At 39.1% G+C, this 137,100-nt stretch overlaps 4 protein-coding genes across 11 annotated transcripts; all 4 read left to right on the top strand.

Moving 5' to 3' along the window:
• The first annotated feature begins 1,076 nt into the window (after nucleotides 1-1,076).
• CPSF6 (cleavage and polyadenylation specific factor 6) lies at nucleotides 1,077-33,849 on the top strand. Of its 6 annotated transcripts, none has more exons than XM_089524143.1 (11): nucleotides 1,077-1,211; nucleotides 8,201-8,410; nucleotides 10,475-10,578; nucleotides 11,895-12,040; nucleotides 13,920-14,093; nucleotides 15,372-15,876; nucleotides 17,208-17,300; nucleotides 18,217-18,332; nucleotides 19,716-19,869; nucleotides 20,561-20,753; nucleotides 31,885-33,849. In XM_089524143.1, exons 1-10 carry the CDS (start codon nucleotides 1,152-1,154, stop codon nucleotides 20,748-20,750), a joined length of 1,752 nt encoding a protein of 583 aa, XP_089380269.1. In that variant the 5' UTR covers nucleotides 1,077-1,151; the 3' UTR covers nucleotides 20,751-20,753; nucleotides 31,885-33,849. The 6 variants fall into 6 exon arrangements, with proteins under 6 accessions (XP_089380269.1, XP_089380270.1, XP_089380273.1 ...); XM_089524144.1 differs by lacking the exon at nucleotides 31,885-33,849 and adding an exon at nucleotides 21,521-21,693; XM_089524142.1 differs by having other exon boundaries at nucleotides 1,078-1,211; nucleotides 31,919-33,849.
• Nucleotides 33,850-41,220: 7,371 nt separating this feature from the next.
• YEATS4 (YEATS domain containing 4) lies at nucleotides 41,221-48,033 on the top strand. The gene is made up of 7 exons (XM_089524141.1): nucleotides 41,221-41,472; nucleotides 43,330-43,449; nucleotides 43,914-43,980; nucleotides 44,085-44,179; nucleotides 46,181-46,273; nucleotides 46,345-46,432; nucleotides 47,259-48,033. Exons 1-7 carry the CDS (start codon nucleotides 41,422-41,424, stop codon nucleotides 47,426-47,428), a joined length of 684 nt encoding a protein of 227 aa, XP_089380267.1. The 5' UTR covers nucleotides 41,221-41,421; the 3' UTR covers nucleotides 47,429-48,033.
• Nucleotides 48,034-58,980: 10,947 nt separating this feature from the next.
• Nucleotides 58,981-110,838, top strand: FRS2 (fibroblast growth factor receptor substrate 2). 2 transcript variants are annotated; one of them, XM_089524139.1, is made up of 8 exons: nucleotides 58,981-59,114; nucleotides 91,260-91,356; nucleotides 96,938-97,029; nucleotides 97,577-97,763; nucleotides 101,965-102,123; nucleotides 106,338-106,501; nucleotides 106,761-107,767; nucleotides 110,194-110,838. In XM_089524139.1, the coding sequence occupies exons 3-8, from the start codon at nucleotides 96,964-96,966 to the stop codon at nucleotides 110,249-110,251; spliced, it is 1,641 nt and encodes a 546-aa protein (XP_089380265.1). In that variant the 5' UTR covers nucleotides 58,981-59,114; nucleotides 91,260-91,356; nucleotides 96,938-96,963; the 3' UTR covers nucleotides 110,252-110,838. The 2 variants fall into 2 exon arrangements, with proteins under 2 accessions (XP_089380265.1, XP_089380266.1); XM_089524140.1 differs by lacking the exon at nucleotides 110,194-110,838 and having other exon boundaries at nucleotides 106,761-107,771.
• An 11,579-nt stretch (nucleotides 110,839-122,417) lies between these two features.
• Nucleotides 122,418-136,650, top strand: CCT2 (chaperonin containing TCP1 subunit 2). Of its 2 annotated transcripts, none has more exons than XM_089524138.1 (16): nucleotides 122,418-122,525; nucleotides 124,274-124,348; nucleotides 124,480-124,545; nucleotides 124,632-124,743; nucleotides 125,107-125,183; nucleotides 126,168-126,280; nucleotides 127,805-128,007; nucleotides 129,210-129,310; nucleotides 129,404-129,531; nucleotides 130,360-130,463; nucleotides 131,717-131,836; nucleotides 133,666-133,794; nucleotides 133,873-133,976; nucleotides 135,123-135,222; nucleotides 135,982-136,123; nucleotides 136,384-136,650. In XM_089524138.1, exons 1-16 carry the CDS (start codon nucleotides 122,523-122,525, stop codon nucleotides 136,412-136,414), a joined length of 1,608 nt encoding a protein of 535 aa, XP_089380264.1. In that variant the 5' UTR covers nucleotides 122,418-122,522; the 3' UTR covers nucleotides 136,415-136,650. The 2 variants fall into 2 exon arrangements, with proteins under 2 accessions (XP_089380264.1, XP_089380263.1); XM_089524137.1 differs by lacking the exon at nucleotides 122,418-122,525 and adding an exon at nucleotides 122,590-122,712.
• The last annotated feature ends 450 nt before the right edge of the window (nucleotides 136,651-137,100 follow it).

Below are 137,100 nucleotides of genomic sequence, written 5' to 3'. Positions count from 1 at the left end.
TGCTGCCCCTTACACCTGGAACCTTCTTCCCCCACATGCACACCTCATCACTTCTCTACTCAGTTTCAAAACTGAATTAAAGACTATATTGTTTAGAGAAGCATTCCCAGAGGTGAGCCCCTCTCTGACCCAGGAAGCCTCCAACCATCCATCAAGAAGCCAAGCCCTTCCTCCAGTCCATCTGCCTTGGTCCAGGCCTCGGAGGTGGAGAAGATCTGCTGGACCTGATCCCATTCCCCACCACCACTCCCTTCTCCTTTTGTGTCGTGTCTTTTAGATTGTAAGCCTGAGGGCAGGGAACCGTCTAAAAATTTTTTTATGTACAGCGCTGTGTAAACTTACAGCGCTTTATAAATAAAGGTTAATAATAATAATAATAATAATAATAACTACACTGTTATTTAGTGCTACTATTCCACTTTTAACTGCTTTGGCTGCCTCCTGTTGCATTCTGGGATTTGCAGTTTAGTGAGGGAGAAGCATTTTGAATTCTCAGCCAGAGAGGCCTCACTGGACTACAAACCCCAGAATGCAACAGCAGGCAGCCAGAGCAGTTAAAAGGAGAATAGCAACACTATATATATATATATATATATATATGAGAGTGTAACGGTGGTCCAAAACACAGCAGAAACAATCTCAGTTTGAGACCGCTTTACACTGCCCTGGCTCAATAATGCTAGGGAATTGTGGGAAATGTAGTTTTTGTGAGACATTTTAGCCTTTTCTGCCGGAGAGCTACATAGGGCTCTGGTGCCACAAGAAACTACAACTCCCATGATTCAGTAGCACTGAGCAAGGGCTGTTAAAGAGGCCTCAAACTGGGATTATATTTCTGCAATGTGTTTTGTTTTGGACAAAGAGGAACTGATAGCAGCAGCAGCAGCAACCCAAGGCCTCAGTGGGCGTGGCCCTCCTCCCAACGGACGAGGCGAGGGGCGTGGCCACCCCTCGGTGGGCGTGGCCTTGGCGGAGGGGTGCGAAGAAGAGACGGCTTAGTTACACAAAAGCCTGCCTGCCGGAAGTTGCCCTGTCTGCTCCCGGAAGTGACGCCTAAGCGCCCTCCCCCTGCTTCCCGACGCTGGCTGCGGCGGCTGCGGTGCCGGGCGGGGCTGGCGGCTGCGGGGAAGGCGGAGGCGGAGAGGCGGAATATGGCGGACGGCGTGGACCACATAGACATCTACGCCGATGTGGGGGAGGAATTCAACCAGGTGGGCCCCGCTCCGGCGCCGCGGGCGGAGAGCCCTCCCAAGGCCTCCCTCGGCGCCGCCGCCGCCATTGCAGCCTCTCTCGCCCCACTTTCCCGCCCGAGCCTGGCTGGGCTCCCAGGGAAGGAGGAGGGAGGGAGGGAGGGGGCGCGGCCTAGAGTGGCGGCGCCTGGCCTTCGCCCGCCTTCCCAGCCAGGCCCCGGGGAGGGCAACAATGGGGCCGCAGGGGGCCCTCCCGCCCTTCCCTCCTTCCTTCCTTCCTTTCTTTCTCTCCCTCCTCCTCCTCCCCCGCCTTTCTCCTCAGATTGCCCTGGCTGTGGGTGCTTCCCGGCCTCACTCCCTCCTTCCTTCCTTCCTTCCTTCCTTCCTTCCTTCCTTTTTTCCCTTCCTTCCTTCCTTAATATAATATTAATAATACTTATTTACTTATACCCCGCTCTTCGGCTTCCGTTCCCTCCCTCCCTCCCTCCCTCCCTTTCTTTCCGTCCTTCCCTTATTTTCTCCTCACCTCACCCTGGTTGCGATTGCCCTCCCTCTCTCCCTCCCTCCTTCCCTCTCTTTCTTTCCTTCCTTCACTTCTTCCCTTCCTTCCTTCCTTTGTCTTTCTCTCTCCTTTTCTTTCATTTCTTTTCTTTTCCTTTCTTCTCACATGGCCCTGGATGTGGTCGCGATTGCCCTTCCTTCCTCTCTCTCTCTCTCTCCCTCCCCTTTTCTTTCTTTCTTTCTTTCTTTCTTTCTTTTCTCCTTTCTCCTCACACTGCTGTGATTATGGCTGTCCTTCCTTCCTTCCTTCCTTCCTTCCTTCCTTCCTTCTCTGTGCCTTTCTCCTCACATTGCTCTGGTTGTGGTTGTTTATCCTTCCTTCCTTCCTCTTTCATTCATTCATTCATTCTTTCTTGTTGCCCAGCTCGCCTTCTCTCTGGAGGTCAGGCAGGCTCTTCTGCGGAACTGCGATGTTTATGGCCCCTCAGGACCAAACCTCTCTCTCTCTCTCTTTCTCAAAGGAGGAGGAGGAGGAGGAGGGCGCCTCAGAGGCCGGGGAGAAAGGGGGGCAGGCAGGGTAGCCAGGCAGCACGTCCTCCATTTTAGCCTTCTGTCCAGCAGCAATTCCCAGATGGAGGCAGACCAAGAGCACATCCTCCTCTTCCAGGGCCCATTCTCCATTTAGGCTTCTGTCCAGGAGGAATGCCCAAAGGCCAGGGTGACCAAACACCCCTTTCAGCTGCAAGTCAAGGGATTCCCAAATGTCGCTGCAACCAGAGGCCCTCCTGCTCCAGGACACATCTCCCGTTTCAGCCTTATGTCCAGGAAGGATCCCCAAATGTTAGGGCAACCAAACACACACCTCCCATTTCCAGGATGTGTCCTCCATTTCATTCTTCTGCCCAGGAGGAGTTCCAAATTGTCCTCCATTTTGGACATGATTAAGAAGCAGGTATTGGCATCTATGTTAGGGTTTTCCCCCAAGCCTTTATTTGGCCATGTCCTAGGCTTTTCCTCAAATGTTCTGCATCTGGTGGTGCCTTGTCCTCCTTTTGTAGGACCTTAGGGTTTATTTCTCCTTAAGCTGGTTTAGAATAATTTGCATTCCCTTTCTCCGTTTTCCTTGGCTCTGCTCACACTTTCTCCCCTTCTTTTGTTTTCCTTTTCATTACAGTTAGGATTTTGGGGGGGGGGGTGTCAAAGCACTATTGTTTTTTAATTGTGATATACACCCTTTTCTCCTCCCTTTTCTCTTTTTCCTTCTTTCTCTTTTCACTCTTTATTTCGAAAGTACTCTTTCAGTGTGTTTTCTGAATGTTTATTATAATGCTTTTGATGATGTATCAGATTGTTAATGTTAAAAATCAGTCAATAAATTAGAAAAGAGGTTTTATTCCTGAAAAATCTAGAAGGAACGGTGGGAAAAGATTTTGCTTGTTTGTTTTTAAACTGTGTGTGATTGGCAGTTGTGAGGGACATTTTATTCACTTGTGTGTGAGCTGATAGCATATTTGGTTCAGTCGTCAACCTGGGCAGCATATGAATTTGTTCATCCTTTCTTGGCTGTGTTTTTTCATCTCTGAAAAATATCCAAACATAAACTTAAAAGCATCTTTTCAGTTTGGCCGTTGGTGTTTTGAAGTTCTCTTCCAGCATAGCCTCTCACCAAGGGTTATGGGAGCTGTAATCAAAACATGTTGAAGCCACTAGCTTGCCTGCGTTCGCTTTTAGAAGCTGTGGAAGATGTTTGTGTATGGTAAATGGAGTGACAGGTTTTATTATTGTTTGGTGATTTAAAGCAATCCTAACTTCCTTTCCTATTTTGGAGGGAGAAATGACCCCAAAAAAGGGCCAGGTCTTACTTGGTGAGAGAAGTAAAACCAAGCAAAAACCATAGGGAGCATTGCATAATGTAGATTATTCCATCACTATAGTTAACTCTATAAGGGAAGATAAACTTATGTAAGGGGAGATAGACTTTATAGCTCTAACATAATTTGGGGCTATACGTAGGCAGCATTCCCCCCCAGTCCTGATGGAGCAGATGCATCTGCAGCCTTTCATCACTACAGGTGGCTGCCCTAATTGAAGCATCAAGTGTCAGGTAATGAAATGCATTTGTGTCATCAGTGGTGTGTGAATTGTCAGATTTTGAAAACTTCACTGCCTAAATGAAAATGCAGTTTGAACCTTGTTCTTTGAGTTATCTGAAAACATTTCCACCAGCCATTACTGCTGTCCAAAAGATATTTCTAACAATGAATTCTAATCATCCTCAGCAAGCTGTATTTCCAAGAAATCAGAGGAGGGTAGGCATAGTCATAGAACTGATGTATAAAACTGATATAAATCTTTAGATTTGTTCTGCGTTGGAGTTCTGCTTCCTATTATATGTATACAAATTAGGGGTGTTTTGTCAATTCTAACTTTTTGGAAGAGAAGCTGCTGGGAAATAGCAGGTGCTGTATGCTATATTTAGGTGCTGTATGCTATATGAAATTCATGGGGTCACCTTAAGTCAAAAGTGACTCAAAAGCACATATGTTACATTAATTTTTGCTCATCTTTATAGACTCATTTGAATGAAACTAAGTGGCCATCAGGGTTGCCTTCAGCTTTTTGCTTTCATAAAATGTACAGCGTTGTGTAAATTTACAGCGCTTTATAAATAAAGGTTAATAATAATAATAATAATAATAATAATAATATGTATTAAATGCCTCTTCAGTGATCGCATTATCTAGAAAATTAACCCCCTCCCCCCAAAAAAATCTGTTTTTAATACAACAGCTTAGTATACTTATTATTTGTAAGGATTTATCTTTTGGAAGCTAGCTCTTTTTGAAGAAAATATCACTTAGCCAAGGAGACCCTATGTCTGACTTTCTTTGCATTAAAGTTGCAGTAGCAATTAAATGAGAAAGAAGGGAAGCTTGCCCTGAGAACACGAGAGAGGCATAGTGGTGGAGTTATGGGCAGGCAGTCACCCATGAGTAATGCAAACTTGCATTAGTTGCTTGCTAATGGTCAGTAAAAATTACCTCCGGATGAGGCCCTTTTCTTGACTTTTTACAAAAGCTTCTAGCTTTTTATTTTTAGACCAGCAAGGAATCCTGTGGAGCCCCTCAGTACTACAGCATGCGCACCAGGTACTGCTTCAGCGTTTCTTATGCGTTCTGTTTTTTCAAAGAGTAGATCTCTGTAACTTTTGTTTTTGCTGTTTATCTGAGTCTCAAGGTCAGTGAAAGCATTTCAGCATTGGCTTTTTGCTGCAACAGCATGAAACAGACTACTTTATTGTTCTTGTTGCTAGGTCACTTTGGTTATGTTACTTTACATTTAGGGGCCTTTATATCTAGCATGTTGAATAATTCCCCATCTCTAGCCAGCACTGTTTTTAAAAAGAATCCCATGTTACTGGATTTATTTATTTGTTTATTTGATATCCCACATCTCTCCCAGTGTGAGCTTCAATTCATCTCTCAGCATAGATTAGAACAAAATATAAAGACAATAGTGATGATAAAAATAGATAAAAATGAAGAAACTCTCCTTTTAAAACAGGACTAGTTGAAAATGATTTAAAGGCTTATAAAGCAGTGATTCCCAAAGTGGGCACTGTGCCCCCCCCCCCCCCGGAGTGGTGGAAAGATCCAAGGGGGCAGTGAGAAAAAAAGGGTATCAGAGGGGATTCAGTTGGTGCGCAAGAAACACAAGGGGAGCTAGCAGACTTTAGGACTATGGTAGGTATGAGGGTTGCATGACACTACTTTTCAGAGTCCCTTAAAATCACAGTGCAGCCTCTCTGATTGCTTCATGTGGTGCTGCTGTCTCTTGCTCTTGGCATGCCCATGCAAGCTCACTCCCTTAGCTGCATCTTTCGCTAGTAGTGATGGGAAACTCTTGAGTGCAGGGCATTGCTTTTGTGGCTTGGAGCGGTGTGATTTTGGGACTGACTGACTGACTGACTGGAGCAAAGAGTTAGAGCATGTGGCAGAGGGGAAGAAATGGTGACAAAAAGGAACTTTGAGACTTTGTGAGCTTTGCTGGGACTTGGCTGGCTGGTTGGAGCTCTTGCTTTCTTTCATTGGACTGGCAGAGAGAAGAGGTAGCAGAAGAAGCAATGTTGTTTTGGTGCGGGGAAGCTGTGTGGGGAGGACATGTCTCTATGGAAGGAGCGGGAGGAGAATTGGAAAGAATCTTTCACCTTGGTGCAGCTCCTAAAGTTAAAATATCTTCCTTTCCTTGTCCATGCCACTGTCCTGTGCAGAGCAATGCCGCCTCTGTACGCGCACCGGCTGCACCCCTCTCTGCCCCCAAAAGAAGGACTGAGAATCTTCCTCACTGGGGAGAAGCTTCTTTCTTTGCACTTGGTCACCTTGGGAGCAGCCAACTGAGCAGCAATTGAGAAGCCCCTTGCCCACACGGACTTTTGCCACAAGGCCAGCACAGGTGAGAGGCTTCTTGGTTGCTGCGCAGCCAGCTACTTGCCTGCTGCTCCCAAGGTGACCAAATGCAAAGGAGCAACAAGCGAGATTGTTTCTTTTAAATTTACAGTAGAACTAATATCAAGAAATAGCCCTGGGGAGGGGCACTAGGGATGTCGCCCAAGAAGAAAGGGGGTGATCGCCTGAAAAGGTTTGGGGACCACTGTTTTAAAAAACAGTCAGAATAAAAGGACACCATCCCCTGTTAAAAGGCCTTCTGCATCAACCACTGAGTAGCCAAGTGCCCGTCTAGATAAAAATAATGCTCTTCAACTGTTGGTGGAAGGGGAACAGAGGAGACCAAACGAGTCTCATTAGAGCAGGAATTCCATGTTGTGCAAGCAACTGCTAAGAAAACCCTGTTGGGTCCTCACTGGATATGCTTATGATAGTACCAGTACCAACTTTAGTCTTTGCTTGCAAGGCCTTTTTCTCTCAATTCAGAATTGAACTGCTCCTGCTGCCTTGTTGTGGGAGGGGGGTGTCAGAAGCAGCCTGTGGGATGATTTTTCAGAGGGAAAAACAGTTGATAGGGAAATGGTGAGGAAGGGAAAGAGTGCCAGCGTAGTGTAGTGGTTTGAGCATTAGATTATGAAAGTAGACTAGGTCTCAAATTCTCACTCAGCCATGGAAAACCCTCTGGGTGAGCTTGGGCAAGTTATATTCTCAACCTCAGAGGAAGGCAAGATAAACCCTCTCTCAACACATCTTGCCAAGAAAACTCTGTGATAGGCTTCACCTTAAGCCATAAGTCATAAGAACAAGTGGAATAGTAAGCAGCAGCCTCCCCCATATGTTCTGCTCATCTGAGCTACCTCTGGTTAACTTGCATTATGAAAACACAGAAAAGAATGTAACCAGATTGTGAAAATGTAATTTGGTACTTTGTTACAAAATCCTTAGGCTTAATCTCTGGGACAGGCACAGATCCTGATGAAACTGCTGTGAATCAGCATTAACCTTGTGGGTGATATATTAGTAAAATAAGATGGTAGTGATGCCCCATAATGTAGATATATATTACCGTATGTATTTGACTTTAAGTTGACCTCATGTATAAGTTGAGGGCAGGTTTTGGGGCCAAAATTATGGATTTTGATAATGACCCATGGATAAGTTGAGGGTAAAACATAGGGGCATATACCAAAGGATCTAAGGGATGAAGCAAAAGAAAACCTTGCCAAAGAACTTATTAAATTCCAGGAGGCATAACTATTTGTATTCACACTAAAGGCTAGCTGGATGAGAGAGTAGAGGGGACATTGTATTCTTGCCTTTCACTATAATTAGAATTACAGTACAGTACTAAGTCAATTCTGGTTTTTGGGGGCAATTTTTTAACTAACATTTCTAGACTTATACATTAATATATACATTATCTTTCAATATGATGTACTCTTGGGGAAACAAGAATAAAAATAAATCATGAATTGATGCTGTGGTGTACTGCTGTTAGGGTATTATGGTTATTGTAAAAAATAACAACAAAGGCCAACCATTTTAAATAGGATTACTTGAAGACTTGTAACCTCAATATGTAATAAGCACTGGAGAAGAAGCTGTCATTCTGCTTTGTTGATGTTAGCTGCTCTCAAGTTGACCTCGACTCATGGCGACCCTGTGGATGAGACATCTCCAAGAATCCCTATTCTCCACCCCTTGCTCATAACCCCCTCCATCTTCTCTGTGCTGTTCCTCTCTTTCTTTTACCCTCTACCTTTCCTAGCATTATTGTTTTTTCTAGTGATCCATGCTTTCTCATTATGTGGCCAAAATACGATAGTATCACCTCGATCATCTTTGCTTCCAAGGAGAGGTCTGGTGTGATCTATTCAAGGACCTATCTGTTTGTCTTCTTGGCTCTCTGCTACTTTAATTGATTTTTAAAAATTATTTATGTAAACTGCTTTGCAACATGTATTGTGAAGACTGGTATGTAAATACCATAAATAAATAAGTGTTCCAATTTGCATAGAAAAATATAAATGGACTATTCAGATTATTTATAATTTTGTCTTGTAGGAGGCTGAATATGGTGGGCATGATCAAATAGATCTGTATGACGACGTTATCTCTCCATCTGCCAATAACGGCGATGCACCAGAGGATCGTGATTATATGGACTCTCTTCCACCTTCTGTCGGAGATGATGTAGGCAAAGGATCAGCACCAAATGTTGTCTATACATATACAGGAAAGAGAATTGCATTGTACATTGGGAATCTTACATGGGTAAGTGTTGAGCTAGAAACACAGAAAACTACCTGTACCATGCCAGAGGGTCAGTCTGTCCAGCTCAGTTTTAACTAGAGTGCTACTTGAAGATGCCTGATACCTTCATTTGAATGCAAATTATGTGTTCTGTTAGTGGGCCTTAGTCTTTCTAATGTGGAGTTTTGAGTTAGTAATAATTATACAGTGGTGCCTCGGGATACGAAATGATCGGGTTACGAAATTTCCGGGATACGAAAAAGTTGGATTGGCAAAAACTGTTTCAGGTTACGAAATATTTTTCGGGTTACGAAATTCATTTCGGCGCGAAATTCAAATGCTATAGGCTTCCAGTGCTAACGGAAAGCTATTTCAGGTTACGAAATTTTCGCGTTACGAAAGGAATGGCGGAACGAATTAATTTCGTAACCCGAGGCACCACTGTAGTTGGAATGTAACAAAGTGCATTGAGACATTATTGAAACATTTTTAACATTCAGGCTTCCTCTCTCGTCCCGCTGTCTGTTGGAGTTCCACAGGGCTCTGTTTTGGATGCCTTACTGTTTTCTCTTTACACACTGTCACTAGGCAAACTCATTAGTTCGTTTGGCTTTTCTTATCATTTGTACGCCGATGACACTGAGCTGTATCTTTCCACCGGGTCTTGAACAGCAATTTTCATCTTGTCTTACAATTGTTTCTCAATGGATACAACACTGGCGTCTGAAGCTCAATATGTCCAAAACTGAGCTTCTTGTTTTTCCACCAAAGCCTACTGTCCAATATTCCTTTTCTATTCTTGTTGATGATATCTCTATTCGACCTGTGCAGGAAGCTTATATCCCACCCCTGTGCACAACGCAACCGGGGCAGCTTACAACATTAAAATATACATCCAACATTAAATATACAATCCCATAACTCCCAATCAACCCCCATCTTCTTCTTCATCTTCAAGTTTAGCACTGTGACCTTTTTGTTTAGCTAGAAACCTTCACGTTCTGCCTTGAATGCATTTCAGCAAGCAGTCTTGATCAAAGTTGAGCAAATGGCAACTAGGGGACTATTTCTTCATCAGCAATATATAGTCCTACCTACTATTTATAAAATAAATAAATTTATAAATAAACATTATGGGTTTTTTTTAAAAAAACTTTTGTATGTTTCAAATTTTAACTTTGTATTGTTTTAATTGTTGTTAGCTGCCCTCAAGTCGGTTTGGACTCAGGACGACCCTGTGGATGAGACGTCTCCGAGAATCCCTATTCTCCACTGTCCTGCCCAGATCCTGCTACCCCATGCCCACAACCTCCCTGATGTCTCATGTCTGCTCACCGCTTCGATCACATCTCTCCTTTATTATCATTCCTCCATTGGCTCCCCCTCCCTTTCCGTATTCGTTACAAACTTCTTTTGTTGACTTTTAAAGCCCTGCATGGGCTGGCCTCTCCTTAGTTATCCGAGCTTCTTTCTCCTTACCTTCTCATTCGTGTGCTCCGTTCTGGTAGTCAAGGTCTGCTATCCGAGCCTAGGATTTTCACTGCCCCGTCCCGGATCCGTCCCTTTTCACTTGCTGCCTCTCACTCCTGGAACCTCCTTCCCCCATGAGTACAGGTCATCACCTCTTTAACCAGCTCCAAAACTGAGTTGAAGACTATACTGTTCTGGGAAGCGTCCCCAGGCATTGCATGATTGTTATCTGATCTTATTTTAAATTGTTGTCTGTCCTATTTTATTGAATGTTAACATGAATTAATATGTATTATTTAATTATTTGTGTAGAATGTACACCATAGGCAGATTTATTTTATAAGCACTGTGTAAATTTACAGTGCTGTATAAATAAAGCTTAATAATAATATTATTTTTGATCTATAAAATATCTAGGAATAAACATTGCATTAACCTCCAGAAAGCAAAAAGTAGACCAGTTTTGATATTCTTTAATATGGATCATAGATGCAAAATTGATGTCCAGTTGTGCATTACATTAAGGATTACTTTTACAGGTAGTGTAGTGGAAATGTTTGATACTTTCTTGCTATTATGTTAACAAATGAGACATAAATTATGAATATTTTCCAGTGGACCACAGATGAAGATCTAACTGAAGCCGTTCATTCCCTTGGTGTAAATGATATTTTGGAGATAAAGTTTTTTGAAAATCGTGCTAATGGCCAGTCCAAGGGGTAAGAACTTGATTAAATGCAGTATTCTTTATTATATGCAGTGTTCTTCCATTTTATTGCCAACAATATAATAGGATGTCTCAAACACTGTCATCATCATAATTTAAAAAAATATTTAAACCTCCCATGGAGAAATAGAGTTGGATGTCATCAGCATAATGGTGGGACCGAGCAACAAACTTTCAGATGACTTCTGCCTGCGGTTTTGTGTATATATTGGATGTGGAAGACAATACATCCCTGAGATAACTCACACACTGCTGTCCAAGGAATCAAACAGGAATCCATCAATGCCACCTTCTGGGTTTGTCCTGCCAGGAAGGAATTGAGTCATTGTAAACCAGTGCCTCTTAAGCCCCATGCCAGCCAGATAGCCCAGAAGGATACCATGCTTGATGGTGTTGAGAGAGATCCAGCAGAACAAACAGGGACATGCTCCATTTCTCAGGGAAGGTGTCCAAAGCTGTCGGTCCTGTAACAAGGCCTGAAACCAGTTTTAAGTGGAATTAGAGTCCTGGAACTGGGAGGTCGCCATACATTCTATTACCTTGCCTAGAAATTGAATGTTGGACGCTGGCTGATAGTTACTCATTAGAGAGGGTCTCAGGGAAGGCTTTTTCAACAGATGCCTTACAAGTGCCTTCTATAGGCATTTTGGGACCTTGGCTTGTTGCAAGGAGGCACTGGCCACTCCCTTTACCCACTTGGTCAGCCCCTGTCTGGCTCTTATAAGAAGCCAAGGAGGACAAAGACTTACTGGACGTATTGTAACTCTAATTTCTCTCTGGACAGAATATGATCTAGGGCAGAAGGAAGAAAAGACGGACTGAGTTTAACTTGGAGTATGCACTGAAGAATAGTAAAAGCAGCATCAATGTTTAGAAAATATTGCTGAAGTTGGTTTTGAGGAGGAGAGTGTGTGTGTGTGTGTGTGTGTGTGTGTATGGAAAAAACGGTGGTATAATAGAAGAAGAGCCTGTTCTGAGCATAGGAGACAAGATGTAGCAGAAGGTTTGGATTAAATGGCCAATAGTAAATGGAGGGTACAGTGAGATGTTCTTGTGTGTGGCTGATAAAGACTATTGCATTGTATATTAGAAAGTTAATTAGTCTCCTATTCATTAGTTGGTGCCTTCTAGGTTTATCATATATGGTATGTTCAGTTTTTCCCCAACATTAGTGAACAAAAAACAGACTCAAATCTTATCTTCTTGATTTTTTTGAAAATATTTCATTTTATCCTTTGTGATCCTGTTTGAATTATACAGCTTGTTTTCATTCATACACCAAAACTGATTTCTTCTGTTTCTTTTCAGATTTGCTCTTGTAGGTGTGGGATCTGAAACATCTTCAAAAAAACTGATGGATCTCTTACCTAAAAGAGAATTGCATGGCCAAAATCCTGTTGTAACCCCATGTAATAAGCAGTTTCTGAGTCAATTTGAACTGCAGTCAAGAAAAAGTAAGTTTTTTCTTGACTTTTTTCTTTTTTCTTTTTTTTTTTTTACCCTTTCATTTCACTGAAATGAAAGAGTGTATTTCAGAGAGAAAATTTTCACTTTATCAAAGGAAGTAGATATGTTTGAGCTGCTAGCAGAAGTTTGATTTATTTGAAAAATAGTTTGTTCAGACTGCTTCTGATTATATTGAAAGCACAGTATTGTGGAGACAAAAGAGCATTTCTTTTCCTTTGACATTTTATACTACAATTTAACTTTTTGGAGATATAAACACAAAAAAAGCTGATTAATCCATATACATTTGAACTACTACTTTAGAGCGGGATTGGCATATTAATCTCATCACATTTTCTCAAAACATTTTCTATGTTATGCAGTCAGTCCACAGGATTCTGGATTAAACCATTAGCCAGATCAGATGATAGATGGCCTAATTTGAATTCTCCTAGATGGTTGTCATGGAGAACAGTTGGCAATTTTGTGTTGTTGCCTCATGCTGGTTTGCTTAGAACTCTGGGTTAGTCATCTTGAGCAGCCCTGAAGGAGATTTTTGTCTTGTAGTACAGCCGGCCCTTCTTATACACAGATTTTTTATACACGGATTCAAGCATACATGGTTTGAAAATGTTCAAAAAAAGTATAATTTTCAAATATCAAACCCTGATTTTCCATTTTTTATAAGGGACACCATTTCGCTATGTCATTATATTTAATGGGACTTGAGCGAACACTGATTTTGTTATACACGTGGGATCTTGTAACCAAACCCCAGCGTATAACAAGGGTCCACTGTATGTGTATCCATTTGTGAGAATACAAAAATGTTTTTGTGTTCTGGGCTGTACTTCTCCCTCACATCTAAGCTCCTTATAGTAAAGAAAGAAGGAGCTGGAAGTGGTGAGGTTCCCTGGTTTTCACAGCTGATTGCGACTTTCAGAATTAAACTTTGCAGATGCCTTAGCTAATGGACTTGCATATTGCAATGGTAAGTAAGGATTGCAGTATTATTAAAAGATTGTTAATGGTATAATTAGATTTTTTTCTTGCTTGTATGTGGGGAAAGGAACTATAACAGGAAACATAATGAATAATTTATTCTTACCCTGAAGATGCAATTTTGCTGTTCTGTATAATATAAGTGCTAGGTTCCTGTCCTTTTTTTTTTAACCTCCTAGTTGGAAGTTAAATTTCTAATGGGTAAAATTCTGTGCACTTGAAGATAACTACAAAAAGGCATTTTAGCATAGATTGCTGATGCTTTATTTTGCATTCTGCATATCTCCATTTTTCATCATCACAAGCATCATAGATATAGGATTCAAGTAAGTCTCGTATTTTAGTGCCTGCTCTGTAGGTGATGGATTCCATTGAAAACTCTTTTTAATCTATGCTTGCAAAAGTGTAACTTTGACTGAAAGAATAACAAAGGTCAGGATACAAAGATTTGTGCATTTGCTTCTGCGTCTCTGGGTAGGGCTTTGCAGTTGTTTTTTCTCTGAAGTAGACCTCAGAAGTAGTATTGAATATTGCATTGGGGTCTGAAAAAGACAAAAATCATGTCTGGGTGTGCGTAGTTATAGCAGCTTTTTGGAGCCGAGCCAAAATCTATAAACATAAAACACTAATATGCAAGGCATGTTTTAACTCACAAATTGTTTATTCAGATTTTTAAATATATTTATAGTGAAATTTGTAGCCTGCACTTTTTTCTGATTAAAAATATTCTAAATAGCCAACAAATATAAAAATCCCATAAGTTAAAATGCAACAAATTAGGCAAAATAGCAATCTAAAATTAAAAGACAATTAAAAAAAAATCCAGTTATTTGAAAGCCTTTTCTAATTCCATGTTTATCAGACATTCTTGTTTCACTGTTGCAGCTACACAGTCTGGCCAGATGTCTGGGGAAGGAAAAGCTGGTCCTCCAGGAGGGAGTTCACGGGCAACATTTCCACCAAGTAACAGAGGGAGAGGTCGTTTTCCAGGTGCCCTTCCTGGAGGGGATAGATTTCCTGGGCCAGCTGGACCAGGAGGACCCCCACCGCCTTTTCCAGGTAACTTTTTACATGCATTTTGTGCATTTATGTATATTCAATGGGAAGGTTACCTCTCTCTAGAACAGGGGTAGGCAACCTTTTTGAGCCGGGGGCCGGATTGCTGTCCCTCAGACAACTGGTCAGCAGATGGGAAAATAAAATTTTGGTAGCAACCCTGGTTGGCTTTGCAACTTGTTGCTGTGTTCCTGGAGCATTAGAGTATTTCTTTTTGAAATACTAATGCATTCTTTATTGATTGAAAAGCTTAGTAGAATCATATCCAGTGCAAATAGAATAACCAAAAAAAGTAGGGATACAAATTATTTTTCCCATTTATACTTGTTGCTGGAATGGGAAAGTGGGGAAGAGCCTGTAAGTTCTGATGGCCTCCACAGATCTCTTAAAATGTTCCCATCTCTTAGGTTTTCTCTTGAATAAAATGATGGAATTAGCATATAAGTAAACTCTTTTTGAGGCAGCCTATGCTATCATAAGAGATCTGTCTCAAGAACAGATATTTGTGTGTTTTAAAATGACTGGATAGTTTCATTAACATTCTTGATGTATATTCTGCTGTTTATTTTCATTATTTTCCCATTCTCAAAGAACAAAAGCTATTGTAAGAAATGGTTACTGTATATACTCATTTATAAGTCTAAAAATTTGTGCACAAAAAATTGACCCCAAAATCCCAGGTCGGCTTATTTATGGGTCACTATGAAAATGTGCTAGCAGCTCTTTCAGATTTCCCCATGCAGTGCAGTGGGGAGTTTATTTCTCTCTGGAGCCAAGCAGAAAGAGTCCTAGGTGATTTATTGGTATTGCCATTTGTTTAAGAGTCCCTCTCCTGCCAACGTGTCTGGCTGAAACAAGAACTGAAATGATGAAGCAACTGAAGGAGCCTCTAAGTTTTACCCTCAACGTATCCATGGGTCATGGCAAAATCAATAACTTTGGTCCCAAAACTTGACCTCAATTTATACATGAAATCAACTTATAGTTGAGTACATATAGTATGAGGTTACATTATTTTTTTCTTTTTGCCAATGTAGTGTTGTCCTCTTGCTGTGTACATGTTGCCTCGTTCCATTTTGTGATTAAAATTATCATCTTTTGATAAGATGTTTGCGTTTGTACATATTGTTTTTGTGAATGCTTACATTTAATGTTTATATTTATACTTTCACCTACACAAAAACAAATACCAGTAAGTATTCCAGTGCTTATTACTAGTAATTTTTCAAGTCCTATCTGAATGATGCTAACTACTAATTTTCTCCCTTTTTTCCCATTTAGCTGGACAGACTCCTCCACGTCCACCGCTAGGTCCTCCTGGCCCACCAGGTCCTCCAGGTCCTCCTCCACCTGGCCAGGTTCTACCTCCTCCATTAACTGGTCCTCCTAATCGTGGTGACCGCCCCCCTCCTCCAGTTCTGTTTCCAGGACAGCCCTTTGGTCAACCTCCACTGGGTCCACTTCCCCCTGGGCCTCCTCCTCCAGTTCCAGGCTATGGTCCTCCACCAGGCCCTCCACCCCCACAACAGGGTCCTCCTCCACCGCCTGGCCCTTTCCCCCCTCGTCCACCTGGTCCACTAGGACCACCCCTTACACTGGCTCCTCCTCCGCATTTACCTGGGCCACCACCAGGTGCTCCCCCACCAGCCCCACACGTGAATCCAGCTTTCTTCCCCCCACCAGCCAACAGTGGCATACCTACATCAGACAGCCGTGGTCCACCACCTTCAGACCCGTATGGCCGACCCCCACCATATGACAGAGGTGATTATGGGCCACCAGGCAGGTGAGTGCGTTTCTCCACTGATAGCATATTTATTCCTCTTTAAGAGCTCTTCAGTATTAGTCCCTTCAGGTGATTTTTTTCTCCATGTGCTTCAGGGAAGTAACGTGCCTGCTAGAGGTGTTTGCCAATGTGATGATGCTATTAAATCAGTGTTCTGAAACTTTTTCATCCTTGCTTCTCCTTATGAATGTATTCTTCCTGCTGTGCCATAGTTGACCTTTCAGACATCCTTACATGTCATATTGTAAGTGTAGTATGCTGTCATATTGTAAGTGTAGTATGCTGCTGTACATAAAGTTCTATGGAGGCAGGAGGAATTTACTTCAACAATGGCAATAAAAAGTGAAAATGAACAAGCTATGTGAGTATTCATCCTAAAACCTCCCACTAGGAAAATACCTTTGAAACTAGGCAGCATCTTCTACCAATTCATACCCAGATATCTAAAAGCTCAGTATTCTTTGCTGAAAGGTATTGAAAACCTATAATTTAGTAGATGAGAAAGTGCTCACCTGCCTTAGGTACCTAGAAAGCTAGGTAATTTTCCTTCCCAAGGGAAAGGCTACATCAGTTTCTGCTGTAGTTGTTGATCTGTGTCTTGTGGGCATAATTTTGAGGATCTGCTAGCATTAGTTTATTTTCTACTTGTGTTTGCATAAGTCTTACCTTTGAAAGATTCCTTGATCTGCAAAAAATTGCAACATAGTTTCTTGGTAGTACTCACAATATATATAGTAATATCTCTGAACTGAACAAAAGTCTCAAACAAGAAAGATGTTTTAATCTAACAATTACTGGTTACATTTTATTAGAAGGTGGTGAACTTCCATAGTTCCATGTTCTCACTATTTCATGTTAATCTTACTTGGGCATTCTCTTTCTTAATGTTATTTTTGTCTTCTGTATCTTTTGCAGTATATTTCAGTTGTTTATATCAATATATCAAATCTGTGTTCATGTGTGCATATAGTATTGGCTTTGTTTGCATGATCTGTAAAAAAAAATGGTATAACCTTTACTTAAGCATATTGATTGCAGTTTAGTTCGTTTGTTGGAATTACTGTCTAAAAGTATAAATTGTAAAGTGCTTTGAGGCAGCATTCTAGTAATTTTGAGCATTGGGCAGAAATTCTTGAAAAATATATGCAGGGGATTCATAACAATAATGAAAAACTTGTAATTTTTGTCTATTGAGAAAGTGCTCTTTTAGGCAAGGGAGGGTTGAGGGTGGTGAAAGCAGAAGTAGAACCTCTGCATAGAATGTCCAGTATTTTCATGATGATCTCACTACAATCCATAACTATATTTAAATTGTCAATTATATACCATAGGCGTTTCACTGGAAATAACATGTCCATAAGAGAACAATTACATATGCCATTGTATTGGAGACAAACGAAAAATAATACTCAAAACGCAGGGAGGTATGAATTTTTTAGACATTTCCTCTTATGCTAAATCAGCTGTAGGATCTTGATCCACTTCTTGCTCTTAAGAGGATAGCATTGCTTATTCTGCATTTTCTTTCTACCAGAAGAACTAACATTTGCAAGAAATATTTCTTAAAAGCAAGTAAACCCACTTAATTTTACAGTGCTGGAAGGAATATGAAATACGTATAGTCTAACATCAAATCCTAAGGCATGAATTGTTCCCTAGGTGCCTCAGTCAGGTTACATGATTTAGATTAGTCTATGTCACAGATGAAGAGGAGGAGGAGAAAGCAGGGTTGTACGTATCCGTTCAAGTACAGAATTGTCAAATTTCAGGATTTTTGCTTTAATGTAGAAAAGTGTAGATATATCAAGGTTCAAGTTGCAGAATGAATTAAATATTTTGTTCTGAGTCAAAGTTCTGCTAATTAAGCAACTAGTTAAGTATGCAGACAACATATCATACTGCTTGTGTTAAAAGCATGATTGTCCTTACAGAACATGGAGTGTTTTTAATGCTTGCTGACATCTATTCATTACATGTATTATAATAATAAAAATTATTTGTTAAGGATGGAACTTTTTGTTAAACTGATTTGGGCAGGTCACATTTCTCTCTACCTCAGTTGCTTGACAGCAGATTCATAAACATTCACTATAGCTTTCTGAAGATGGAAAGCACTGCTTAAGTAGATCATCTGACTCAAGTTTCAACACTCATTACAGAGTGGTTTCTTCTGTGATAGTTTACTTTTATTTCTCTCTAGTCTGCAGGTTTTTGCACTGTAAACATCTTGGGGTTTTTTTATAAAAAGCTTTTCTCTTACATATCATTTTGCTTAAGGTTGCTTATTAAAATTGTACTGCCTTAACTGGATGTAAAAAATTTGAACTTGTGTGTTTACAGAGAAATAGATGCTGCAAGGACACCTCTAAGTGAAGCAGAATTTGAAGAAATCATGAATAGAAATAGGGCTATCTCTAGCAGTGCCATTTCAAGAGCAGTATCAGATGCCAGTGCTGGTCAGTATATATTCTTTAGTGGCTATCTGGTTCCATAATCTGATATTAAAAAACTAGTTTTTAGAAGAATATACGTAAACATTGAGGAATGTAACTATTTAGGGGTTGTGGTTGAAATGCTGGCAGGACATAATGTTGGTCAAAGATGCATTGGATAAAGGTACTTACTGAAATAACTTCTGGTTTTGCCACCATAACTCATCAAGAGAATTCTTGATACAGTATACTCAAACTGTTTCAAGACACAGTTCCATGGCACTAATATAAAGCTGTATGTGGATTACAGCCATGCTATCTAAAACACTGTTTTCCCCATAGCAGGGGAGAGCAACTTTTTGGGGATGGCACTGCACTGTGGTACACCACCAAATTTGTTGTTGTGATGGCCAAAAAGCTGCAATTTCCTTTGAATATAAGACATAACAGGAGTAAAATTCTAAGGCAGAATTGCATAGTCCTCTTGTGCAGTTTTAGTTTTAAAGTAAACTGCAAATTTCTGGATGTCACAGAACAATTTTGAAGGACAGTGGGGGCTAGATAGAGCTGTTTTGCTGCAAAAGGTGGCTAGGAGGGAAACATGGGTTGTGGCTCCTCCCCCATGTCCTGTATGAATCTCTCTGTGTGCTAGGTTCCCCTCTTTCTGTTGATGTCAAGAGCATGTGAAAAGCCCTTTTTGTTGTGGCTTCCTAGCACTGGAGGCTCATTTGGCCCTCAATTGACCACTGTTCCATCACATGCTAAAACATGCTCTTTCCAGAAATCTTACCTGGTATTTTTTAAAGAGTCTTTTCTCTATTGGTTCTTTTTAATATCTGTTTTTAAATTTTTTTTTCTATATTGACTCTTCAAATTGTTTTAACATCTTTGTTGAGAAAGCTGTCTTAATTGTTTCCTTTGAAAATGCAAGAGTGGTATTCAGATTAAATAATACAGTTTACCTACCTTGAGTCCCAGCTTTGAGAAAAGCATGAGATACAACAACAACATATGCCTAACACCAAAAGGAGCGGATGAATTCTATTATTTCATATTACATTGAGAGCTCAAACAAGGGAATATTTTTGTACCACTTAATCTTGCACAGAGAAAATTGATCTGTCAGGAAGAGTGCTAATCTAGAACCTATTTCCCTGGGACTAAGGGCTTCTTAATGTGAAGTGAGTCTTTGTGTGGAGAAAGATCCAGTTAAGTTAGCCACAGCCCATACTATGAGGTGGTATAAAAGAAGCACATGTTTGTTCATCCCATTTGCTATTTATTAGATATTGGCTTTAGATCCAATTCATGTTAGTACATTCATTTCATGTTAGAACAGTTGCAGAAAATGGTTTTGATTTAAAGAAATCATATATCTGTTCATTAACTTCTTTTCCCCCTTTCCAGCGGAGTATGGAAGTGCTATAGAAACCTTGGTGACTGCAATTTCATTAATTAAACAGTCCAAAGTATCTGCTGATGATCGTTGCAAAGTACTTATTAGCTCTCTGCAAGATTGCCTGCATGGAATTGAGTCCAAGTCTTATGGTTCTGGGTCAAGGTAAACCTTTTGTGTAGCAATAGATAGACGTTTTGGATTAAATTCCTGAGTGGGGTGAAGTTAAACTTGCAATGTCTCATAAAGTAACATTCTGAATTTTTTGATTCAGAAATGCATGTGTTGCACCTTTTTGATGCAAGAGGGTGCTAGAACATCGGCACTATGGAGCCCTGTGAGATGGCATGGTTCCGTTCGTGAAATGACAAAATGAGAAGCTTCTAATTTTGCTGCAACTTTGCACAAAATGGATGTAGGATCTGGATGAGTACAGACTAGTGTTGCATGCCTCATTGCACTGAAAGAATATGTACAATATAAGTGGCATGTAATCTGTCTTGGAACTGAATTTAATCCTCTGTTTTACCAGATTACGACATGCCCTTCCCAATAAAAGCATTGTTTGGTGGTTTTGCACAATTCTAAAAAATTGAAATGCCTCTTCAAACCTTTTGTTATTCTTAGTAGGGGTGTTAACTGAAAGTATGCTGATAGTTCTGGTTCCATCTTTTTTGTCTTTGGTTCTGCTCGTCATTGGAATGCAATCCCTCAAAAACATTTTATTCCACTCTTGGGCTGAAAAGGATTTCCTCCCCTTGCTCTGTATATAGGGACTTACATAAAATCAGAGCTTTTGATTTATTTCTACAAAATATACATAATTTGAGAGAATTAATGAAATAATTTCTTTTAGAAGACGTGAGCGATCAAGAGAGAGAGACCACAGCAGATCAAGAGAGAAAAGCCGGCGCCACAAATCTCGTAGCAGAGATCGCCATGATGATTATTACCGGGAAAGAAGCCGTGAACGTGAGAGACATCGTGACCGTGACAGAGATCGTGACAGAGAGCGTGACAGAGAACGAGAATATCGACATCGTTAAGAGGTGGGCATATTCTTTCTCAGATAAGATGTTTTTACCAATGTTGAAATAGTTTTAGAGAAAAAGTATATGCTTTTAAATTGTATCAGTATTGTTTGCCAAACACACTATCTGTAGTGAGGTACAGCCAGGTAAGCATTAATACGTCACTTATTCCCCCCCCCCCTTTTTTTTGCTCCTCCTCCTTTCATAAATTGTATGAACATTCTTTGTTCAGTGTGTTGTTAAAATTTTGCTCTTACCAGTTCTGCTTTAAATATAACAATGTGAACAGCAGTTTGAGATTATAGCTTTAAAAATATCTGTAGGATTTACATAGGTCTGTTCTCAAAGCCCATCCCATAAACACTTGCCAAAAGGAAAAATGCATGAGGTTTCTTTCAGGGTATGGGCATCATGTAGCTAAGTGATCTTGCCTTTAGCCTATAACTTCTATATACAACAGTAGCATGCCAAAACTGCACTGAGAGGTTCCTAAATAGCTGCAGTTACTAAGGTCAACTGTTGCCATTTTTGTAGTACTACAAGTTATGACTTTAAACAGAAAGAGGAGTCTTGTAACTAGTCCTTTGAGCTATTTGTGTTTGAAATAGACTCACTTGCTGACAGAATGTGACTGTCCAGCTGAAACATGAATTAACGTTAGTCATGTTGAAACTACTGAAGTTGAATCCAAGCATCTGATTGTGGGTTTCTAAACAAGTTACCAAAAGAAGCCAAATTGCATAAATCATATGAGTTTTTAGTTCTTAAATTCCTGTGTCTCTCAGGTTCAGGGACTGACTTCTCTTGATTTGAAGTGTGTCTGAACATGGTATGGGGTAAGTTGTAATTGTGATGGTCTTGACCAGACTCAGTGAGTGTTCTGGTAGCTATTGTAAACAATGCGTCCAGTTTCATGATACCCCCTCCCCCCCAAAAAAAAAAGTGTTAAAGGAAGAAATACCCAGTTTTAATTTGTTTCCCCCTTATAGTGTCAAATGGTTGACATTGCAGATCTTTCGTATAGATGAATAGCTTGGGTTGACTGCATGTATTTTATTCCTCTGTGAAAAGACACAATTTTCTTGCTGTTTTCCCACTCAAAATCATCCCCACTTGTTTTTCTTTTTACTCAAAAAAAAATATGTGGGCCTTCTGAAACTGACACTGGTTTTGATTTAAGAAGAAATGCAAGGATATGGAACTCCATGTCACAGCTAGTTAGGTATCACACTTTCTTTCCATACTAATTTCACTAGTTAGTTGTTGTGGATCTCTCCCCACAACACACTTCTAATATGTTTTCTGACCCCAGCTCATTTCCATTAGATTATTCAAATCCTTATAGGTACAAATACCCTTAGCTTTCAGCATACCACTAAGATGAAATGAAAAGAATGTTAACCGAGACTCTAGCAGTTAGACCATAAATAAACATTGTGTCAGGTTTTCTTACTATACAGTGCTAATGACAATCATATTAATGCTTTATAGATTCAGGTTTTTTTCCTCCTCACACTTACTATGGACTTACCTGCTGATCTTATTTTATTACATCTAGTAATTTCCTACTGAAGGAGTGGTGAAGTAATAGACTGAGATGTTACTATTGAGGTCACTTTCTGAGATCATACATTACCTACTCAAGTTTTAAATAGGCATTTCCTCTTCTTTTCACATATAATAAAACTAATTAGTTATTATAGTTTTCTCCTTATTTCACAGCAGAGGAACTGCAACTTTTCTATGCTTTCTGTATTTATGTACATACAAGTGCTCCAGTGATTCAGAGAAAGGGGGAAAACCATTTAATCATATCTAGGATACATATTCCACATTTCTGGAGAAATAGCTTCTGATAGTTGATATTTGACATCATCTAGAGGGCTGTATTTTCCTCATTCTACAGGCTAATGTAAATTTCCATCACAGCAGGCAGCATGGCTAGTGGTCAGGGATAATGGAATTTATAATCCAGTGCATATAAGGGACCATAACTATCTCATTTCTGCTGTAGCATTAAATATTGCAATCTTGTGACAGCTTCAATATTAACAAAAATATTTTTGTAGTAGTTCTCATGGGCTAAGAACCCACATTTCAAACCAAGTTGTTTCTGTACATACACATAGTGGTTGCAAGAAGGTGATATATCTTACAATTATATTTTAAAACCAGCATGTCCAAGGTAAAGATTCTTCAATTACATTTTAGTTCTGAACAAAATACTTAATCTGTATGTGCTAACATCAAGATCCAAAGAATGTGATTGTGTATTCTGGGGTGGGAGGCAGAAGTAGGGTGGTTGAAAATTAATTTTCTTGTACAGAAGTCCCCTATGCCCCTTGGCAACTCGTTTTGCAACTGAAGGGATTTTGATATGATGTGGTAAATTTGTAGCTAAATAGAATAAGGCAAAAATCCCACTGGCCTGCCCCAGCTTGCATCTAGAATTGTGGCCTAGATATTATATAAAAGGTTAGAAAGTTTATTAAAATTAACAGTTGCTGACATATTCATATTGTTTTGATCTCAAAATTTATTAAATTTCAGTGACATCTTTTAGCCCAACTAGGTTATGCATTGAGACTAAAGCAGTTCAAACAATTTGAAACAATTCCTTGCAATGATGTGTCTACTTTGTGTGCTCAGAATTTCATAACCAACACTAAAGTTAGAGTAAACATCTATACTGAATTTCAATTATGCAGTTCCTCTACTGTAAATCTAGGCATTACTGATTGATTATTGATCATATTGTGAAGACATACTTCAGTTGCCTTGGTTATAATAAGTAACCACTTTGCTTAATAGCAGCTGTGGATAACTTATGGCTCTGTTGTTGGATTACAATATACAACAGTCCTAACATTGCCAAAAGAGAACTGATGGGGGCTGCAGTTCAGCAAGCCCCGAAGGGACTGTAAGGTTCCAGCCTCATAGTAACAACTGGGAATCTTTATTGTGCATGACCAGAGGTCCAATTCTGATCAGTTATTTGAAATCATCGGGACACAACTGTGCTTAAAATGAGCATGTGTCACTAGTATGAGTATCATATCTCAGTGTATAAGCATAAAATTCCACATACATCTTTTTAGCCTCATAATATTTAGAAGGGATTAATGTGCATAACTTCCAAAGTATGCAGTTGGAAAGACAATGGGTATTTAGAATAGCTACACTTTCAAGTGGATGTACTTTTATATACATGGATATAAATTAAAATTGTTTCATAAGAAAATCAGCAGTACTTGCTTTAGTAAAATGGTGTAAGGTACTAAATGTCTGCTGGAAAGAGATACAATATAAATGGAGTGCTCTGTGTTGATCACATCACTATAAAAGCAATCTGTTACCTAAAATGATTTTTGGTTTCTGTAAAGTTGAAACTGTTTCTCTAATAGATGCAAATTGTGGTCAGAGCTTTAAATTGTATCTAATTATACAATCTGTATTGTTTAGAAGTTCCAGAATTTATACACAGGATGAGGTTGAAGAAACAAAGGTTGTTTTCTGTGTTGGTTATAGAAAAGCAATTTTCTTCATGGCACACAGGTTAGATTACCAGGCTGAGTTTCAACTACATGCATGACATAGTTTAAATTTGTATGCTCATCTAAAATTCCAGTACCTTATCCTAATACAGTAATTACAGTAAGGTAATATTATTGATGAGTGAATTCAAAAGAAAGACTTTAAAATGAAATTTGATTTTATATATTCATTTAAATTGGATGCTGTCAGTAGTAGTCAGATGTTTTACTCAATTGCTACAATGTTAAATACTGGTGTATCCCCTTGTAAGTCATGATTAAGTAGACATAATTGTCTTTCTAGTGGCAGAGTGACACAGCTTTATTATCAGTGAATTAGCATGTGACATTGAACTAAAATGTATAAATGACACTAAACATAATGGCCTGGATTCTCTTGCTAATCCTGACTAGAGTAGAATCATTGAATCAATTGGATTTAGCTTTGTATTGACTCACCATTCAGCCACTGATTAAATGAGTCTACTGTAGTGGGGGCTAACCAACAGAATTCCACCTGTGACTTACTGTGTATTTAAAATATTTTCACCATAAATGAAACAGTGAGGTATTTTAATTACAGTGGGCCTGCCATATCAACAGGCTAACTATCTGCAGCTAGCTGTGCCCCATCAAAGTTAGTGTGACGCATGCATGCATTTGCACCAACACAAAGGTTTGTACATTGCCTTCCAAAGATTTGTGTGAATTGGAGATCCACTGATATTTTGTATCTGGGGGGGACGGGAACCAAACCCTGGGTGATATGGAGAGCACACTGTAATTGTGTTGGCTTGGAGCCAAAGATACTGCTCATTTCTTACAAATAACAGTTTCTGACATAGTGGAAGAATATTATGGGAAAAGTGACTCCTAAGTCCAAAGGAAATAGTCTGCACAAGTGTTTCTAAAAGACTTTGAACAAATGAGTTCTCAAAACATTTTTGTGGTCTGCCAGAATCTGTAAAATATACTTTATTTCTTTTTACTATTTTTCTGTAACACAACTATTGGTACATTGAGGTAGCGTACTGGGGAAAGTCTCCTGTTAGCTCTTGGGCCAGTGGTCATCTGACAGTACAGATTCATTTTCTCATTCTTCTCATAATTCTTTCAATCCAAGCCACTGTCATTCGTGCTTAGTGTACATTGACAGTAATTAATTGAATTTGCAGCATCTTTGAAATTGGATGCATTTTTCTAGATTTCTTGTTTGCTTATTGAACAGTACTCTGTATGATCTCAAAGTGAGTTTTCATATGGGTTTCAATAATACATTGATTCTTTAATATACATTGACAATGTACTTCTGGCTCCTACTTGGATATTTTGAATGATTTCATGAAATTCTGTATTTTTTGTTATGTCTTTTGTATATTGTCAATATAAAAGTACAAGAAAATTGTGAATATTTTACATGTACTTATTTTCTTGTACTGGTCTGCTAGAAATTTCAGCAGATTTTGTGCAAATAACCAGCAGATCATGAAGCTATTTGTGTTGAAACATACACGTATCTAGGTGAAAAGTAACAGCAACATGAATATGTAGCAATAAAACAAATAATCCCAAATTTTAGGACTGAAATCTACCCATGAAAACTGTAGATCATTGCTTGCAATGAGCTATATGCTTTCATTTTTATGCTTTCTCCTACCCATGTACTTTTCTTGGTAGGTGATACATAATTTTTGAACTTCTCACACCTTGGGGCTGATGTGATGTGGATTGAAAATAAAATAGTTAACCAATTTCATAGATGCAACATGGATTGACTTTTTTTTAGACTGATTTGTTTTTAAAGCCAAAATTGACACTCATCTGACATTGAATAGAATTGTATGTATAGTTTGAGTTCCATTTGACACAACGTTTATCTATACTGTGTTCTCAAACCATTATAAGCAAAATTTCATATTGTAAAACAGTATGAATTCACAAAACAAAAGATTATTTTTGGTCAGGTTATATTAAATGTAAAGTTTAGGATTTAAAAAAATGTTTATATGCTTGTCATTTCTATGTTTAGACCATTACAGTACTTAAAGAACTCTGTTGCAAGCCTGTAGCAAAACAGTTTCCATCCCTAGAAAGGAATTTTTAAAATCTCCCCATTCATACTCTCTTTGGTGTGTTTAGAATATTTGGAGTGTTGGAACCTCCTTAGCCTGCCTTACACTAGAATTGAAAGGAGTTACATGCATATAGGTCCAATCTATAAAAGTCTGAAGCTCTCAAAGTCAAATTGCAATGATCATGGTGTTCCATTTTCACTATACAAAAACTCTGTGCATATTAAAGCAAGGAATAGGGTAATAATGTGCTGTGTGTCAAATGAACGAGCCTGTATTTGCTTTACTGTTTGTTCATGATACCAATGCCTTCTTTCATATAGATCAAGGGTGGGAAACATGCAGTCCATGTGCCAGCCTTGATGATCCTGGATCCCCAGACCTCACTGAACCTCACCCCCTCCCACAAAAGTTCTGTTACTTTTTTTGCCTGAAAGTATGATCTGAGGAATGCAGTTTTAGTTCAGAAGGTATTTTGAGGAACTACTCAAAATTATCCCAGAAATACCCCCAAGGAGCCAGAATAAATTTCAGATGGCTGCTGAGAGTAATAATGCAGCCTGCCAGAACCAAAATTAGCCCACAAACTGCAGACACATGCCCAGAAATGATAGAAATGGACAGACGCTATCCTTTGATTAGTCATTATTGCTTTCCCTCTCTTAAGATCTAATGTTTATTAATGAAATGGTTAGAAAACAGGGTTTCTTAGCAAAGAGACAAAGTCACAATAGTTACGCTTGTCTCCCTTTCATGATACCAAAATCTATTCTATTGTGTTTAATTATTTGCTGGGTGGTACTTCTTTTAAGGTTAACATTAATAATAAGAGGCATATTACTTATTTGTATTTGAAATTCTCAATGTGGGAGATCATATCTCTTCCTGCTGTGACAAATTCATTTATGGTATTGGTTGTGCTGATACTATTTGGAGCTGGTAATTGACAAATGTCTTTGCATCATGTAGATATGTTCACCTATGAATTTGGCAAGTTTTTGTTCTATTTTGTCAAAATTTAAACTACTGTAATGAACAATAATTCTGTGCATGTTAGTAATTTTTTTCTGTTCAGTTTGTGTTACTGGTTTTCTGTTAATCCAGTTTTCTTATTGATCCTGTTTTTCATAATCATAAGTTATGAGTACAGCTTTGTTTAGTAAATGCACAACAACCTGTTTTGACTACTTTGCCTTTTCTGGGATGACTTAATTTTAGAGAAGTACACAAATGGTTGGGATATTTTATTGAGCAGGTGAATCAGAGAGACTCTATTTTGCTTACTGTGGTTTGAGAACGAATTGATTTAAAAAAAGTTTTGTTCATTTTATTGTTGCACTGTTAGTTTTTGTCATGCCTTACTGTGAATGTTAATTATGAGTTATAAGTTGAGTGTAACTAAATTGTGTAGTTTTGGAGGGTGGATGTTTTGTGAAGTAAATCCTTGCTGAGATTATATTTTTGTGTATTGAGTGGGGTGAAAGTTTGACTAAGCTGTGATTTGGGCTGCACCTGCACTGCAGAATTAATACAGTTTTATACCACTTTAACTGTCATTGCACCATCTCATGGAATCCTAGGATTTGTAATTCATTGTGGCAGCAGAGATATCTTAAGAGAGAAGGTTAAATTGCTCACAAAACAATAAATCCCAGAATTCTTTAGCATTGAGCCATGACAGTTAAAGTAGTGCCAAGCTACATTATTTCTGCAGTGTGGATGCAGCCTTGATAATTTCAACTAAGGTTATGTATGTTATACTACACATCTGAAAACCATAGACAAAACACATAGCATTTCTATTCTTATTAGAAATATGAATCTGTATAAGTAGCTTCAGAAATGTGGTCCAAATGTCTTTGGCCATAAAGCAGATTTTAATTTGGAAGCATGCATTACTAAATTGATAGTTTCCATTAGGCATGTAGAGAAATTGAATGGAAAGCATAAATTTATATAGATGTACACAGCTGGATGCATTCCTTCCCCAGAAAAGGAGTTAAATAGGAAAAGAGTCTGAATGGGGAAAGTGTCTGTAATATAAAAAGTTAGTTAGAAAAACAGAGTGCCTTCTTTGAAATTAGGTTTATGTAGAAACCACGCTGATTACAGAAAACTTAATGAGGCACAAATGTGAGTTGAAATTATTGTGTTATGTGTAACCACAAAATAAGATCCTGTATTTTATGTTGCATTGTGGATGTTAACGTCTTATGCAAGAACTGTATATAATTCAACTTACATTATGGACTTTGAATTGAAAGAATAAGTAAAAGGGAAATCTGAGCCCTTGCGGATGTAAAAATTAATCAGTGTTTAGGAATTGTGTGGCCATAAGATTGCATACCATTTTACATAATAAGGTTTTCTCCATCTTGCACAAATCCTCCCTGCTCTCTTCTCTATTTGTCTTTGCATTAAATATTTTCCAGTCATTGGTCATTCCCCAGCTTAATTGTTGTTTCCAAGTGAGTTTAGGAACATCAGAAGAATTCATTTATCCAAGGTTGATATAAGCAAGCATTGCCAAGCTAGTTTAGTCGCTAGAGAGAAGTGATAAAAGAGAAGGATTTGGCTGGGAGGATGGAGCAAAGAATGTGGTATCACATGCAGTTCCTAAACCTTGTTTATTTTTGCATCTTCAGTTAAGTGGTTAGTAGCAACAGATGTTTGAGTACTCAAAAGTCGTTAAGGTTTTGTTGCTGTCTAGTGAAGCTTTTGCACAAAAAAGGTGTGAGATTTAAAATATACACTGAAATTTGCCTAATAAAAATGACTATAGGAAATACACTAATACATACTTTAATATGATTTTTAGAAGACAGATATGATCTGCTTTTGTAATGGAGGGAGATATTCTAATACCAATGTCATATTAATATTCTAAAGCCCTTGGTGCTAAGAATTTTAATAGAAATGTAAAACTTCACTGAACAGCAATATTTTTGTACAGTTGTAAACTATTACTTTAAATCATTGCTAACATTTTCAAATTATGAACAAAAGTTTACAGCTTGATATTTTCTATGATACCATTTTGTCACAATCTACAGAATATTGAAATCATTTGGTGTAGCTTTCATAGATTACCTAAAGTAGAAGTCATTAAATCCAAATTTATTGACCTATTTATCCACAATGAAATAAAGAACAGAATGGATGTTAACTCCTGATAAATTTTGAAAACTTTTCACATCATTAAATATTTAATTTGTGTATCAATACTTCTTTAAAAATGTGTTCATTGTATCAGGTGAAAACTGGGCTAGGTTCTTAGTATATCATGGTTAGATTAAATCTCATTTAACTGTTCAGTATTTCTTTAGAAGTGGTAGATACCTGATTCCAGCTGAATACTGTGTCCGCAAGTGTGGAAAACCTTATAGCAGTTCTGCAGCTGTCATTTTACTCTTTTAAAACTGAGATTCTGCAGGTGCGCTAATAACTTTTTCTATCCATTGGCTCCTGTTGATACACAGTTTGATGCACCTTGCTAAGTTTTAAAATGAATTAAGGATTTGGTTGCATCAGAAAGCACTATACCTAGTAATTATTGATTACATCAAAATTAATGAAAGTTATCTGCCACTCCTGCATACCGAGAACATGAATGTCTAGACATTCTTAAAAGCAGTGAGTGCAGGGAGAAAAATATCTCCATTTTTCATTACTATCATGAATTTATTTTCTAATCAAAATAGTATTAAGCAGTAAGAATGACAGCTGCATGCTACTGTACATTCTGAAATTCTTGATCCACATGTCTGCACTTGAAATTACTTACCAATGTGTATCTTTGCAAATATTTTGCTTTTAAACAGTACTTTCATAAAAGTTTTTGGGAAATTATGTGGACTACTTATAACTTGCTGCTATGTAGTTATTGAACCTACAACTTTAGTTGAATCCACTTATTAGTTCCAAGTAAAGTGTGTTGACTTAATAAGGCTCCCTATTCACTGGAGTCTCTTTCTCACCAAACAGTTACAGCACTTTGTTACCACTTTAATTGTCATAGTTCCATCTTACAAAATCATGGGATTTATAGTTTCATATTCATAACTCTCTGCCAGAGAACTGTATTGCTTCACCAAAGTACAAATCCCAGGATTCCATAGGATGCTTCCATCACATTTAAAATGGTATAAGGTTCCGTAATTATGTAGTGTGTTCTAGTTGTAACTAATGATCAGACCGATTCCCTTAATTCGGATTATTGTCAGTATTTGCTTTCAGGCTGCAAACATCAGTTTCCTTACTTGGGTGTAAACACTACTAAAATTATTTTGTGTTTGCTTCCAACTAAAAATGAAATTAAAATACACATATGTAAAGCTACCTAAGTTTGTGCATCTGCATAGGTAGTTGTGATTCTTCAACATTATTTCTAAAACAAGATCTATTAGAGGCTTCCTATCCCCCTTCTTTAGCATTTTAACAACTATATGGTATATCATGTAGAAATGTTGCTCACACTTGTTAAACAAGTAGGATTGCTGTTGGCAACCTTGATTTTCCATTGTGAGTAATTTATTTGCACCTGTAAAGATATGCGTATATGCACCCAGGAATGCTGATTGGCTGGAGTACTCTGATGCATAGACACAGATGTTTAAAGATGTAAATACTTCAGCTGTGCTTTACAATTTTGCTGAGGGAAACACCAGTCTTACATGTGCCACTATCATTGTTAACAAATATGTGGAGCCTCACTAAATTTCATTGGCCTGGATCCAAAGAACTGTGTTCAAGGACTTGAATTTCTTGGTTCCTGAACACCCCCCCCCTCCCCATTTGCACCTTATGACAAATTTATTTTGAAAGTGAAGGGAATTTCAATAGCACATTTTTGGCCTAACTTAAGTCTTTGGATCTCGGGGTGCTTATTTCAGTGCAACTTGCTTAATATGGAAGCCTTTGGATCTTTTGGATGAAAGATCTTAGGGTCTTCCAAGGCACAAATAGCGCTCCTGTATGAGCAAGGCACTGTTCCAAAATGGTTCCTATCCATTGCAGAGGCATTACATTTTTTAAATTTATTTTTTATTTTTATTTTTTTGCTATAAAGATTTGACAGTATGAGAGCTGGTTCAGATATCACTAACTTCCATCAGCTCTTGAGTGTGCACAATAGCTCTGCAACATATTTGTGATTTATCAGTGAGATAAACTGCTGGCTTAGAATTGATGTGCAATTTACCTGTCATGTAGGCATTTATTTTTATATGTGTAAATAATTATTTTTATTTCACAAATATGGTGTATAAAACACGATAGAGGCTTCTGCATTATTTTTATATGTTCATGATTTTTACTCTGGAGGAATGTTCCTACTTACTGTAAGTTTTCGTGAAACTTTCTGTAGCATTTTGACCCTAAATGTTGTAAGTCATTATAAACTATCCAGTTGTCATTTATTTTCAAGCAAGTACCTGCTATCTCCACATTCTTGTGTTAGTTTTCCATTATGGTGAAATAGATCTGAAAAGCACGATTTGTGTATGTATAGTTAAACCAACCATTTTTGCTTGCTGTGGGATCTAGCAAAATCTACATCACAAATTTTGACACATTACAGCTGAAGGAAGAAGAACGCCTCACCAGACAAGAAACTAAACTTCGTGGAAAGAGGCTTGTCCTGCAGTTTGCATCTTGTGATCGAACAGACCCTGTAAAGATTCATGGATAAAATGAACAGGAATAGATCTGAATAAGGCAAATCTGCATACATGGTAACCAGTAGATCTCTTACCTTTTTATGTTGCTTAGCTGTTTTATTTGAAGGAACTTGTGTGATTTAAAACGTATAGCTTTTTGCAACTTTATTACTGGTTATATACATTTGACAATTAAAATGTGCAAGCAATTGGAAAACAGTCACGTAAATGCTTGTTTTTATAGTAGTTCTTGTTTAAATGTTCAAATGATAATGTCTGTAAAAAGCACCAATTTGATTACAATAGATGTAGTGTTGTAATAAACCATTTAATGGGGCTGATGTGTTAAGCTGTTCAAGTTATTTGATGTTTACACCTCAGGGAGCGTCTTGTGTTTAACAATATTTAATGGTGTTAAAATGTCTCTAACAAAACATTGCATATTTTTTGCATATGCATCAACTTGTTGTATTTGGTGAATGAATAGCAGTTGTGTCTAGCATTCAATGTTACTAGAATAGTGGTATTAATTGATAGCTATTAATTGGTAGCTATTTTTGTATGGATGGGTTGAATTTGCTGAAAGGTATATAAAAATGTAAAAACTGTACATAGTATTCTGTAATCCAAAAAATAAGAACTTTCTTTTGAGAAGATGAAATCTAAAACTAAATTTTGATCATAATGCCAAGTTCATATGGACACAGAGTTGGGAAGATAATTAGTCACTTTCAAATGATTTGCTTGCAGCAGTTTTTTTAAAATGCTTATGTCCTGCCTTCAGAATCTGTACATAGTTGTATGCCAGTTAAAAGCAACTTGAAGAAAATGTTTCCCACTTGAAAAAAAAAAAAGATCAAGATTTCAGAAAGGCTTTTCAAAGCAACATGACTCATGCATTAACAAGGTGCATATACATACACCCCCTGTATAACTAATATAGTATTAATTTGCCTTAATAAATGGACATTTAATGCACTCCTCAAACTAAAGAAAGTAGAGTTTACATATATGTTGGACAAGTATGTTGCTTGCTTTGTAGTCTTAAATTTTCCTTGTGAGATTACACTAGTACCTGCCTGGTTTCTGGTTATTTCAAAATACTATTATAATTTTAAATGTTTATTCAAATAGACCCTGGGATTTTATAGCTATGGACTCCTCAATTAGTGGTAAAATCTTCCATATGAATTACTCACACAAACACACACGCAGAGTAATATCACTCAGAATACAGATTTGCTCTAGGACATAAAATTCAATGAAAGCCACTTCACAAATTTTCAGAATCAAATTTGACCTTGTCACAAAGCACAATTTGACAAACTGTGACCCATCATGTTTTTCTACTCAGCACATTTGTATAATAGTTCTTTTTAAAATTTATTGGCACATATAGAAAACAGATTATCTGGGAGTAAATCCTCTGAACCTAAGGCTGCTTCTTAGTAGGCGTGCATAAAGTTGGGTTATAAGTTTCTGCTGAAGTTACTGGGGATGATCCAGACACAATCATACTTGGAGTAGAGCCACAAAAATAAATGAAACATAATTTTGCCATGAATAACCTAAGTCTCATTGATAGCAGTGGATCTACCTTAGGTAAGATTTATGTCTGAACCCAAACCTGTTATTTCAGAAGACTGTATTCAATATAACTAAAAATTTATGCATTTGCAAGAATTATCTTTGTCACTTGCATAAGTGAGGCCAGTGGAATTGGCTGTTTCACTTTTTGCCAGTATATTTTAAATTGTGTGTAACTAGAGTTGTGTGGATGAGTTAAAACTTCTTATTGAAGAGTTTTAATGAATAACCATTTATATAAAAATTGCCATTTAATTTTTGGAAATTGGAAGTTATCGTGATTTACTTCTATTTGTTAATAGGTTTTGTTGGTCCGAACATATTTCTTATGTCAAATGTTTAATTTCCTGTGAGAGACGTATTTGGGCTGAATCTACACTCTTGGTTATGTGAAGATGACAATTCCTAAATCCCCTTCAGCTTCTGATTTGTTTATACATTGAAAGGGTGACTGAGAATTTGAAATGAATGGGGAAAATCATGAATTCCTGTTTCACATTAATTTTTAATCCTGGGATCAGAGTTCATGTAATTTATGTGTTGAAGTTTTTTCCTTTGTTTGGACATGAATAGAAGTGTGGCATTTCCCTGAGAGAATCAATCTGCAAATGATTCAAAATAATGAAGAAGTGGGATGTTGCTGAAATACTGTGTAATTGCTTGTCTGTTGGGTAGCTACTCAGCTCTAAAAATACAGTATATTATTAATTTTAATTAACTGGATGGTGGGCAGAGATTGTGGATTGAATTGTCTTGGAAAATAACAAAAACTGAAGGAAGAGCAGGTAAGTGAGATGTGCATATCAATACGTTTTTGTTTGAGAAATAATTTTAGATATTCACTAATCAAAATCAACTCTAAGGCATAATTGAACTTTTGGGAGCATAACATTTTATCACTGATCAACGAAGATACTGTTTTGTATAAATGGTTTTACATAGTCTTCTCAAGTTTTCCATTGCAGGCAATGGATCTGCCAAAAATCAAATCTGATTGATTTTGATAATCTTTTGATATGTGTCGGGTGAATAGGTCTAATGTACCTAGTATAGTCCCTAATCATTGTCTTGTGAATAAAATGTATTTTCTCAAATGAGAATTCTTCTAAATTCTCGGTACATTTTAAAAAGAGGTCCAAAGATTTTTTTTAAAGAAAAAGAAGGCATTCCACATGCAATAAGCTCTAAAGAGAAATCTGTACATCATCTTTAGGCTTGTTAACACTACAAGCTCCCTCAGGAAGGGGTTATTGAAGTGGGCTTTAATGACTTACTTAATCAGCTACTGGAGAATGTAAATAATGTGCAAGTACTTGATACTTTGTATAAAGGCTTTCATAGTGAAATCAACTGTATTTTATGGGGTTTTTTTAAAAAAAGAGAAAAGGGGAAAAAAGGATTAAATAGTTACTTAAAAGGTCTGATTAATGCCCCAGTCCTGGATATTTGAGTTGTCATCTGCCTGCATTGCCAGCGTAACATGAGTTTCCAGTGTGGACACATTATAGAGTTTGGTACTTCTGATAACATCCAGAAATTTAATTGGCTGAGCAAATTTGAACAACTTTTTCATAGTTTTTCTTCTACTGTCTTGAGCTAGAATTCAAAGACATGGCCATGTTAATCTTGATCAGTATGCAAAAAGATCTTACAGCATCTTTGAGATTAACTGAGAAAAGCAAAGTTGGTAGCAAAGAATGCTTAATGAAAGTTTCTGCTAGCAATGTCTTTCTCTGTCTCAAAGGTGGTACAAGATTCCTTTGTATATTGAGCTAGTAATAATACCTGGAGAAAATGTTTTAGACAAAGCACTTTTAAATAGAGTTGACAAACAAATATGCTGCCTTTTCTTCTTATTCAGATGTCAGACCAGATGGCCTACTAAGCAGTGTTTCAGTGGGCATATGAAGCGTATTGGTGTTTAAATTTCTGACTGGTATTACCAGAGAAAATCCTGATTTGTTTGCCATTACTCAGTGTGTATCTTAACTGCTTTTAATTATTTTCAGTATGTTTAGTTGCATACTTAAGTCTCTTCTTTCCTCACCACTATAAATTGCAGGTTTTAAATGTGTGTGTTGACATCAGTTTTAAAAATTCCTTGTTAATATTGGATGATGTTTCATTTTTCACTCATGGGCAGCTTAAGCACACTTCCCAAGTTTTATATATAGGATCTCATTAGTCACACTGTTTCCCTGTTTGATGTAGACTGATGTAAAGAACATACAGTCTTAAAGTACAGCTTTTAATGTTACATCATTAAATGTCTTGTGTAAAATGTACATTTTACTAATACTTTAACTATTTTAAAATGTTCAAGTTCTTGAAAATAAGATCATTAACAGGTTTTAAAGAGAGAGGAAGCAGCAGAAAGTATTGATTTACTATTTGGGTAGCTAATGCAAGGGCGGGTTTTTTTAAAAAAGAAATACTGTATATATTCACTATCAGCGCATCTTTTCTAGGGGGGAGAGAATAATACATGTGTATCTGTAATTTATGATTACATGTTCTTTTCCTCATCTAAGTGCATGCTGCTTAGTCCCTTTCTAATTAAGAAGTCGTAGATTAAATAAAAAGAATGCCACTCCATGAATATATCTTGTATTTTCTGAGTCACCTTTTTTGAATTTGAGTTGATATCTTATTCTAATTGAGAATCATATTAAGCATAGTTTTTCCCCCCACTTAGTATACTGACCTATATCAGTGCTTCTTAGGCAATGTGATGTGGGTGGAGGCCTGGAATTATTATTTTTTACTAGCTTGTGAGGGACTGATAGCATATTTGTGCTTGGCAGGTACAGCTGTTTCTTCAAAACCTGCCACAGACCAGCTCTGGTTTAGGTTTCACACCGTTTGAGTAGCACTGGCCTAAATCACACTGAGGTGGGGAATCTGGTAGCTCAGATAGATAGATAGAGAGAGAGAGCACTCTTTGCGCCATTCTTGTCACTTTACTACTCTCCCTTTCATGCTTGTTTATATATAAGCAAAACACACAGAACTAATGAAGAAGCAGTTTCCAGAGTTAGGAGAGCAAAGGGGAACTTGCAGTGTCGACAGCTTTATGATGTTAAGGGTTAAGTTAGACCAAAGGTGGCAGGTTTTTCACTGCAGTTGTACATTGTTACTTTTGTTTGAAGTTTGAGCAAATAACACAAAACAAAAGTTATAGTAGCAATCTCGCATTTTACACTAATAAGTTAATGTATTTAAATGTTGCTTTGAGATATCATTTTTGCTATCATGCACATTATACAAATAGATTAAATAATAATTTAGAATTTTTGTTTTCTGTGATTGGCTTTCTAAATATAAAAGAATGAATTAAGGTTACACACTGCAAGCATACTGAATTTAAAAGGAGAATTTTAAAAATACATTTTTATAAATACACTTTTCAGTGCCTTTCAATTCAGCAGACTGATTCAGGCTTCTTTACATGATTTAGCTTACAGTTCGGCTACATTGTATCTTACCCACATGTATACCTACCACTAATAATTTGTATACCTAAAGGACAGTTTGCTATATTGCAGGTTTTATACCCACTAGTGCACGACCAATTTTTAAAAAGTACGTAATGATTATGACCTAATACATGGTTCATTTGGTAGTGTTGCATTTCTTGACACTGAAATGTCGTCATAAGGTAAGCAGGTAACCTACCACATTTACATATGTAGTTTAACCTCCCCCCATCTCTCTCTTGAATGTAACTCCATTTCACTTTTTCAGAACTCATTTCACTTTTACACTTTTTAATGCTTCAGTTATCTTAATTACTTTTCTTTCCAGTCTTCAGGTGACTGTTAGGATTTGGTCTTTAAACTGCAAAAGAAGTTACCTTGTGTTGGAGAAAAATAAAATTTGATAAATCTTTAAGACTGCCTTGTATTCTTTTGACTGTGTGCTATTTTGAAATAAAAGTACAGTCAACACTCGGTATCTGCGGAGGATCTGTTCCAGATCCCCCCCACAGATGCCAAAATCTGCAGATGCTCAAGTCCCATTGACCTCAATGGTGGTGTGGCCGCATGGCTGCGCCACCATTGGGGACAATGGCACTTTGCCTCCCCAGCCATCCAAAACCTACCTCACCTTCCTCTCCTCCTCTTCCTTCTTCTGTCACCCAATGGGCATGATGAGGCTGGGAGGGTCAGGAGGTGAAGTGGAGGAGCCTTAGCAGGGCTGGAGCCAAAAGGGACTGGCCAGTCATCCAGCTAGGCCCCAGACCTCCCCCCAGAAAGCAGCACTCCAAGAGACACCCAAGGCTTGTGGTTCCCACCACCATGAGGCCTAGACGAGCCCCTCTGACTCCATCCGTCCCTCCCACAGCGCATGACCGATGGGTGGTCAGAGGGGCTTGTCCAGGCCTGATGGGGGTGATGGGAACCATGAGCCTTGGGCATCTCTTGGGGCTGGAAGACCTGTCAGGAAGGAAGGAAGGTCCAAGGATGGTGCTTCAGAGTGCAACTTCCCAGGGGGAGGTTCTGGGGCCCATCTGGATGACCTCATGGTCTCTTTTGGCTCTGGCCCTGCTGAGGCTCTGCCGCTCTGCTTCCTGACCCTCCAGGCCTTGCCATGCCTGCTGGGCAACAGAGGAAGAGGAGGAGAGGAAGGTGAGGTAAGCTTTGAGTGGGAGGAGAAGCCCCTTTCCAGGCTGAGATGACCCCCTGGAGGCCTCCTCCTCTTCCCTGCCACCACTGCCTCTTCCTCCTCCGTCGCCCCACCACCAGCTTGCCATGCGCAGATGCTGGAATCCATTAATGGCAAGTCCACAGATACGGAGGGCGTACTGTATACGCCTGAAATGAAGAACTAAGGCCTGTGAAACATAAGCTATCAAAATTTATTCTTGAAATGAAATGGGGAACAAATTATCTTGACAGGGAAAAGTGGAAAAGGTAACATTGGGTCTATCCATTTTGATAGTGTTTAGTTCTAACCTTGTGAATGGCAACTGCTGCGTAGAAGCTCTAATATGTTACTGTTTTACATGTACAGCTGTCCCTCGAAGTAGATTTGAATTATGCAGCTGCATCAGGCGGACAAAGGGGAAATGATCACCGATGTCAGTGGCTACACATTAGCTTTTGTACCTTTCTCTGTGCAGTACATTATTTGGCTTTTTTAAACTTCTCCATCACATTTAGAATCTCATCCTTGGTGTCCACTGGGATTTGGTTCCAGTCCCCCCCATGGACACCAAAATATGTGGATGCTCAAATCCCACTAAATGCAGTGGCCTAGTGGTGCCCCTTACATAAAATGGTAAAATAAAGCTTTGCTTATTGGTGTATGTGAGTGAGAGAGAATATTTTCAAGCTGTGGATGCTTGAATCTGTGGATACATATCACCTACAATTTATATACTTTCCCCATCAAAGTAGATCCCATTATATATATTTGTAATGCTTAAGTGCTAGCTTCTGAACTCCACCATACATATACATTTTGGGTTTCATAAGTCTTAATTTTTTTTAAAAAAAATAGCCATTTTACAAGTTGATACTTTATCATCCTTTGTTGTTTTATTATGTTGTACTTGCATTCACTGTAACAACAAAGTTGATTTTGTAAAAAAAAAGAGATTTAACTATGGTCATTGGCAAAATTCAGTTACTCATGCACGCATACACATAACTGTTCTGGAAACTACGTTTTACTAAATACTATTTTAACAGATCGTTTTATAGGCTATTTTTCATGGGTTTTAAAATGTATTCACTTATGATTACTGGGAAGGACGTCACCACCAAACTACTCTTGCACTTGGTTTGCGGCAGCAGAAGTAAGGACACATGGGAGGAGAGCAAAGCAGCTGAAAAAGTGGGCAAAAGGATTTAATAGGGGTCTTCCTTCAACATCAGGCTAGTGGGAGAGTATGTTGGCCTGGTCCACCTGTATATGGAAATAGCTTCCCCCTATCTTTCAATTGCACAGCTATTTGAAAGAGTGGCTGACACAGCTGGGCTGCATGACTTTATTCTAGTTGCATTTCTGCCCCTTTGAGGAGTTTGTAATGTATGTGTTAGGACTGCCATAAATTGTGAACAACTGGAAGGCACAAGACAACAAAAAAACTAAACCTTTTTATCACTGCCCTTTGAAGTAGACATAACACAGACTTAGGCTGCCTCCACATGGCAGAAATGATCCAGTTTGAGACCGCTTTAACTGCCCTAGCTCAGTGCTAGGGAATTCTGGCAACTAGTTTTGAGAGACATTGAGCCGCCTCCGTCAGAGAGCTCTGGTGCCATGATACAGCTACACTTCCCAGATTTCCTAGCACTGAGCCAGGGCAGTTGCAGCACTCGAACTGGATTGCTTCTGCAGTGCAGATGCAGCCTATGTTTAGCTGGATGTCTTGCACCATGTTTTGCAACACCAATCTGGGCTCAGAGTCTTACCAGAGGAGTTTTGCAGATTTAGGTGGGGCGACTACCCTTTCACAGAGATATATTTGGACAAGGAAGGGAGTAAAGGTGTAAGTCCTTGATCATGACATTTTTCTTCACTTTCAACATTTCTGCCATTGCAGCAACTTAAAACTTGATTTGAGGAATTAGATACATGGACACCCAAAGAAAAACCTAAATTCTAGGCCCTAAAAAATACCCTTAAAGGCAGGCACCAGATCCCGTCTGGTCTAGGAAACTAAGCAGGGTCAGATGGGAGACTGGCAATGAAGAGCAGGTGCTGCATTTCGGAGGAACGAACTGGCAGAACGATCTCTTGAGTATTGCTTGTTTAAGAAAACTATGAACAAGTGACATGAAGGTAGAATTCAAAGGTCCAGCCGTGTTAGTCTAGAATCGATATGTAGAGAGACCTTGCAGCACCTTTGCGACTGACTGAAAGGAAGAAATGGGCAGCATGGGCTTTCGTAGGCTTCGGCCTACTTCAGATGCATTTTGATCTCATAATAAATGTAGAGATCTTGTAGCACCTTTGAGAGTGACTGAAAGAAAGAAGTTGGCAGCATGAGCTTCCCTAGGCTTCAGAAAAGTGTCATCTCCTGTTCCCTACGGTGATAGGGCTTCAGTCTACTTCCTCAGATGCATTTGCTGGAGTGGGAGTGGGAGTGGGAGCCACCAAATGAGGGCACTCTCTGAGGAAGCAGACTGCAGCCTAGGAAAGCTCATGCTGCCAGTTTCTTTCAGTGAGTCTCAAAGGTGCTACGAGGCCTGTCTACCAGGGGCATGAAGAAGGCCACTCCTTCATAGAGCTTCCTTATCCACTAGTGTGCTGTAGTGACTATTTGAGTCCTAGACTAGGGTTCTCTGGAGACCAGTGCTCAAGTCCCTGCGCAGCCATGGAGGCCCACTGGGTGACGCTGCGCAAGGCACGCTTTCTCAGCCTCGGAGGAGAGCAAAGGCAAGCCCCCTCTGAGGAGGAAAACTGGTGCACAACAGGCTCGCCCTGCCTAAGTCGACTCGAAGGCGTCCGGCCACTAACTTAGCCTGGTCTGCCGAGAGGGCTCGGTTGTCACCGTCAAACTACAACTCCCAAGATTCCTCGGGAGAGCACCATCACGGTTCAAAATGGCACTTTAAGCCTGTAGTGCGCATGCGTCGTGGCGGCTGCTCCACTGAACTTTCCTGACCCGGAAGCAGTTGAGTGGATGATGAGTGGGCGGGTACGGGCGACAGCCCTGGCGGGGATGGGAGCCACGGAGAGCGGGAATAACCGCGTGGAGAGAAGAGCGGAGGCGGCGGCTGTGCGGGCGCCTGGTAAGGCGAGAGGGCCGATGGCGGAAGCTTCCCCCTGAGCAGCTGGGCCTTGCTGCCCCTCGAGCGGCGCGAGGAGCCTGCCTTTCCGGTGCAATATGTTCAAGAGAATGGCTGAGTTCGGGCCTGACTCCGGCGGGAGAGTGAAGGTGCCACAGCGCGCGCGCGAGAGAGAGAGCGAGAGAGAAAGGGGAGGGGCGGGGTTGTTCGCGCACGCGCACTCGACGGAGTGGGAGGGGCGTGGAGGCGCGCGAGCGCCCCCGTTGGTCCTAACGGGCGCTTTTGAGTGACAGCCAGGGAGGTCCCCGAGGTGGGCGGGGCTCCGTTTCCAAGTTCGACCCTGAGCCTGAGGGGAACCTATAATATCCCTGCCATTGCCTTCTCCTTTTCAGAGAATGGAATAACTGTGATTTACAGATATCAGTGAAAACTGTGATTTCTGTCATTTTAAAATACCTGTGATTCAAAACTGTGATTTCTGTGATCTGTACACTGTGTTGGAGCTCAGTAGCAGAATGAATCACAGGCGGGATACAGACCGCCGCTTTGCGGCGGTCTCCCGCCGGCGCCATTTGCTCCGCGAGGGAGCCGCAGCAGCCAAACCGCGCGGCTCCCGCGCGGAGCAAAAAAGAAGCTCCATTTCGGAGCTTCTTTTTGCGGCGCCTTTATGACGTCGCGAGGCGCCTGGCGCGGACTCGCGACGTCATAGGCGCCGCGACACGTACGGACGCTCAGCGTCCGATACGTAAACATGGCGGCGCCCATGTGGAAGGGGCGCCGCCATGTTGTACGTATTCTATACGTACTAGGGTTAGGGGGGTGCGGAAGCACCGCCCCTTCCTAACCCTAGTACGTATAGAAGACGTACTTTATGGCGGTCTGTATCCCGCCACAGTCACTGAAAATCACAGTTTGGCCTTCAAGCCAGTCACAGTTCCAAACTGTGACTAGTAAATATCTGTGAAAAAGTAACAGTTCTGTGATTCTATTCCATTCTCTAGTCCTTTTTACATTGGAAACCTGAGAGATGTCTAATTAACTATCACTAAGCCGCCCTGAGAGCCTTTCTGGCTGAAGAGAGGTTATAAATACAGCAAGCAAATAAATACACTTGTCCCTCCATATTCATCAGGGTTAGAGGCACAAGACCCCCGTGAATATGGAAAAGCTGCACATTTCAAAAGAACACCATGTTTTTACCTGAGAGGACGCCTCTCTAGGAATCTCTAGGTCCTCCAGCGCAATTCTGTGGCCAACGTCCAACAGACATTGGAGGAGCTACAAAGGCCTAGTAGAGTGGTCTCTCTAGGAACAATCTCTAGGTCTTTCAGTGCAATGTTTAGTTAAAGTTGACCATAGAGTCGCACTGGAGGACCCAGATGTTCCTAGAGAGAACATATTAATTAATTAACCATGGCCATCCTCTGCCCTTAACTGTGGTTTCACTTCATGTTATTTCATGTTAACTGCGATGTTGTGTGATAAACTTTGGGCATTTCTGGGTTTTCTTCACATTAAATTGCATTTAAATCCATTTTGCCCGTGGGATCTCACTAGTGTGATAAACTCTTCATGACTTGGGCAGTTTTGAATTCCTTAAACAAAACAAAATAGGCCTAGAATTGTAGCTGCTTATTTGTAAAAATTCAAATGAGAGCTAATCTGACAGGGAGAAGGTTCAGTTTAAAATAAATGTTTTAGTCCACTTAAATTACCTTTGTTTTCGTTTCATTTAAATTATTTAAATTGGTTTTAAATATTCATTTCCCTGAGGTCCTATCACTGAGGATGAGATATAAGTCTTTTGATAATTGCACATGTATTTATGTGGAAATTATATATGTGTGTGTGTGTGTGTATATATATATACACACATACACACACACACACATAGGGGGAAAATGAACCTTACTATAATTCTATGTGAGTGATGGAAAAGTTGCTCATCTGAAAAGTGACCATTTCCTGAAAATTATTTTGTGTGTCTTTTTAAAATCTTTCTGAAGGGTGTAACTATTGTGAAGCCTATAGTGTATGGGAATGTTGCACGCTATTTTGGGAAGAAACGAGAAGAAGATGGACACACACATCAATGGACAGTTTATGTTAAACCTTATAGAAATGAGGTATGTAAAAAGGAGGAAAATATAAAAGAATATTTTAACCCTATCCCAAAAAGTACAATATTATACAGATTTATCTAAGGTAAGCATAAGTGCTGTTTCCAAAAACAGTATAAAACTATACAGTAAACAAATGATAGTTATATTTAAAAAACTTATTGGGTTAACCTAGGGAAAATGGTGACCTGAAGCAATTGACCTTTGGGGAATCCCCTTTCGTTGCTATCTTTAGGTTGAACACCCTTCATTTCTTAGTAAATTTACTCAGCCTTGAAAGTTTCTTTCAGAAAGCTTCTTAGGGGAAAATTACAGGTCCCACAAATGTTGCAAGAAGCCACAGTTTAAAAACCGCTAATAGTCTAAACCAATCTGGTAGGCTGGAGAGGGAACAGACTAGAAGGGGACAATGAAGGAGTATAAAATGTGTTTCTGAATGTGTAAGTAAGTGTTGGCTGTATTTGTTCTAGGATATGTCTGCTTACGTAAAGAAAATTCAGTTTAAGTTACATGAAAGCTATGGTAATCCACTGAGAGGTATGGTTAAATGTGATCTATTTATTTTATTTAGTAGATACAAATTTTCTTCACTTTTCAAAGACTGTGTGGTTTGCATTCTTTCTTCTTTTTTTCTATTTTAGTTGTAACTAAACCACCATACGAAATCACTGAAACAGGCTGGGGTGAATTTGAAATCATCATCAAGATATTTTTTATCGACCCTAATGAAAGGCCTGTAAGTAATCTTTCCACCACAAATAATAAAGTCCTGTTTTTCATATCTAATTATTATGTTGGTGTTTCGTATTAATTACATGTTGGCTCCTACATGCTTTGCTGGAATCATTTCGGAAGTGTGCCTTTGGGGCTGAGCAGGCAGACAGACAGGGAAAACCAAGCTGATCTTGGTTTTTCCAAAACTGGTTGGAGACAAGTCTATCTGCACAACCCGCTTCCAAGGCGAGCCAAACACAGGCAGTCTGCACTATGCCATGTCAAGCCACTCCTCTTTTTTTTCACCTCCCCACCATGCATGCCCATCATCGCACAAATACACCACCTGGGACTGGCAATTGCTTCCCTTTTCCTGCCCAGCTGCCTTCCCATTGGATGCCCTGTGTGGTTCACCACCCATGCAATGATTGTGCACCCAGTGACACACTGGCAAAGAATAATCATGGAAGCCACACACACATCCTCACTTCCCCCCCTTCCCCCCATACCCCCATTGGACTGTCTTGTTTGTGTATGTTTTAACTACATCCATGGCATTATTGGCGACCTGCCATGTTTGTCGTACTTTTGCATCATGGGGTGTTTGACAGCTCAATGTTATGATCAGTCAACAGCGCAGCTAGCCACTCGTGTGTGTATGCTCAAATGGAAAAACTGTATGGCAAGCAATGGCACCGGTGACTGTGTCACAGTGGTCCCAGGTTGTATGCTCTAGACCACTTCCATACACCATCTCAGCCTACCCTTATTCCTGCACTTATGCTGTGCTGTACAGTTTCTCTGTTACAGTGAGAGAAACTGGGTCTGCTGAAATTCTTCATTTTAAACCCATAGGCGCGTTACAGAGCACTGCAAAACAGTGCTCTGTCTGCGCCGTCATTAGCTGCGCCGAGAAGCCCCAGCGGCCAAACTGCAAGGCTTCCTGGCGCAGCTAAAAAGCACCAAAATGGCGCTTCTTCTTGCATCGCGGAAATGTCATGACGAGGCGCCAATGGCGCACTTGACGCGTCATTTTCGCAATGCTACGTGCGGACGCTAAGCGTCCAGCACGTAAAAATGGCCATGCCCATGTGTATAGGGCACGGCCATTTTTACGCCCCCCCCCCCCCGTCACGTGCTAGGGGTGAGGCTGGTAAGGACACTAGGTCCTCGGCCAACCCCTAGCATGTGACAGGGGCACCGCAAAGGCCCGTGCGGAATGGGTCATAGTAACAGCCCAGTGTACCAATTTGATATATTTTTATTTATTTGCTGGGCATCACTAGTGTACTTAGGTTTACCTGATTTGCGCAATTAACTATGGCTTTCTGAACACTGTCTTGATGTAGCTCAGTTCTTTTGGATTGGATCCCTAGTTTCTTGTGAACAGAACTTTGTTTCTGATATGATCCTGCTGGAGGAGTGGGGTGGTTTTTGCCCCAAATGGCTGTTGGATCTTCCAGTATGTAAATTGGGTGGAAAAGGAAATATGGCGAGAGGAAGGGGCGAATAGTTGAAAATCACCTTTCTTCAACAGGAAGTGCCTTCCTCTAATGCTAGAAACTGAAGAGGACAGAAGAAAAATTTAATCTGGGAGGCAGAATTTTTGTTTGAAGGACTATGTCTTCATTCTCCCCCTTTCCCAGTGTAACTACATCTCTGATGGCAGGGATATTCTGGTCTCAACAGTTCATCTCTCCATTGCTTTATGTTAAAACAGTATAGCAATAGTGTAAGTGCAGAGAGACAATGTATATATATAACAGTGTTTATTACAAAACATGGTTTTTTAAATGTTGAATCTCACAGCAAAACTGATGTTTGTGCTTTGAAACCAAATTTAGAAATTAGAAAAGCACATGGACAAATATAACACTTGAATATATAAGACTAGAGAACTGTTTTTTCTATAATATGCTTTTAGTATTAAAACTTGTCTTGATATGAAGAAAGTTAAAATATTGAAATATCTTGTAGCATAGATTTTGTAGTTTGTAGTAAACAGATTTTTTTTCTTGCACAGGTGACCTTGTATCATCTTTTGAAGCTGTTTCAATCTGATACTAATGCAATCTTGGGGAAGAAAACTGTAGTTTCTGAATTTTATGATGAGATGGTAAGAAAACAAAGCATCAAAGAAAATGTGTTTATCTTAGCTTGAGAAATTCATTACTTTTTCTTCATTAGATTTTTCAGGATCCAACTGCTATGATGCAGCAGCTGTTGACCACATCGCGTCAGTTAACGCTTGGTGCTTATAAGCATGAAACCGAGTGTAAGTGTTGAATGCCACAATTACATGCAAAGTTTTGTTGAATTAGACTTTGATTTTTAAATACTATTTTTTGAGGATGGAAGCCTAGGCACACAACTTTACAAGATTCTTTATAATTTATATTAAATATAGTTTGAAAGAAGAATTTCCTGTTATTTAAATTTATTTTTGTGATGGCTATAATTTGCATGAAACCCCATCTGGTTTCCACCTCTGTTAGTGCAGATAGAGGTCAATCAACCTGCAGAAGATAGCTGTGCATTCTGATCAGTTTTGAAATGCAGTACAGTTTGCCCTCTGTATCCACAGATTCTTCATCCATGAATCTAACCATCTATGGTTTGAAAATACATTTTTTAAACATCGAAAAGGAAACCTTGATTTTGCAATTTTATATAATAGAAACCATTTTCTTACACTGTTGTAAGCAATGAGACTTGTGAATCCATGGATTTTGGTATTCACAGGGGGTCCTGAAATCAAACCTGAATGGATCCCAAGGTCTTATTGTATAAGAAAACCTTTCCTATACACAGCTCATATGGAAGCATCCTAGCAAAATTAAAAACAATCTAGTGCAGAATGTTGTGTCATGTGTGTTAACATACATTCTAGCTTCTTAACATACAAGTCTTAAGCTCCACCTAGAATTGAATTTCAAATCAGAAATCAGGCTTGTTAAATATCTGTGTACACATTTTAATGTCTGTCAGTGCATGGAAATTACAGTAGATGAAATGGGATAGTGATCTTTTCCTAAATATTCATATATACGTTGGAGTGATTATGACTGGATAATAAATGCTGTATACCTTTTTCCTTGCAGTTGTTAATGTAGAGGTAAAAACCCGAGAGAAGCTAGAAGCTGCCAAGAAAAAAACCAGTTTTGAGATTGCTGAACTTAAAGAAAGATTAAAAGCAAGTCGTGAAACTATCAACTGCTTGAAAAATGAAATCAAGAAACTTGAGGATGATGATCAGTCTAAAGAGATATAGCTTATATTTGCTCTGGGACTGGAATTAAACTCTGTTCTTGTAATTAAATTGTTAACATATGAGGTGATGGCATATAACAAGGCTCCAAAGGTAGGAGAGTGAGAATGTGTGTGAGAGAGAGATTCAGCATATGACATTTCACTATTAAAAGTTTTTTAAAATAAAGATTATTTTCATAGTTTAAATACAATTGTCTTTTCTTTTTCTTTTAATAGCATAGTGCTCTGTTTATAAAAAAAAAAGAAGGAAAAATAGACACCCCCCCCCATTATCCTTGAGAGTTAATAGACATGCTCCTCTTGTAATTTGTTGAGCCTTATGTGAAATCTCACCACAGTATTGGTTAGAAAATGTTTAGAAAACATACTGTTTGTTTACATGATAAGCATTTGTTGACTTAGATAAAAAGAAATTCTGTGTTGCACTGGTAGATAAAGTAACTGTGTTGTTACTTGCTACTTCTTTTTGACTATCAAAATCATTGATAAAACGAATGTGCCATTGCACAAAGAAGAATCACTGATGGATTTTACATTGGTACAAATTGAAAACTGATCATAATTCTAAGTGAATTGATGATAGTAACTATACCTATTGCTTTGAGTTCCATGAATAAAAAATACCATTATGAAACATTGATATATCTTTTCTTTAGTGCTTGTGACTGCATAATAATGCTTCTTTATCAGAGATTATAAAACTTACTGCTAACTGGCAAGATATACCATTTGATGGGAACATTATTCTGTTTAGTCTTCAGGAGAAAAAAAAAGAACTGCACTGTTGCCTTTTTATCAGCTTGTTGCAAATTAACTAATTCCTGATTTTCTGCTTAGTGTGAGTAAAATCAAACATACTTGTTCATAGGTAAAGAAAGATAGCTTCATTATTGAATCACATACCAATTTTAAGTGAACTATAACCCCTGTTCAGACATTCAGCCTGAATGTGTCCAGGTGCAAAGCTGTGCACGTTACTCCATATCCCAGAACAAGGTAGCCCATCATTATGTTCAGATTCTTTCCTTTTAAAGAACTGCTTGCATTCTCTTGGATACAAGTACAGATATCCAACACAGACCCCTGGCTTTATCAGCTGCATAAAAACTTCTACTTGCAACTAGGATGCCTTTCCATTTTTGAAAAAGACAAGATCTGAACCAAAAGGGGCAGGGCAAAACCCTCATGGTATAATGGGATGAGGGCTCCCTGCATGATCCTCTGCCCTGTTTGCATGTTCAGCCTGCTTTGTTCACATTGAATGCCTGATTGCTGGAGCTCATGCAGAGAATATTATGCTGAGCTGACCTTGGTAAGATTCAGGATGGCAGCTAATTCAGCTGTTGAGACTTTTAGCATTAAATGTCATGTTGTGTAAATTTACCATTGCCCACTGTGTACTTCATCTGTCAGGTCTTTCTAAATCTGCGGAGAGGGTGGAGATCATGCTTGTTTCTAATGGTGTTAGAAGACTTCCTGAATGTTAAAGATTCCCAAATGTAGCACCAGAATCAATAAGCTGTTTTACTGAAAGATAAATTTCCAAGTAGGAGAAAAGTAACTTAGCAGAATTAGATTGTGTTATGGTGTATTTTATTTTAGCAAAGGAGAGTGATATAATATCTAATGTGGTTTAGCCAAATGATAAGAGATCAGATGTGAGAAGAGTGGCAATAGCACAGAGTGGTTGGGATTAGTGTATGAGTGGATATCCACTTGTGTAATAGAATTTTCTCATGTCTCCCCAATAAATCTGTTCTGGAAGGTGCACCATGGTTCCAGAGCAGGGAAGGTTACTCCTATCCTATTTGGAAACTATGGCTTATGAGGAGAGACTTAGGGAGCTGGGTATGTGTAGCCTGGAGATGGTTAAGAGGTGATATGATAGCCCTGTTTAAGTGTTTGAAGGGAGGTCACATTGAGGATGGAGCAAGCTTGTTTTCTGCTGCTCTAGAGACTGGGTCAAGGAGCAATGGATTCAAGTTACAGGAAAAGATTCCACCTAAGCATTAGGAGGAACTTCTGACAGTAAGACCTGTTTGACAGTGGAACACACTCCCTCAGAGAATGGTAAAGTCTCCTTTGGTGGTTTTTAAATAGGCTGGATAGCCATCTGGTGTGGGTGCTTAGATTGTGAGTCCCTGCATGGCAGAATAGAGTTGGACTGGATGGCACTTGTGGTCTCTTCCAACTCTTACTATGATTCTATCCCAGTCCTGCTCACAAGCTCTTCCATTCACAGATCTATATTTGCATTCACAAGTTGCTTACTATCAGTTGGGTTCAAAGCTGATGGGTATGCTTTTTTCCATACTGAATTCATTTCTTAATTATCTTGAAACATTTCTTCATTGTTTTCATGAGTAATGTGCAAGGCTTGGCATTATAAGCAGCACACTATAAGAAATAATATTATTCCAGTGTGTCACTTTTGAAGGTAACAGGCATAATGATGTTTTTCTGAAGTACTGCAATGACTTCTCTTTCTTAATGAGAGTCAGTTACTCATTACTTCTAAAAAATTGGGAGGTTATTTTGGGGGATTTTTGATCTACTTTTCTACTTTTAAAGTACATTTTTGTAAAAAAAAATAATGCATTGTTTATAAAGTAATGAAAAGTAACAGCTAATGCCAATTGGCTACTTTAAAAAGTATTACAAATTCTGGCAATGTGTTTATATATTAAATAACTTCCTTAAAACTGGTTACATTAAATCTACTTTTAAAAAACAGTTACGCTTTAAAAAAGCAGTCTAGCTTAATCTTCTGTTGAAGCTGAGGTAGACACTTTTAAAATGTCATTTATATTTTGTACAGTAGGTGGCAGTTTTACACAAAATGATCCTGTAGTACAGTATTTCTTACTAGCAGTCAGTTTAGGTTTTGACAAGGAGAGTGTTCCATGAGGCCTATAGTAAAATGGTTTGTATCTTTAATACCTATTGAAAAGAGAGACAGTGTGGTGTAGTGGGTTGAGTGTTAGACTGAGACAGTGTTTCCCAAACTTTGGTCCTCCAGGTGTTATGGACTTCACATCCCAGAAGCTCTGGCCAACAATCATGAATGGTGGGAGCTGAAGACAAAAATATGTGGAAGACTAAAGTTTGGGAAACACTGGACTGGGATATTGGGAAACCAGGGTTTTAATTCCCACTCGGCCATGACAAGCAACTAACTGGGTGACCTTGGACAAGTCACACTCTCTGACTTGAAGGCAAACAACAACAAATATACTGAAAACTAAGGAAAGGTTCGCCCTCCATCCCAGCTGCCATTGCTGTGGCTTTGGAGAGAAAAAACAGCAGCCAGTTCCTGCTGGGCTTAATGCCTTCCCTCACTGCCATCCCCTTTTCCTTGAGTGCTGTGTCTTTTTATATTACAAGATGCTCATCTAAAATGCCATATACATTGATGGCACTAAATAAATAACTGAAAATGATTGAAATTAATATACTATGTCTTCAACTACCATTAATAGAGAAATAAAATAGTGCCTTTTTAGTCATATTGAGCCCCTTTTTGCAGAAAGAATACAAATGTAATAATTGAAAAGACCTCACATAACAATATCAGGTCTTTTCAGATTTCAGTTGTCAAAAACAAAACAAAAAACAGTTTGCAGAACTGTTCAGCAGAGGATATTGTTCTGTTAGTGTGGCATAGTGGTTTGAATGTTGGACTATGACTCTAGAGACCAGGGTTCAGTTATCCATGTTTGCATGATTGTGCAAACTGCGGTGCACCACACTGAAGCTTTGCACCTGGATAACCTCCAAAGAAGCAATATGGAGCTCTGTGCAGGCTGGATAAATCCTTCTCCCATTCACAGAAGCAGCAAAGAAGACAACAAGCTGATATCTCTCAAGGAGGCTTTTACTTATCGTTCTACTGTTTACAAATCCCGTGCTCACCATCAAAGTCTTTCGCCATATACACATCACCAACTACCCACACTGTACACTGAGACTCCTCCTCTTATATATATAGGCCATGCTCCGGCACTTTGTTCAGCCTCTTCCTGCTGTGTAATCTCTGTACAAGTCCCCCATGCAGTGTGATGAGGATGTCACATCCTGTGACTCAGCTCTACCCAAATGCTGACTCATGGCTACTCAGAGACCAAAAGTAACCCTGTCCCACATCTATGCATTTTCCTTAGGATCCAGTTCCTAACAATCCAGTATGCTGTGGTAACCCACTGGATGACCTTACGCAAGTCACATGCTCTCAGCCTCGGGACAGCAATGGCAAACTTCTGAATAAGTCTTGCCAGGAAAACCCAACGATAGGGTCACCATAAGTCAAACAATTTGAAGGCACACTACAACAGTGCTTACATATCTATATCATTGGTAGTAGAACATGGAACTGTGTCTCTCCAGATGGCGAATTCTAGTTACCATGAGGGCTAGCCAGCAAGAGCCAGTGGGAATTGAAAATCCCAACATCTGAACAGTCAGGCTCCTTATACTTCTGGGATCCAGCCTAGTAACTGCTTTGTACAGCTATCAACTCAGAAAGAGCAGCTATGGGGCTTGGTAATAACATAAAATACAACCACTAGTGAAATAATGGAAATGAATTCCAGACAATGATTATATAGTCCAGGGACATGTAGCCTTCCAGATGTTCAGCTGCAGTTTTAATCAAACCTAGCTAGATGAAGCTACAGTCCAACATCTAGAGGCCAACATATTCTCCATCCTTATAACAGGTATTCCCAATACAGCTGGATCCTAGGTCCAGCACATGGAAACCTTTCTAACATGATGCACACTTCCAAATGTGTTTGGTAGTGTTCATGTCTGCAGCATTGCATAGTTTGGGGTCAGTAATTTGAATCAGAAACAGCCATATATATTTTTAAGAGCAAATCAAAGAGGCACTTAACAATTAACAATCATTGTGTGGGAGAACTGAATGTTTTCTTAAGACTGGATTGAGCTAGACTACAAATAAATTTGACATGAGGAAATCAATGATAAACCCCCTCTGAAGAAACTTGCCAAGAAAACATGGTAGGTTAACCTTAGGATCACCATAAGTCAGAAGGGACTTGAAGGCACACAACTACAGCATATCTCAGAAACTAAATGATTTTCTGTTCTTCCCGCTTCACACACACCCCACCAGGTTTTGTACTAAAATTCAAGGTTGATCTAGAGATGGATTTATTTGGTAGGAGGAAACCATCAGTATTAGAATGGAGGGCAAATGGAATAGATCATGATTTTATAATTGAAATGATACCACCAATTGTTCTTTGTGAGACCAAACTATTATCATAACATAATCTGTGAACAGATCACAACAAGAGAATTCACATTTTTATTCCCATGCATTTGTCTGAGCTACAATAAGCAAATTACATTCCTTGCTCAACCATATTCTCTTTCTTTGCATAATTAGGATGCAGCTCAGCCTAATCCTGTTGAAAGGCCTTATTTCCAAAACATTTCCAAAATGCTAACAAAGGCAAAATCTTTCACTGGTATCTGCTATGCATGGGGAAGAGGAAACTTAAGCATTTCCACCAATGATCGAGTAAAAGGTAATACAGAAATAGTTAGAAGGCCTTTTAAAGGTAAAGTTTGGAAAAAAATTACTATTTAGCCTTCAGCTCCCAATCAATCACCTTATTTATATCTGGCCTTTTTCCCAAGACTCAAAGGTAGCTTGCAAGACAAAAAGAAATACAACTAAGAAATCCATGTTGCTAAAACCAAACAAAAATAGTAGTAAATAATCTCTACATGAAAGACTTTGACTTCACAAATCCCTACAATTAAAATCATCTAAAACATTAAAATTGTAGAATAAGAAATAGTATAACACACTAAACCATAAAGTCCCTACGTGTAAACGGCTAGTTCCCAAATGCCTGGTGGAATAGGTGTTCATCGGCTAATATAAGAGCATTAAAGAGGGAATAAGCCTAGCCTCTCTAGGAAAGGAATTAAAGAGTCTAGAAGCAGCCATAGAAAAGGCCCTCTTTTTTATTCCCAACAATTGCCTTTGAAGGTAATTGAGTCAAGAGAAATGAATCTCCAAAGTCGTTAGAACTTGAGCAATAGCAATAGCAAGTACATTTCTATACCGCTTATCAGTGCACTTAAGCACTCCCTAAGTGGTTTACAGTCTGTAAGCTAATTGCCCCCAACAAGCTGGGTACTCATTTTAGTGACCTCAGAAGGATGCCAGGCTGAGTTGACCCTGAATCATTGGCTGGTATTGAACTCACAACCTTAAAAAGCTTATATGGGAAGATATGTTCTTTCAGGTACCCTGGGCCCAAACAGTCTAGACCAGAGCTTTATAGGTCATACTCAGCAGATATAATCAGCAGTCAGGGTGATTATACTAAAAGCAGCCCTCTTTTTCATGCGCAAAAGACTTTCCAACTGCAATTGCAAACAGATTGGCAGCTAGTGGATAGGTTGTAACTAAGGAGCCATGTGCTCCTGTAACTAGCTCTATTAACATGGCTGCAGCTTTTTGGACCAGGTGAAATTTCCAAACATTCTTCAAAGGCAGCCCCATGCAAAGCATATTAAAATAATCCTAATAAGGCATGTGCAATCATGGCCAGGTGAAATATCCTTAGAAATGGGTGAAGTCAACACATTAGTTTTAATGGATTGAATGGACTCCCTGCCACTGCCAAAAACTGAGCATCCAGGTTCAAGGCTGAATCCAGGCGTATACTCATATGACAAACCCCATTCAGCACAAGATGAATCCCTATTCTTTTATTTACCTTTCAATGGGCCAGGAGCACCTCTGTCTTGTTTGGCTTAATCTTAATTTGCCCACATCCAATTGATTATTTCAACAGGCACTAATTTAGAACTGAAAAAACTCCCAGATGAGCAAAGACTGATGAATTTATTTTGGGGGACCATATCTTCCAGAAGAAAGCCAGCATGGTATAGTGGCTTAAAGTATTGGACTAGGATAGAAGGGAGGACAAGGTTCGAATACTTGCTCAATCATGGAAACCTGCTTGGTGACCATGGGCAAGTCATACTCTCTCAGCTTCAGAAGAAGGCAAAGGAAAAACCTCTTGGAACAAATCTTGCCAAGAAAACCTCATGATGGAGTCATTTTAGGGGCACCATAGATCAGAAATTACAGTACCTGAAGGGACATAACAACAATAACAACTTCCAGATTCCCCATGCCAGCATGGCAATGGTGGGAACTTGCATGCAATAAAGTTGTTACCCAGAACAGTACCTTTTTCAATGTCTGCCTGAAAGGATTCCGTAATGGGCAAGGTCTCTGAGAGGAATTTAAAGAACTGGAAGACCTACAGAAATCCCATCACTTTAGACTATTTTTATTGTCAAACTGTAGAGATTTATAGAGGATTTTGCAGTTGTCTCCCCTCTTCTAGATTACAATAGTTAAATGACTCGAGTTAAGCCAACTGAATGCACAGAAAAGGGCACTCTTTTTTGAAAACAGTTTGAACATGTGGAGGTACATATATGCACAACGGCAAAAGGGTATGTGTGGTAACCAGGCCTGTGTAGTATAACCATCTTGTGTTGTGGTAAGAAATGGGTAACAATCAACAATCTGAGCCATAATTAAAGTAGCTGCTGGATGTTGCAGGAAACTTCACTACTTTTGTCTTTGGTCATCTGAAAGGCCACACCCTAGTTTTGAATTGTTTACATATCAGTGTGGCTATTAGTGATCTAGCAAGTTTTGAGTAAGTATATTCCAATCAGTTGCTCATCTCTGATGCTGCTGAATACTCTCCTGTTTTAGATAAAAGGTGTCATCATATTCTAGGCCAGTCTTGCTCAAACTGGTGCCCTCCAGATGTTTAGGATTGCTGCCAACCCCAGTCAACAGGACAAATGGTCAGGAATTATGGGAGCTGCTGTCTAGTTGGAAAGCACCAGGTTAAGAGAAGCTGCTTTAGGCCTGGGGCTGGAGGACCTGCGGCCTCCTAAATGTTGTTGACTGAAGTCTTCACCATCCACTATCAGCTAGGCCAATGATGAGGAATGATGGGCACAAACATTCCTCAACCCATGGAAAGCCATAAATTCTGCTGTCCTGTTCTAAGCAATCTGTACTATTATATCTGTATATCAACTATCTGGAACAGGCTCAGTGGTTTTAGTTCCACAGAGCTAAAGGAATTCCTAGGTGACATCAGCTAAACAAACTTAATAGGGATGAAGCACTTTGGGAGGAAAAAGGGCTTTACATTGCTAGCTAGTTATTTCAGATGACAAGGTAAAAAGAAATCTTTGAAGAAGTACAGATCCCAAACCTTTCCCAAGAGAAAGATTATCCATTATGCTCAGTAACTGGTAGAATAGTACTCTTGGAAAGAAACAGCACTATAATCAATCATGTTGGAGTTTGTCATTGCAGACCTGGCTTTCCTTTTTGCACTGTTTTGCACTTAAATCTTTTAACATTTTAAACAGGACACAGTATAATTTATTATATGGTAAAGAGTGATGGCTGTACAGAAGTCTAGAAGAAACCAGGATAACTTAAAGATTATAATAACCACACTATGCTACGATATGTTATTTGTTTTCACAGATACCAATAAGAGTATTTTTGCTTGTGGCCATTCTCCCAGAGGAAAGTGGTGAAAAGGTCAGAAATGTGTGGGGTCCAGACCAGAAGCAGAAGGCGATTATACTCTTTTGAAGGCAGCCCTCTTTTTCATGTGCAAAAGTGTCTCTCTCAGATACAACCTCTGAAGGGATTGTGGGAAGTGATCTGGTGAGGAATGAGACTTACTCCAATGAACTAAAGGAGAACATGGGAACGAATACGGGAACAATTTATTTAACAGATATATTCTACTTGTGTAAAAACAAGTTATGCTGGTTGACTGCTTTCTAGACTACTGAGTTGGCTACTTTCTATAACAATAGGGGTCACAGGTGAAAATATGTAGCCTATGCAGTCTAATCTCCATCACAAAAGCACCACACAATAGCAGTTCTTTCTTGTAAGAGTGCAAGGACTGGAATAATAGGGGCATGACAGGTCAAGATTGAGATGCCTTGGGAGAAAGAGAAACTAATGCAGGCTGCAACCACTGTGAGCAGTTTAGGCTGTGATATATCCCTTACTTAGAAGGAATTATTACCCACTGGACTTACTTCTGAGTAGGATGTTAGGATCACGATGTAAGTGAGAAACTCAAGCAGACTATCAGCTTGAATGATATTTGGTTCAGACCAATGTTAAAAGCATAGTTAAATTAAAATGTAACCTATAAAACAAAATGAAAACAGTAAGTGATACACAGATTTATATTTATACACAGACTTACATTTATTATAACATGGATAACTCCCTGTAATCCAAAACTTCACAATCAAATGTAGTGTTATTAAGACCAATTGTATTAACATGATTAAAGACCTTATGGGAAGACTAGCTACATCTCATTTAATAAATTTGATGTTAATAATCTGCTGAATGTTTCACTTTGAGAAATGCTAATAAATAAGCAAACCTATTTAATATAACATTATATTTTAGTAATTTCAAAGTAATAAACTTCTTACTAATCTGTTTTGAGCGGCTTTATTAGATATGTTTCTTCTTGAAACCGATAATGCTACATCTGTATATCTCCCAAATGAATGAGAGAGGGGGAAAATAATAGGTGTCTCAGAATTTGAAACAGACCTAATAAGATACTGTTTACTGGAGAAAGCAGTATAATTCAGTTTGTTTACTCCAGAGATTAAATTTATACAAGCTCCTAGAGACAGGAATGCAATTCCAAAAGTGTCAGGGAAACAATAGATTGTATTTATTTTTGTATCTTCAGTTAGTGTGTTAAGATAATTAACAGCAAAGAATGGAAAAGGTAAAATTGCATATACTCATTTATAAATCTAGAAATTTAGGTCAAAAACTGACCCAAAAAACCTGAGTTGACTTATCCACGGGTCAATGTAAGTACTGAATCTGAACCCTTATTTAAAAGAAGGAACTATGCCCTGGTGAAACGTAAGAGTACAGTGTGCCCTTGCTTTACCTGGGGGATCTGTTCCGGACTCCCCCGCGTAAAGCAAATACCGCCCATGTTTGAGCCCCATTTAAATGAATGGGACTTGTGCACGCAGTGGTGCGGACGAGTGGCGGTGTGGGCACGCACCCCGTTTGTCCCTATGGGAAGCACTGCCCCTTCTCCCCATGTGGCTTTCAGCTAAGTAAAGCGTAAAGTGTGGCCACGTATGACGCAGGCACACTGTATAATCTATCTTGGAAGCACCAATCCCCACTACTCTCTCATCCATCCAGCCTTAAGAGTGAGCACAAAGAGCTATGTCTGCTGGAATTTTGTAAGTTCTTTGAGATTGTTTTGCTTTGCTTCATCCTTTAGCTCCTTTGCTATATGCCCCTAAGTTTTACCCTCGACTTATCCATGGGTCATATCAAAATCCATAATTTCAGCCTCAAAACTTGCCCTTGACTTATACATGAAGTCGACTTGTAGTCGAGTATACAGTGGACCCTTGTTATATCCTGGGGTTTGGTTCCAAGATCCCCCGTGGATAACAAAATCCTTGTATGCTCAAGTCCCATTAAATATAATGACATAGCAAAATGGTGTCCCTTATAAAAAATGGGAAATCAAGGTTTGATATTTGAAATTTATACTGACGTAATCTATGGATGTGGGGTTTGTTTTTCTTTCAAAGTACAAAGGGTGGCCAGATGTCCTCCTTCTCCAGGACAGGTCCTACATTCCAGCCTTCTGTCCAGGAGGGATCCCATTCCCAAAGTGTCCTCCATTTTGAGCATGACTAATATGAAGCATGGATTTGTTTGTGGGAGTGCCTTGTAGCTTTCATTTGGTCACAGCCTAAAATTTTTAGCCCTCGGACATCCTGCATTTTTGCAGTGCCTTGTCCTCCTTTGCAGTGAGGGTCACCCTGACATATTATGTAATTATATTTATGTATAAGTATTAACCCTATTATGGTGTTTTGTTGGCAAGTTTCTTCAGAGGTGAAGGAGGGGTGTGTGTGGGGTTGCCTTTGTCATGGCCATCCTCTGAGGCTGAGAGAGTGTGACCCAATGGCTTTCCAGGCCCAGACAGGGACTGGAAGCCTTATGTTCACCTATAGCAGTGGTTCTCAACCGTTGGGCCTCCAGATTTTTTGGGCCTCCAATTCCCAGAAGCCCCAGTCAGTGTGCTCATTGTCCAGGAATTCTGGGAGTTGAAGTCTCAAAAAAGCCGAGAGGCCCAAAGGCTGAGAACCAGTGACCTATGGCAGATAAAGAGGCCATTTCCCCTCAGTGCCTTTGCCTTGCTCCTCCCCTCTTTAGGCCCCAAAAATCCCTCCAGTCAGGCGTTGCTTAGCAACGGCGAGAGGCGGCGCCCGCGAGGCCCGCAGGGTACCACCCTCGGCCCCGCCCTCTCCCTCGGCCCCGCCCACCGGGTCAGGTGACGTCACCACGGGAGAGCTGGCCCGCCCCTTTTCCCTCCTCGTGACCCGGAAGGAGTCTCCCGCTTGGCCCCGGAAGTTGTCCTTGGGCAGAGTCCGGCCCTGAGCGAGGCCTGCCTGCGCCGCTCTCTCTCGCAAGCGGAGATCCCTTCAGAAAGCGGGCAGCAGCAGAAGGAGAAAGAGGGAGAGAGGCAGAGAGCGGATCCAGGGCTCCCGTCTCCGGCCTCATGAAGAAGGTGAGGCCTTCTGCTGCCTCCTCCTCCGCCTGGCTTGGGAACCGTTGCCCGGAGCGGCGGAGGGAGGTGGCTTCCCTTTCGTTGGGGCGAGGAGGCCGAGGCTCGAGGGAGGGAAGCGGGCAGTTGCTTTAAAACGAGTTGCTGGTAGCACCCTCTCAGCCTCGGAGGAAGGCAGGCTCCCTCTGAGCAAAGCTTGCCGAGGGAAAGGGCTCAGAAGTCCACTTTGACTGCCCTGGCTCAGTGCTAGGGAATCCTGGGAATTGTAGTTCATTGGGGCACCAGAGCTCTCCCTCTCTCTCTCTGGCAGAGAAGGCTCAACGTCTCGCAAACACTCCAGTTCCCAGGATTCCCTAGCACTGAGCCAAGGCAGTTAAAGCGGTCTCAAACTGGGTTACTCCTGCAGTCAGTTTCAAAACGGAGTTAAAGACAGTACTGTTCAGGGAAGCGTTCCCAGGCGTTGCCTGATTGTTCCCTAACGTTATCTTAATGCGTTGTCTGCTGTACTTTACTGTTTGAATGTCACGGTGTATTAATATGTATTCAATTGTTTTCGTAGAACGGAGGCCACGGACAGGTTTATCTTATCTGTATTAATCGATTGTACGTACGGCACCTTTGTATCAATTCACAGCACTATCTCAATTAAGCTTAATAATAATAATACTGATTTCTGCAGTGTGTTTTGCACCATCAGTAACGTTTCTCTTATTGTATCAGGCGGAGGGAGGGAGGGAGGGAGGGAGAAAGGGATTAGCAGTCGTTTGGAAAATGGGGAAATATGTTATACACTTGTCGCTCCACATTTGCTGGGTTAAGGGCACAGGGCTCCCACGAATGTGGAGAAACCACAGATAACAAAAACAGCATGTTTTTACCTGAGAGGACACCTCTCTAGGAATCTCTAGGTCCTCCAGGGCATCTCTGCAGTCAACGTCCGACAGACCCTGGCCATAGGATTGCTCTGGAGGAGCTACAAAGGCCCAGTTGAGTGGTCTCTCTAGGAAACTATAGGTCTTTCAGTGCCACTTTTGGTTAAAGTTGACCATAGAGTTGCACTGGAGGACCCAGATATTCCTAGAGAGAACATATTAATCAGATCAGTGAATAATCAAAGCCACAAAAGTCAAAGCCACAAATGTGGAAGGATGAGTGTACTCCCAGAGACAGGAAAGATGTTATAATTGCTCGCGTCTTTTGAGTATGAAATAAAAAGATATAATATTTTCAAAAATCCATGCTTCTTAGTCATGCTCAAACTAGAGGACATATTGAAATTCCTCCTGGACAGGAGGTTGAAATGTAGGACATGTCCTGGAAACGGAGGGTGTTTGGTCAGAGGCTGGATGGCCATCTGTCAGGGATGCTTTGATTTGGATTTCCTGCATGGCAGAATGGGGTTGGGTTGGATGGCCCTTGCGGTCACTTTCAACTCCATGATTCTATGAAAATAAACCCAAAACCTCACATCTATATCTTATGACATCCAGGTGTTTTGGACTTTGCCTCCCAGAAGCCCTGCCCAGCTTGACAAAAGGTTGGGAATTGTGGGTGCTGAAGTCCAAAACATCTGGAGGACCAAACTTTGGGAGCCACTGGACATTAATGGAATGCGTATGTCATTAATACTGGAAATGAGGAGGTGGATGGAAAAGGAAGGGATCCAGTCTTGCCCATAGTTTTTGATGTAGGGCCTACCAGCTTAGCTCTGAAGCTACTGTGTAAATCAGTTAAATTGGTATACTTGAGCATAAATAGGTGTTATGTTCCTGCATGTCTCAAGTTGACTCTGCATGAATTTAAAATGGCTTAAAATACTGCAGTCCGTCATCAGGATCGTAGGCATGATTTAAACAGTAATCTTGCAAGACTGGATTTCTGGGGCTCTTCCAGTGAAATATACCTCAGCCACTGTGGTTTTCACTATACTTCAAGCTGTCAGCTGTTTGATTTGGGGAACTGCCTTTGGAGAGAAATAATGATTCTTACACATCTGGACAGCTTAGTCTTGCAACTGGGAATGGAGATGTGGGAGTAAGGACTGAAACTTTTACAAGATGTTTCTTTATCATGAGAATATCTGTAATTGGTGAAACGGGTATGGAATCACACCTTTCAAATTTCACATAGACCTACAGGAGCCAGAATGCTTTCTGAGTGTGGCCTTCCTTTTACATTAAGCGTGTTTGGCATGCTTTGAGTAAGTAGTGCTTAGAACATACATTTTTTATGGTGACAAGAAATGGCTAGTGCTGGCTTGGGGAATGCTGGGAATTGCATTTAAAGGTGTATTTTCTAGCCTCTGAATTTAAGTAAATGTATTGACTAATGTATTAGACTTCTGAATAGCTATGGTTTTAAATTATGCCTTTCATTTGACTCTAAATTCTTAAGATCACTCATGTTTTAGTGCCTCTTGCAAATACTGTATATTTTGTCAGTGCTGGAGTAATTCTGTGTGTGCTTTCAGACTAGTAGGTTCAAAAACTGACGCTCAAATTGCTGAAGGAACCCTAAGGCCCCATACAGACAGGCCAAAATAAAGCTGCTTCGGGTCACTGTTTCAATGATGCATGCATACTAAGAGTCCAGAAGCTGTTCCAGAGCTGCTCTCTAGTCCTTAGGACTGGATTGTGGCTTTGGCATGGCTTCCGGACTCTTTGTACACATGCATCATTGAAACAACATGCCTCCAAAGTGACCTGAAGCAGCTTTATTTTAGCCTGTCTGTATGGGGCCTAAATGAAGGTAAAATCAAGTTACCAGGCTTTTTGAAGTATGACCTCAGAAGTAATGTATGTCAGAGACAGTGACATCTTTTCATTTGAGTATCTTTTCCTGGCATTCCAACAAAATAGTTTTTAGATTAAAAAGAGATGTCACTTAAGGGAGGGAGATTACTTTGACAGTGCCAGATCAATGTGATGATTTGTTAGTAGGCGTTTATATCCAGAGGGAGCTCATCTTCCCGTGGAGATAATGGCTGTATAAAGATGCTGATTATTGGAAGTGGCTGGGTTTGGTTCTTTTGAAGTTCTGTGCCAACTGGTAGCTGAATATTGTTTGCTCTGAGAAATGTTGTGACAACATAGTAGAGGGGGCTTTAGGGCAAATTACTTGTTCACAGAGTCTGTAGAAGAATTAGCTTTACATTGTAGAATTCATGAGACACTGTCAGTGTTATAGATGATACATTTAAACATGTGTCTTTTCAGAGATTTGGGGTGATTTATGGTAGCTTGAAGGCTATAAGTCTGGAAAGGTAGTTGACAGAGGTATTGAAAATTGGCATTGGGATTTCAAATACAAATTCTGCTGTGCCTTATTTCTGTAGTACAAGTTTACGCAAGGATAAAATCAGAGTTAGTTGGGCCCATTTGTGAATTTACCAGAGGACACTCATCTTCCTAGGCATTCCATCCATTCTTATTAGGAAATGAAAGAATTCCCCAATTTATCTATCTTGCTTCCTACTGAACTCAGTGGGACTTATTTCTGAAGTAATATGTATAAGTTGACCTTCTCTTTTAAGCAATTATGTACATTAGGAAAATGTATGAAAACCCCAAAATTTAAATAAAGAGGTTAGTTTCTAGTGATGAAGTAAAGATGATAGTTGATATGGTTTCTAATAATTATATATACTTTAAATAATTTTTCTTCAGGTTAATCCTTTTGTTTTGAAGATGAGTTCATTGTTTAAATGTTCTAAAAGCTAGAGATGTCACGTTGTTTAAATGATAAACACTGAAAGACTGGAATGCTGAATGGATAGCCCAGAACATGTCTAGCCAGAGTCATTTAAGTTTATGCTTATATGCATGTGCAGAAAGGGTCTTTTCATGTGCCACCGTGATTAACAAACCAAAGAGGCCCTGTGAAAAGGTAGTTATAGTGAATGCTAATTCAAACTTCATGGTAGTTTTTAGTTTGCCACATTGGGTTCACTAAATTATGTTCGTCACAACTACTTTTATTTACACATTTTATTTTAGCCCTTGTGAAACCATAAATAAGTTTAAATACACTGGAAACTACATTAGTAAAAATACTGATTGAGATTAGCATTTTTTTAGTTTGGAAAATAGTAGAAATTATTGGAAGGCAATAGAAATGATATTATTTTGGAGGTTATTTAGAGACACCTGATCGCTTTATGCAAATGCTTTTGTATTTGAAATACTTGCTATTTAAACTATTTTCATTTCATATTCAGTGAAACGTTTTATATATGCTATGTTTGAATAACTTAAAAAATTGTTGTACTGGTGGTTAAAATGAGTGGGAAACTCTTTGCCTTGAACATGAGTGGCTTGCATCCAGTGTAAGTGGTCAAGCATTTTTCCATTGCAGTTTTGTCTCTGAAATAGTTTGGAGGTTGGGGAAACATTCAGGTGAGGCCTGGAATGTCCTTCCTCCCACTTCAATCTGTTGCTGCAAATCCTGGCCATTTCTTGAATGTATCCTAGCATTCAGATGTTTTAAAGGACAGTACTGCTCAACTAATCAGAATGCTCTCCTTCTCCCACTGAGGAAAGGATATGCCTGATAATATGTTTGTCACAGGAACTTTTCATCTTGCCCCAGACATGAAAAGGTTGATCGTGGCTGCAGTTGTCAGTATGTGTTTGCTGGCCCTGGACTTTCCCTTTGGCTCCTTTCAAAAGAGTCTTTCCTTCACTGGGTGGACCTTTGAACCCTTGTCCCAGGTGGGCTATGCCTGCTACTCCAGGCATTTTGCCCAGGGATCTGTGTAGATATTGTGTGCCTTTTCCCTCCTCTTTGTGTGGTGCTCATAAAGTAGTTCTTGTGTGGAACAGAAAATGACTTGAACCTTGTCCTTTAGGGATGTCTAGTGATAGGGAATAGTAGGCCAGTAGTGACTGGTTGTGTCAATAGTGGAAATGAAGTTGAGGACACTCTGATGGTGTTCCTGTGATGATGCTGGGGCCCCATTGCCATTAGTCCATTTGTCTTCTCTGTATGTGGGTGCCTGCAGAATCCCTGCATGGTGAACACTAGTGGTGTTTCCCAAAACAGAATGCATCTGTCACCTTCTACTTTTGTGTTTTCTAGTGTCTATTGTTTTTACTCCTCACCTCTTGGGGTAGAGGGGCAAAATAGAGGCATTGCTCCCAGTATGAATTCTGCCCCTCCTCATGAAATTTTCATTCAGTCCCCAAACTTCTAGCATTGCAGAGAATGAGACATTGAAAAAAGAAAAATTAATGTGGGACAAAATTCTAATGGGGAGGAATGTCCTCATTTTGCCTTCCACAGTTAGACTTGTGACTAATGATGCATTTAATCAAAGAGGAGGATAATTGTGGTGGGTCCTGAGCCAGCTTTCTGCCCCTGAGATTCTCTGGGTGGTGGAGGAAGAGTGGATGGAAGGCCAAGTCTGATTTAACAACAAATAAAGAAGTATTTATTGACCACGCAAGGGGCTACTACTACCTATTTCAAAGGTAAATCACTTCTTTTGGAGGCTTTTAGAATAGGCAACTTATACTTTTTTTTTCTGGAAAAAGGGCCTTGAAGGGTGGTATGTAGCCTTAGGACTACAGTTCACCCACCCCTGAATTAGATATAATATATTGAAGTTCTTCTGCTTTTTAGCAACAGTAAATCTAGCTCTGGCATAATCTGAGTATGGGATAATTCTGTTCACGTACATTATATGCAGAATTCATTCTTGTAGCTTCTCTTTGGTAACAGTTAAAGACTGACTATGTGCAAGGGATTTATTCTGTTTCCCTGACCTAATCAATTCCCTGCAGAGTTTATTAATGTTCCTTGGTGTAGGAGGCAATTTCTAGGCAGCTTTAGATAGAAAAAATATTAGAGAAGAAAAACTTTTCTGTTCATAAGCATAAAATCTAGTTGTATGTAAATACTTTCAGTAATGCTCACATGTGTAACTTGAATAAATAATTGTTTAGTGTTGTATTAACCTTGGGGCTGTGTCTACTAAAGGCAATATTATTGTTAAACCAGCCTGTTTGTTTAGTGATAAAAGGGAGGGGAGGAGGTAGGATTGCAAAACAGTTGTTCTTCAAGCATGTCTAATTTTTTAATGTTTGCAACTTACTGTTTTGTATCTTTTGACCATCCACTGAGGCCTGCATCTGCATTGCAAAATAATGCAGTTTGACACTGCTTTAACTGCTGTGGTTCAATGCTATGGAATTCTGGGACTTTTAGGTTTGTGAGTTATTTAACCTTCTCTGTCAGAGAACTCTGGTGCCACAACAAACTGCAGATCCCAGGATTCTGTAGCATTAAGCCATGGCAGTTAAAGTGGTGTCAGACTGCATTATTTCTGCAGTGCAGATGCAGCCTGAGTTGCTGATGGGTGGGAGGTAAGAAATGGCTTTCTATTTCAGCGGTAGTGATGTTGAACAACCTACATAGGAACCCTTTGTTGAACTTGTGTCCCTGTGCTGAGAAGGTGGTGTGTGAGCCTGTCAAAACTAATTATGAAGGTCAAGGTATTTTGATTTTTGAAATGTATGAAAATGTTAAGAACCCTGTTGTAATGTCAGTAATTTGGGGGTTGCCAAGACAAAATCTTTTGATTTCTTCCCTATGAACTTGCTGGTTTGACTGCTGGCTAACCAAATGATAGCCAGGAAAGCCTTTGCCCGTACCACTCTTCTGACCAGAAAATGAGGCTCAGGGCTTGCCTTTTTGGCCACTGTGTGCCTTGGGTGCTCTGAACCGCTTGTCAGTCCAGCAGTGAAATAATACATGACCTATCCACAGGCAGAGATTTCTGCCCACCACTGCAATTCCAAGATTGGGAGAAAGGTATTTTGTTAGAAGACAATGAATGACACGCTACTTGTGAGCATAGCAACTAAAAAAACACGTGCACCTACAGACTAGCATTTCTTCATAATTTCAGTTATTGAAATAGGTGTTTTATCATGTGTATCTTGTACATGCTTTCAAGTCACCCGTCAACCTATGGCAAACCCATCAATTTCATAGGGTTTTCTTAAGGAATACTCAGAGGGGTTTTTACCAGTTCCTTTTTCTGAAACTGACGTGTACAATTTGTTAAAAGAAATACCTACAAATTATTTAACTCTATTATCAAACTCCTATTTTAATAATAGCAGATATGAAGAAAAGCAGTTCTTTAAGCTCACATATTGTTATGGTCTTCACAAACTTGGTAGAAAAAAACGCCAGTGTGATGTAGTGATTTGAGTACTGGACTAAGACTTTGGTAGGGGGCTCAGCCATGGAAACCAAAGGGTGACCTTCAGCAAGTCACACTCTTTCAGCTTCAGAAGCTTCAGTGCTTTACTACCTTAATGTGATCAAAATGTTTTATTGGTATGTATTTTACATGGCTACACTAGTAGTGGCAAAATAAACATCTGAGTTGAAAAAAACTAACCCTTAACCACCATATTTTGACATGCTGCAGAGAAGTACATTTTTAGGGTTCAAATGCTTTCTGATCAAAAGGAGATTGGAGAAAGCCCTTTTTAGAGAAGATCTACTGCTGACGTAACCCTGATGCTAGTGGTGAAATACTGTAGGCTGTAGCTTCCATAAATATTTCACTTGTACTATAGATAATTAGCATGGCAATGTTTTTGAGAACTAAGTTTGCAGCAAAACTTAATAGAAATCTCTATAAATATGTCTGAAGAACATTTCACACCAATGACAGGCATACTCAAATCATCACAATTGCATATTATTACAGGGCATATATTTTATTACTGACTGACTGTTTTCTTTTTGAACACTCATATTTAACATACATTTTTTCTGTGTACTTCTGGAGGCATACCTTTTAATACAGTCCTTTCTTTTAAAAAATAAAATACCTTCAGATATTTTAAAACCTGTTTAGCTCAGGTGTGTATATTTTACAAGCCCATGATAATTAGTACTGTTCAATTCTCTGTGGGATTATACAATTTTCTTATTACTTCTTTCTTGATGTGGCTGCAACCTGGATTATTTTAAAATGGCCTTTGTAGCAGATTTGTTGCTAAATAAGCACTTGTTGGCCCTAGCATAGTATAGTTGTATTAATCTGGTTATAGCACAGTATTGTTGTAGTATTGGATTCTGACAGAGTAGATATAGGTTCGAATCCTTGCTTAGTCATAAGATTCTCTGGGTAACTAAGGCGGGTTATAGACCGCCACTTGGGACGTCCGCAGGACGTCCCATTTTAAAAAAGGGGCGTCTCTTCTAGACGCCCCTGGCTCTAGTACGGACTCTGTCCGTACAATATGGCGCCGGCCGTTCCACACGGCCGGCGCCATCTTTACATATCGGACACTGTGCATCCAAACGTGTCACAGCGCTAATGACGTCGTGAGTGCGCCAGCGGCGCCTCGCAACGTCATTAGGGCGCCGCAGAAAGAAGCTCCATTTTGGAGCTTCTTTTTTGCTCCGCAAGGGAGCCGTGCGGTGTGGCTGCGACAGCTCCCTTACGGGGCAAACAGCGGCGGCGGCAGACCGCCTCAAAGCGGCGGTCTATAACCCGCCTAAGATAATCACACTGTCTCAACTTGACCTCCCTCATACTGTTGTAAGTGGTGTAGGGACAACTGTCCTGAGTCAGTTGGTAGGGGTGAACAGGTTAAAATTGGTTATTTATTTACATCCTGTCCTTTTCTCAGTTTGGGTCTCAAGGCAGCTTACAGTATTATTTTTTTAAAGTAGTTAAAGCTAAAAACACAAGTTAAAATGTGATTAAACTATCAAAAATTAAAACCATTTACAAACATACACCAAGAATAACAGATTGAAAATCCATCACATTGTACAAGGCCCATCTTATCTAAGTGATTAGTCCTCAAAGGCCTGTCAAAATAGAAAAATCTTCAGCTGTTTATGGAAGGAGAGTAAAGAGGGTACTAGTCTAACCTCTTTTGAAAGAGAGTAATAATTAAACAAACCAGTTCCCAACTAAACCACAGCATGAGATATGTCCAGAAAATGTTGTGATAATATGACAGTTTTAATTATGAATACTTTGTTAGATATTAAGATGTAATAGCAATATTTTAGTTGCAAACAGTGATACTGAAAAATGAATCCAATGACTTACTCATACTGTTGCAACCAGGGATTTTATTTTTTCATACCAAAGGCTGACGTACTAAAGATTGTTACAATAGGAATATTATTGGTTTGTGTTCAACCTATGGATTTGCGTATAGGCCATTTGTTGTTGTTAACTTCCCTCGAGTTGACCTCGACTCTTGGCAATCCTATGGCTGAGACTTCTCCAAGTCCCCCTATCCTTCACTGCTTTGCCTAATAGATTCACACCTGTGACCTCCTTGAGTCTAGCCATCTGGCATGCAGTCTTCCTCTTTTTCTACTACCCTCTTTCCTAGCATTATTGCCATTTTAATGAGTCATGCCTTCTTATGATGTGGCCAGAGTATGGCAGCCTCAATTTGATCATCTTGACCACACTTTGATTCATTTAGAGTTGAGTCTATGCAGAGCTTGACCATCTGTTGCCTTTCAAGCTTGTGTAAAGATCCCATTGTGGTGTTCTGTTGACAGAACTGCACATCACCTTGTATCTCTTCACTTTATGCTTTAGACGACTGTGAATCCAGTTGTGCTGGTGGAAGTTCATTTCTGGATTATGACACTTGGGGAAATGGCCCATTTACAATATTCTGCACACAATCTGTAGCTCTAATAAAGTCCTTGTGTATATCATGGCTTGTAGAGGCAGCAAAGGACAAAGATGACAAAGCCTGGAGCTACTTAGCAGGGGAAGAGTAGAGTATAAACATGATAAAATAAAATAAAACTTCTGCTGTGTGTGACATTGTTATATAGAGCAGCATACACAGTTGAGCCTTTTCCCCTTCACCCTTTTGTTTGAAGTGCAAGTAAATCACTTTATCTAAACTGAGAAGCTATCATTATCCATTTTCAAAACATCTATGATATTAAATTAACTTCAAACTATGTTGTAGTGCCGTGACTTGTTCTAAAGCTGGCAGTTCAAATAAAAGAAGAAATTATGGTTAATTACAAGCATATTAAGCCATGATATCACCAGAAGTAGCTCAATAACGCCCTCTTCTTCTGTATCTTCTTTCCCATATTGATGAGTGGAAAAATCTCACCTTGCTGTCAGCCTCACATGCAGGGATCTTTTCCCCATTCCATCTCATCTGATATCCCTTTTTATTTTCACAGGTCTTTAATTTTTCACTTTAACCTTCATCATACAGTGGGCTTTTGGTATCCGCTGGGGTTCCAGAAGAACCCCCTGTGGATACCAAAATCCATGGGGGTACACAAATCCCATTATACGCAATGACATAATAAAATGGTGTCATTTATATAAAATGGCAAAAATAAGGCTTACTTTTTGCAGTTTTTAGAAAATATTTTCAAGCTGTGGATCATTCTTTTGTTATAAGAAGAAAACCAGCACTTTTCTATGTGCCTTCCTTAATCTCTTTTCTCTTCAATCTCTGTTATTGGGTATTCCGTTTTACTAATTTATTTCCTGTTTTGGATCTTTCCCCCCCTATTTAAGCAGCAAGCTTAAAATGTATTCCTAAATGGTTTTTTATAAATTCACACTGACATTTAGGAATTTGACATACTGTTTACAGTTCTGAGTAATCGTAACAACAGAGAAGTCAGGGCAAGAAAAACATTTGCAAGTTATTTTTTAAGGTCACCATCAAACACCACATGTTCATGGGGCTAGAAGAAACTAAAGCATTTCTCAGTTTTCAGATGACTAGTAATCTGTGATTTTGTGTATGTACACAAAATAAAGGGAGGCAATCAAACTGTGTGCTGTGAATGATTGTAGATTAAAACCGTGACACCACTTTAAAATCAGAGTAGAAGCAAGGTAAAAATTTACTGTGTATAGGATTGCAACCTGGTTGACTTTAAAAAGAGTTCTTAGTACATTCCCTTACTATTCATATATGACAGTGTCAGACAGCAAAATGAAGATATTGAATTGTCTTTAGACGGGGACCATCTTCCTCTGTTTATTAGGACTCTGTCTAGTAAGTACAATGTTATTTTGATTCCCAGAGTGTGTCCTTTATATTTTGGCATTTTTATATGGAAGACTCTATATAGCCATATATGTACTTCTCTTTTAGTTCTGCTCTGTCCAAAATGTTGGGGTTACTCTGCAAGGATAAATACAGCTTAAACTTTAAAAGCTGACAAAGCTGTTTTTAGTTAAAAGTTTGCACTGGTTGTGAAAAAGCTGTACTGTAATTGCCAGACTTTTTTGTGTGGATGCCTTAGGTGGGGTCAGAGCTGTCTTTCCACTGATGACACAGCTTTTGTCAGTGAATCAGGAGGGGAGAGGATTTCCCTTGCAGTCTCAGCTGCTCTGAGGGTTGGAAACCCTCTCTAACAGGTATTTTGGGCAGCAGGGAAAGGAAGAAAAACCTGTTGTGCTAGTCGATGTCATTACCACAATCTTGGATTTAAGCTTGTGCGCTCAATAGCTAGATGTGTATAGTTTTTTATTTGTTATAGTCTTAAGAAATAGATATTTTGGTAAGTCTCACTGTGTACAAGTGGAATTTGCTTCTGACAAAACAAGTTTGGAATGAGGTGGAAAATTTATCTACTTAATCTATACCCTAGAGGCACCAGGTCCCCTAAGCAGGATCAGCTGTGGTTAGTACTTGGATGGGAGACCATCAATGAATACCAGGTGCTATAAACTATATTTCAGAAGAAGGAACTGGCCAAAGCACTTCTGAGTATTCCTTGGTTAAGAAAACCATGTGGATTTCCTGGGGTTGCCACAAGTCAGCAAGTGACTGGGAAGGCACATATACACCCAATCTTTTGCAGTTAGATAGTATTATTCTGTTACTGTGCCTGGTGCTAAAAAGATATAATCTTTCACTTTTGGTCGTTTCTTTAAAGTATATCTCTGATTTGTTAGAGCTGTGCTAAGCATTAAATAAAGTTAGCTTTTCTGTCACCAGTATGTCCCAGTACTTTCCCTTGAAAATGACAAAGCATGGACTGAAAATAAAGTTGCTTTTATAATAGATAATACCATTTCTCCTTAATTGAAGGAAGAATAAAAATAAAACACAGTATTTTAGTCAGTGAGCTCTTATTTGGGCTCTTCTGGCTGAAGAAGTGCAAAGGCATGCCTACTACTAAACATAAAGAAAACAAAAATAATGCAGTCAAGAAATCAGAAGAAGATTGCTGTACTGTATATACACAAATATAAATCGACCTCATGTATAAGTTGAGGGCAGGTTTTGGGAACAAAATTATGGATTTTGATATGACCCGTGGTTAAGTTGAGGTTAAAACTATGGGGCATGTAACAAAGCAAGGTTTGCAGGAGAAAAGCAAAGGAAAACAATGCCAAAGAACTTATGAAAGTTCAGCAGGTATAATTGTTTATGGTCACACTAAAGGTAGGATGGATGAGCGAGTAGAGGGGGCAGGACAGATTACATGCTCACCTTTTACCAGGAGATGGTAGTACAGTATTGACCCCTGGATAAGTCAACTGAGGTTTTTGGAGTCAATTTTTTGACTAAAATTTCTAGACTTATACATGAGTATATACAGTAGGATGTGTATTATGCCAGTTAAAAAGGTGTAACTTGGTGCTACTCGAAGTGGAAGTCCTTGGATTGGTTCCAGTTCCTGAGCCATTTACTCCTGGTTCTTGTTGAGTCTCTTGTTTGACACTTTTATAATAAACAATAAGAATAAAATATTGATTTGTATCCCGCCTCTCCCTTTTGAGGATCGAGGAGGGTAACAGCAAAATCAAATACAATACAAAAGCAATAAAAACATTTTGGTGTGGGTGTGTGTATGTGCCTTGAAGTCACCATCAGCTTATGGCAATCTTATGAATTTCATAAATAACATTTTCTCAGGCAAGAGATGCTCAAGAGGGGGTTTATTGTTGTCTTTCTCTGGAATTCAGCCTACAACACCTGGTCTTCTTCAGCAGTCTCCCATGCACAGACTAACCAGGACTTATCGTGCTTAGCTTCCAATGTCAGATGGGATGTGGTGCTTTCAGGGGCTCCGTCTGACCTGTGTGTGTGTGTGTGTGTATGCACATCTTCAAGTTGCCTGTTGCTTTATGGCAATCCCATGAATTTGGCTGGAATTTCTTAGGCAAGAAATACTCAAGAGGTGGCATATCATTGACTTTCTCTGAAATATAGACTACAGTACAGTGAAGGAATACTTTGAAAGAACATGAAAAGGAGAAAGCAAATAACTTTCTGTTTCTATTTATTTATATCCTACCTTTTCTTTATCATAAGACAAACCCAAAGCAACTTGTAAGATGTTGTTCTAGACTATTTTGTTTTCCAGTGTACAGTCTCAGCTAATGGGTAATTTAGTTGTAATAATAATGTTTTCATCTTTCATTAAGTACTGTGAGGAAAAATAATAAATACAGTAATTACAAGAATTAATAGAGGGACGCGTACATACTGCTCAGAAAGAGGTCCACTAGGACTGCAGACTTGCTAGCCCAGTAATACTGCCCTAACTACATTTCCTTATGATGGTGTTGGCTGAGGCTTTGCTGCAAAGAGTGAGTGTCCAGGGCTTTGTCATCTACTTAGTCGTGCCCATTTTTTGGTAGTACTGCCTGCCTGTATTTGTTGCAGTGATTTTACTATGCACCACAAACAACATGTATTATCTTGTTGTATTCCTCACTTTGCAGCAGGAGTAGGCAACTGTGGTCCACCTAATGTTGTTGGATTGCAGCCTCCATTATACCTCACTATTGGTTGGCTATGACTTGTAAGAGTTGGAGTCCAAAAACATTAGGAAGGCCGCAGTTGCCAGCAGTATACACCATAACCCCTAGTATTGTAGGTGAAAGTGACTGAGTCCACTTAGTGAATTCATGGCAGAAGTGAAACATTGGTTTATTATTCAGTTTTTTCACCATTGTTCCAGCCTTCCTTGACTTGATATTCTCTAGATGGGTTAGACTGCAGCTCCCATAATCCTCAAATGGATTACACATTTGCAGGGTGCCATGCTGCATAAGGCTACACTATACTCTCACAGGTCTCTCTCTGTTTTGCTACCACACCTAAGACGAAATGAAGTCCAAAAAAACCAATTATGAAAATGCTCCATTTCAAAACCGTTCTTGCATGTATTCAATTGAACACAATTAGCTTTGGTCAATTTCTTCTGTCTTATTACTAAAAGGGAAGCCCTAAAAGAACTCTCCAAAATGCTAGTGTTGTGCACAATCTTGAAGGACAATAAAATATTAGTGAGATTTAATTGATTAAAGATTTTATTGCTAAATATATGCATGTAATACTCAAATCTTTGGTTTTGTTTTAATTTTTCTATATTGCATGCATTTTGTCCCTAAAGAAAGAGGTTACATTTCTAACAAGTTAAACCTTTTTCACGTTTGGGGGAAAAAACACAGTTTTTAAATTTAAAAAACCCAAACTCCTGGTGTGTGTTTTGTTTGTTTAAAACAAGTTTTTTTGTTTATTGGGTTTGTGAGAGTTGCATTAACGTTTTATTGAAAAAAATCTGAATCCTGCTTATTGTATTAATATTGTGAAACATAATTTTATATATTAGGAAACTTGATCAACCGTGCTTTTTAATGGTTTCTGATATTAACAACCCAAAGTTATTAGTTTGATATGATCTGCATCTTTCAATAAAGCACCAAATTTTACTACTTATTATTTCTATTAAAGCTGACTGTATATAGACAATACATAATAAAACATACAAAGCAGTCTCAGAGTTAATTGAAGGATTGGTTTCTGAATGGCTTTTCTTGCACTATAAATAAAATGATGAAAAAAAATCAACTGCTACTGGTCTAACAATGAACAACTGTCAATAAACTGTTAAAGTTAAAACTTTTAAATTCAAACAGTCATTGTTATTCCAGGGTTGGAAAAATAGTAATACTCATGTATAAGTCTAGAAATTTTACATTGGTCAATGTAAGTATTGTACTTTACCTCTTATAAAAAAAAGGAACCACCCCCAAGTAAAAGGCAAGAATATAATCTGTTTTGAAAGCACTGACCTCCCCTCAAGTCTCATCCATCCAGCTTTTAGGGGGAGCAAAGTTATGTTTGCTGGAATTTGGTAAGTTCTTTGACATGGTTTTTCTTTCCAACATCCTTTAGATCTTTTGTTACATGCTCCTAGGTTTTATCCTTGACTTATCCACGATTCATATCAAAACCCATAATTTTGGCCCCCAAACCTGCACTTGACTTTTACATGAGGTGGGGTTATAGTCCAATATACATGGCTGTAGCCAGACTTAAAAGAATATATGAATAGTTATTTGGTCACCCAGACCTATTTTTTTCACATTCTGTGCTACAGCTAAAAAAGACTGTTTTAGTGGTAAATATGCTTTTTCACAGTGCATTCTTAGACAGTGGACCCTTGGTTTGGAGGTTTGGTTCCAGGATCTACCATGGATACCAAACTATGTGGATTCTCGAATCCTATTATCTACAGTGATATAGTAAAATAGTGTCCCTTATATAAAATGGCAAAATCAAGGTTTGCTATTTGGACCTTCTTTTTTTTTAAAGCTGGTAATGCCATGGTTCTACCATTGTAGATCCATGGATGCAGATTCCATGCATATGGAGGGCCAACTACATTGTGCTCTTTGTAGATGGCCCCACTTTGTTCAAGAGTTTGTTGTTGTTGCTGTTACCTGCCATCAAGTCAACCCCCACTCGTGGTGACCCTGGGTATGAGACATCTCCAAGATCCCCTATCCTCTACTGCTCTGCTTAGATCATATAATTTCAGGCCCATGACCTCCCTGTTTGAGTGTATCCATCTGGCATGCAGCCTTCCTCTCTTTCTCCTGCTCTTTATCTTTCCCAGCATTATCGCCTTTTCCATTCAGTCATGCCTTCTCATGATGTGGCCAAAATTTGACAGCCTCAGTTTGATCATCTTGGCTTTCAGGGAGATTTCAGACTTGATCTGTTCTAGGACCCATTTGTTTGTCTTTTTGGCCGTCTACGGTTATCTTCAGCACTCTTCTCCAGCACCACATCTCATATGAGTTAATTTTTCTCTTATCTCCTTTCTTCACTATCTAAATCTCACATCTGTACATGGTGATGAGAAATATAGTGCACCTGCATTATACACGGATTTTAGTTTACACTGAAAGCTGTGCATGAGAAGAGGCAATGGTGCATGTGCCCATGGCGTGCACTGCGGCCACAAGCCCCGTTGTTTTCAATGGGGCTCAAGCGTACGCAGTATTTCCCTTACGCGGGAGTCGGGGGGTCGGAATGGATCCCCCACATAAAGGAAGGGCGCATTGTACAATGGCTTGGATGATTCTAACTTTAGTGTTCAGTTGTATAGCCTTACCCTGTAGAATCTTGATTGATCTTTCATAGTTGCCTTTCCCATTCTTAGTCTTCATATTTCTTGACTGCAGCCACCATTCTGATCAATGTTTGTTCCAAGGTATGGGAGCTCTTCAACTATTTTGATTTCCTCATTATCTAGGTTGAATTTATGTAATGTTTCCTGTGGTCCTTATTTTTGTTTTCTTTATTTTCCCCATTAAGCCTGCGTTTTCACTTTCGTCTTTTACTTTCCTTAGTAATTGTTCCAGGTCCATTAACCCGGTGTGTACTCCCACCGTATTGGCATAGATAATTCTTTTTTGTTCTTCTTTATTACTCCCATGACTGTGTGTGGTGTTGCTGTTTAAGTCTGGTAATTATAGTTAATTCAAATATAGTCATCTGTTCTAACAATTCATAGATTTTTCCAGTAAAAAACTATAAGAAAAAAACAGCAGAGTGTGAACAGCATGCTCTCAGAGAAATTTGCAGAGGGTGGTTTTGCATGTTTTTCTACAGAACAGATAACACTAAGAAAGCATTCCTGTGGGAGACAAATAAGTCCTTTGTCTTCTGCCTTTCGCTACAGTGTCCTGAGCATCTCCTCCTTAAAACTCAAATACTTCTAGTCCACATGACTATAAAGGTATCTGAACTCTTGACTTTATTTGTGAGACATTATTTGGTTACTAACTGGGGTGTGTATGTGGGTGAATCACTGTGCCATGCAAAGCTATTCAGCCCCCCCCCTTTCCTATTCTGTCAAGTGGATACATGAGATGCCAAATACAAAGAGCAAAAAATACTAAGAACAACAAAAACACCAATGTATAAAACTACTTTAAAATAGGAACAAAATAAATGCAGTCATGCAAAAAAAGGCACAATGTAGGATTGCCTAGCTAATTATTTTCTTGCTGGTGTTCATTCTTTTTTTAAAACACATAGTGTAATTGTCTTCACTGAGAGTACTCTAAAAAGAGTACTGTTTGTTCAAGACAAGTTGTTTCTTGCATGTCTGTTACCAAGTTAACCTTTCACACACTTGGCATGATCAGCAGATAAGCCCAAGAAGGACCCCCCCCCACACACACACAGTTCTGTGAAGAGGTGTGGGTAGAGTGGATGGGATAGTTGTGTGGTTAATGTAACTGAGAAAGCAGGTGAATAAGTAATTAGAAATAATCCAAGGTTAATTTTTATGACACACAGCTTGTGCTATAGCTGGACATATCAGGATTTTGCACTTCATTCCTGTTTGCAAACAAACTTGCATATCAACCTGAACCAGCGAAGATGGATACCACCCCCACCTAATTTCTTTGTAAGGGGAATGGTGGTATTGGTGCCTGTTCATGTAACTTACGAATCTAAGGATAAGAAGGTTTGTTTTTTTTACCTTTAAGAACAACATGGAAGAGTAGTTCACACACTTATCAAACAGATAATTCCCTACCTACCCTAGTGTGCTACACCAACTTCAACTTAATCCCCAAAGGTTTGCCAGAGTGGGGGTGTACTGTCTACTGGATAAAGTGTACAGAATTCCTGTCTTGGCAGGATTGTGAACGAACCCTTAGAATACTGAGAGAAGTCATTAGCCAAGCTGTTTTCTAACGGTAGATCACTTTTCTAAAATTTGTAATTACAGTATCTCTGTGACTGTTGTTGGAAGTAGATTACTATTTCCTTATGCCATAGCAGGCCAACACTTATTCCTACACAGCAACTTCAGAGTCTCCTTTCACCTTTGTCTGTTTACTTGGCCCATAAATAGGATGAATTTAGAAGATAGCAGACAACAAATGTACAGTGGTGTAAAAAAAAGAGAAAGGCCATTAAAAGGGCCTCTTAAAGCCTATAAATTAGGTCAACATCATAGATTTAAAATAGCTTCAAATGAGTTTAATATGAGGAATGTTGTATAGAGAATCTGGGGCTCTTGTTGAAGCGTATGAAACCTAATTGGCAGCACAACTTTAGGCTTTCTTGGATTACCTGGATACATTCCAGTCTAGGTTCAGATCTGGTTAAGAGATAGAAATAGCCTTGATTGCCTTGGTGGATGCTCCATGTAGGGAACTGGACAGGTGGATTGCTTCTCTGTTGATTCTGCTGGATTTCTATCCTTCTGGGCCATTTGGCTAATATGGGACTTGGGGACACTATTTTGGGACGTTTATAGACCTTTTTGGTTGAATGTTTCCTTAAGCTGGTGCTGGGACACTGTTGTTCAGCCTCATGGCTGTTAGTCTATGAGGTTCTGTAAGACTAAGCCTTGGCCTAGCCTTTGATGCACTTTGGTGTATAAAAATAGATTTGACTACAATAATTCATGCCTTAATTACCTCCTAGGCTGCATCTGCATTGTAGAAATAATATAATAATCCAAATAATGACACCACTTTAACTGCCATGGTTCAGGGCTATGGAATTCTGGCAACTAGTTTTTTGTGGCCCCGGAAAACACTGACAGAGATGGCTAAACATCTCACAAAACTACAGTTCCCAAAATTCCATAGCATTGAGCCATGGCAGTTAAAGTGGTGTCAATCTGGATTATTTCTGCAGTGCAGATGCAACCCTAGTTGGCCTATCATAATGCACTCTGTGTGGAGCTTCATTTGAAAGGTGTTTAGAAGTTGCAGCTAAAATGTAAGATGTGTTGGTTGGTTAGATAATAATAACAATAATTTTTTATTTATATTTCCCACTTCTCCCAAGGATCAAAGTGAAATGGTCATTCAGTGTGTGTTTTAGAAGCCACATATTTCTGAGTTTATGCCAACTGTACTGGTCTCAATTCAACTTGCTGATTTTAGTTGTAAAAATCCTGACATGGCTTGAGGCCAGTCCACTTTCTCCCGTATGAGTCAGCCTGGAATTTGAGATCCTCAATAGAGATCCTGTTCTGTGTCCCATCATCCTTAGAAGCTAGATTTTTGAGTGCATGAGACAGGGTTTTCTCAATAGCAGCAGCTTGGTTGTGGAACTCCCTTCCAAAGGAAATCTGGCTTTGGTCATATAAAGGATTGTATTGAATAAAAACAATAACATGATTGTATACACATAATTTGGTTTTAAGAGATTGACTTTTTGTCATGCATTTGTACGATTTTCACATAGAGTAAATTGTAAAAGAGAGGGCTAAAGGCACCACTTCCCTTCTGATCTTGGAAGCTAAGCAGGGTCAGCTCTTGTTAGTACTTGACTGGAAGACTGCCAACGAATACTAGGTTCTGTAGACTATGGCGGGGTACAGACCCCAAAAGGGCGGTCTGAAGATGCTTTGTTTTGCTGCACGAGGAAGCTGCAGCGGACAAACTGCACAGCTTCCTCATGCAGCAAAAAGAACCCGCAAAAAGCCAATGGCGCACTCGCGACTTCAGAAGGGGGCACGGTGTGCGGATGCTAAGCATCTGTCGTGTCAAAATGGCAGCGCCCGTGTGTACAGGGCACCGCCATTTTGACACCCTTGTCACATGCTGGGGTGAGGCACGTATGGCCAGTGCTCCCTTGGCCAACCCCTAGTACAGTCGGCCCTTCTTATACACGGATTTTTTATACACGGATTCAAGCATACACGGTTTGAAAATGTTCCAAAAAAGTATAAATTTGCCTCGATTTTCCATTTTTTATAAGAGACACCATTTTGCTATGTCATTATATTTAATGGGACTTCAGCATACACGGATTTTGTTATCCACGAGGGATCTTGGAACCAAACCCCAGCGTATAACAAGGGTCCACTGTACGTGATGAGGGCGCACTATAGGCCCGTCTAGATCGAGCCTACATTTCAGAGGAAGGAACTGTCAAAACCATCTCTGAATGATCTTTGCCTCAGAAAACCTATGAAATACTTGGGGTTGCCATAAATTGATGGCGACTTAAAAGCAGATGTACACACATCAAAAAATGACTTTATGGACATTCTTGTGTGGTCCACTCTTCTCAAGAAAGTTTTCGTCTTTCCTTTTTTGTAACTTAGTGTTATAAAAATATAATGAAAGCATGGTCTTCTATAACAAAGTATAAAACCACGATATGTTTCTTGATATTGGTAAAAGGCTGAGCTGTAAAGATACGTTTCAGTAGGTAGCTGTATGATGATTGCATCTAAAAAGTGCTTGTACACTTAAATTATAGACTAAAAGTAGTTAATGTTTTTCTTAAATAGAAGGAAGCCATTTATTTTGTGTGTGAATCAGAGTGGTATAATGGTTTGAGCATTGGACTATGACTCTGGAGAGCAGGGTTCGAATTCCTGCTTGGCCATGGAAACCCACTGGGTGATTTTGGGCAAATCATACTCTCTCAGTCACAGAAGAGGGCCAACTCCCTCTGAACAAATTGAGCCAAGCAAACCCCTTGATAGATTAGCCTTAGGGTCACCATAAGCAGGAAACAACTGGAAGGCACACAACAATAACAATAACAAAAACCTTTAAGATGAAAACATGCAGGGATAGCTGTGTTGGCCATTTAACACATACAAACCAAAATCCATCAGTGATACCTTTATTGGCCAATGGAAATGCACAATAGACTTGTTGCAAAAGGGGTCCCTGTTGAGATGCAAATGGACTTCACATTTCCTGGATTTTGACTATCTCTATTGCCACATGGCCAGGAGGAGGAGGAGAAGGAGCCTGCCTGCAAAAGATATCCTCCCTAGCATAACATCTTTACTGAGGACAGAAACAACATGCAGGCATCTCACTAACATCTCCAATTGTTTTCCTCCCTCCTGTTTAGTTTGTAACATCTTTCCTGATGAAGCTGCCCATGGAGCTTTGAAAGCCTTCAACAAGTATATTGTGCATTTCAGTTGGCCAATAAAGGTATCACTAATGGATTTTTGTTTGTAATCTTTAATATGAGTTGTTGATAGATCGCTCACTTCATTGCATTTTCCTGGAAACCAATTTGAAAGTAATTTTCCCCAAGAGTTCCTTCTGGTGGCAGTCTAGGAAACCTCTAACTATACTATAAGTGAATGAGATGACTGAAAACTTCCACAAAGAAACAGCCTGCTAGTGTTCTGTCTCTTCGTAATTTATTCACTTTCACTGTTGGTATTAGGCACTGTCTCCTGGTAAGTCAGTAATAATCTTACTCAGCTGATAGGCAGATTTATTATTATTTATTTACTTTTATTTTATTTACTTAATTCCTTGACACTGTACAAGAGAAACCCAGATGTTCCTTTGCCGTCAAGATTTGGGGTAAAGCAGTATGCACAACTCTTAATGTCTTTGATAATTTCATATAGGAAACATGGTAATAGTTGTCTGTGTGGACAATAAGAGCAAAACCTGCTCTTTTTGTCTGCCTCTTGATGAATTGGACTAGAATAGGCGCCTTTTCTGTGGCTCCACCTAAACTTGGGAACTTCTTCTTTAGGGAAGCTTACTTCATCCCCTTTCTAATGCCCTTCCACTGTCTGGCAAAAAAAATCTACAACTACTACTTCTTTTTCCTCCTCCTCTTTTATTATTAGACCAGGGTTCCATTCACAGCTTAGCCATGAAACCCCATGGCCCTGGACAGATGGGCCCTTTAGCACGTCCTGGTGATGTGCTAGGGTTGCGTCGGGGTGCCGTTTCCAGATGCCTCGCAACCCTAGACCGTCACCAGGACGTCATTGCTGCGTGGCGCCGTATGCTTGGTGCCCATAGCAATGACGTCACTGCTGAGCACCGTCCAGATGGATGTGCGCAGCAGCGATGTGTTCGCGCCGCTGCAGGCAGTTTGCGGTGGTGCTAAAAGGAGCCGTTTTCACTGCTCATTTGCTTTTTGCGTAGCTGCGCCATGCAATTTGATTGCTGCAGCGCAGCTACGTGGAAAAGAGGCGGCTCCTAGCTGTCTCTTTCTGGCGGTCTGTCCTCCACCCATAATAGGTTTTCATTAACATTCATTAACAACAAATTATTACTTTCTATATTTAGGGTATTTAGGCCTGCTGATCTAAAAAATTGTTGACCTCATTTGCTCTATTCACTGTAGTTCCTGTGTTAAGTATAGTTCCGTTACCATTCTTTGAGACCCGCCCTTTTTTTGTTCCAGATTGGAGCTAGGGCAGCCTCACTGGCAGCCCTGCGCCCCCAATCTGGAGTTTTTCTGGGCCACAGAGAAGCGGCAAAATGCCCGGCCCCTTTCTCCTTGGCATTGTTCCTGTGGCTGATTGGTTGCCGTGGGAACGATACGCATGGTGAAAATGAGCGGCATGGAGGCATCACACACACGCCTCACTGTTTGGATGCTGCACGTGCATGACATCATCGTCATGTATCCCGTGTGGACGGCACCGCGTAACGAAGGCACTGTCCACATGTACTAGAGTTAGGGAGCGTGTGGTTACCGCATGCTCCCTAACCCTGTAATTGGTGCCGGTATGCCGCTTAATGGCAGTCTGTACCGCGCCTATATTTTCCTTTTATCTCCAGAAGGGGGAGGAAACTGGGCAGGAAAAGAAACTATTTTAACCTGAAGTGTCAAAGTCTTACTTAGGACAACTCTGAGTGCAGTAGTGGCAAGAAGATGCCAGTGGACTGTAATGACCTTTCCTCTGCCTTACAGAAAATACTTATTTTCTCAGCAGTATGTGTATTTAATATTCAAAATATGCAGAAAAGTGTACAATCAGTGGAGAATTGGATATGACATCCCAATGTAAAAGTGTGTTGGTAATGTGGAGTAAGATTAGAGAAATGGAAACAAGAAAAGTAATCATGGTCTTTTTTGTTATGAGTTTAAATGAAATAAGGTCCCATATAAGTTCTCTTCTTTCTACATGTTGCAGTAATTATACCCATTTAACCCTGTACTAATATTTACATGTGTCAGTTACACCCAGTTCAGATTACTACTTGCTTGCTTTCCTTATTGGTTACCTTGGCATTTAAGATTAGTATGCAAATATTGTAAACTGTGAGGACACCCAGCATGAAGATTGTCTCTTGCTAGGTATGATTTCTTCCTTTCAAATACACTATTAAAGACATTTTACATTTGAGAAAGCAAGTAACAAAAAAGTAGAAGTTTGGTAATTCCTACTTCAGTAGAAGTCACAGTTTTTGCATGCCTTTTACTTGTTTTCCAAAGGAGATATATGTGCTTAGTTGAAACTAGACTAATAAAATCTTTATTATCTACTATTGTTAATAAATGGTGGCTGATGCTCCCTCGGATTGGCAGGTGGAGGGTAGGTTATCACCGTCCAAGAATCACTAAATATTGAGTGGGTACATCTAGTTTGCTACCCAGTCTGCTTTCTTGCAAGAGCAAAGTACACTGTGCACTTGGTGGGTAGGGGTGTTAGATCTTAGACAGGCAATGGACCATGTCTCTAAATAGTAGAACCAACCCTACTCTAATGGACAGCTCCCCACATACTTAGTAAGTTGGGCACCTTTGTTAGCTCATACTGTAACTATAACACTCTTGATTATCTCATCAATGACATGATGGAGTTAATCACAGAAATACTGTAGTTTATTTATTTATTGGTAAAAAACCTCATTTTATTTATGTATATATCTCACTTTTCTTTGATGAGAGCCCCAAGATGGCTCCCATAAAACAGTTTTTACCTACTCAGGCGAAGCATGAAGTTGGAAGGTATGTAGGAAGAATTTGGCAACATCTGAGCATCTAGGGGAGAGGCATGTCAGTGGCTTACAAGTATGTGCCATGCACACAAGTATGTTTGGATAGGGTGCAGTGTAATATTCTCTTACACTTTATGGCCTACCCAAAACCTCACTCTCTGCAACAGCAGCAGCTGCTGCTCCTTTCTGTTACGAAAGGGAGGGGTGAGGCAATTCAAAGGAGGAAGAAATGGCTGGTCTTTGTTTCAAGGGGAATAGAAAGGAAAGGGTACCCTTATTTCTTCTTCACTAGAAGCCAAGCCCAATTATTTCTTCCTCCTCTGAATTTACTCCACTCTCCGTCTCATCTGTAAGGAGCAGTTGCAGTGGCCCTCCTAGAGTTTGACTGCTGGGGGTCACTGAACTACATGGGCAGAGCATTAAATGGCTCCTACTTTGTGCAGGATCTCAGCTCTAGAAAGAGAAGGGAGACCTTGTGGGAAGGGCACTCAAAGGAAATTTCATTCTTTCCATTTTGGAGAAGATTGTCCTGCTTGTGGATTTCCATGTGCATCTGGCTAACCATTGTGGGGAAATGGGCTGCTGGCCTAGAGAGGTCTTTAGTCTCATCCAAAAGGCTTCTTAGGTTCTTAAAAAAAAGAACCTAGTCTCTGAATTTTAAAAATCTTGTTTTACCAAAATTAAAGTGGAGATTTTACTTTAATTTAACAAACAACTGAAATATTGTTCCTGTTTTGATGCATACAACCAAGCTATGTTGAATAGAGGTCAAGAACAAGAGCTTTGGAATGTCAGAGAGCCTTTGGTGCTCCCTTGGCGGTCTAGTAAAAGAAAGTTTAAAGCATATTAAACAATACTGTTTTGGGTAGTTAATAACTAGGGTTGGGTGTTTCGAATAATGTGCAGCAAAAACTAAAATTAATCATTGCAAGCCCAGATTACCTACTTTCTCACAGAGGCCACCCACTGTGGCGCTTCCTGATTTATTGCTCTTGTCTGTACTTTTCTTTCAGTCTGCTTTGGGTCATTCTGCTGCATATCTACATCAGGTGTGGTTGAATCATCCAATCACTCTCATAAGAGAGACAGAAGTATTGTGTGTCTTCAGGGGAAGGCACAGAACATTGATTCATGCAGAGAATGTGGGTGGTTCCTTTTGAGAGTTGAAGTTTTTAATTCTTACTCTAAAATAACAAAACACAGCCATGTGATCAATGAATAAAAGTAAAATTCAGAGTTGAGTAATACCTTTTTTGGATCACTGAAAATGTTACAAACATGGTGAGCTATTGAGTTCTTCAAAGAAGTTTTTGTTTGTGCATTGGAGCATAGAGGAAGAAACAGAAAGTCCTAACTTCTGGTCTTAAGAACTGGCCATTCTGCGTGCAGGCAGATTTTTGTGCCATCATGTCTCATGAAGAGTTCTGGGAGAAGTCAAATGCTTGTCATGTTTGTGACATTTTAGTGATATGATAAAGGTATTACCCAGGCCTGGAATTTGTAAACATAAAGGGGTTTGTTGTGAAATGTGCCTCCTAGTTTTAATTCAGAACAAATGCTTTTCTTGGCTATCAAAAATTTGTGAACACTGTGTTGGGCTCTGATGAACTTTACAGGCTCCCATTAATGTTTAATAACTATGGGTTTATAGGTATAGCAGCATATTTACAGCAGTTGGTACTGTAAGTTTTTAAGGAAGACAGTACATCTCTGTGTACATAAAGGCACTAATTAAAAATTATTTCCCTTTCTTTTTCTGTGCCTTTAAAAACTATTTATAAATTTACACTAAGTTTGCATTGCCATTTGTACAAGAGATACATGTAATGAGGTTTAGTTATTAACTATTAATGAGAATAAAATTTTTAAGGGGAAAAAAGAGAAATCATAAATAGTTTGAAAATAGAAAGCAGCAGCTCTTTGGGAACTGAGAAAATATATTCCCAACTGATTGAGCAAACATTTCAGTTGCCAGCTAGGGCTGACTTTAAATGGACCAGCTGCCTGTGTCAGCAGCATAGAGTTACCAGGGTAACTGTGGCTGTTTAAAGAAGAATGTAGCTGAGAGGGCAAGTTTTTGATCTGTGAGTTGAGGGAAAGAATTTGATGTGATCATGCATCAGCCCTCCTAATCATACACACTCAAGCATTGAAAGTTATGTGGGCGGTGTGTAGCAACTTACAATTCTGTTGAAGATTGTGTGGGGCTTCCAATTACTTCATTTTCAGAGGCGCCAAAGCACTTGGAGTCTATCAGGAAGAGCCTACGTTTCTAGTTTAATGGCACTGTGATGGCAGACTCATTGCCATAATTGAAATGGCAACAATTAATTGCTGTTGCAAAGCTCGTTGATTTTTTATGGTGTCTTCTCACAGGGAGCAGAAACCTCTTTCTTCATACTTTTAGCTCTAACGCTGTAAATGGTGTTGCAGGTGGTGGTAATAATAATAATAATAATAAAAACTTTTACCCATCCCTCCCCAAGGATCAAGGCAGGGAACAACAATTAACAAAAATCAGTTAAAATACACATTGATTGAAAAGTAAAAATAAAATATACACATAGTAAAACAATCCAATTTAAAATTTGTCATTTAAAATTCACAATTTAAAAATTATCTAGATAAGCCTGCCAGAAGAGACTGGTCTTTAATGCTCTTTTAAATTCAGATGGCATATTCAACTGTTGAATCTCTTCTGGTAGGTCATTTCACAGTCTGTTCCTGTTTTCCAAATTATTTTATTGTCTAACCTACAAGAAGGAGTTTTGCTCCAGTCCTCCGCCCCTATTTTTTAAAAAGACAGGATTTAAGCAACTCCAGGGAGCATATGACCCACCAAGGCCTTGATAATACAATCCCTCTGACAAACCTCCTACTTAGCTGTTTGATAGTGTTTCCAAAACACAACTGGGATTAGGAGGAAGCTGTATAAAGCTATACTTGCACACTATACTCCCCATTTCAATTGTGGGTCTCCCTTTCCTGCCCACTCACCTTGGCAATGCGGTGTAGTTGTCCCATTGCAGTTTATTAGAACAATGGAGAAAGGGGAAATGTAGGAATGTATGCATGTGCTTTATATCTGCTATTGTTTTTCTGTTGCTATTCTTACACATCAGTTAAGCTTGGAACCAAGACCCTTTGGTAGATAACAGTAGCTTGCCTTGTGTATGAGGACATGTGGAGAGAATAGATGGTGCTGTAAATAAAATTAGCACTTGTGCAAATAAATTTCTCAGTAGTTTGGGAAAACGTCATGTCAGAAAGGAAACTTGTAAAAGACCAGAGTAGTTAATTTATGCAACTTCTTGTGCCTCTTTGAAGGTATATAGAAATTATTCAAAAAGGCAAATAATTTATGTTGGATGACTTAAAATCCTCTTTAGGTCTGAAGATAAAGTGATGTACATACATTGGCGGGTTACAGACGGGCAAAAAGGGGTGTGTTCATGATGTCATGAAGGTGTAGCCTTTAGACGGGCCTTACCTGAATGCCGTCATGAACGCGCCACCCGCACGCCCCAAGCGGGAAGAAGCGGCATTAAAAAGGTGCCGCTTTTTCCCGCTTCTTTTTGATAAGCGGCGTATGTGCGCATCTCCGTATGTAAGCTGCTGCACCGATACGCCAGAATTGTTACGCCGCTAATTTAAGTTGCCCATTTAAAAGCTCCATGTCTGCTGCGTTGCATAATGAGTCGGGGTCCCGGGACATGCGCGGTTTGCAGTCAGGCTTTAATTGCAGCGTCAGATGCCAAGCAGCTGTGGAAGCTGCGGCACAGCTGCACTCTATTTTAATGCTCGTAACCCTAACCCTAGAGCAACATGTACGCATGCGCTGCTAGAATTGTGGAAAGTTTGGAATTTAAAGTGAACCCCTACACACATTCCTGCGCCATTTTCACCTAACAATAAAAAAACACTAAAACTTTAAATATTTACATATGTACAAGGGAGGTGATGGGGGATGGCAGGGGGACAGCAGTGGCAGCGGCGACAGCTGTGGCTGTGCATTGCAGATTCAGCAAGAGCACGGGGAGCAAAGGAGAGGAGGCATCCATGATGCCAGTGAGACTGGCAACGTGCAAGCGGACAAGGATGCCATCACCAGCTGGCAGGAGGCCACCTTTGTTCTTGGGTAGGTTGGGGGAAAAAGTTTAAAGGGGCCTGGGCGCTTTAAATGTGCACATACGCTTTCTGCCGCCGGTGCCGACCGCCGCAGCTGCGCAGCTGCGCATCCGCCAGCCGGCAAAAGAAAAAAAAGCCGCGTTTTTGGCCGCCCGTGCGGAAGCTGCCTCTCTCTTTGCAGCGTCCTGCAAGGCAGCGGTATGGAAGCTGCGGGTAAGAAACGGCCTCAGGTGAGGCGGCTTCACTACCCCCAGTGTGGAAGCCCCATCCACCTTAGCCACGCCCCCGGGGCGGGCGGTCTGGAGGCTCCGTATTCAGGGGAAGACACCTTCAAGACGTCTTCCCCTGCCCATCTGTAACCCGCCATTGTTTTGAACAGTGTGATCTTCACAATGCAAGAGGTGATATGTCCCACAGATTAGAGTATGGCCTCTCTATTAAGCTTATGGCCACAATATCATTGGATGTTTCTGAAAAATGCATATGTGTAATAAAGCTTTTATTGGTTTGCAAAGTAGTTCATCATTGCAGTTCTGCTAGATTGTGTTATGCTTAAACATCCATCTGTCACATCAACCCTTTTTGTGTAGAAGCAATGTGGGACTAGAGAAGATGAGTTGAATATTCTTTTGAAGAACTGATGTATGTTGTTGAAAATCAGCAGAGATTTTAATGTTTAAAATAATCATGGAGTGAGATCTCCAAAAGATGTCAGCTTTATCACCAACAAAACGGTGTTTCATGGTTTCAACTTTCCTCCTTCTGAATGTCAAATTTTCCCCTCAAAAGGACAAATTGAAGTAAATTACTGCGTAATTTTTTTTATCAGTTGGTCCAGGGATTAAACTGTGATGTTAAGGTTGGGAAACAAGGTCTTGCCTCATCTGAAACCTTTAATATTACTGGCATTTGAAGAATGTGTTCATAAAGTTCCAAACTAAATGTAGTCTTTCATGTTTTGAAAATAGGCGACTGTGCCACTTATTTCTGAAGCTTAGTAAAACCCTTTTTGTAACTTCACTCAGTTTCTGCATTACACGTTTAAGCATTTTCCTTGCTATAATGTTCCTTAAAGAACATTATAGCACCAAGGTTTTTGTGTTTTGCTGGCTCTTTTAATGTAAGAAATTGGTGTTTTAAAAACTAGCAAATCTAACTGTGCCCTAGTAGGTTGTTTGGTTTGTGTATATCTTTAGTCTTTAAATAACCAAATATTTAAAATTTATGTTCAAGACAGTGTTAGTAGTTAACTGCTTGTCTAGTGGCTAGGTTTGGATTTTGTGAGATATGACTAGAGTGAGACAGTTCGTTTCCTTAACTCAAAAACATCTGCTTCACTGTCATTAGTCTTTAGAAGCTTTTCTCCTTCCAGTAACCAGAAGTGGGCAAAGGGGAGCCCTTCAGCTATAGTGAACCCCAGCTCCCTTCAGTTCTTGTCACCGTAGGAATGCTCAGAGCTGCAGTCCAGAAACATCTGGAGGACCACACTTCACCAATCTTTGCTTAAGCCACTTAATATTTAAAAAGCTAAGGAAGTTATTTGCTCCATCAAGACAATAGTGAACAAGAGCCCTTAGTTGGCTTGACTGGAAAGACATTCATGTATACATTTTTAAAAGGTTTTGTTTGCTGCTGATGTGTTGCTCTTGAAGAATCATATTTTTATTCACTGTAAATGAGAGCCAGTGGTTTGAGTTTGGACTATGACTCTGGAGGCCAGGGTTCAAATCCCCAGCTCAGCCATGGAAACCTATTGTGCAACCTTAGGCAAGTCACATACTCTTAGCCTTGGGGGTAGCAATGGCAAACCCCCTCCGAGGAAACTTGCCAAGAAAACCCCATGATAGGTTTGCTTTAGGGTTGCCATAAGTCAGAAACAACTTGAAGGCATACAACAACAACAAGAAAGAAATATGAGTTGTCTACTTATCACAATGATATCTAAAATGTAACTTTGTCATTTTTATAAAAAAGCTAGTTCTTCAGTGTAACACCTTATTTTTGCTAATACAATTGGGGGATTTAATGTTCAATTCTGTTTAATTTAGGCTGTGACTAAAAGAACAACCATCTTTTTGTTTATTATACTCTTGCTTCTTGACAAATCTTGTACAAATGTAAACCCTACAAAGTTTGAGGCATTTACAATTTGTCTTCAGAAGAAAAGCATAAAAAACAAAAATGAATGTGTAGGAAGAAGAGGGAAATATGCATTCTAGGAATAAGTTTCTGTTTTTATAGTATCAATGCTATATGCTCACTATGGTCCAAACCATACTGCAGAAATAATCTGGTTTGATACCGCTTTAACAGCCTGGCTCAGTGCTAGGGAATTCTGGCAACTATAGTTTTGGGAGACATTTAGCCTTTATCAGAGTTCTTGTGCCACAATAAAACTACAATTCCCAAGATTCCCTAGCACTGAGCCAGGGCAGTTAAAACGGTCTCAAACTCGATTATTTCTGCAGTGTGTTTTGGACCTATGACTATCTATAGTACATTACAAAATGTTGTATTCCTTCCCTATCTAAAAAAAAAAAAAAGTATTGACTAATTTAAACATAGGGATAGGAATCATGCAGTGCTCCAGATTATATTGGACTTGAATTCTCATTAATTCATCCAGCATAGCCAGTAGTGAGGGATGCTGTCCAGTCCAACAACATTCAATTTGTCCAATCCAATTTAAGTAAATTGTTATATTTTTTAAAAAAATGAGGAACAATTTGTGCCTGCACTATTCCTAAATTTATCTGTATTAGTCTGCCAGTTCTCTGAAATCATTACAGTCAGCCCTTCCCTTATGTGGGGGATCTGTTCCAGACCCCCCCCCCCCGTATAAGGGGAAAGTGCATATGCTTGTGCCCCATTGAAAACAATGGAGTGCATGCATACGGCGTGGCACATTGTGCACACCACAGGCATGTGCCCCATTCATTTAATTGTAGTGTGGCTTCAACATAAGCTGAAAGCCACGTAAACAAAGCCCGCATACTATGCAGGCTGGCTGTACTTGTTTCTTTAATATGAGTGCTCCACTTTCTAAATTAAGGTGTGTGATGACCATGGAGAGTGCCTTTTCAGTTATGGCACCCCACCTATGGCATCCCCTTCCCTGGGAAGCTTGCTTGGCACCATATATTGTCATTTTGGTAGCAGGTGGACTTCTTTATTCTTCTAGGATTTTTTTTATTTGTAATTTTTAAAGCCAATGTTGTGTAAGCCTCATAAACCTTCTGTTGTGTCCTAGGTGCAAGCCCCATTCTAAGAGCTCAATAATCTAGACATATGAAATCTGACCTAACAGTAGCAGTTCTCATCAGGTACACATGCTGCCAACTCAGACCTGGCTGCACTTGTAATTTGACTGCCTTCAGTTAGCCATTTACTTGTTGCCTTGAAGGAGTTGCTCATGTCTCAGATGAATGATCAATTTCAAACCTGACAAATTGTTGAAAAGCAGTTACTGATTCTTCTCTGAACAGGAGTGAGCTTGGTAATATCTAATGCTAACTTTGCAGTCAGCTTCTCACTTGAATTAAGTAGCAATTTGAAGATTAAGTGATAGTTCTGGTTAAATAACTCATACAATTAAAATGTATTATATTTATAGAGTAAACATTGCACTGTTCAGTGTTAGATAAATGAAGAAAATCTGTTACGTAATAAGGGTATTCCTTTAAGTAGCATCCAAATCTAAAGCCCATAGGAATGAATTCTGGGTTTCTAGACTTTAGTTTTTCCACCACCTCTCCCATATAAGATGCCAATATTTATTTGCTTCTGTACGATTGCTTTGAGAGATTGAGAGAGAGAGCGCAAGGGACATGTTCAAAGGAGAATAGAAAAGCAATATCACATGGCCAAGCTAGAAGTGCAAACTTGTCTTTTACAGAAATCAATCATTTAAACTTTTCACTTTCAGAACCAGTTTTCAGTGCAAAAGACCTTTCTTGAATTTATATCATCTCTTTCTCTCTCACACACACAAATTACACTTTTGTTTTTTTCATTTTTAGGTCAAGTGATTATGCAGAAGGGCAACATGGTGTTTTGAAGTATGACAGAAATACTGATGCTGTACCAGAGGCTAGGAATATTGATGGCCAAATCTAGGTGAGTATATTTACCTTTTGTCAAATGTTCCTCTTCAACAAATATGGCAATCTTTCACAAGTAGTTCAAAGGACAATTACCAAAAAGTAATTTCTTTTCCTTCCAGAAAGTAACTTAGCAGAAAAAGGGTTCTAAAGAGTTTCTTTTCTCCCAGTAATTACTGGTTCAAATTCCACAACCTTATTTAAGGTATTGATATTTTCAGTTGGTTTCAAGAAGCAGTGGCTGTCCAGCTCCAAATGGGGTTGACGTTCATTATATATCTTTAGGACCAAGATTTGTATTTTGGGAGTATTCTTAGATCTGGCTTTAGTTTAGCTATGCAAATTACATTTCTAGCACAAATTTCTTTGTACCAATTGCATTAAATCATTATAATGATTTGTACGGGAGTGGGCAACTGCAGAAGGAAGAGGGACAGCTTTCTGTTCCCACCCTAGTGGGCTGCACTAACTGAAATCCAGCCTATTATCAGCAGACAAGCAGCTGAAAATGAAATTGGAACATAATCTTCCTTTCAGCAGTTTTGGCAAAGTTGCAGTAGTTCAGGGTGGGTCCTGGATACTGTTGCCACTCCTGGAAACCTCTAGGCTTTTCTCTAAATCTGGGGCAATTTTGGAGTGATGTAGGGCTTGAAGAACGTTTCAGGCTGGGAGTTGCAAAAAGCCCCAGGAACTTAATGTAGCCCACAGGGTACAGGTTACCAATCCCTAACCTAGAAAAACAGGGAAAAACACATTGACATTTCAGTTGTTTTAGCTTATTTTAGATAAACTAACCAATTTAGAGACACTCTGTACTGGGTTAGCATTATGTTCCTGAGCTCAGTTCAAGATCCCAGCATTTAAAACTCTTAAGGCGGGTTACATACCGCTGAGAAGCGGCGGTCTGGCTCCGCCTCCGTTTGCAGCTTCCGGGAACCGCAGCCTTTAAACCGCGCGGCTCCCAGACGCTCCGAGGAAGGAGCGCGGAAATTGCGCTCCTTCCTGGGCCCCGGAAAAGACACCGCGAGGCGCTAGTCGCGCACTCGTAGTGTCACTTCTGGGGCGCGATGTTCGGATGCAGAGCGTCCGCTACGTCAATAAGGCAGCGGCCGTGTGGAACGGCCGCCGCCATTTGTCATGGACTCTGTCCATGATAGGGTTAGGGGCGTCTGGAAGAGACGCCCCTTTTTCAAAATGGGACGTCCTAAGGACGTCCCTTATGGCGGTCTGTAACCCGCCTAAATAATTTTCAGTGAGTATACCTGGGAAGACTGTCTTTTTTTTGTATAAATCTGCATCATGTTTTTTTGAGTATACACAATGGGAGAAGTCAGGTGGATGATAACAGAGAACAAGATCTTTATCAGTGGATTCTCATACAAAACCACAACTCAACAATTATCAACAGTGACCATATTATTTTGTATATAACCACATTGTAAGTAATACTACAAAATACAGGATACTTTGTATTAACTATATGGATGGAATAAAGCATACTAATGACAATTGGTATGAGTCAAAAACACTGAAAGTCAGAAGAAACCCATACCATTATAGTGAACATTATATCCTGGAGTTTCTGTAGGATCCTGATTAGTTTCTGCAGGATCTGATTCCATTGGATTATTTACTACAGGAACAGTTACTTATCCTGGAGATAAGTAACTGTTCCTGTAGTAAATAATCCAGTGGAATCAGATCCTGCAGAAACTTTGTCCATTGTGCTTCCTCTAGTCTTCACAACTTCTGTTTCAGTAATATAATTTCCACAAGGTCTAACAGACAACAGTCAATTCAGTGGTGGTCAAAGTAATATAGCAATATAGGTCATGGAAACTGTAGGTGGTAGATAGATAAGAAACTGTAGTAAAAGATGACTACCTCCAGAGTTTTTCTGAAGTCATTTCAATATTTCTTGTATATTCCAGCTAAATATCAACTTTCATATTCCAAGATGCAGTTTTCCTTAAAACATTCCACCAAACTCTGAATATAAAAATGATATTATGAGATACCCATTATCGCCCAGATTAAATGTATTACAGCTACATAATAATAACACAATTCTTACCTCTTTTGAAACTAAGCTATTCCCCCTAGGAAATAGACTTTGAGTATGCTACCTTTTGCAAGCAGTGCTACTGTTAGCAATGGTTTTAAGGTAGAACTAAAAGGCAATTGAATACCTAAAGGAACATTACCTTTTCTATGCTTTAGAAGCTCCTTGTATGAACTAAAACTACCATGAACTGAAACCCTAGAATGACTGAAACTGCTTGTAGAAAAATACAAGTTTAAACAATCATATTGGTGTGCAGAATTATGATACAGGTACCCATAGAGCTTATTTAACCTTGCATATTAACAGTGATTTTTAGATGAAACATAATACCAGTATAATTCATTGGAGAAACATTAACTCTTATATTCCACAATTAATTTCATATGGAAACTAAGGCCCGTTACAAACAGGCCGTTTTGTGCGTGCGGAGCGCGCACTAGGGTTAGAAAAGGGCAGTGCTTCCGCACCCCCTAACCCTAGTGTGCGCTCCGCACGCACAAAATGACGGTGGCCGTTCCACACGGCCACCGCCATGAGGACGTCACGACCGCACCGCCTCCAAGGACACCCCTTTCCAGGCTGTGGGGAAGGAGCCTTTTGCCGCTTCCCCGCAGCCTGAAAAGCGGCGGATCAGGGCCTCAGCGGCTGCCGTTCTGGCCACTGAGGCCCCGATACTCCGGGGAAAGGGGCGGGTACAGCCCGCCCCAAATGGGCGGTCTGTAACCCACCCAAGTATGGCTGAACCAACTTGTGAAAATCTAACACTAGTTGAATTTAATGAAGGAACACAGCCTGTTGTCCTATATACTTGTCTTCATGGTCATACTAAGTCTCCCAAGGGTTGTAACCCTAAACTGAAAGTAAGTACAAAAAAAAAACCCCTGACAAATCTAAACATTCATTTAAACTCCTGGGTTTAATGCATTGTAGTTTTTTAATCCAGAAAATCTCTCTTTGAAGAAGTTTTGTAAAGAACCTCTTTCAAAGGGACAGAACTGAATCTGTTCTATCAAAACAAACAAAAACAAACAAAAAACCAAACCCTTAAGGAGTCTGACAGATTACTATTCTGAACAAACGTTTTGAGAGAGGGCTATCTAGGCTTTCATTCCTAATCTTACTCTTGGGTTCAATCATTCTGATTTTTAAATTTCTAGATGTTTGGCCCAAGTATATCTTTAAACACAGACACAGAATAATATTAATTACATTCTTAGAATTGCAAGTACAGCGGACCCTTGTTATACGCTGGGGTTTGGTTCCAAGATCCCCGTGTATAACAAAATCCGTGTATGCTCAAGTCCCTTTAAATATAATGACATAGCAAAATGGTGTCCCTTATAATCAATGGAAAATCAAGGTTTGATATTTGAAATTTGTACTTTTTTTAACATTTTCAAACCGTGTATGCTTGAATCCATGTATAAAAAATCTGTGTATAAGAAGGGCCGACTGTAGTAAATTAACTCAACTGATAGATTCCTTTGATATTGGGTGCGTAAATTTTTTGATTTCCAAACATTGTTGATAACAGGAACAGTGTCTGTATTTAAAGTGACCTATTGTAATCAAATTACCTTGTTTATGATGAAAAAAAAAATCTGTGTGTACCAATGAATCTTTTATTTTCATTGTTCTACATAAACCTATAATGAGTAATTTAACACAATCTGGGAAATTTTGAACAATGCTTAAAAACTATATAGTTAATGTGATGTGAAACATGATTGAATGCCAGTGATCCTATAATTCTGTCTTGTAATTGATTGTCAGAAGGTGCGAACAAGTAATCTACACCAACTTTCAATTTATCTCAAATTCCATTTTTAGATGTTTTCGTATATGTTGATAATTCTAGAATTAGTGTTCATAATTTCAATAAATCCACAGAAATTCCTTGTTTCATTTTTAAAGTTGTCATCCACATCATTAAAAAAACAATTTACCCTATTCTCAGTTTTTATGATTAACAAGAAATTCTAAGAATGTTAGTCACTATAAAGTTGCTGCAGATCATTATGAACAAGAATTGACTGACAGGGCTTTTCCCCACCATATCATCTCTCAGGCAAAAAATAGAGCAGCCTGAAGGGAGAGGGCTTCATTGTTCACACTTTCTGATAAGAAATTATAAGAAAGAATTATACATAGAACAAGGAGTATTACAAGCATTTTAAGACATGCCTAGGGTTTCAATCCATGGGAAATATAGTTCATACAAGGAAGTATCGAAAAGGTAATACTCCTTTAAGGTATTCAATTGACATTTAGTTCCAGCTGAAAACCATTGCTGACAGGATGAATAAAGCTGCTTGGTAGCATAGTTAAAGTCTAACTGTATGCTGGGGGGAATAGCTTAGTTTCAAGAGAGGTAAGAATTGTTTTTTTATGTAGCTATAATACATTTAATTTGGGAGGGATAATGCATATTTCATAATATAATTTTTATATTCAGAGTTTGTTGGAAAGTTTTAGGAACTACTGCATCTTGGATATTGATTTTTGAAGTTGATATTTAGCTGGAATATATATTTTATTATTACTGATAAAGAAATATTGAAATGACTCCCCCCACCACAAAAAAAAAACAACGATCTGGAGGTAGACAGCTTTTCCTGCCATTTCCTATCTATTACTGCCTCCAGTTTCCATGACCTATATTGCTACATTACTATGACCACCATTGAATTGACTGTTGTCTGTTAGAACTTGTGGAAATCATATTGCTGAAACAGAAGTTGTGCAGACTAGAGGACGCTCAATGGACATAGTTTCTGCAGTTTCTGGATTATTTACTACAGGAATAGTTACTTATCTTCAGCATATAATGTTAACAATAATGGTATAGGTTTCTTCTGACCTTCAGTGTTTTTGACTCAAACCAATTGTCATTAGTATGCTTTATTCCATCCATATAGTTAACTGGAATATATAATTTCCCACAGTACTTTGTATTATGTATCCTGTATTTTGTTGAGTTGTGGTTTCATTCCTTTGGGGCATTGTTGTAATAGTGTTATTCTACTGTTAGTTTCTTCCTAGCTATTTTTTGTGTTTTCTGTGAAACACTCCTGTTTTGAATAAAATTCCAACAATTCTTAACATAGACTATGAACTTTCATGGAAAATCGGTCCATCCAATTACAACAAGTTGAAAAGCAAGACATAAGGAAGCTCTCTCTCTCTCACACACACACACATATTTTTCTTAGTGGAATAATTGTCAACATTCAACATGTCAGTTTCCAACAAAATACATTGTGTTACATTAAGAATTAGATGTACTTGAAATACACTCATTTAAGTCAGTCAGACAAGTTACAACTTGGGAAATCCATTGATTTCAGTGGATCTACTCCAAGCAAAATGCAAGTCTACAATCAGTCCTGTGATTTCCCATAACTTACATGCATACAATGTCTCCTCATTGATATATAATTGTTTATTCTGTGTGGAGTATTTCAAAATATAGGCAACTTTTATGTTGTTCACTTTCATGTCTCTAAAATATATCTCTTTACTTTGGCTCTAGTAATCACATGGTCTTCTAAAGAAGTCATGGGTAGCTGTTGTAGCTGTCCAGATAAAGAAACAGTCCCTGATAACCATCGAAACAAATTCAAGGTAAAATTTTGAAGGGTTTTGCCACTTTATGTTTAATTCTGATTTAGGGAAGGGAAGGAAGGGATAAAGTTCTAAGGATTGATAGATTTTCCTGTAAACTTGTTTTTCTTCTGTATTGACTTAGTTTCTCAATTGTTAGGTTGATTAACTGAATGTTCGTGCTTGTGTTATAGATATTGTAGGATTCCTCCATGATTACCAGAGACATGGCTTTGGGGTTATTTTTCTTTTACCTTTATGGAAGTAAATAAAAATGATGTAATTAATCACCAGGTGGTTAAGTAGAAACACTAGCAACCATTAGTAATTCAAGGGGGTGGATTGTATACTTCTCTCAGGCTTTCTGTAGAAATAAAATAAAATAAAATATATTTGAACTATGCATTGGTTCTGCACCATGTCAGACTTGTTTGTTTAATATGTAAGTATTTTATATATAAAATATTTGTTCAGTTGAATTTGGTAAGGTACGTGTCTTAAAGATAGCTATAATTACATTTGCCTTACATATACTAGCTTGTGACTTTATTTTTTAACATTTTTTTAGGTTATAAATGTGGATGATGATGGTAATGAATTGGGTTCTGGTATAATGGAACTTACAGACACAGAACTAATTTTGTATACCCGTAAACGGGACTCTGTTAAATGGCATTACCTCTGTCTCCGACGTTATGGCTATGATTCCAATCTCTTCTCTTTTGAAAGTGGTAGAAGGTGTCAAACTGGACCAGGTATGTACAGTTGAAATAACTTACAAAATTACTCTGTTAAATGGAATTGGGTTGTTGAGTATGTTTATTTTTTCAGTGTTAGTGCTACAGAAGAGCTAAAACAATTATTAATCACTGGATCAGCATTAGTATTAAGCAACATCAGTTGATCTAATTTAAAGCAATAACCTGTTATTTTAATGAACTCTAGCTTAATAGTTTTTGCCTTTCTGAGATTTCATTCTGATTCACATTGCTAGGTAGGAAACTTAAAATGACCCATACGCTTCACACTCTTTCATTAAAATGGGCTGGTTAGATCCACATGTGTGTTTTCCAAGGACCTGTCAGAACACCCAAATGTATAAACCAGAGCTGCCAGGCATGGTGATGGTGTCACACAAGGGACTTAGGAGAAATCATTTAGGTTTCTTTTTTTCCAAAGTCAGGCAGTTGACTACTTTGTTGTACTTCATAAGCTGAGAAATATATCCCATACAACTTGTCCTGCAACCTGGAGGACTGCTATTGAATGAACAACAAATATTAAATTGCTTTGAACAAGGAAAACTCTTTTACTAGTTATTTTAGGATGTTGCACTATAGTTGTATGTGTTTATTGTAGCATGTCAGAAAATAACCAGTTATTTTTCTGGATAAACAGCAGGACTTGTTTGAAAATTTGCTGGATAGTTAATATTTACTATTTATCCAATCTACCATAAATTGCAAAATACAGCCATCCCTCCTGATTTGCGCGGGATGCACACACACACACACTGCGAATCTGGAAAAACACCGATATTCAAGTCCCCATTGATTTCAATGGTGGTGTGCTCTCATGTGCACACACCATTTTGCCCCTCCCCACTTGCCATCCATGAATGGGTGAGACCACAAAATCCAAGTCCACAAATTGGGAGGGATGACTACTATTTTCAGATGGATTAAATGGGCATAAAGTTGATGAATGAAGGTCAGTGTGCAGTGTACACATTGTATCCTCCTCTTCTCATCTATTCCCATTTGCGCTCTCTCTCTCTCTCTCTCTTGAGGCGGGTCTGAATTGTCAATATCTCTACAGGAAAAGATAACCATGGGTTCATGTTTTCTTTGTGCTGTGCACCAACAGAGTTTATTGGAAAAAGAAGTAAAAAGAAAAAAAAGTGTTATACATCTGTAAAGATCTGTAGTAGAGTAAATCTATAAATCAGCTTGGCTGTCTCAAGAAGGATATTGTAAAGATAGAAAACATGCAGAAAGGAATAAATAGTATAAGTAAGAGATTAGAATCTCTTTCCTGTGAGACTAAACTATTTGAGATTTTTCTATTTAGAAAAAGGACCAAATGGAGGGTGCTGGAAGATTATAAAAATAATCATACTGGGAAGAAAGTATGTAAAACATCACCCTCAAAAATAAAATTGTGACAGTGAATTAAGGAGAGCTTAAATAAAATGATTTTTCCAAAAAAGGTGTAATAACTTTTGTAGGTTCATACAGTCGGCCTTCCATATTCACGGCCTTGATTATTCACGAGGTAAAGGTCGCTAATGTGGGCATTCCCCTCCCTTTCAGTGCCCAATATCTCCTTGGGCAGTCCAGAGAGAGATGGGGAGGTGAAGGCTCTGGAAGGGCCAAGGCACCTCTTGCCTTCTCCTCCCCATCTTCTCTTTGGGTTTCCCAGGGAAAGGATAGAGAGGCAAAGGATCTAAGAGGGGCCAAGGCACCTCTTGCCTTCTCCTCCCCATCTTCTCCTTGGGTTTCCCAAGGAAAGGATCGAGGAGGCAAAAGGGTCTAAGAGGAGCCAAGGCACCTCTTGCCTTCTCCTCCTTGATCTTCTCCTTGGGCTGCCCAGGGAAAGGATCAGGGAGGAGATGGGTCAGGGAGCCAATTAAAGGGACAGGTGGGTGAGGAAAAAGGAACATGGAGCGCTGCTCCTCTTCCCCCGCTCACCCTTCCCTTTAACTGGCTTCTAAGTGAGAGGTGGAGTTAATTCACAATCTTTCCATGTTCATGGGGGTCTCATTCCCCTAACCCCTGTAAATATTGAGGGAGGACTGTAATTCCCTGCTTCAAGATGCAGTTTTGGTCACTGGTTTTGAAGGCTTTAAAGAAATTAAGACAGCTTCATGGAGCGTCAGCCAGTTAGTGCCTATTAGCTATAATAACTAGATGCTCTGTTGAGAGACACGAGGCCTCTGAATCCCAGTTGCTGGGGGCATATTGTAGGGAAAGTGTAATAATGCTTCTGTGTCATGTTTATAGATTTGACTGACTCATCAGATTTGCACAGTGCCTTGTGTAACTCATAGTCATACCATTTATATTAAATTATATAAATTGTAAACATATTTATAAGCTTAAAAGTATGTTACCATTTTTACTGTTGTTTTTGGAAATCAATTTGTATCACAGCAAAATTATATGAAGAGATACTATTCCTTTGGATACCCAGCTATTGATTAGTATTTTCTGAAACCAAGTGTGTATCTAAAGACACCTATTTACCAACATTTTAGAATTCCCATGAAGTATGATAAACTTCAGAAGAAAACAAGTGTGTTTACATGGCTTGTCTTGTGTAACTACCAAAATTGTCCCTTTTATCTCCAGCCTGTTGTGTAAGCAACAATGTTTTCCTGCTTGTGTGAGGGTTGTCTGTCTGTCTTTGTTATTATTGCTAGATTTATTACCTGTCATAAAGAGAACATTTTGGTGAAAATTTAATCAAGTGATCACCAGCAGTGTCTGTTTAAGCCAACTGAGTATTATGGACTACAGCTGCTTAATGTCATCTCCAGCTGGTGGATTGTGGAGCATTTTTGAAGGCCATGTCACCTTGAACTATAATTTTATAATGCAAAGCAGGAATTCTTTTTAAAAAAGAAAATAATCTGAAGCCATTTCAGATGTTGGTAAACTGCTCCCATCAGGCTTGGTCAAAATAGTCAAGGTGAAAGACAATGGGAGTACAGTCCAGTGCGTTTGGAAAGCCACATGCTCCCTAACAATGATCTAAATGGCAATACAAAAACTTACCATATATGTTGGAATTTTGTTTTGCAAAAGGCTACAAAAGGACATATCCCAGTATATGTCAAGATTATAGGCGAACTTTAAAAACCTATGCGGAACCATTCTGGATCAACCCAAAGGCCTTATCATGTCCATCATTCTGTTTACACAGTGGCCAATTAGTTGCCTATGCAATGTTCAAAACAGGACATGGACACTATATTACCTTCCTGCTGATATTCCCTCATAAATGATATACAGAGCAATGCCTCTGACATTAGAGGTAGGTAAGACATAGCCATTATGCCTAGGAGGCATTGATTGCATTTTTCAGATTCCACACAAACAGTTGGTTTTGGAGAAACTGTCTTCCCAATAAGTTCTGTTCATGACTGCTGCCTGGCCCCCCAGCACTATCACACAGAGGCTTGGATGACAAAGGGCTAGTAAACTAACGTCATTTGAGTTTTACAGTTGTTACCACAGTAAATTTTATAGGCTGAAAGGGAATAGTATTTGATAGTTTTAATATGTTAGGTAAGGTATAGCTCAGCAATACCAAAACACACACACTTGTTAACAAGAATGTCAACTTTAACTTAATGCTTTCAATGGAAGAATAATCCAAAGCTGCAACTGCACTGGTTCTTTCTTTCCTGATGATGGTAAGTTGGGCTCCCTCTGCTGTTGAAAGGCAAAGTGGAACAATACTAGTGGAACATCCATGGTATTGCCTGCTTTGTTTCTGTGTCTATCCTTGAGACCAAAAGCAAATTGGCTTTGTCTGTTTCACCCAATCTGTTTTATAGTCCCTTATATCTTAACCTTTATGTGCACCTGGACTGTGAACCCTGTGTCAATCCTTCTTAGTTCTTTGTTCAGGAATTTTATGTTATTAGAGTAACTGAATGGAAAACCTCTACTGCAGCAAAACTATTACCTTTATAAGACTATTCCTTACCAAGAAAGTTGGGTTTTTGGAAATTCATACTAATTTTTCTCTTTGGTTTTTATTAATTTACTTTTTGTTACAAATTTGATTTAATGGGAGTAAGAACTTTTTATTTAAAAAATCACCTTAATTAAATTTGATAGTACTCTTTTATTAACAGGTTCACACATAGAAGGGGTACGCCAACATCGATTAATTGAAAGCTTAGCTTTTCAGTTAAAAGAGTATCTAACAGATAATGTATTGTTGTAGGAATATTTGCCTTCAAGTGTGCCCGTGCAGAAGAACTATTTAATATGTTGCAAGAGATCATGCAGAACAATAGTATAAATGTGGTAGAAGAGCCAGTAGTTGAAAGAAACCCACATCAAACAGAGATGGAAGTTCCAAGAACACCTCGCACACCTACTAGTAAGTTTATTTCTCTTCTATGAATGTTAAGTGTCAGGTGCCATTTTTTTGGTGTTTAAAATGTTGCTCAAGATTTTACTTCATCTCTTTTAGACATTAATTATTTATGAATTCATCCACATCTGGTGACAGCTGATATTGAACTGTGACCAGTAAACTGTTTGGCACAGTTAATAATGGCTGAAACTATAAACAAACATAATCACTGTTTGACTTTGGAAACATAAAATCATTTTATTTCAGCTGCTGTGTTGAAATCAAATTTAGAAATTTAACCATTTTCTCTGATTACCCCTTTTAGCAGTATATTCTGCTTATTGTCTTACTTACTATATATTTTTGTCCTCAGCCTGCTGCTTATCCCAATTACAAAAGGTTTCTTTGTTTAAACCTTATTGTATTCCTGTACCCTTCTACCTGAGAGTAAGTTCCATTGAACCTAAAAAATGATATCTATACATAGCACCATGAGTCACATATAATAGCTGCTTAAATAACACTGGTTCTATTTAATAAATGTGTGGTTTAGTTGCCTGTATTTGTGGGAGAGAAAATTGAATTTTAGAACAGATGTTTATTTTTAGATCTTGGCATCAACAGATCTGGGAGTGGGAAGAGTTGTTTATGTCTTAGTTAGTGTGAATTGTTTTAAATCCAGTTTCCAAGTCTAATTCTATTTGTCAAACAAACATGCATACTGATTATAACAAACCTTATCTGTTTACAGTTCAAGTAGGTCTTCAAACTGTGCAGGAGAATATAGTTCACGTGCCTTAGGCCCCGTATTTATATGTATTTGAGAGAGCAATTGCATAATCTCTGTGTGTGTGTGTGTGTGTGTGTGTGTGTGTGTGTGTGTATAAAAATCACTTGAAGACTAAGTGATTAAACCTTTGAAAAGTAAAAAATGATTTGTCAGAACAGTATTGTGTGACAACTAAATGTCCATTCTATTTAATTCACTATGTATTAATAATGTGAACAGCAACCATACAGCATGTGCCCTGTTGTTTCATTTGCAATACTTGATCACAAGTAACACATTTTTGCCCCTGAATTTGTCTTTTAATATACAGGTACAAATTATCCTTTGTTACTGTTGTTATTGTGTCCCTTTAAGTGATTTCTGACTTAATAACAGCCCTAAGGCCTATCACAGTTTTTGGGAAGAATTTGTTTAGAGGGGGCTTGCCTTTGCCTTCTTCTGATGAAATTATCCCTTAGATATGACTAAATATTATGTTGCCACTAACTACCATGACTTAGATTTCCTTTTAAGATGGATTGGAAAGTAGGGTTTGAAGTCAGTTTCAGATCTCTCAATTGTGAACACTAGTTACATTACCCATAGTTATGTCTGAAGTAAGACTTAACCATGAGCCCAAGTCATGTAGGGCTTTAGAGACATAAGAGAGGTGTCCAGTGACTCCATGGACTATGTTAAACTGGATCACTTTGAGTTTGTAAATAACGATGAAACGGACAAGCTTCTTGGAAGTGTAAGGAGGACAGCATGCCCCCTCGATCCCTGCTCGTTATGGTTGACCGCCCAGGAAGGGTCAATTTCCAGATCAACTAAAACAAGTGGTGGTCAAAATGCTTTTGAAAAAACCTCCCTAGATCCCCTGGTAAGAAATAATTACAGACCGGTCTCCCTTTTACCATTCTTGGGCAAGGTGATAGAAAGGGCAGTTGCTTTCTAACTCCAAGTTGTCTTGGAGGAAGCCAATTATCTGGACCCATTTCAAACCGGCTTTAGGGTGAGATACAGAGTAGAGACTGCCGTGGTCGCCTTAGTCAATGATCTCCGTCTGGCCATTGACAGGAGAAGTATGACCCTGTTGGTGCTCTTAGACATCTCAGCGGCCTTTGATATCATAGACCATGGTATCCTTCGGGAACACCTGAGGGAGTTAGGTATTGGAGGCACCGCACTCCAGTGGCTCCATTCCTACCTCTCATGCAGATTCCAGATGGTGATGCTGGGGGACAGCTGCTCTTCTAAAAGAAAGCTGACATCTGGTGTCCCTCAGGGCGCCATCCTGTCCCCCATGCTGTTTAACATTTACATGAAGCCGTTAGGCGAGATCATCAGGAGACATGGGGCACAGTGTTATCAGTACGCTGATGACACGAAGATCTATCTCTGTGCCTCTGACTGCTACAGTGACTAAAGATGGCATTTCCCCTCTGGATGCCTGCCTTGAGGCGGTAATGGGCTGGATGAGGGAAAACAAACTCAAGCTCAATCCAGAGAAAACGGAAGTATTTGCGAATGGTACAAGTCCACCGATGGAGATTTGTTCACTAGTCCTGGACGGGGTCACACTTCCACTAAAGGATGAAGTTCGCAGTTTGGGAGTACTCCTGGACTCGTCGCTACAATTGTCATCTCAAGTGGATGCGACGGCCAGGAATGCTTGGTACCAACTTCGGTTGATACACCAACTGCGTCCCTACCTGGACCAAAAGGACCTGGAAGCAGTGGTACACCCACTGGTAATCTCTTGTCTTGATTTCTGTAACACGCTGTACATGGGGCTACCCTTGTACCAAGTTCGGAAGCTTCAAGTGGTTCAAAATGCAGCAGCCAGATTGGTCAACAGTTCATCCAGGTTTGACCATATAACACCTGTCCTAAAATCTCTTCACTGGCTGCCGATTAGCTTCTGGGCGCAATACAAGTTGTTTAAAGCCCTACATGGCTTGGGCCTGAGTTACTTGCGGGTACGCCTCTCCCTACACAGTCCGCCCCACACTCTCAGAATAACTGGGAAGAATGTGTTAGAACATCAATCAACTAGGCTCATATTGACTTCCCAGAGAGCCTTCACAGCAGCTGCTCCGAAATTGTGGAACAGTCTTCTAGAAGAGATCCGTTTTATTACCTTCTTGGAGGCGTTTAAGAGGGCACTTAAGATGGATCTCTTCCAGTGAGCTTACCCACCTGACCTTGTTTAAGAGACACCTTCAGACCATTCTACGAATCTTTTGCATTACCACTTGATGATGAGTTAGCTTTTAAAATTAATTGTATTTTTGTATGTATTTTAAATATAAATTTATTATTATTATTATTATTATTATTATTATTGTGAAGTACGATGTTGGACCTGGGGTAGGGCGTGTAGGAAGGAGGGCCCTGAACCCTGCAGTTAATCCCTTTAGTTTATACTGTTTCCAAAAGCTTGGAAGCATTATTATCCCTTTTTCCTGGTATTGCATTTTTGAAATTCAAAATTCATTCTGAAAAGGGGTTTGAATCTGTATTTTTTTAATATTCAACTACTGCTAATTGCACAGCACCAGTGAATTTGGATGTGCACAGTGAAGTCTGTTAGAGCTAGTGTGGTGTAGTGGTTTACGTGTTGGACTAGGATACTGGGAGACCAGGTTTGAAATCCCTGCTTTGCCTTGAAAACCCACTGGATGAACTTGGGCTGGTCACACACTCTCCATCTCAGAAGAAGGCAAGGCAGAAACCCCTCTAAACAATTCTGCCAAGGAAACCATGTGATAGGTTCATCTTAAAGCCACCATAAGTCAGAAGTGACTTGCAGGCACACAATAACAACAGCAACAACAACATCAACAACAGCCATAATAAATTAGACAACTAATACTGAAGTGAACACCTAAACAAAGGAGGAGCAGAGGCGAGGAGCCAGAAAATGTTCACCATGGAATGGTGTTTAAAATTGAGAAGCTAGTGATCAAAAAGCTTTTAAACAACAGAATATGGAATGATTCTGTGATTTTATATCATTTTGCCATTTTGTGGGAGCAGATCAGGATATGTGTGGGAAGTGAGAGGAAAGCAGATAAGTGTTTCTTGGTAAACAGCTCAAGACAACTCTATGCATTCTGCAGGATCTTGTGATTAAATTTAATCCAGCCCAACAAGAGGGGGGAATTTCTCCCCATTAGGGTATTCCATCTTGTTCAATCCAGTTTTATTTTCCTTGTTTTAAAATGATATGCTATCTATTCTTATACCTGTATCTTTTCTTAGAGAGTCATTGATATCAGGTATAAATGCAGTTATTGTAAACGTGTACTGCTTTGCTAAGACACAGTTCTGCAGAAGCTTTCCTCGCCTTCCCAGCTCACCTGCCTAGTTTGGAATGACCTGGTAATGGATGAATATATGTTTTGGGAAGAAAAGAGTGGCATTTTACTAACTTTCAGGATAATTTGATGTTCTTTTTACACAGCACCAGGGTTGAGTGGACAGAGTTTACCTAATGGATATCCAAGGTATCCTTCATATGGAGATGCTTCATCACATCCCTCCAGTAGGCACCCTTCTGTAGGAAGTACACGTCTTCCTTCAGTAGGTGAAGAGTCAACACATCCCTTGCTTGTAGCTGAGGAGCAAGTAAGTTCTTTTTAAAGTCTATTTCCTAGTATTTATGTGCCATCTTAATACTAATGTGCCATGTCATAATTGTCAGAATTCTATACATTTATATTGAAGTTGTTAATACTCTTTTTTTCAATGATGAAATGCTCTGAAGATAGCTTCTTGACGGAAAGAGTATTCATGTATCCATATACTTCTTTGGGATATTAAAAATGCAGTTGTGGTATGGTAGCTATGTGCTACTTCAGTTAACATTTGATTCTGTTCTTTGTAGGTCCATACATATGTGAATACAACTGGTGTACAAGAGGAAAGAAAAAACAGACCAAGTGTGCGTACACCTCTGGAGCGAAGGGTTTCCAGTACAGAAATGAGCACCCCGAGAGAAGATGAAATTTGCTCTGATGACAGAGATGCCCAGGTTGTACTGGAGCCTGAAGGAGTCAAATTTGTTTTGGGCCCGACACCTGTTCAGAAGCAGTTAATGGAGAAAGAAAAACTGGAATCAAGTGGCAACAGTACTCAAGCTAGTGGCAACAGTACTCAGGCTAGTGGGAACAGTACTGAAACTAGTGGCAGCAGTACTCAAGCATGTGGCAGTAGTAACAATGAATGGGACACTGGGTATGACAGTGATGAACGCAAAGATGCTTCCTCTGGTAACAAACTGACATATGAAAATGTAAATAGATTGTCCATCCCTAGCACCTCAGGGATCAGGAGAGGTCGTCTGATATCATCCAGTACCTCCGATACTCAAAATGTCAACAATTCAGCTCAGAGGAGAACTGCATTGTTAAATTATGAAAATCTGCCATCTTTGCCTCCAGTTTGGGAAGCCCGCAAGCTCAGTAAAGAGGAGGATGACATTTTAGGACCAAAGACACCTTCTCTTAACGGCTATCACAATAATTTAGATCCCATGCATAATTATGTCAATACAGAGAATGTAACAGTGCCATCAAGTGCTCACAAAATAGAATATTCAAGACGTCGGGACTGCACCCCAACAGTCTTTAATTTTGATATTAGGCGACCAACTTCAGAACACAGGCAGCTCAACTATATACAGGTTGATTTGGAAGGTGGTAGTGATTCTGACAACCCTCAGACTCCAAAAACTCCTACCACTCCACTTCCACAGACTCCAACCAGGCGCACAGAGCTGTATGCTGTGATAGACATTGAAAGAACAGCTGCTATGTCAAGCTTGCAGAAAGCACTGCCTCGAGACGACGGTACTTCTAGAAAAACTAGACATAACAGTACTGACCTGCCTATGTGAGCCTGGAAAGCATTAGTTAAATCATTTGCACCTTTGTGAATTTTTTTTTAATTGAATGAGTGCTATGTTTGACTTTTTAAATGCTATCACTTTTCATAGATTTATAGGGTTTTTTCCCTTCATGTGCTTGTCTAAAGGGAATTTTAAGGTAGAAAGAGTATTTAGTAACACTATCATTTTACAACTGTAGAAGCAGCTTTTGGTCAGTGTTGCCATCTTTTTATAGTGCCTATTTCATTGACTGAAAGTTGTAGTGGCATGCCAGTGTTGACAGACTAGCCGCGTACATAAAGTCACTGAAGATGTTATGACACTTCTATGCCTCCTGAAAATAGCATTGCTCACAGATCAGTGTAATCTCTCAAAATATATATCTGATGATTCACATGTTCAAGTCCATGTGGCACAAATGAGAGAGTTTCTCATCAGGCTAAGTTGTGTTAAAACATGGTATAAATTGTTTTATCTTGTTTTTTATGGACTAAATAAATTTCTGGGCCATGAACCAGTGTTTAGTAGGACTGACCCCCAAAACCTTCCTAATAGAAGCAGCTTGCCATGTTACTGAAGAGTGCTAGTCTTTTAATATAGCCAGTTAATAGATTTCAGATTTTAAAATGATGACTGGAGTGCCATTACTTTAAGAGTTGTCAGGCTAGGGACAGAAATTTTTTTATGGAAATCTGCAACTTGATAAAACGTATATTAGCTAGCACTTAGTTTCATTTTAAAACAGGCCATGAACTAATGATCAGATGCACTTTAAAATCGCCAACTACAAATCCAGCAACTAGAAATTGAAAACCATCTTCTTAATGTCAGATCTTTTTTGATTACAGAATGAGACTGTGTGTCAGTTACAGGACTTGTTGGTTTTTTTCCCCTCTGCAAAGGATGTATATATATGTTTTGTACCTAGATAAAATTGCATCTTTTGATAACCTGAAAGGGTGTCATTGAAGAATATGGTACTGTAAGACTAAAACGCTATATGATTGATTGATACAAAGAGTAGCATTCTGCCAGACTTTTCCCCTGCCTTTGAAGACCAGTAGTATCCCATGCATTGTGAAGGGATGCAGTCAGAAGGAAAGAAACAATAATTCAAGTCAGTTCTCCCTTGTGTGTGCAGAAATACTATCCACTAGTGCACAGGGCTTTTGGGATTCCAGCCTGTATCTTAAATATGCCTTTTCAGACCATTTTGGGAGTAGAGCTTCAGGATTGATTTGCTACTATTGCCGTTTGAAAAGTCACACCTCTCTTTATCAAAGTCTGAAACCAGCCTTGGTTTAGGTTTGCCATGTTTTTTTTCTGTACAGTTGTACAGTTCACTCTAGAGCAGTGATTCCCAAACTCTGGTCATCCAGGTGTTTTGAACTTCAGCTCCCAGAATTCCAGGCCACTGGCCAAGATGGCTGAGGCTTCTGGGAGCTGAATTCCAAAACACCTGGATGGCCAGAGTTTGGGAATCACTGCTCTAGACAGTTGTGATGCTGTTTATAGTAACATTATGTCTGGCGGGATAGTTTTACTTTTAGTTCTGTAAAATGTTCGGTTTCCTTCCTTGCTTTTCATTCATTGTTTCCATTTTCCTTGTACAGTATTTAGGTTGTAAACCCTTAATTTTGTACATAGTCTTTGTTCAGTGTATTTTGTGTGTAGCATCTTGTTCAGTTTCTTTATTGCCATGGAAAAGCTTTTTGAAGGCCCATTGGTGGTACTGTCGCTTATCAGAAAGGCCTTCCTTATTACTTGCACAAATGGAAACATGCATATTCGATGTTTGAGAACAGAAAGTGCTGTGGCACCTTAGAGGAGGGCATGTTGAGACATGAGTTTTCATGCTTGTTTTCTTCCAGAAAATAATTGTGGGCCATTGGAATGGTGGGTGTGCATACATTGTATAATTTGTCAGTACAAGTCAATAACATGGTTCCATAAATAATAGCACTCTTGGTTTCTGCGAGACCACGATCTGTCTTAATCATTTGTATTGGGATATCTGTTTAAGATGTCAAACATAACATTTTTTTTATTGCTGCCATAGTGTACTTTTTTGTGCTGGTGTGCTGATCTCAATGTCACTGTGTTCCATCTTAAGCTATGTTTGCTGGCACAACAAGTCTTATGAATAGAGTATCTACTGAATGTGTGGAGAATCTCTGGAAATATTTATCAATATATGAACTTAACCCTCTAATAGATGGATAATAGCTTAACTACTGCTGAATATTCCCAGGACCTCTGATATCTGCTTATTTTACCTGATAATCTCTTCAGGACACCTTCACTTTCACAGTAAAGATTCTTGGAGTACAGCCATTGAAGTGCAAGGTTTATAGCAGCACAGAATAGTGGAACTGCAGGAGAAGCAATCATTGTCATAATGCTTATAGAATGGTAACATTGTTCCTATTAGTTTCAGAAACATGGAGGCAAGTTTTTATCCTGGAATTGAAAAACAAAAGAAGAAATAAGGGGGGAGATCAAAGTATGTGAAACTTACTTTCTTACAAAACCTAAATTTTCTTACTATAAGCATATGGATTGTATAATGTATAACTTGGCGCATAAAGGTTCTCTTATATTTATAAAATTAAAAATTATAAACATTTAAACAACTGCAAATCTGTCCCGTGTCATAGTGCAGAAGCTGCAAATCTAAGACTGCAGTCCTGTACCTGCTTAACTAGGAGTAAGTCCCATTGAATTCAGTGACAAATCTCAGTAAATATGCATAGGTATCTTTATTTCTTCCAATTGTAAAATAGAAAACAAAACTTGAAATTATTATTATTTGAGTAAACAAATAAAGGGTTTATTGTATTGTATTAAATGTAAACTTGACCATTATCATGCAAAAGCAGCATGAATATTTTTAGAGAGAAGCTCTGAACATTATGGGGTGGCAGTAAATCTGGATAGTTGGTTAAACTTTGCAATAATGTATTGGATTGGAAATGTGGTCCTGTGCACACTTCATGTGGACTTAGTGTCATTGAATTCACTGAAACTTTATTCTGAGTTAAAATAAATAGGAACAGGCTTGAGCGTTCAGACATTATAGAGCTGCCTTACATCTATATTTGTTTTATTTATATCCCATGGATTGGAAGATCTGCCCTCCGCTATCAGAAATGCCTTGCTAGGTTAAATCAAAGCGCTGTCTAATCTGGCATTATTTTGCCACTGTAGCCAGGCAAATTATGAAGGGAAGCCTACAACCAAGACATGAGCACCTTTGGGTTTGTGTTTTCCAGTACCTGCTATTTAGGGCCATGCTTCCTCCAGTATAAGAGGCAAAAGTTATAATATCCCTGTCTTGAGTTCTTTTGTCAAGCAAAGCTACTTTTCTGGTTACCTTTGGTTTTGTCTTCATTACTTAAAGAACATCAACTGCCTGAAATACCTTTCTGCATATGTTATATGAGAATGTAATGAGATTGTACATCAGTTTCAGGTGAAGCTTGAAACCCGAGCCAGACTCCTTCAGACTGGTTCTGTTGCTTTCTGAGGCAAAGTGAGCTTCCCTTGAAAGTTCTCAGAGCTAAAACAGAAGCCCAGGTGAAGCTTAGAAAGGTTTCAAGATTTTGTAGATATGTTACAGGAGGAGCTGACATCTTTTAGATACTGTTTCTGTGAAAATATCCATGGTAGGTGGGTAAGGGAGGGAGTGGAGTTAATTGGTTAGTCAACAATCTATTCATAGCGTAAGTTTTACCATAGGCTTCGAAATCATTTTGGTTTGAAAGAAGGGGTCTGACTTCATTAACATTTATGATTACACTTCCTTTTTTTAATTGGATAGAGAGAGATATTGAGAGAAAAGTACAGGTTGAGTATCCCTTTTCTGGAATTCCAAAATCCAAAATACTCCAAAATTGTCCATATGGCTGGTTGAGATAGTGACACTTTTGTATCCCGATGGTTCAGTATACACAAACTGTTTCATGCACAAAATTATTTAAAATACTGTGTATAAATTACCTTCAGGCTTGTGTATAAAGTGTATATGGATTTCCGACTTGGGTCCCATCTCCAAGATATCTCATTATGTACAGTCGGTCCTCTGTATCCATGGATTCTGCATCCACAGATTTAACCATGCATGGGTTGAAAATACTCCTTCCCCCAAACGAATCCAAAAAGCAAACCTTGATTTTACCATATAAGGGACACCATTTTACTATGCAATTGTTTATAATGGAACTTACACATCCACAAATTTTGGCATCCGCTGGGAGTCCTGGAACCAAACCCCAGTGGACACCAAGGCCCACTGTATATGCAGATATACCAAATTCAATAATAATAATAATAAAAAAAAATAATAATCCAAAACACTTCTAGTCCCAAGCATTACGGGAGACTTGACCTGTATTAACAATAATCATTGATTCTAACAAGATTCCTATTGTATTGTTGAACTATCAGCAACAATGACAAATGGGGATAATAGCAGGAAGAGATGAGATGGGGTGCTGCAAGGATGAGACTCTGAAAAGGCCATTCGTCCAACACTACTAAATTCTGTCTAAAAGAGAGGTGGACAAAATATTGCCTGCAGGGCTGCATACAGCCCCCACTCTTCCAGATTCACCTGACTGCTTTTTTTTGTGCAAAAAGGGATGTGTAATAAAAGAATTTCAGAAATCTCCAGTTAACTGCAAATTTCTTCGTTATACCAAGAAATAAAAAAATGCATTTTTATTTATTAAATTCCAAATTTAAAAGCATGCACAACAAAATCTCCTGTACTTATTTATCTGTACTGTAATTTGATAGCCATAGTCCCCTCTTAAGAGACTACTATGACTACAGATTTTGCTCAGTTCTGGCAAAGACATTTTTTACAGAGATTTTAAAACTTTTTAACCTTTTCTATTTCGCTATGAACATTGTCAGGGAGAAAAAGGTTCTGATTTTGCCCCTGACATTTTATATAAGCAGTTGTAAATAGAATGTGTCAGAACTGTATGAAAGCCTCTCCTTTGCAGCAACCTGGAGCCCAGCTGTCAGTATTCCATGCTGTTAAACTCAGGTCCTTGCGTGCAGCAAGTCAGTCCTATAAAGTATCCAGCAAAGTGAAGATATGCCCACAGTGTATTGCTTGATGTACAGCTCCAGTTTGAGCAGTTGTCTCTAAATATTATTTCCTCATTCTTCTCATATGTCTTATGTACCTGAACACCACCTACTTGCCAAATGCCATGTATATTGGCAATACAGTAGTTCTTTTCTTTCTCATTTAATGTCACCTGGGAATTTCTCTTTGCCTCTTCATTGGGGCAGTGTGTTTAATTAGCTGCTATCAGATGACAAGATAATGCACTTTATTGGAGACTCGTCAATTTTGTGATAAATTCATCATTTGCAGATTTGGGGCTCCTTTTTACTTTGCCATCAGTATTAACACATTTGGACTTGCAGTGTGCTTACCAGGAAAGTGCTTTACTTTTGAGAAAATTACTAAAATGATAGTGAAACGTCCTTCACAGTAGCCTTCAGAAAATTACAATAAATCTTCAGTTAGACAGTCAATTCATATTTGTATGGAGAAATAAGAATTCAGGACATACTTCTTGGGTGCCCTTATTTGTTAATCTTAGCTGTGAATTACTCCACTCTTTACTTATTGTAGCAAGTTACAATATATTTGCTAATATTATTGTTGAGATGAAAAGTACAAGAGCAGATATAATAGCGTGACATACCTCTAAATACAGATTCACTACATTTATTCACTAATGGGGTATAGGCAATATTACCTGACAAACAATCTTACAGTTACTCGTATAAAGTCTTAGGTATCTTTTTACTTTACAAATTCAGAACTGTATAGGTCTGTCTGTATAACCAGCCTTGTCTTTTGCAACTCAAATTTGCATATAAACCTTTATTTTTCATGTTACCTTTCAAAGGTCCATGTATCTTAAAAGATCTATATTTTGATAAATAATATCGAAACAGAAGAGTGGATGGAGGCTGCTTTGAGGCTAGTTAGATTTGTAGGTACGGTATCAAAACAGGTGTACCCTTTACAGCTCCTAAATCATAGGAAATCCCTCTGATTCAACACTAGTTTCAGATATTTTACCAAATATATTTTTAAATCATTTTATTAATTTTTAAGGAAGATTTTATTGAAACAAATATAAATAACAAACAGTGCATTTCAGATCCAGGTACAGTATAATGAACTGATGTTTATAATTTACCAGATATTGATTACATATTTCCAAGCATTATTTCTGGTACCAGTTTTCTGTTACTGCAAAGGAAGGGGATGGAATTAGAAACATAGGAAGTTACTGTATACTGAGTCTGACTTTTGGACCAGCTCCTAAATTTGGCTGATAATATTTTTCCAGATCTTCATCAGGATTTCAGGTGGTCAGGTTCTAATTACGCCTGACCCTCTTGACTCTCCAGAATCAGATGAGATTGATTGAATTCAGAGTTGTATAGTGGTATTATTACGTATACTACGTTTCTACTCTAGATGCTATCTTGGCGCTTATGCACTAATCCCACAGTCATACTGGGCACATGTACAACTCTTTCATTTGTCTCCTGGATAAGATGCAAAGATGCCATCAGCTTTGAACACCATTCTGCCATAGTGAGATGAGTGAATAATTTCCACGTCTTATTTTTAGATTTACTGATTTGCTAGTTCTGTTCATGCTTAACAGAACAGAACAGCAGATAAAACTTGAGCAGAAATGGTCACGCCTAAGTTATCAATGTAGGGCTAATGGTCCTTGCATTTGTTTCTAATGTGGTTGTGTTCCTAAAATATGACTACTTCATGTTTTTTATTGGGGCCCCAAACAGTGGTTTTGGAGTTTGCCCAACTTCTTTTCTTCTACACAATCACACATTGAGGGACAAACATTTTGTATGACTGACACAGATAAAAGTTGATCTCTTTCTTGCGCTCACTGTTCCACTACGCCTTTCACTGTTGTTTTTAAATTATCATTTTTCATTATTTTTCAAATAATTTTGCACTATTGCATGTATTTACTGAGAGAAAAAATTAGCAAGGCTTCTAACAGAAATAGAGAACCTGGATATTGTATGACCTTGGCAGAATCCATCTACTCTTTGACCTCAAAAATGAGCTACATATGAGTTACATCTCAAGATTCTCTTGTCACATTATAGTCTTTTTCTCCTCCCAACTATTTTAAGTTTTCTTAAAATGTACTGGATTATTATGCAGTGTGTTGAAGGTTGAAATTTTGTGGGTGCAGTTGCATAAATCTTAGAAAGAAATATATATATATGTATAGGAAACTTGCCAAAATTTATTTCTAGACCAATGAGGAAAGGTGAAAGGAGATATAAAATATGTGTTGGACAGATATAGCGTTAAAGTGTACAGATTGTACAAAATTCATTTTTTTGGCCTGGATTTGTTTTAGCCACTAGTATTGTTTCTTCCACTGTACTGCAGGGTACTTTTTAAATTAGCAGTATAGTCTTTGGCAATATGGATGATAATTTAGTGGCCTAAACTCAAACAGTATTGCATGTGCTCTCATAATGGTACATTTGTGAATGTTAAGGTTTAGATTCTCATTCCAGGATTCATTTAGTTCTGCAAATCCTTTTTTTTCCCTTCTCTAGAAAATAAGTACCTTATAAAGATAAAGGCTAAGTAGAAGTCAAAGTAAATAACTCACCAATTTAAATTCAAAAACTGTGAAACTCTGGATTTGGACACCTATAAGTAATAATATTGCCAGAACAAACTTTCTGACATTTTAATACTCTCTCCCCATCCTTAGTGCTAGCCAATCAGTTTCCTTGATGCCTTCCTTTTTCATGTCATTAGTTTCATCACTTTCTAGTCTTTTGTATTCTCTGCAAACAACAGTGTATACTGCTTGAAATTTTAGTTCTTGCTTCCCACTATTGAGGAACACAAGACTGGCAGCAGAATTTCTGTGCCTTTGACTGGTTGCAAAACACTACTTTTTATACAGCACTATTTTTCTTTACAGCTGGTCACTCCAGTTCCTGCAAATACCTCCCAAGATATTCTGACTTTAAAGTACTGTATTATGTTTCTGATGTATGTTTCAAGGTACGTGTGGCCTCGACAAGAACTTTACAGTCTTCTCAAATCCTAAAACACTACTTTAAATAACAACTACCAACATTAATTTTGCAAATGTAATGAGTGAAATGACCCCAAGTATTAATAGCCTTAATAAATAAATATTCTTGTGGTACAGTCAATATGTTTTTCATATGATCTGTTGGACTACAACACTAGTACACTGGGCAGGATTCTGAAAGGAAGGAAACTCAGGGAACCAGGGTTTTCCTGTACACTTTCCCTATTGCACTCCCTAGAAATCTGTTTCTTAATGTTAGTGGAATACTGTGGGATGCAGGGCAGAATGCTGCTTGGAGGAAGTCCTTATATGACTTGAGCTGCTCTTATACATGGTGCTTCGGCCCAGTCTGGGGCACTCCACTTTCTGCCAGAAGCCATGTGCACTGCAGCCTACGTTGTCCAGAAAGATCCCCTGACTTCTTGGCAGAGGGGAGAGAGGAATGGGATGTGGACATTTCCAACTCAGAATTTATTCCACATTAAGGTAGCATTGTGTGTAAGAGAATGATGATGAAATTTAATATTTGACAACATTGCTTTTTAGTGTCTGTGAACAGTTGGGTTTTGTAACAGTTTAATTTCAATGGACAGTTAAAATACTTTAATCATTTTTTTTTAGGTTGGCAAAATAAATATTTGGTAAAATAGTGCTTTCTACTATGTTCATTAACCTGTATCTATGTGTATAAAATGAAATGTATGGCAGTTGTTGTAAATGAGATGGTCCACTTTCTTGGTAAAAGCTGTCTTCCTAGCTGTTCTTAAGTGTTGATAAAGGGCTTACCATGAGAAGGCTTCTTTCATAATTAACTGTCCTCTGGAAATCCTGCCATAAAATTTGTAATTTGGGGATAGACCTGATTTACAGTTAAAGACCAGATTACGTGAATACCATTTTACATGCATACACACACACTTGCCTAAAGGCATTTTGAAACAATTTGACAACCAGCCTAATTTGTGCCAGTCTATACAAGGACAGCTAGTGTTAAATTAGCCACACATTGGGATTGGTAGTGTTGTTCCCTCCCATCTCTGGATCTTGATTTGAAGTGAAAAGGATAAAGCTGATATTTCTTTGCCACAAAATTTTACCTGCTTCCTTCCTCCATTCCTGCAGTGGATAAAGAGCTATAGGTTGTGTCTCCCTTATTCGGAATTCTGAAATCCAAAATATTCCCAAAAGCCAAAACTTCTTTCATGGGTGTCTGAGATAGTGACACCTTTGCTTTCTGATGGTTCAATGTACAGAAACTGTTTCATGCATAAAATTATTTAAAATACTGTTTATAAAATTACCTTCATAGTATGTGTATAAAGTGTATATGAAACATAAATGAATTTTGTATTTAGACTTGGGCCCCATCTCCAAGATATCTCATTGTGTGTGTGTGTGTGTGTGTATGCAAAAACAGGTATTCCAAAATCTATTTTGGATAAGGGATACTCAGCCTGTATTGGAATTTTCTTGCATAACTTACATTCAATTAGCAGAAAGCATCATGTTTGCCCCAGACTATCTGTCTGACTTTCACATATGACCTGAAAAGATGATACTATTAAAATTATATGAAAAATACCTGAACGTTTTTATTCCTATTTGTGTTTAAAGTTAAGGTTACTATTTGAATTTTGCTTTCATTGGTGCATTTATATTTGGAGTACTGTATGTAAAGCAAATGAGTTTAAAAATGGAGAGGGTCCTTCACTCAGGAATTTCACTTTTTGCTTAGCAATGGATGCCAACACCTGAATTCCTTGTTAATTTTCAATGCAATACACACACTCTGTATTAAAAATAATATATAGTACTAATTATATATTTCCCCTGATAATTGCCAAATCGTGAATGAAAGCTATCTTGTTTCTAAGACATTGATTGCTACTGAATGTATACTGAATGCTTCCACTTTTGTAAAAGAAAATAGTGTTTGTTTGGTGTACCAACATGGCATGTTTCAACCAGCAAGTATGGTGCCTTGCTTTTTTGTTTTTAGACGTTAACATTTCATTCCATTGTAGTGTCACCTATGGCTTCAGAACCACTGTGAGATTAGAGAAGAACATGTTTCAGAATTTACAGTACAACTGATCTTAGCATTGAACATGGACGGTGTAGTCCTATAATCACCGGTGTGCCACAAATGCATTTCCTAAATGCCTAACTATACATTTCTACAAAAAGCCAAAACTGTATTTGTATGTTACTTTTGTCATTACATTGTAAAATACTGTAAAGCTGTTGTTGTATGTCCTAATTTTACATTTTAAATGTTTTCCTATGTAAAGGCATTTTAGCAACTTTGTATAAAAGTAGCTTTCTAGAGTTTTATTTTATAAAAAAGTCTAAAAAGTTGCCAAAATATTCCTGAAAAGTTCACAAACTGTAACCCCACCTTCCTCATGATCCCCCCCCCCAAAAAAAAAAACATTCCAGGCTTCCTTTTAAGAGAGAGTAACATTTATACTATGGCTAATATATTTTCTTTTTCATCATCCATATACTACCACTTAATTTTGGCTTGCTTTTTCATTGAGCTTACAGATGTCCATTTTAAAATGTATTCTGTATTATTGACAACATTGTCCCCTCACCAGTGCCAGCTTCATAAGAACTGTAGCATGGCAATAAAATATCTGATTTTTACTGTGTAAGAGTCTTTATTGTTTCCTTGGTGTTTAGGGTGGGATTATATTTTTCCTTGTGTCCATATCAACTGAAATATTTATCATTTTATTTTATTTTTATTCCACCTTTCTCCCAATTTGGGACCCGAGGCAGCTCACAACATCATATTTTAAGTACGGTGTACAACATTAGCTGTGGTGCCTAGATGCTAAAGATAGTAAATAACAAGACCTCTGAGTTAAGAATTTCTAATCTAATTTGACTCAGTCTATTTACCATGAATTTCTAAGCTAATTCTACTTTCAAGTTAATGATACAAGTTCTGAGTTTGTTCTTGGTTGAAGGGTTCTCTTGATTAAGATTTGGAGAAACATGGTGTTAATGGGTTGCAGGGCATATGTTTTGCATACTGAAAACCTCAAGTTCAACCCATGGCATCTCAAGATAAGCTGGGGAAGTTTATTCTGTGAAATCCAAGAGTGCTGCTGCCATTTAGTCCAGACAATATTAAATTGGTGATTCCCAAAGTGGGCATTAGTGTGTCCCTGGGAGAGGTGGAAAGATCCGGGGGGACAGTGAAGGAAAAGTGGGCAGCAGGGGGGCTTCAGTCAAAGTATTGGTATGCAAGAAAGAAGTGGAACCAGCAGCTTTTAAGACCATGGTGGATCTGAGGGTTGCATTAAGTTTCTCTTTTGGGGGTCCCTTAAATCCACCATGAAGTCTTGTTGATGGCTTTCTGTGATGGTGTCTTTTGCTCTTCTCCTGCCCATGCAAGCTGTGGTGCCATTTTGGGACAGACTGAATGGAGAAAGGAGTTGGCAGGGGAGAAGTGGCAGCAAAAAGGAGCTTTCACATTTGGCCCCCTGATTAAGCTTTGTTAGGTATTCTGGGACATGGCTGGCAGGTTGGACCTGCATTGCTGCTCCTGCTTTCTTTCATCAGACAGGCCAAGAGAAGAGGAAGCAGAAGAAATGTTTGAAGGAGGGGGATAATTTGAAGCTGTGTGGGGAAAACATATCTCTGGTGAACAAAGGGGAGGAGTATCCAGGGCGCATCAAAACTCTCCTGATGTAGTGGTTTGAGTGTTGAACAAGGGCTCTGAATCCCCCTCAGGTACAGCAACCCATTGGATGATTTTGGGCAAGTTAGACTCTCTCATCTTCAGCATAAGTCAATGGCAAACCACCTCTTAAGACATCATACCAAAACAAAACAACAACAAAAAAACAACCAACCCTGTGTTAGGGTTGCCATAGGTCTGAAACAACATGAAGGTGCACAACAAGACGTTAATGAACAATCTGATAAGTGATTAGTTCCAGTCAGGGATGTAACAAGAGTTGAATTAATATAGTACATTTTAATGTCTTACAATTAAATGGGACCAAAAGGAGGAGAAACCAGTTGCCTTGTTCACAGTCTGCTTGTGATGACTCTGATTAGGAACTGTGGCTCTCCCAAGAGTTTGGAGGCTGTAACTCCCTTGCTGTAGGGGAAATAAATAAATATACATTCCAAAAAGGAATAATACCTTTGTGAAGTCGAAGGCTTTCATGGCTGGCATCCATAGTTTTGTGTGGGTTTTTTGGGCTATATGGCCATGTTCTAGAAGAGTTTATTCCTGATGTTTTGCCAGCACCTGTGGCTGGCATCTTCAGAGAATGCATTATCTGAAGATGCCAGCCACAGGTGCTGGTGAAATGTCAGGATTAAACTCCTCTAGAACATGGCCACATAGGCCCAAAACCCCACAAAAAATGAATGATACCTTTATTGGCCAGCCAAATGCGCAAAAACATAATTCAGGGTTTCAAAGTTCCACTGGCAAAAAAAGTTTCTTTAAAAAAAACCATACAGGAGGAAGAAAGAGTGACAATGAGGGAGTCACAAGCCTACATTTTGAATAGATGTTGTCTCTGCTGTAGTTCAGTTGGTTTAGAGGGGTCTTTAATACAGGCCCAGGTGAGTGACAGCAAAGAGAGCATCTACACAAAATGCAGGCTTGTGACTCCCACATGGTCACTCTTTCTTCCTCCTGCATGATCTTTTTAACATCTTTTGTTTGATGAAGAAGGCAATGGAGCTTCAAAAACTTGCATTGTGTGTTTCCAGTATATAAAGGGATCTCTGAGGTACCTTTGAAACTAAATGACAATTTCAAAGGTGGAGTACGTTTGAAACTGAGCCTCAAAGGTACTACAACACCTCTTTGCATACTGATGTTCCAGACTAACATGGCTATCTATAATCATGTCAGGGAGGCTTTTATACAGCGTGTGTGTTTTAGTTATGTATTTAACTTTTGTATGATTCTGAAACAAACAAACAAACATAGATTCCAGCATCCACAGCTTGAAAATATTTTTAAAAATATATAAATTCCAAAAAGCAAACCCTGATTTTGTCATTTTGTATAAAGGGCACCATTTTGCTGTTCCGTTGTCTATAATGGGACTTGAGCATCCAGGATTTTGGTAATCTGGAATCAAACCCCAGTGGATACCAAGGGCCCACTGTAATACTGTTGTTTAGCTACCTGATTTTAATTGCCTTTTAATTTTTTTATTGTAAAATGTTAAACACACTATGCTCTTATAGTGCTGCTATTCCACTTTAACTGCTCTGGGTGCCTCCTGTTGCATTCTGGGATTCGCAGTTTAGGGAAAGGCATTTAGAATTCTCAGACTAAGCTCTTAGGCCTCACTGAACTACAAACCCCAGAATGCAACAGGAGGCAGCCTGAGCAGTTAAAGTGGAGTAGCAGCACTGTATGAGTGTAGTGTGATAATCTTTACTTGTGAGCTGCTTTGGGTCCCATTCTGGTGGAAAGGCGGCATAGAAATCAAATGAAATAAATAAATTATGCCTCTTGAATTCTCCTTTCATTGCTAAAATTTATTTAAAGTATTTATACACTGCTCTTCAGCCACAAAAGCTCTCAGGGCAGCTTACAGGTTGTTAATGTGATAGATCAACTTGCATTATGTGTACATATTGCACATTTTGGCTGGCCTGCACTAGCAGCCTGGAGACCAGGGTTCAAATCTGCTCAGCCATGGCAAACCCACTCTGAACAAATCTTGCCAAGAAAACCCCATGATAGCTTCTCCTCAGGGTCGCCATAAGTCAGAAATGACTTGAAGAAGGCACACAACAACAGTATATGTCCCAGTCCTTTGTGGATCATGTTGTATTTTGCTGTTTGGCCTGCACAGCTGCCCCTAAATAGGGGAACACCTGCTGTGAACCCCAAACTGTGGCCTTTCAGGGTTTTGGACTTCAACTCCCAGAATCCCAGGCCAAGATGGGTGAGGCTTCTGAGAACTGAAGTCCCAAATAAAGCCATGGAAGAACAAAGTTTGAGCATCACTGCAGTGTTCCCCAAACTTTGGCCTTCCAGAAGTCTTGCACTCCAATTCCCAGAAGCCCCAAACAGCTTGGCCAGTGGTCTGGAATTCTGGGAAATGAAGTTCAAAGCAACCAAAGTTTGGGAACCGTTCATCTACCCAGTGGCTCCCAAATTTTGGTCCTCCAGATGCTTTGCACTTCAGCACCCAGAATTCCTGACCATTGACTAAGCTTGACAGGGCCTCTGGGAGTTGAAGTCCAAACTTATTTGGAAGCCCACCGTTTGGGAACCACTCTTCCCTTCCTCATGAGGAAGCAGGCTGAGGCCTAGGAAAGCTCCTGCTGCCAGCTTCTCCCTTTCAGTCAGTCTCAAAGGTGCTTCAAGATCTCTCTCTGCAAACATATATGCAAGAGAATAATCTAATCTATTTTTGAGTTCCCTTCCTGGTTTAGAGGCCACAGAGGGAAAGGAGGGGGAAAAACTACAGCTCCCAGCATGCATCATTCCTCGCTCCCTTCCTCCCCTTGAGCCGCGGTGACGTCACTTCCGGCATTTCCGTTGTTCGTCGAGCGGGGCGTGAGGCGGTGTCTCTGAGCACGCGGAGGCTGGGAACGAGTCGGCCTTGAGCTCCTGGTTGCCATGGTGAGCGGGGAGGGGGCCTCGTGCGCGGGGAGGGGGTCGTCGGTCCCTTCCTTCCTTCCTTCCTTCGGGAGGGGGCTGTAGGCCGCCATTTTGTCGAGGAGGGCGAAGCTTCCAGAAGGGCTTTGGGAGGAAGGCCGCCACAATGAACGGCCCCGCGGGGCAGTTCCTCCCGCGTCCCGCCCGGAAGGTGGCCCTCCCTCCCTGCCTTCCTTTCCCTTCCGCCCAGCAGAGACAATCCCACTTTGAGACCGCTTTCACTGCCCTGGCTCCATCATGCTGCTAGGGAATGCTGGGAACTGTGGCTCCTTTGTGGGACATTGAGCCTTCTCTGCTAGAGAGCTCTGGTGCCACAGCAGACTACAGTTCCCAGGATTCCCTAGCACTCAGCCAAGGCAGTTAAAGCGGTCTCAAACTGGATTATTCCTGCAGTGCGGATGCATCCTGTCTCTCTCTCTCTCTCTCTGGCGTCCATACCAAGGGAGCCTAGGATGGTGCCTTCTCCATCTCTTTTTCATGCCTTTGTGTTTTCCTTTCATGGCCTGGAGCTATGCCTCCCTTCCAGGACAATCTGCCTTGGGATCTTGTTCATGGACAGCGTAGGATAGACATACTGAAGATATACAAATAAAATGGGAAATGAAGTTTCAACCATAGGGCCTTCCACCAGTTTATCCTCCAGTTCTGTTTTCAGTAACGTATTATACCTTTCCCCAGTCAGACGCTGTAAGCAAGGTACATTAAAATGTAGGTCCAAAACACACTGCAGAAATAATCCAGTTTGAGACCCCTTTAACTGTCCTGGCTCAGTGCTAGGGAATCCTGGGAACTGTAGCACATTGTGGCACAAGGGAAGGCTAAATGTCTTACAGAACTACACTTCCCAGAATTCCCTAGCATTGAGCCAGGGAAGTTAAAGTGATCCTCAAAGTGGATAATTCTTGCAGTGTATTTTAGAGCTTAGTTTTTTCCCTATGAAGTCCCAAATATTTCTTGTCAACCGTAACTCTACAATATTTGTTTATAGCTATACAATTTTATCCCTCTGTAACCAATTCGTCCTGAGACTTAAATTCAGCCTCGTTAGCCTCCCACTTAATTAAATCTTTATTTAAACTGTGCTTCCATGAGACTTTGTGTTAAGCGCACCGCACTCCATCCGTTCTTTTGTCCTCTCCTTGTCTGCTATGGAACGTGGCTGAAAGGCTTACACTCTCTTTTTCATTAGCTGAGACACAATTCCCAGATATGGAAGTGGCTGCGTTGGAGAAGCAAGATCCACTTTACCTGCTAAATAGAAGCCTGTGTGCAGACCCAAGAATTAAGGCATTCTTACTCCCATTCTTACTGCAACTTCCCTCTTCAGAATTCCTCCTGAGACACTTAAAATATATAACTGTTATAGCAAGTAACATAATGAAATGAAGAGGCTGGATGCTACAGATACCATTTATCTAATAACGGTGCTGCAAAATGCAGCAGAGGGAATGGCTAGAAGGGCAATTCCATTCAAGGAACTGCTTCTCTCTGGAGAGCTCCATCATCCTGAGAAGTATTCTGGAAGGATAAGAAACCCTTCGGAGCTGGTGTTCAGACAGTGTGGAGGACTGAAAGGGAAAGAAGACGGGAAGAAAGTGCTGTTGTGTTAGCAGATGTTTGGTAGTGTGATGATGTTGGGTTGGGACCATAGCTGCTGTTATGTACCACACCGTGAAAACATGTTTGCTATATGTTAAATGTCTCATTTATAGGCGTCCATGTCGCTAGCTCCTGTGAACATATTCAAGGCTGGTGCTGATGAGGAGAGAGCAGAAACAGCCCGTTTGGTAAGTTTAATATTATTTGCTTTTCAAGTCTGGAACTTCATTTGGCCTCAGTGTCTGATTCATTATAAAGGAACAGTTTGAATTATCTTGCAGTGACGTGATATAAATAATTTTTTCTCATGCTATTTCAGTCATCTTTTGTTGGGGCCATTGCCATTGGAGACCTAGTCAAAAGCACTCTGGGGCCTAAAGGCATGGTAAGATATGAATAAATTTGGAAATATGTAGTCTTTGTCAGTGTGATCAAGTCAAATATATAATACTGCTAAATGTGGATTTGCAGGACAAGATACTTCTGAGTACTGGAAGAGAAGGCACTGTGACAGTGACCAATGATGGAGCAACAATTTTAAAAGCTATTGGAGTTGACAATCCTGCAGCCAAGATTTTAGTTGGTATGTTTGATTGAACATATAGGATAAGCTGTTATAGCAAGTGATGTATAGAATTGTAGAATTTTTGCTTCCAGTGGAAGATACACTTGTTCATGTAGAGAATCCAGCCTGACATTACGAACTGTGCTGTGCTGGTTGTCTGCCTTAAAGCAACCGAAATTATATGCCAGGAAAATCTGGATGAGCAAATCAACATTGTTTCTCCTTCTACTAGTCATGCAGGGAAGAGGAGGTTGTGTGTGACCTGCTTAGTACCAGACAGCAAAGTTGTAGGAAACTATTTTCTTATGTATTTAGCGAGTGTGGAATGCTACATGGAATTTCAGTAATAAAGCTGATATGATAGCATTTCCCCCCCTACAGATATGTCCAAGGTTCAAGATGATGAAGTTGGTGATGGAACAACTTCAGTAACAGTTCTGGCAGCTGAATTGCTAAGGGTAATGAAATGATTTATTATGTCATATCTTTAAGTGCATATTTTATGTCTATATATGGAAATACTAAGTTGATAGAGATAAAATTTTATTGTGTAGCTTTTATAATGGATGGTTGGAATTCTATACCTCCCAGCCTGAAACCCACCCACTCCAATCATCAGGCAAAAGCGGTCTTTCAGCTGGTGATTGGGGTGCTGGAGGATGACATTTTCACACTCCTCTTGCTGGTCTGTGGCTCTGTGAAATCTTAATTGCAGCTTCACTGGCTGCTGAGAGGGAGGTGGAAACATTTTCTTCCTTGAACCCCAGTCACCAGCTGAACAGACCTCTTTCACCTGATTTGATGGCTACCTAGTCAGGAATGTTTGATAGGGCAATCATTATAGAACAGTGGTACCAATTGCCTAAAGAGGTGGTGGGATCTCTTCTGGATATCTTCCAAAAGAGGTTGGAAAGCTACCTGCTTGTGATGCTTTCACTGGAGATCTTGCACAGAGAAGCGGGTTGAACTTGATAGCCCATGAGACCTTGCAACTCTGTGATTGTGGTAATATTGCCACAATTGTGATTACATATTGTTTGTAAATACTGAGTTACTGAATTCTTGAGCTGTTGAAATTTTTTAATTGGAAAATAAATCCATTCTTCCAATTTATGATTAGGCCCTTCATAGCATGATGTCAAAAGTCTGTAAAAATAGTGGCACTAAATTTGAAGAGAATATAATGTAGTGAAAAATGCATACTAATGTGAGTTATATCCAAAGTATGTTTCTTTGTGTTGGACAAAGTAACATGAGTAGATTTTGTCACTCAGTGCTTCTAATAATTGTTTGAGGGCAAGATTGAATGCCTAACATGGAAGGAAGGATTCCTAAAACATTGAAACAAGAATGTATCATGACAAAACTAAACAATAGCTGCATGTGCTTATTGGAGATAATATTTGTGACTTGCACTAAAGTAAACTGTACTTTATTAATAGGAAGCGGAACTATTGATTGCCAGAAAGATCCATCCGCAAACCATTATTTCAGGGTGGAGAGAAGCCACAAAAGTAGCAAGACAAGCCTTGGTGAAATCTGCTGTGGATCATAGGTCAGTTCACACTGCAGGTTTGCATTAGTCTTCATCAAGTACAGTGTAAGGATGGATTTTTGCAGCTCTAGGAGGGAAGAACAATTGGTATTTAACAAATGAATAATACTTTAAGTTGTAAAATAATGTTTTCATGTTGATTGAAACTAGCATCTTCCTGTTGTTCTGCTGTCATGCATCTTAAAATCTAGTGGCTAAAATTCAGAATTGTGTAATCTGTGTGGAGATAAAAAAAATTTTTGAAAGCTTTTTTAATTGATGAAGACAGTGTATAAGTGGTGGTATAACAGGTCTTCTTCTGAGTATCTAGATACCTGTTTTTACAACTCCTGATCATTAAGAAGTCTACACTGGCCATCCAAGAAAAAATCCTTTATGCCAGATATTTTTGTTTATAATGTGCAGGATTTTTTTTTTTATAGAATATTATTCAGGACTATAGATTGTTCTAAATTGCCCCATTCTGCCAAATTCGGTAGAAGAAAAGGAAGGATGTATAAAGTGGGCCCTTGATATCCACTTGGTTTTGGTTTTGGGACCATTCATGGATACCAAAAGCTTTTGGTGCTCTAGTCCTATTATATACAATGACAATAGTAAAATGGTGTCCTTTATATAAATTGGCAAAATCAGGGTTTGCTTTTTGGTGTTTTTTGGGGGGAATATATTCAAGCCATGGATGCATAATATGTGGATACAGAGGGCCAACTATTCCAGAAAAACACAATCTTTTATGAGGCTAGTTACTCATTAATTTGATATAGTAGAAGGTTCCACATTTAACAATTGTAACTCAGTGTGTAATTTTAATTGCTTCAGCAAGGAAGTACAGTGCCAGACATCTTAATGATATATGAGGCTATGAATGCCAGTATCTAAAATGTAAAGGTTATTATGTACACAAGTACCGTATATACTTGACTATAAGTCGATCTCATATATAAGTCGAGGGTGTGTTTGAGGGTCAATATTATGGATTTTGATATGACCCATGGATAAGTCGAGGGTAAAACTTAGGGGTATGTCACATAGGATCTAAAGGATGAAGCAAGGAAAACAATGCCAAAGAAGGTACAAAATTCCAGCAGGCATAACTGTTTGTGCTCATATTAAAGACAGGATAGATGAGAGAATAGAGGAGGATCAGTGCTTCCAGGACAGATTACACTCTTGCTTTTCACCAGGGAATAGCCCTATTTTTAATAAGAATTAAAGTACAGTACTTACTTTGACCCGTGGATAAGTTGACTTAAGTTTTCTGGGTCAATTGTTTTACTAAAATTTCTAGAGTATATATAGTAAGCATCTTCAAGCTTACTGGGATTTCATGCTTACTAGGATTTCTTATTTTTTTTTTCCTGACAGTGGAGATGCTCAGGTTCTCCTGTGTCTCATGAGGGGGCTGTGGGGTTGCCATAAGTAGCTACTGTTAAAAAGTGGAAAGTCAGATGTTTGCGGTTTTTGGATCAGTATTTTTATTGGAGTCTCAGAACTTTTCTTAAGTTCACCTTTCCTGTTTTCCAGTGGAAATGAAGAACAGTTCCATAAAGATTTGATGAATATTGCAGAAACAACCCTCTCTTCAAAACTGCTTACTCATCACAAAGCTCACTTTGCAAAACTTGCAGTGGATGCTGTCCTTAGGTTGAAGGGCTCTGGTAATCTGGAAGCTATTCATGTGATCAAGAAGCTTGGAGGAAGTCTAATAGACTCTTACTTAGACGAAGGTATCCCCTTTTTATTTATTGACTGTTATTTCAGTGGCCTGTGTGTCTGAGTAAGATGGACCTGCATGAATTTTGACATGCTTAGTATAAAGATAAACTTTTCACTGGAAAAAAAAAGTAAATCCATTCATTATTGAAAATAAGCAAGTGATAGTATTTACTTGTTTGTCTTAGGCTTGATGAAGTAAAAAAATTATCTTAACATTTGAATTCAGAAAAATGTTGCTTGAAATTATCTCTGTTGGTATGGCGCACCCATCTATAATGTGGGGGCGCGCTGTATGTTGTAAGACACCATGAGTCCCATTGGGAAAAGGAACCTGTTACCTCAGTCTGGTTTGCCATGTGCAGATTAATGATCCATATGATAGAAAAAAAATTGCTATATGCATAGCTGTATTGAGTTTGTGTTTCATCCTCGTGGGTTGTCATCTATTCCTGTGAGCTAGAGGGGACTTTTTACCCTGCTTCCTTTGTTTTGTACAGTGTGCCTGAACATTGGTGGAAATACTGTTCCTGTTCTTGCCATTTTTGTCTGTCAGTAATCTCCCTGAAGGATTCCTGTTCTCTTCAGAGACTCACAGCTTTTTAATTCAAGACCATCACTAGTATTTAAATCATACATCTTTTAGTTTATCATTTGTTAAGAGATATTTGTTATGAATAATAAGGTCAGAACATGATGGCTATATATGAACTAAACATGATGACTGTATATTCATAGAATCATAGAGTTGGAAGAGATTTCAAGGGCCATGCAGTCCAAGCCCCTGCTATGCAGGAATTCACAGTCAAAGCACCCCCAACAGAGGGCTGTCCAGCCTCTGTTTAAAGACTTCCAAAGAAGTAGACTTCACCACTCTCTGAGGGAGTGTGTTTCTTTTCATGTAGTTTGAATTCATTGCCCCAGGACCTATTCTCTGGAGTAGCAGAAAGCAAACTTGCTCCATCTTCAGTATGACATCTCTTCAGCTATTTAAAAAGGGCTATCATTTAACCTGTTAACCTTCTATTCTCCAGGCTAAACATACTCAGCTCCTTAAATTTCTCCTTGTAGGACATTTTTTTACTATTTTACTTTATACCATTTTGATTAATGCACATCATCTGAATAACAGCAAAATTGAGGGAGGGAGTAGTATAATTATTAGGTGAATCTCTCTACCTGTATTGTGTAAGCAAGTCAGATTGTTTTCTTTCAGGTTTTCTGTTAGATAAAAAAATTGGAGTCAACCAGCCAAAAAGAATTGAAAATGCAAAGATACTTATTGCAAATACTGGCATGGATACTGATAAAATTAAGGTAAGAGGGTTTTCCTTAAGAACAGTATGTCCTATAGTGTAATCAAAGTTGAGCTTGTAAAATTAATATTCCCATTTTTATAATTTGATTTAGATATTTGGCTCCCGTGTAAGAGTGGATTCTACAGCAAAGGTGGCAGAAATAGAACAAGCAGAGAAGGAAAAAATGAAGGAAAAGGTTGAGCATATTCTCAAGCATGGAATAAATTGTTTTATCAACAGGTATGTGTTCTGCTGTAGAATGTTTGTATTTGTTGTTTATTCTTAAAAGTGTCTGCAAATAACTTTGCTAATGCATAATTTTATAATCATGCTTGTACATGTATTGCCAGATTATGACTAGGGAGCCCTATCTCTTGTGCATCAGTAATATTTTTAGATGTTTTTCTAACATCTAAGAAAGTTTTTCTGCATAATAGTGGTTCTTGTAATTTACTCTTGTAACTTGTGGAATGTTCAATTTTCTCACAAATTTTTCTTGTTGAATTTTATTGGATTAATGTAAGTTGCATTCTGCACGTTCTTACTGGTTGCTGCTGGAAATGTTCACTCTCCAGTCCAGTACTAGAGAATGATTATATTGATAAATTCAGGATGTCACAGTAGTAGCATCATTACATGTCTGAACCTGAACAGCTGGGGATTGGGAGAGGGCTATTAATGGCCTTCTTGTGGACTTTTCAGAGGCATGTATCTTGCCCCTGTGGAAACAGGGTGATAGGGTAAACCAGGGAACCCATCAGTTGGCAGCCTGGAGGCCTTTAGCTTTTTAGACTGCTTCTTGAATTGCTCATCTTCTGCTAGGCTGACTGAGGCTTAGGGAAGTTGTAGACGAAAACATCTGGAGGGTCACAGGTTGTCTTTCCTGCACTAGATGGGTCCCTGGTCTGATCCATCAGAGCTTTTTTTTTTTTTAAACCCCTGGCATTTCAAGGGTAAGCTTGGCTCAAAGTTTGGGAAGTGCCCCAAAGTTTTGAGTAACAAGCAGAGTTGGCGTTTCCAGAGGTTCTGGTCTTCTGCCTCATTATTATGAACACATTTTAATTACAGGCAACTTATCTACAATTACCCAGAACAAATGTTTGCTGCTGCTGGTGTTATGGCAATCGAACATGCAGATTTTGCGGGAGTTGAACGTCTGGCTCTTGTTACAGGTATGGTGAAGAGTAACTTATTTTAGAATTGATGTTAAATTTCAGCCTTGCATTTGCAATCCTTCTCCTTTCAGGTTGAAGAACTAGGATGGAGAAAGTGTAATGTATTTTGATAAAGGTAATACATGAATATGTCACATATTCAGAAGTGTAAGAAGAAAACAGACTCTCAAAATGGCTTACTTGATATTGGATGGCCCTTTATTGAATTCCCTACGGTAGATGTTCTGGTTGTTGAAAGACATCAGCTTGAAGTTAGATAACTGTAGGTAGAGTTTTCACGTAGTATGCTTTCTTGTTTTTCTGTTGCACTCATGTGCATCTGTCTAGAATTGTATTTTTGAAGATGAGGGATCTTCTGGATTAGGGGTTTGTCACATGAGGACTGGAGAGGATAGAGATCAGGTTGTAATCCTGTTGCTGCAGTCCACCATTACACTGTCCATTATACTGACATAGTTTTCCCAGTTGCGCAGTAGTAGGAAGACAGAAACTTCTACCCAAAAAGGAAGTTTGATGCTCCTGAGCAACCTGTTTCTTTAAAAGACTGTCTTCTGGGTTGGGTCCTTGAAGCTAAAGGAATCTTTAGGAGATTGCCTTTGCTGCTCAGGATGCAGCAGGTTCATCTCTGGATGGTGACAGAAGTATGTATCTGCCTGCCCTGGCCACTTAGGTATCTTTTTAATTCTGCTTACCACTGCTTGTGCTGGCATAGTTACGCTCACCAATAAGATTTTGGCCTCAAAATATCCACCTTCCTCTTTGTGCATGGTGACATGTCGTCCACTTACAAAAAAACACTTTATGCTTCTGAATTATGGGGAATCTGTACTCCTCCCCCCACCAATATATATATATATATATATATATATATATATATATAGAGGTTTCAGTGATTTTTCTTAGGAATACAAATTCCAAATGTGTTGCTATTTGTTTGTCAGGTTTATAGAAAATTGTTGTGGAAGTTGGCATAAAGACATATAAAGGCCCACAATGAAGCATCAGATGCACAGAATAACCAAGTATTATCCATGCTGAAAGTGAATGGTAACATAGCCATATAAAAGTAGTATTTTAAAACTTGTGTTTGAAACCATGACAGCCACAAAGCAAATAACACCAACACTTCTGCTTTTATATCACTTCAGAACCATATCTGTTGCAGTTCTGCTGTATATGGCTACTTAGAAATTACTTACTAAAACTATTTCATGCTAATCATACCGATTATCATTAATTTATATTTTCAGGTGGTGAAATTGCTTCAACTTTTGATCATCCAGAATTAGTAAAGCTGGGAAGCTGCAAGCTGATTGAGGAAGTAATGATTGGTGAAGATAAACTTATTCATTTCTCTGGAGTTGCTATGGGTAGGTTCTGTTAATGACTGTTGTTCAGATTGGTTGTATATTCCAAATGCATACTGACTTTGAGACAGCAAGCACACACCCACAGAGGAAAATGTCAAACGCAGTCATAGAGGGAGAATCAGAATAGGTAACAGGAATGGTTTGCATGCACTGATATAAGTGGCAATAGGGTTGGGAAATAGGAGGTGCTTAACAGCACCAGAAAGGTAAGAGGAACACCCCTCTTACCTGTGTATTCATGGCAAAAAACAAGTTACAGTAAAGCCTAAAGAGAGAGGGTTCCTGCTGCAGTCATGGAACATTGAGCCTGAAGGAGGAGCACTAACCTGGTGGTACAGTTTTCATACATGAAGGATTCAATCTGGAGTCTGCAGTAGATTGAAGACAGTATTTTGTATGACAATCTGGCAGAGTCAGGCATACAAGCCCAGAGTCTACCAGCAAACAGGCAATTAAACCAAAGATAAATAGATGGATGAGTAGATTGAATTTATACCCCTCATATTTCCTAGTGTATAGATTTCTTCTAAAACTAAACAGCGGCAACAATTGAGCAATAAAAAAGGCTGTGACAGAAACTTAAATTTACCAGTAATGAGCAAGTACTATTCCCATGTATTCATGTCACACTTACTCCTTGTTCACACTGGTGTTCCAGCTGGTAACCTTATAAGCAGAATGTGTCAAGATGTTTGAGGACATGGGTTAGAATGCTCTGTACATGTGTAACTTCACTTGAAATTTCTTAACTTACAACATTTTCTGTGGCTAAACATACTTCCTTCAGCATAACTCTACCTTACTTTGGTTTTCTGGGTGCTTTCTGATCTTTCTTTCTCAAATCCAGATTAGCTTGGGTATACTGTATCCTTCCAAAATAGGAAAGGAAGAAAGGGCACACCCAGGCTTGCCTGAGCCAGTTAGTAGGAGTACTGTATATGCAAAGAGCCAGCTACTACATGGACCAGCAAGTATTCTTTTGCTCTCTGTCTCAGCCATTCCTGTGAGTGCTCCCTCTTCTATGTTGCCTGTCAGGCCTATTCTGCAAAGTAACAGTCCAACACATCTTGTTGCTCCTCTTGTTCCTCACCTCTTTTACCCTGTGTCCCAACTGACTGCTTTGTATGTACTGTAACAGCATCCATCCCACTCACTGAACCTATTAAATTCAGGCATTCATTACAAGCAGAGAATTGGGTTGTTGGGATTGAGCTCATCAAACTCCTTGCCCCATTCATCCAGTTTCCTTGATAAAATAAATTTATAAGAATGTGGGAAAGGGATCCCACCACTTTTCACCAATGAAGGAACCACACTAGCCTTTAGTGAGCAGCATTTGGGAGCAGGTGTTTCTGAAGAGTGAAGGAAAGGAGAAATGGTTCAAAGCAGAAGGTTTATATGCCTTGAAAAGGACCTAAACAGACAGCAAGGTAACAGGTGCCTTGTGCTTTGTGATCCCAGCTCCATCTTAGAATTATTTTCACTTATTAAAAGAACAGTTTGCCATGAAGTGTGCAAGGACAGAAAAGCCTGCCTGGAACAAATAGGTTATCAAGTCCCCAGAAGAGTGGCTAGGAATTGTAGCCTTCCTCCTGGGCTAAATAGTATGGGATGTGGGATATCTGTGTAGTGATATCCAGGTAGGTATTGTACTTATAGGACTTCAGACATTCTTAACATAGCATGAAAGCTCACTGGAGTATAAGCACTAAGCATGCATCAGGGATTCACATGGATCTATTAATAGGTGATTTGGGAATTCTGTTGTGTGATTGTTGATCTCATTAGAAGTATTTTTAATATTCTTTCCCCCCTTTTTTATTTGCTAGGTGAAGCTTGCACCATAGTTCTGCGTGGTGCAACACAGCAGATCATTGATGAAGCTGAAAGATCACTGCATGATGCACTGTGTGTTCTAGCCCAGACTATAAAAGATACTAGGACTGTTTATGGAGGAGGTGAGTATTCAGTCTTGTTAGTTAACTTCCTTCAGCACTGCAGAAATTATCATTAATATTTCATTTTCTACCTTAAAGGTTGTTCAGAGATGCTAATGGCTAATGCTGTGATGGAGCTTGCAAAAAGAACACCAGGCAAAGAATCATTAGCAATGGAATCTTTTGCTAAGGCCTTGAGTACGGTAAGCTAGTAGTCATGTAATTATATTGAATAGAAATAGAACAAAATTAAAACAGTAATAGAGAAGGAACTGGATGCATCACTGATATGCTTGTTTATTTCCTGTGCCTATTGTTATTTGCAAAATTCAGACTGTAAGTTTTCAAGACTGAGTTTAGTTTAATAATTCATTCATCTTTCTGCAGACTCTTCTCCATGTTCACTTTAGCTTGACTAACCCTTTATATTTCATTCTTTAAAATCTAAAATATAGTACAAATTACAAGCTGTGTAACATGTATCTGACTTTTTCTGCCTTCTATCCTTAATGTTGCTTTCTTTTTCAAGAAAAAAACCTATCAGCTGATTAGTTAATTTTGATTGGTCATCTGCCTTTTACTAATTGATGGAATTATGTTTGTATATTTTCTCAACCACAATAGGGTACTTTTTGAGATACTGAGGAAAGTACCAGTAGATACCAGAAAGTAATATTTTATTGTGTGTGTGTGTGGGGGGGGGGGGGGGAGAGATAGTGAGTGAGTGAGAATGTAATGGAACTGTTGTAAATACGTTCCTAATCAGTAAATTGTGTGTGTGTGTGTGTGTGTGAAGCCTATATATTTTGCTTTTAATGAGTTACACAGTTGTTCATAGAAATGTAATAAATTTAAGGAAAAATATATGTGGCAATAAAAATATCAGCTTATGCACTTAGAATACATCTGCTGGGAATATGCATACTTGTTCCAGGAGTCATTATATTGCAAAAGTTTGTACATTAAGAAGAATTTCAGTGGTTAAGTGTGCACAGCAGAACTGCGTAAAGGGAATTGGTTGCCACTGATTTTCAGATTTCAGACCAGAAAAGCATTCATATCATTGGATCTGTTATGTATAGATGATACCATTTAGGAATCTTTTTATCAGTGTGTTTTCTATAAAGGTTTTTGAACATATATATTAAGAGAAAATATCTTATGGAACACATTTGAAGTTGTAAGAAGTCAAGTAAGTCTGTGATTCAAAATAGTTTTTTAAAAATGGTAACAAAAAGTGTTCAGAGATGTTGTTTTGCTATATAATATATGTGGAATTTTTTATTATTGGTTAAAAATGTGATGTTTGCCCTTTCAATGTGTTCTAACAAGCTGTTTTATTTTATTAGCTTCCAACTATCATAGCTGATAATGCAGGATATGACAGTGCAGATCTAGTTTCTCAACTTCGAGCTGCTCACATTGAAGGGAAAACTACATATGGACTTGGTGAGGATTTTTGTATTTTGTTTATTCGTTCTGCTGTTTGAATTGCTATGGCTTGGTGTAGAAGTGCCCAAATGACAGATCAAGATCTGATTATAGATTTCTGGGTGACTTGGAATAGATGGACAATGATTTTCTATTTCTAGTGTAAAAGTAGCAGTTTTAAAAAAAGATGCCCACTCCTAAAAATTAAGCTCTTGAAAGGAGAACGGCTTCTAGGATGGTGAAAATAAGAATAGAGTTTTGTGTCAAAGGACTGTGAGCCTAGTTTTGATGCTGTAATCCAATTCTTGGGTTTAATATCTACTCTGCAGCTGCCTGTTCCTTGATTTTGAATGGATGTGGCACAAGCCTGAAATGTGCTGATCCCTCCCTTAATAAACACTGGCTATGTTCACATCTGCTTCTATTACTTGTTATGTTGATCAGCAACAGCTTTGAAATTAAAGTTAAATTGTAGAATTAAAGATAAATCATACATAGTTCAGCAGTACACCAGTATATGTTTGGAATATCATTAAATACAAAAAGGAGCGAGTGCATTATAAAAAGCAAGTAAAATGGAAAAGTGAGTATGAGTGTTTGGGCTATTTTATGCTAAAGTTTCTTGTATAATATGTGCAGGTTTAATAATAAGCCTCAATTTATAGAGACCAGTCAAAGATCACAAAACAACTCTGAAAGTGAGATTGATGCCAGTATATTTTTAACCTCATTAAACTTTATTTCTTTTTTTCTTTCTTTTAATTTAATTTCCTCAAGATATGAGAGAGGGTGCCATTGCAGACATGGCAAGTCTGGGAGTAGTTGAAAGCTTTCAAGTGAAACGGCAAGTTTTGCTTAGTGCTGCTGAAGCCGCAGAAGTTATTCTCCGTGTTGATGACATTATTAAAGCAGCCCCAAGGTAAAACAGTAATTTCCTACTTCCTAGGAGAGAATTCTTCAGTCAGACATAAAATCTTTTACCACTTTTTGGTTCAATACTTTAAAATGTCATAGGTTAATAGTTTAAATGTTTATAAAATCACTTTTTGGTTCTATATTAGATGTTACTAGCTGATTACTTAGAAACACAGATTAAGTCTAAGATTGTAATTAATAACATATGAGTTAATGTCCTTTTCTCTGTCATCTGCTTGAATTTAATTCTGTCTCTTCTTCCAGGAAACGAGTTCCAGATCGTTATCCATGCTGAGTATTCTGTCACCAGTAAGAACACATGGACCAGAAGTTTGCAAAGTACTTTGAAATGTGCTTCTAACAAATTACAGAGTAAAGGGGTACCATATCTAGCACTGACATATGATTTGTCTTTTAGTTTAACTTATATGGTTTTTCAAAGACCAATTCATTCTCAGTTGTATAACATCTGTGTTTCCCCACCATTCCTTTTGTGTAGTACTCTGTAATAAACGTTTGAAAGATATATAATCTTCTACAGTACAGTCTTTTACTGTGTGCTTTTTCTCAATGATGTATCAAAATATTAACCCTGAAGTGTATTGAGAACAGAATCCAAAGAGCATGAATAGGTGATTGTTGGTCACATGAACAGAATTTAATGCTGCCATTAAAAAAAAATTAACGTTTGCATTACTATCATGCATGTTTTAACTATTTTCAAGATTATACCTTAGCAGCCCCTAAGCTGCCTCTTTGCACATATTTCAGCTCTATCTACTTGGGCAAAACTACTAAGGGACAAAGCAACATCAGCTACTATACTTGTCATCACATACTCACCGTCCTATCCTGTCTACACTGAGAGGAGCAGTGTAAGAGAATAAAGCCACACAAATCAAACATGAGAAACTAGCATTCAATACATCAGTGATTACTTAAAGTAGAGCTAGATAGAATAACATAATACTTAATAACAGG

This window comes from Sceloporus occidentalis, unplaced genomic scaffold (genome assembly GCF_023333645.1).
Source record: "Sceloporus occidentalis isolate IW3139 unplaced genomic scaffold, rSceOcc1.0.p SCAF_5, whole genome shotgun sequence".
NCBI classification, from domain to species: Eukaryota; Metazoa; Chordata; class Lepidosauria; order Squamata; family Phrynosomatidae; genus Sceloporus; species Sceloporus occidentalis.
Note: the sequence above shows the minus strand (reverse complement) of the source record. Positions and strands in the feature narration are given on the sequence as shown.

Coding starts and splice junctions, on each gene's coding strand:
- FRS2 (XM_089524139.1), top strand. CDS start 96,964: ATGGGTAGCTGTTGTAGCTGTCCAGATAAAGAAACAGTCCCTGATAAC. Junction 97,764..101,964: donor AAGGTGTCAAACTGGACCAG/GTATGTACAGTT, acceptor GTATTGTTGTAG/GAATATTTGCCTTCAAGTGT. Junction 106,502..106,760: donor TGCTTGTAGCTGAGGAGCAA/GTAAGTTCTTTT, acceptor TGTTCTTTGTAG/GTCCATACATATGTGAATAC.
- YEATS4 (XM_089524141.1), top strand. CDS start 41,422: ATGTTCAAGAGAATGGCTGAGTTCGGGCCTGACTCCGGCGGGAGAGTG. Junction 41,473..43,329: donor ACTCCGGCGGGAGAGTGAAG/GTGCCACAGCGC, acceptor ATCTTTCTGAAG/GGTGTAACTATTGTGAAGCC. Junction 46,433..47,258: donor TTATAAGCATGAAACCGAGT/GTAAGTGTTGAA, acceptor TTTTCCTTGCAG/TTGTTAATGTAGAGGTAAAA.
- CCT2 (XM_089524137.1), top strand. CDS start 122,668: ATGAACGGCCCCGCGGGGCAGTTCCTCCCGCGTCCCGCCCGGAAG. Junction 124,349..124,479: donor GAGCAGAAACAGCCCGTTTG/GTAAGTTTAATA, acceptor ATGCTATTTCAG/TCATCTTTTGTTGGGGCCAT. Junction 133,795..133,872: donor TAGGACTGTTTATGGAGGAG/GTGAGTATTCAG, acceptor TCTACCTTAAAG/GTTGTTCAGAGATGCTAATG.
- CPSF6 (XM_089524143.1), top strand. CDS start 1,152: ATGGCGGACGGCGTGGACCACATAGACATCTACGCCGATGTGGGGGAG. Junction 15,877..17,207: donor GATTATGGGCCACCAGGCAG/GTGAGTGCGTTT, acceptor TATATACCATAG/GCGTTTCACTGGAAATAACA. Junction 19,870..20,560: donor TCTTATGGTTCTGGGTCAAG/GTAAACCTTTTG, acceptor AATTTCTTTTAG/AAGACGTGAGCGATCAAGAG.